General features: G+C 49.1%; 22 protein-coding genes and 2 pseudogenes across 27 annotated transcripts in view; 10 read left to right on the plus strand and 14 right to left on the minus strand.

The window, feature by feature from the left end:
* Positions 1 to 1,688: 1,688 nt before the first annotated feature.
* Positions 1,689 to 3,162, minus strand: LOC112876741 (adenylate isopentenyltransferase 5, chloroplastic-like). Its single transcript, XM_025940913.1, has one exon. It carries the CDS (start codon positions 3,003 to 3,005, stop codon positions 1,959 to 1,961), a length of 1,047 nt encoding a protein of 348 aa, XP_025796698.1. The 5' UTR covers positions 3,006 to 3,162; the 3' UTR covers positions 1,689 to 1,958.
* A 3,638-nt stretch (positions 3,163 to 6,800) lies between these two features.
* On the minus strand, positions 6,801 to 17,094 carry LOC112874423 (annotated as a pseudogene).
* Positions 17,095 to 17,244: 150 nt separating this feature from the next.
* Positions 17,245 to 26,114, minus strand: LOC112874422. The gene is made up of 9 exons (XM_025937735.1): positions 25,716 to 26,114; positions 24,555 to 24,789; positions 24,264 to 24,433; positions 23,256 to 23,398; positions 22,966 to 23,143; positions 22,176 to 22,728; positions 20,956 to 21,068; positions 19,497 to 19,740; positions 17,245 to 17,633 (listed from the first exon to the last, which is right to left on the minus strand). Exons 1-9 carry the CDS (start codon positions 25,910 to 25,912, stop codon positions 17,406 to 17,408), a joined length of 2,061 nt encoding a protein of 686 aa, XP_025793520.1. The 5' UTR covers positions 25,913 to 26,114; the 3' UTR covers positions 17,245 to 17,405.
* A 2,399-nt stretch (positions 26,115 to 28,513) lies between these two features.
* On the minus strand, positions 28,514 to 32,450 carry LOC112877024 (RNA-binding protein Y14B-like). The gene is made up of 4 exons (XM_025941224.1): positions 32,159 to 32,450; positions 30,555 to 30,691; positions 29,246 to 29,388; positions 28,514 to 28,939 (listed from the first exon to the last, which is right to left on the minus strand). The coding sequence occupies exons 1-4, from the start codon at positions 32,424 to 32,426 to the stop codon at positions 28,879 to 28,881; spliced, it is 609 nt and encodes a 202-aa protein (XP_025797009.1). The 5' UTR covers positions 32,427 to 32,450; the 3' UTR covers positions 28,514 to 28,878.
* Positions 32,451 to 32,658: 208 nt separating this feature from the next.
* On the plus strand, positions 32,659 to 35,653 carry LOC112875894. Its single transcript, XM_025939897.1, has 6 exons — positions 32,659 to 32,871; positions 33,129 to 33,223; positions 33,703 to 33,782; positions 34,225 to 34,274; positions 34,377 to 34,489; positions 35,055 to 35,653. The coding sequence occupies exons 1-6, from the start codon at positions 32,712 to 32,714 to the stop codon at positions 35,418 to 35,420; spliced, it is 864 nt and encodes a 287-aa protein (XP_025795682.1). The 5' UTR covers positions 32,659 to 32,711; the 3' UTR covers positions 35,421 to 35,653.
* A 588-nt stretch (positions 35,654 to 36,241) lies between these two features.
* On the plus strand, positions 36,242 to 41,100 carry LOC112876333 (glutamic acid-rich protein). The gene is made up of 12 exons (XM_025940419.1): positions 36,242 to 36,957; positions 37,085 to 37,139; positions 37,218 to 37,320; positions 37,458 to 37,584; positions 37,661 to 37,717; positions 37,789 to 37,848; positions 38,169 to 38,290; positions 38,753 to 39,356; positions 39,603 to 39,720; positions 39,822 to 39,868; positions 40,227 to 40,367; positions 40,487 to 41,100. The coding sequence occupies exons 1-12, from the start codon at positions 36,328 to 36,330 to the stop codon at positions 40,751 to 40,753; spliced, it is 2,331 nt and encodes a 776-aa protein (XP_025796204.1). The 5' UTR covers positions 36,242 to 36,327; the 3' UTR covers positions 40,754 to 41,100.
* A 1,165-nt stretch (positions 41,101 to 42,265) lies between these two features.
* LOC112873797 (probable protein phosphatase 2C 55) lies at positions 42,266 to 45,738 on the plus strand. The gene is made up of 5 exons (XM_025936854.1): positions 42,266 to 42,497; positions 42,700 to 43,380; positions 43,995 to 44,319; positions 44,801 to 44,950; positions 45,109 to 45,738. Exons 2-5 carry the CDS (start codon positions 42,746 to 42,748, stop codon positions 45,394 to 45,396), a joined length of 1,398 nt encoding a protein of 465 aa, XP_025792639.1. The 5' UTR covers positions 42,266 to 42,497; positions 42,700 to 42,745; the 3' UTR covers positions 45,397 to 45,738.
* A 334-nt stretch (positions 45,739 to 46,072) lies between these two features.
* Positions 46,073 to 48,811, minus strand: LOC112873799 (DNA-binding protein EMBP-1-like). 2 transcript variants are annotated; one of them, XM_025936856.1, is made up of 9 exons: positions 48,420 to 48,811; positions 48,209 to 48,295; positions 48,029 to 48,126; positions 47,872 to 47,920; positions 47,731 to 47,779; positions 47,395 to 47,636; positions 47,199 to 47,276; positions 46,367 to 46,492; positions 46,073 to 46,295 (listed from the first exon to the last, which is right to left on the minus strand). In XM_025936856.1, the coding sequence occupies exons 1-9, from the start codon at positions 48,573 to 48,575 to the stop codon at positions 46,203 to 46,205; spliced, it is 978 nt and encodes a 325-aa protein (XP_025792641.1). In that variant the 5' UTR covers positions 48,576 to 48,811; the 3' UTR covers positions 46,073 to 46,202. The 2 variants fall into 2 exon arrangements, with proteins under 2 accessions (XP_025792641.1, XP_025792640.1); XM_025936855.1 differs by lacking the exon at positions 48,209 to 48,295 and having other exon boundaries at positions 47,199 to 47,279.
* A 2,251-nt stretch (positions 48,812 to 51,062) lies between these two features.
* Positions 51,063 to 54,918, plus strand: LOC112873796. The gene is made up of 4 exons (XM_025936853.1): positions 51,063 to 51,277; positions 52,658 to 53,281; positions 53,580 to 53,755; positions 53,843 to 54,918. The coding sequence occupies exons 1-4, from the start codon at positions 51,273 to 51,275 to the stop codon at positions 54,439 to 54,441; spliced, it is 1,404 nt and encodes a 467-aa protein (XP_025792638.1). The 5' UTR covers positions 51,063 to 51,272; the 3' UTR covers positions 54,442 to 54,918.
* Positions 54,919 to 56,087: 1,169 nt separating this feature from the next.
* Positions 56,088 to 56,792, plus strand: LOC112875850 (dirigent protein 4-like). Its single transcript, XM_025939851.1, has one exon. The coding sequence runs from the start codon at positions 56,088 to 56,090 to the stop codon at positions 56,640 to 56,642; it is 555 nt and encodes a 184-aa protein (XP_025795636.1). The 3' UTR covers positions 56,643 to 56,792.
* LOC112875069 (probable galactinol--sucrose galactosyltransferase 2) lies at positions 56,755 to 61,334 on the minus strand. 2 transcript variants are annotated; one of them, XM_025938763.1, is made up of 10 exons: positions 60,975 to 61,334; positions 60,275 to 60,519; positions 60,024 to 60,114; positions 59,846 to 59,894; positions 59,548 to 59,639; positions 59,312 to 59,422; positions 58,511 to 59,225; positions 58,343 to 58,410; positions 57,690 to 57,824; positions 56,755 to 57,580 (listed from the first exon to the last, which is right to left on the minus strand). In XM_025938763.1, the coding sequence occupies exons 1-10, from the start codon at positions 61,163 to 61,165 to the stop codon at positions 56,977 to 56,979; spliced, it is 2,301 nt and encodes a 766-aa protein (XP_025794548.1). In that variant the 5' UTR covers positions 61,166 to 61,334; the 3' UTR covers positions 56,755 to 56,976. The 2 variants fall into 2 exon arrangements, with proteins under 2 accessions (XP_025794548.1, XP_025794547.1); XM_025938762.1 differs by having other exon boundaries at positions 60,275 to 60,567.
* Positions 61,335 to 67,749: 6,415 nt separating this feature from the next.
* On the minus strand, positions 67,750 to 71,341 carry LOC112875379 (calcium-dependent protein kinase 8). Its single transcript, XM_025939208.1, has 8 exons — positions 70,832 to 71,341; positions 70,298 to 70,421; positions 69,913 to 70,056; positions 69,673 to 69,825; positions 69,275 to 69,390; positions 68,941 to 69,108; positions 68,627 to 68,857; positions 67,750 to 68,174 (listed from the first exon to the last, which is right to left on the minus strand). Exons 1-8 carry the CDS (start codon positions 71,339 to 71,341, stop codon positions 68,025 to 68,027), a joined length of 1,596 nt encoding a protein of 531 aa, XP_025794993.1. The 3' UTR covers positions 67,750 to 68,024.
* A 4,027-nt stretch (positions 71,342 to 75,368) lies between these two features.
* LOC112877153 lies at positions 75,369 to 77,805 on the plus strand. 2 transcript variants are annotated; one of them, XM_025941363.1, is made up of 4 exons: positions 75,369 to 75,767; positions 75,879 to 76,386; positions 76,493 to 76,670; positions 76,777 to 77,805. In XM_025941363.1, coding segments are annotated over exons 1-4 (1,014 nt in total). In that variant the 5' UTR covers positions 75,369 to 75,441; the 3' UTR covers positions 76,779 to 77,805. The 2 variants fall into 2 exon arrangements, with proteins under 2 accessions (XP_025797148.1, XP_025797146.1); XM_025941361.1 differs by having other exon boundaries at positions 76,493 to 77,805.
* A 3,283-nt stretch (positions 77,806 to 81,088) lies between these two features.
* Positions 81,089 to 83,023, plus strand: LOC112875506 (remorin 4.1-like). The gene is made up of 2 exons (XM_025939381.1): positions 81,089 to 81,877; positions 82,476 to 83,023. Exons 1-2 carry the CDS (start codon positions 81,224 to 81,226, stop codon positions 82,665 to 82,667), a joined length of 846 nt encoding a protein of 281 aa, XP_025795166.1. The 5' UTR covers positions 81,089 to 81,223; the 3' UTR covers positions 82,668 to 83,023.
* Positions 83,024 to 85,453: 2,430 nt separating this feature from the next.
* LOC112873804 (probable cellulose synthase A catalytic subunit 2 [UDP-forming]) lies at positions 85,454 to 91,283 on the plus strand. Its single transcript, XM_025936863.1, has 14 exons — positions 85,454 to 85,858; positions 85,991 to 86,183; positions 86,396 to 86,643; positions 86,741 to 86,840; positions 86,936 to 87,122; positions 87,398 to 87,664; positions 87,749 to 88,094; positions 88,180 to 88,317; positions 88,429 to 88,554; positions 88,640 to 88,852; positions 89,014 to 89,269; positions 89,489 to 89,691; positions 90,093 to 90,443; positions 90,525 to 91,283. The coding sequence occupies exons 1-14, from the start codon at positions 85,829 to 85,831 to the stop codon at positions 91,107 to 91,109; spliced, it is 3,243 nt and encodes a 1,080-aa protein (XP_025792648.1). The 5' UTR covers positions 85,454 to 85,828; the 3' UTR covers positions 91,110 to 91,283.
* An 80-nt stretch (positions 91,284 to 91,363) lies between these two features.
* LOC112873805 (polygalacturonase ADPG2-like) lies at positions 91,364 to 96,142 on the minus strand. Of its 3 annotated transcripts, XM_025936865.1 has the most exons (9): positions 95,779 to 96,142; positions 95,562 to 95,638; positions 94,766 to 95,129; positions 94,509 to 94,651; positions 94,280 to 94,332; positions 94,069 to 94,159; positions 92,517 to 93,979; positions 92,194 to 92,422; positions 91,364 to 92,079 (listed from the first exon to the last, which is right to left on the minus strand). In XM_025936865.1, exons 7-9 carry the CDS (start codon positions 93,366 to 93,368, stop codon positions 91,505 to 91,507), a joined length of 1,656 nt encoding a protein of 551 aa, XP_025792650.1. In that variant the 5' UTR covers positions 93,369 to 93,979; positions 94,069 to 94,159; positions 94,280 to 94,332; positions 94,509 to 94,651; positions 94,766 to 95,129; positions 95,562 to 95,638; positions 95,779 to 96,142; the 3' UTR covers positions 91,364 to 91,504. The 3 variants fall into 3 exon arrangements, with proteins under 3 accessions (XP_025792650.1, XP_025792649.1, XP_025792651.1); XM_025936864.1 differs by lacking the exon at positions 94,766 to 95,129 and having other exon boundaries at positions 95,459 to 95,638; XM_025936866.1 differs by lacking the exons at positions 95,562 to 95,638; positions 95,779 to 96,142 and having other exon boundaries at positions 94,766 to 95,238.
* Positions 96,143 to 96,753: 611 nt separating this feature from the next.
* On the minus strand, positions 96,754 to 98,267 carry LOC112877693 (polygalacturonase-like). Its single transcript, XM_025942052.1, has 3 exons — positions 97,782 to 98,267; positions 97,433 to 97,661; positions 96,754 to 97,340 (listed from the first exon to the last, which is right to left on the minus strand). The coding sequence occupies exons 1-3, from the start codon at positions 98,265 to 98,267 to the stop codon at positions 96,760 to 96,762; spliced, it is 1,296 nt and encodes a 431-aa protein (XP_025797837.1). The 3' UTR covers positions 96,754 to 96,759.
* A 5,651-nt stretch (positions 98,268 to 103,918) lies between these two features.
* On the minus strand, positions 103,919 to 105,391 carry LOC112875468 (chaperonin-like RbcX protein 2, chloroplastic). Its single transcript, XM_025939333.1, has 5 exons — positions 104,980 to 105,391; positions 104,667 to 104,758; positions 104,497 to 104,554; positions 104,336 to 104,401; positions 103,919 to 104,227 (listed from the first exon to the last, which is right to left on the minus strand). The coding sequence occupies exons 1-5, from the start codon at positions 105,247 to 105,249 to the stop codon at positions 104,105 to 104,107; spliced, it is 609 nt and encodes a 202-aa protein (XP_025795118.1). The 5' UTR covers positions 105,250 to 105,391; the 3' UTR covers positions 103,919 to 104,104.
* A 7,795-nt stretch (positions 105,392 to 113,186) lies between these two features.
* Positions 113,187 to 114,053, minus strand: LOC112875865 (annotated as a pseudogene).
* A 283-nt stretch (positions 114,054 to 114,336) lies between these two features.
* LOC112877785 (40S ribosomal protein S2-3-like) lies at positions 114,337 to 116,172 on the minus strand. Its single transcript, XM_025942151.1, has 2 exons — positions 115,440 to 116,172; positions 114,337 to 114,716 (listed from the first exon to the last, which is right to left on the minus strand). The coding sequence occupies exons 1-2, from the start codon at positions 116,100 to 116,102 to the stop codon at positions 114,555 to 114,557; spliced, it is 825 nt and encodes a 274-aa protein (XP_025797936.1). The 5' UTR covers positions 116,103 to 116,172; the 3' UTR covers positions 114,337 to 114,554.
* Positions 116,173 to 116,692: 520 nt separating this feature from the next.
* On the plus strand, positions 116,693 to 118,010 carry LOC112875881 (GDSL esterase/lipase At5g03600-like). The gene is made up of 3 exons (XM_025939883.1): positions 116,693 to 116,735; positions 116,847 to 117,365; positions 117,499 to 118,010. The coding sequence occupies exons 1-3, from the start codon at positions 116,693 to 116,695 to the stop codon at positions 118,008 to 118,010; spliced, it is 1,074 nt and encodes a 357-aa protein (XP_025795668.1).
* Positions 118,011 to 118,860: 850 nt separating this feature from the next.
* LOC112876729 lies at positions 118,861 to 120,854 on the minus strand. Its single transcript, XM_025940899.1, has 3 exons — positions 120,671 to 120,854; positions 119,734 to 120,234; positions 118,861 to 119,632 (listed from the first exon to the last, which is right to left on the minus strand). The coding sequence occupies exons 1-3, from the start codon at positions 120,807 to 120,809 to the stop codon at positions 119,103 to 119,105; spliced, it is 1,170 nt and encodes a 389-aa protein (XP_025796684.1). The 5' UTR covers positions 120,810 to 120,854; the 3' UTR covers positions 118,861 to 119,102.
* A 6,982-nt stretch (positions 120,855 to 127,836) lies between these two features.
* LOC112877095 (cycloartenol-C-24-methyltransferase 1-like) lies at positions 127,837 to 130,988 on the plus strand. Its single transcript, XM_025941302.1, has 12 exons — positions 127,837 to 128,047; positions 128,586 to 128,650; positions 128,766 to 128,839; positions 128,988 to 129,072; positions 129,276 to 129,331; positions 129,436 to 129,490; positions 129,579 to 129,626; positions 129,744 to 129,827; positions 129,923 to 130,123; positions 130,248 to 130,370; positions 130,473 to 130,570; positions 130,667 to 130,988. The coding sequence occupies exons 1-12, from the start codon at positions 127,951 to 127,953 to the stop codon at positions 130,728 to 130,730; spliced, it is 1,050 nt and encodes a 349-aa protein (XP_025797087.1). The 5' UTR covers positions 127,837 to 127,950; the 3' UTR covers positions 130,731 to 130,988.
* A 201-nt stretch (positions 130,989 to 131,189) lies between these two features.
* The window catches only part of LOC112875998 (mavicyanin-like), a 2,810-nt gene continuing 661 nt past the window's right edge, over positions 131,190 to 133,338 (minus strand). Inside the window, exon 2 of the mRNA XM_025940019.1 lies at positions 131,190 to 131,882. Within this exon, the coding sequence (XP_025795804.1) occupies positions 131,428 to 131,882 (455 nt within the window). The 3' untranslated portion in view covers positions 131,190 to 131,427. The remainder of the gene's footprint in view (positions 131,883 to 133,338) is intronic.

Genomic DNA, 133,338 nt, shown 5'->3' on the forward strand with positions numbered 1-133,338 from the left:
ACTTTTCAACGAAAAGCAAAGAAAAGAACACCACCCAAGTGGTTGATATGTACAAAATATTCTAGGAAATGATAATACCATGGACTGGTTTGGGTTTCTAGGTGCTAGTGGCTTTGGAGAATCTAATCTTATAATTATTTGCTCAACCTAACAACTAATTTCATACATAGTGCAAAGCGCTTGGGCCCAATAGAAGTTGAACGGTTTATATACCACTAGTTTAGAGTTTTTTTGTGGTCCATTAGAACTCAGTGGTACACTACAAACCATTCCCCCCAAAAGAAAGTTTTGCAAGTTCATATGTTGACTTTAAATTTTATAATATTCTCCATGCTCAACGACAGCCCTCTTGCTATTCGGGGGGTTCCTTTAATCTCTGTTCTCTTTCTTTTACACCATGTTTTAATGATTTGACCTTCTATTGGAGCAGAACAGTTTGACTTTCTTCCTCCTCCTCATAAAAAAGCTTTGACGTTATTAACATCATGCTTATAACTGGGAATCAGGAACCTCTAGAGCACATTATTGTGAAAGGGAAGTATTATCTATGATTATTATCATTCATCAGTGACGTCGAACGGTTGGTCATGGCTAATGTTGACTGAAGAATCTATTGAAAGAAATAAAACAAAAAAGGTGCACGCTCAATAGGTTCATTTTGTTTGAATAATTCAATAGGTTTGTACTCTTTGTCATAAGATTCTAGGATAGGTGTGGCTTGGTTGACCTTAAGAGCCTGAGGAACCAGCTACAGATAATCACTAGCTTAACGACCTCTAGTGTCCACTAGAGTTTGACAATGTTCAAGAAGATAACACATTGGAAAATCATGCTTAGGCATTGGCTGGATGCAAATAATTTGGAGTTGACTCTGAACACCAGGGTGGATGTATAAATACAACAAGAGCAGCGCCCTGATGGTGTGAGTGATGGTTTGACCTTGACATGCAAAGCCCTCCTAAGTAATCTCAATCATGCATGGGAATGTTTTCCAGATCAAGTACTACTAGAGTTGGAAAATGATCAGAAGGAAAGAGACAACATAAGTAATTCATATGTCTGTCAGCTTCTATCCACAGGACATACAAAGCAAATGCAGTGTAGTTTTTTCCCCCCTCTCAAACACTCAGGGTAATAGAAGAAACACCAACAATGCTTTACAACCCCAATACAATGTAATGTGGCTACACATCATATATACTCCCTATGACCCCTCAAAAAAATATATACTCCCTCTGTCCATAAATGCAAACATTTCTGACTGTACACCTGGACAAGTACTCGTTCAAGTATGATATATTGCAAAAATACTTATATTTTTGGACGGATGGAGTATATACAATTTCATATCACACAAAGCCTGCTGTTGAAAGTATATACAATTTGGAGGCACAGATTCTTGATACATACACACTGAGGTCTCAGTGAAGAACAAAAGGGACGGACAAGAGCATACATATAGTCCTAGATTATTGTAAGTGCGCAACAAGTGAGATTCTTGATAGCACAACTGAATGGTGACCATGAAAAGTTCAGATTACGATATTGACTAGCAAATATTCACATCTCATCTCATAAGAAATCATTTCTGCTCATGAAACTTTTACCAAGATCTCTCTCTATTTTTACAGCAAGAGCCTGTTACACCAACAGCGCCGCCGTCTACTGCACATTCTTGGAACATGATCAAAACTCGCTCTCGCACTCAACCGATCATCGCGTACAAAATTACAGAGAAAATGGGGGAGAAAAACAATTACTTCCCCCGGACAGGGTCAACTATATGAAGTATGAACTGGCTACTCTGCCCGGTCACCGCGAGCTTGACCGCAGCAGAGCATGCAGCCATTCCGGTCTTGCTACCTTTGCTGAGCTGATGAGCTCTGCGGCGGCGCCAATGGAGATTGGCGCATGGCATCAAGATGGTCGTGTCGTGTGTTCAGGAAGCGTTCCATGTGTTAGGCAACCGCGGCTGCGACGGCGGCGGCCGTGGAGGCAAAGATGGAGGCTTTAGCGGCGGTGACCATGGTACTGTATTCTTGGTCTTCAAGCAGGAAGGACCGGACGGCGTCGATGCATGGCGCGGCGACGAGCCTCTGCCAGGCCTCGTCGGCGGCGTGGCCGCGCTTCAGGAACACCTCCGTGGCGTCGACGCGGCGGACGCGCCACATGCGCGCGAGCCGCTGGATCTTGCCGCGCTGGCGGAAGGCGAGGCGGGACGTGTTGGCCTTGATCTCGTCGACGGCCGCGGCGAGCATGCGCGCGCGCTCGTCGTCGTCGACGTCTTCGAGGCCGCGCGAGCGGAGGTAGGCGTCGAGCTCCGGCACGCCGATGGCGCGCCAGATGCCCCTGGAGTAGTCGGTGCGGCGGGGGTCGAACGCCGCGGCCACCTCCTCGACGAGCCCCCGCCGGCACATCTCGTCGACGCGGCGGGCGACGAAGTCGTGCAGCACGGGGAGCTGCGCGTCCACCCAGAGGAAGCAGCACTCGAAGCGCTCCCGGAACGCGCGGCGGTCGCCCTCCACGAGCTCCTCGACGTACGAGTTGGACCCTCCCGCTATGATGGGGACGCGTCCCCGCACCGCGACCCCGGCCGCGGCGCGCGCGGCCTCGCGGCGGAAGTCCGCGGCCGAGAACTCGGCGTCCGGGTGCGCGACGCCAAGAAGGTGGTGCGGCACCCCCGCGCACTCGTGGGGCGCCACCTTGTTGGTGGCCACGTCCAGGCCGGCGTACAGCTGCATTTTGTCGGAGTTGATGACCTCGCCGCCGAAGCGCAGGGCGAGGTCGATGGCGAGGCGCGACTTGCCGGTCCCCGTGGCGCCCAGCACCACGACGGCCTTGCTCTTCGCCGCGACGCGCTGCCTGCCCACGACCGAGAGCGGCGGCGGCGCCACCGGGACCGCGGCGTCCGGGAGCGTGATGATCGCGGGCGGCGGCGGCATCCTCAGCCTGGGGAAGGCGGGCGCTGCTGGAGCCATCGCGGGGGCCGCCATGGACAGCGTCATACCAGAGCTGAGCTGCTGCCTGCCGGCCCTTGTGATCACTGCGCTGGCTGCTTGCGTTCTTGGTGGCCACTTGCTTGGTTGGGGGCGTGTAGGAGCAGAGGAGGCCCAGTATTTATAGGTGAGTGCCGTGGTGGTGGTGGCCTAGTGGGGATGTGTTCTTGAGGACTAGTTTAGATTAAGCTCGGCTGTGGACTTGTGCGGCGGATGAATTGGATGCGGCGAATGGATCTAATCGAGTGCTGGATCACTGGTGGGGATGGAGAGAGAGAGAGAGAGAGAGAGAGAGAGAGAGAGAGAGAGAGAGAGAGAGAGAGAAGAGCCAATGGGCCTAATGGGGGTGGTGGTTTCAGCTTCAGTGATGGCTTGGTCTGAAACTCTGAACTCTGAACATGGGTTTTAGCGCGAGGATGCGTCTGAAATCTTGCGCACTGTGATGCTTGTGTGTGATCGACCGTCTGAGTTCGTTCTCAGCATGTGAAACTTCAGGTCGACGAAGCTGCTGAACCTGAGAGAGGGAGGGAGGGAGAGATCCTCAGCCAACCATGGGGCATGGCCCTCTTCCCACTGGCGATGCGACACGCAAATGGCTGTCGGCTCCACTAGTGCCTGCTACTTCGTACATCACCAGGCGACTGGTACCACGGCCACCGACGGAACCATCCGAAACGCTACAGCGCGGCGTCACCAAACGGGACGCGCGCGCGCCGGCAGGCGGCAGGATCGCCGGCGAGCAGAGCAGAGCTCGACGCCGAGCCCGGGGGACCCCGGATGTCACGGTGGAGGCCCCGGCGCTTTTGGGCGGATCGAGCAGCTGCTGGTCACCACTGTGGTTGACTGCGAGCGAAGAGGACTTGCATTGCGCTCGCTTGCTCCTCAGACCTCAATGATTCGGTTCAGATAGGATAGGAAGGAAGGAGGAGAGTGCGTGCTGGCCCGTCACGGCAAGAGCCAAGAGTTGACCTCCATGGATCGGCGTCCTCCCTGTGGACGGAACCGCTGCGTCCATGAGCGTCTCGTCGCTTTCATCGCGTACACTAGACTATACTGACCGTCACCATCGTCATCTTCTTCGTTTGAAAACGATGCATGATGCATGCTAATACTGATCATCATCCAGTCAATGGCTGAATGCCGCACAGCGAACCATGGCAGAAGACGCGTTCATGAACGACCTGTTACGGACTAGTAAACGGAAGGGACACGCTTCGACCGAACGATGCACCAACCAGTGCGTACATACAAAAGCTGTAATCTAGACCTTGACAATGTTTTTATAATTTAATTAGGTTATGAAATGGGATGGAGCATGGTGTGGATTGTCTTAATTTTTGGAGGTGTTTGGTCTGGAGTCAAGTAGATTAGATGTTCCTCAAAGAATGCCGGCCCACTTCTTCATTCTAGTCCTCTCTCTCTCGCCGTTATAAGGATTATCCTAATTCCCAACCCTTATACCAAACAGTCATATAGGTATAGAAAACCACATATCTTCAAACCAAACAGGTTCCAAAACCAAGTGACAGGTAGATGGGCCCACATTGTGGTTTGCATTGTAGCTCAAGTACCACAAGATACTCTCTGCATGAGCAAATTACACCAGCGGTCCTCAAATTTGTCACTTTGTATCACCCCGATTTCCAAACCCGTAAAATATATATTTTGCTCCTAAACTTAGTTTGGCGTGTCATTCAGATCCTCAAACTTATAAATTGCATATTTGACTCCCTAAACTTATAATTGAGTGTCGTCCCGGGCCCGAACTTATAAATTACACACTTCAATCCTTAAACTTACGACATGTACACCTTCTTTCTTCCCATAGGCATGGCTGTCGCCGTTGTTCGCAACACAATCGAAACAAAATCTTCGAGCTCATTCCCTCTAATGTCTCCCTCCCGTTGTAAGCATTGGCGCGAGATCTAACAACAAGTACTGCTAATTGCTTTGACGTTGCCAGTAAACAATAGTGGCGATGGACACCTCACACTAGGTTGATGTCGCCAACGTGGTGATAGTTTGACAAATAATTTGTATGAAGGAATAGTTAATTATGAATATTTTTTCATGGGAATCGAATAAACTCAACTTGTATTGTTAATTTTAGATATTGATGGTTAAATTGAATCATGGACCTAGATGATATGCATCCGAACTCAAATTTAGAGGGTCAAATATATAATTTTTTATTTAGGGATCTTGATGACACTCGAAACTAAGTTTAGAGAGTCAAATATGCAATTTGAGAGTTTGAGGACCGGAATAAAACCCGAAGCTAAGTTTAGGGAGTCAAATCTGTATTTTATGAGTTCGGGGATCGGGATAACACAGCATGATAAGTTTGAGGACCGCCCGTGCAGATGGGTTTGTCGTGCGTTTTGGTACCAGCTTGTAGACAGGCCGTTAGACGATGTTGGCCGCCAACAGTACAATCAGCTTGCCTTGGATGGTCCTTGCCTCCTTGATGGTCAATGGCTCTAAGAGGCTACTACTATATATGAATAAGCACACAGACTCTTGGACATTTGAAGTGCACCAGGCCTGGAGCGCCTGAAAGGCACCCTCTGTCACTTTGTGTGTTCTGCACGCTGTACGGTCGTGATCGGCACTCCACTTTGTACCAGGTGCTGCATCGGACAGGACAGCAGCGCCGCCGCCCATGGCAAGAGCTGCCAAGAAGGAAAAGGCCGGAAACGCGTCGTGTGGAAGAAGCGAAAGGCTACGACGCCAATCGCGCAAAGGCGAAACAGGACCCTACGGCGCATCGTGCACGCCCGGCCTCGATCCGGAATCCGGATCGATCACTGCGGGTAGCTAGCGCTAGCGGCGGGCGTGCAGCGAACAGGGGAGGAGCAGCGCCGCCGAGAGCGACCTGCGCAGGTGCCGCCAGCGTACGTGTCATTGTCTCATCAGGCGACGAATCTGCGAGAGCCGAGCCGTAGCTACTAGTGCGCGCCTCTGGCGCCGGCGCCGGCGGCAGGGTGCATGGCGGCCGGAGGATCGGATGAGGCGCGCCGGGTTTGGCGTGCGCCACGACGGCGACCCACGGGAGAGCTAGCTGCGCCCGGCGCGCATGGCGAACTCGGTGGTGGTGGGAGTGGGCTGGTCGCTGCGCCGGGAGCCCGGGTGCGCCATCATGTGCCTACGACGACGGCTACGAGGGGAGGTGGATGGGCGCGGCGCGGACGGCGACGGCACCCGGCCGGGTGGAGCGGTGTCGTTTCGTCGCCTGGTTGGAGGAGGAGCACGTAACGTATGTGACGCGTCGCGCACGGGGAGGATCGCATGGCGAGAGGCGTGTGCTGCGCGCGCGCCCGCTCGGTGTCTCGGCGGCCGCGTCTGCGCCGGTCTTGTCGTCCCGAGGTTGGCTGCTGCTGTGCCCTCCGTCCAATCGGTTGGGCCGGCGTGGTGCCGGTACCGCGGCCTAGCTAGTGCCCGCCGGCCAGTCACGTCGAGCAATAATACGAGGACGGCACTGATTGCCGGGGAGACTCGCCGGCGTCATGGCCGTGCCAATCATAGCAGGAGCACGGCACCCACGAGAAAAGGGAGAGCACGACGGCACGAGCGAGTTGAGCAGGACGTCGGGACGTCACGGTCCGGAAGTTCAGCCAGACAACAGCAGCAACGCAGGACAAAAAATGAGATGGGAAGAACGCGGCGGGGCACGGAAAAGGAGCAGCGACAGAGCCAGCAACCAACAGCTCGAGGCACCCGCGCAGAACGCGTCATCTGCGAACGGGACACGCAGAGTCTCTCACCGGCGGCAGCAACCTATGCCGGCGAGGCAGATCGAGAGCGTCACACGAACGGGGCCAGCTGGCGGTCCTGGAAGTAGGCGCCCGTCGGCCCGCCGGCGGGGAGCAGCGCCACGGCCACCACCCGGCCGGCGCCTTCCTCCGGCGGGAGCAGGCCGAAGTTGACGGTCATGTCGGTCCGGACGAAGCCCGGGTGCACGCAGTTGACACGCAGCGCGGGGTGCCGCCGCGCCAGCACCCGCGAGTAGGCGTTCAGCGCCGCCTTAGACACCGCGTACGCCGAGAGCGCGCCGGCGGGCCACCCGCGCGCCGCCGCCGCCGCCGCGCCGGCCTCCAGGTCCCTCGCGAACGCGGCCCCTACCGCGTCCACCCTCGCCTCGCTCAGCTGCGTGCACCCGGGTCGTCCAGATCCCGCCTCAGCGCCTCGTCGCCGAAGAGCTGCACAGCCCCGCCATCGATTGGAATACTTTGCATGATCGTGACATCGAGCTATCAAAGGAAGGGGATCGACTTGGTTACTACCCTGAGCCGCCCGAGCTCGGAGGAGGCGTTGGCTGAAACAACCGGATTTTCATTTCGAAAATCCATACTTCCTGGATTAAGTGTTATCACGTACAAAACTCATTCTAGATATATATCATACGCATACAACATAAAAAATCAATATATAAATTTATTTAATACGTAATCTAAAGGATTGTAATACGGATTTATTATAAGCCCGTTGGGCTAAATCGAATGTACTGAAAACGGTAACACTAGCGAAGCTTCACGCCATCCTTCATCTTCTGGAATCTCTATCACAAGTAGACTCAAGCATAGCACGGACCTTCGTCTCATCATTCTTCGTGCTCGGGGTCTATCTTCTCGGGTCCTGCACCTACTCAAACTATTGTCAAGAAATGTGATAGGTTCACGTCACCATCCGTATGCAAGCTTTAAGGTGGAGGTATAACAATTATTCAAGAAAATAAGCTGGGGTTTCCTATGCACAACACATCATAAGATATATCATCATCCAAACTCCGTACTCGGGCCGTTCCGGCACCTTGGACTCCCGGTCCAACTCACACATTCCAAAACCAAGTCGGTGCTAAAACTCCCACTCCTCGCACCTCAGCTGCCCCAGGCAGAGTCCCCACTAGAAGGAGGTGGAAAGTATGAGTAACACTAACTAACAATAGCAACAAAAGAGTACGGTTGTCCATGATCGAGGACGCGGCTATATATAGTTTTCACCCTGCAGGGGTTGTACACCTGTACTCACTCGAATCGAAGCCAGCCAGGAGCGATCCAACTGAACGACGAGACACCGATCTACTAACATAGAAACTAGTAGCCTCGGTACCATCCGGCTTTCCCGGATCTTGGGCGCATCCTCCCGCAAGAGGTCACCCTGGGACCGTGAAGCCTCCCTTGCGTCTCGAGGAACGTGAGGTCAGCATCTCCTCCCCTGCACTAATACTCGATCCTCCTACCGGTTTGGTACCGCACTTGCTAGTCCCGGATCGGATCCACCTGCATAATGGGTAAGTGGTGTGCACGCTTAACATAGTCCCACAAATTATAGTTACCCTCAACCGGTCTTCATATGCCGAAGCGAGCATCTTCTCACATTCGTATCCACCTCAGTGGTCCGCAGCTGCACCCATTACGAGTGCCCCCAACACCTCACGAAGAATCTACAAAGGTATGCCCACCACAGGCACTCCATAGAGTGTGCCAAGATACACACTCCAAACCCTGGATCCAAAGATCGAGTTAAGTTTGCTCGCTCCCTGCTATAATCCCTATTCACCAACTCCTAGAAAGTGTATCTCCACGCATGCTAAGATTATCCATCCATTTCCCACACATACCCATGCAAAGTGTAGTAGAGCATCTCATATATATCAAGTGTGCAGGATAGCAAAGAATTTAGGTAAATAAATAAACTATGCAGGTTCATCTCGTTGTAACACATCAGGAAGCAATAATATATCTAGCAAGCAATGCCTAATAGATATTCAAATCGTGGATGGGCATGAACCTGAGTTCTCTTTGTAGTCTTCACGGGCCTCTTGGTACTTCTGGTAGTCCTAAACGTCGATCGGCTCCTCGTCGATGGGTCCTATTCGTAATTACGAATAAATACGGGGCCAAAGTGCAAACAAAAGGTATTCAAACAAGATCCAAATCACAACAAGACCTACTCTAACGATTAGATCATGATTCTAGAAGAATTGTGAAACTGGTTTCATAATTTTCGAAGGTCCGATTGATTTATTATAAATTTTCTAAGTCTAAAACTATTTCTGAAATTAATAAAAGGATTTTAAAAAAGAAAACACAGTCAGTGCCACGTGTTAGCCCCAGGGTGTGCCACATGGCATGCTAACATCACCATGACATCAGCGGGGGGTTAGGTTTGCTGATGTCAGCGTTAACCGATCAACACTGACCGGTCAATGGTCAATAGGTCGAGGTCTCGATTCCACGTGTCAGCAGTCCCATTGGTCTGCCTCAACCGGAGGCTGACAGGTGGGGCCCTTGGGTTAGCTCAGAAAAACGAAAAGAAAAAGCGGATGTTGGCTCGGGGTCATGGGCCAAAAGTCGTTGGGCCAGCTCATTGGCCTAACTCCTCGGCTCAGCTTGCTGGGCTAGGCTGGCTGTGGCTTGGAAGGCCGGCTAGGGTCATGGCTAGCTAGGCCAGCTTGTGCTAATAAGCCGGCTCGGCGACGTAGGTTGGCTCAGCTCGATCATTGGGCAGGATCGAGTTAGCAGGCTTGCTCCATTCACGAGCCGGCTCAGCGAGGTGGGCTACGTCGTCTTCTAGCCCGGTCCAATTCGTCTCCCTTCCTCCTCCTCCTCTTCCACTGGCAGAACGGGCCCACGCGTCGGCGTCTCCCCTCCCTAGTGGTTGGGGTCCGCCAGTCGGTCAATCCGGTGTGGTAGCGCCCGGATCCGGCGCGGCGGCTACGCGTGTGTGCGGTGGCTGCCCAGCGAGCATTTGACGAAAAACCCAAAAGGGTTTCCGCCGCACCATGTCGTGACGTCACGGCGATGGCGAGCATGAGACAAGGCGCAAAGGACGACAGCAAGGCTGGCACGGCTCGACTGGCGTGGCAACGACCAAAGGCGGGCCTTTAATCGGTCAGGCGGGTGCGCACACCGTCGTGCGGCCTCCTGGCATTCCAGGGCCACAGCAGAGAGACGGGACAGTGTTGCCATGGCCACTAGTGGCACGGGTGCACACGCACACGCGGGCACCTGGTAACCCAGGGCCGCGGCGTGGCCCCACCATGCGCATGGCACCGGCACTCCGGGTCTGCAGCACGATGCGGCGGCGAGGCGGGGATTCGGGGCGTAGAGCGAAAGGCAATGGCAGTGCCTTTGGGGTCAGGATGCTCACGTGCGCGGCATCCTGGTACTCCAGGCCCGTGGCGTTGCCATACTGCGCGCGAGGCACTGGTGTTCCAGGCCGTGGCGACGGTACGACGGCGAGGTGCAGGGAGCAAAGGCGGAACGAAGGGTCCCTGCAAGAAGACAGCGCGGAGGATGGATAAGGGAGGTGGGTGGCCTAGGGATGTTACGGTGGGTTCATCGACGGCGCAAGGCAACATGCCGGCAGCAGGAGGTAGGGAAGTAAATTGGCCTATCAGCGCGGTCGAACAAGAACGGGGTGAAGCAGGGGCGAGTCGTGGCCGTGGCGAGGCGGTGCGGTGCAAGCAGCGCTGCTCCGTCGGAATCATCGTACAGGCACCGGCGTGGTGAAGTTCGGCGGCGGCGTCCTCGGCTCGGACGTGTGACACCCTAGGTGTCTAGAAGACAAGCAAAGATCCAAACCATGAAATCAGTCAAAAAAAGCAAGAGAAGTATGAAACAACCTATCAAATCTACCTTTCAAGCAAATGAATTTGTGTTTGTGTATTTTATGCATAAACCTTTGAGCTCTTGCAAATAAAACCCTGTAACTTTCAATGTTGATCACAACTGACCCTAAAAATTTAATGGCAAATCTGTCTTAATAAGAGCAACAAAAGTCTAGTTGAACTCAAAGGCTAACAGTACAAAAATTCACATGAAATGACGTGCTATTTAAATACTTGTTTTCGGAAGTTTGAAATAACTTTTTATGCATTTCTCAAATGGACAAAGTCATAAAATAGAAATATTTTCCTTGAAAATTTGAACAAAAATGGTATTCAAATGTTTTTGATTTGACCTTGGGAAGATTGAGTTTTAACCCCTTTTTCACCCAAGCCCCCGCTGTTTTTATTGTCTGCACATCACTCCCATCATATTCTCCCTCCTCTCTCCTCCCCCGCCCTATCCTGTCGCCGGCAAACCAGCTAGCCGGCGCTCCACGGTGCAGCTGAGGCTGCCTGGCCATGTGGGCCTTCCAGCGCATCGGAAATCTTCCGCGAACCCAGAAAATCTCGCGCTACCCCCTCAAGAAGCCTCCACGCGGCGGTTTTCCTCTGCCGCGGGCGCTACTGTCGCCACGGCAAGCCCCCGCTTGCGCCAGCAAGGCTGCTACACCCCCAGTTTTTCCCCTGGTCTTGTCTTCCCCTGCGGCTCGAGCCCAGGCCGCTATTCCCTCCCCTCGCGCCTATAAAAGCCCCACCAGAGGCCCCTAAGCTCGTCGCCCCCAACCTCCAACTCCTGGCAAGTCACCACCTACGCGTGGACACACCACTCTGCCCTAATATTGTCCAAACCAACCATTCCACCACCTTCTCTACCTCAACCTGAGGCTACACAACCGTTCCCCACGCCATCTTCCGCACCGAACCGTCGCCCCCACCATCCGCACCCCCGCCACCGGCTCTGTGCCACCGTCGGAAAGCCGCCTCAGTCCACCCCTTCCTCAGCTAAGGCCTCAAACAGGTGCGGTTTGTTCCCCTCCTACCTCTCCCGCCTTCACCCCTCACCACCGGCAACCCTAGTCGCCGGATTTTGGATGGCAGTAGCCGTTCCCCTGTGCAAAGAACCCTTCTGCTTCGATTTCAATCTTTCCGAGAAGGTTTCTATAAAATATCAGGGACTCATCTGTAAACCATGAACAAGAACTTTGAAAACTAATCATTTGACTTTGAGAATGCACAACAATTCACAGAGAAATCCTAAAAATACAAGTTAAGATGTTCTAGAAATTTTAAGTTAAGATCTACAACTTTGTAAAAGCATTTTGGACTGTTTCCACATAATTTTAGATATGGATTTAAATCAAGTTTAAATATCTTCTAATTGTTCCACGAGTTTCAAGAAACAACTGCTCATAAAATTTGGTTGGTAGCTTCAGTGCTAGGAGTAAAGTTTTTCATAAAAGTTTGAAGCTCTGAATCCAAGCACAGCTAGGTGTTTCAAGTACTTTTATTATAGGCTAGATCCCTTTTAAACTAAAATGTTGATCTCTTGTTTTTGCTTAGGAAAAATCTACAAAAATATGTAGTAACCTACTCATGCGAGTAGGTTTGTTCAGTAAAAAGTTGAGCATCAGTTCATGCGTGATTGTTCTATGCAAGTAGATCTTGATCCTAGCGGTAGCCGTGTAATGAACTTTTCATGTCAACCTGAAACTACCTCCATGAGTAGTTCTGCAACCCAGAAACTACCCCTACGAGTAGTTTTGGTTAACCAAAGCTTCCTGTGGAAAAGGACCGTTTACAACATACAAAACCACTCACTCACTTAATAAAATCAGTTAATCTAGATAAGTACTCGATACATGACTGCCCAGGAAAAATAAACTAAAGTACTCGACTACTTAACTTAAGTTTTGACTACTTTATAATGTAATCTTGTACCAGTAAAACCACTCATACATGTGTATTCATATAGATTTAACTACTCTCGCCGACGGAACCTACAATTTGGTGCCCGAGTCCGAGAGTGAGCAGCAAGAAGCTCAGGTTAATCTAATAGCAGTCGCTGAAGATCCGGACCAACGTTTGGAGGAAGCCCCGACTAGTTTTACACAAGAAGGCAAGCCCCGATGCATGATCGCAGTATTTAAATTATGCAACTATTGTTCCTTTTACCTGTGCATTTAAGTTCATAGGAGTTTATTGGAACCCTAGCTGCATGATCCTAGGCACCTTTGTAATCACTACTAGAATAGGAAGTCAAGTAGTTGCTCTGCTAATAGGTACGGTAAAAATCGAGTGGTTTTCTGCCACTCGCGAGAACTATAGGAGTTGAATGTTTTACCGTATGCTGCAAACTATAAGGTTGACAGGCGGGGCTGTGGTAAAGTACTCATGGTTGAGCCCCATCCAAGTAGAGAAAAATGCTAAGGCTGCAGTGTGTGGTAGTGGTGGTTAAACGTTTGAAAGTAATAACCACATACCGAGAATATGGTAATTGGTAAGCTTAAGTACCCGATTGAACCGGTGCGTGGACAGATTCCACCGTCTTGACGCTGTCCCATGAGCCCAATGGTGAGTGCAAGAGGGGTCATGGCCCGGCGTCGTCCGTGGTTCGTGGACCTATTGTACTCGAGGCCGGTGGCCCTGATCCATAAAACAGGAATAAAGGGAAAAAGTTGCACGTGTGACTCTGTGAGTAACCACGTGACGTGTGTTTAGGTTTCCCTTGCAAGGTTAAGAAATTCGATTCGAATTGTCCGTTTCTCGTGGTAATTGAGACTGCTTAATACTTTTGCCACATAGAGTAACAAGAGGAACTATGGCTATGATGAAACTTGTTGGATGATTAAATATTTTCCACCATGTTTGATTAGAGATAGATGATCACCTAGACTGGTTAAATGAACTAGAATATTGAAAGCTAAAATATGAATTAAGGACTTACTCTTTGTTGCTTTTCAGCAAAAAGAAAATCCTAGAATCTTAGAGCCATGCATGCTTAGTAGTCGGTTTTTACATACCACTAGTCGGGTAAACCTTGCTGAGTATTAGTATACTCAGCCTTGCTTGTGGTAATATTTTCAGTTATGTCTTTTGGAGATATGTTAGCTGGTTTGGCTTGGCCGAGTATTTTGCCAACTGGTTGGATAGTGGAGTGGGATCCATCCCCGGCTAGCAATGACTCTGCCGAGTGATGCCACGTATGGGCTTCATCGTGGTATCTAGATCGACGCTAGATAACCGTGTTTTTTTCGGCTGCTATTAAACTCTGAATGAAGTTTTATGTTGAACTTAAAAGTACTCAAGTGGTGATTTCAATTTGTAATAATTGATGTCCGACTTGTGAATGTAAAATCTGTGGAATGTTGTAATCTCTGGACTTTCCTTCATACAAGTTATGTGTATGCTTTGTTTCGATCGAAATATTAAGTGGTTGCATCGGGATCTACCCGACAGACTGTCAGATTAATTCATTTGAAGTGCATGGTAGCCGGTTCATTTTAAGATTGATGGTTAGTGCACTTAAGTCGAGTTAATTCAGGCGGTTCTGCCACAGGACAGCTCCTCCTTATCCTGCGCGTCGTCGGTCGGTGGTGGCGTCAAGCTCACGGCCGCGCTCACAGGCTCCTACACGGGCGGCTCCTCCTCCCTCTCTTGGCTTCCTCTTCTCCCCCTCTTCCTTTGGTGTGGCAGCGGCGAAAAGGGGAAAAGACCCCAGGGTTTCTAGGGTTTCGCAGCGGCGACGACTACGGGATTTTGTAGGGGCTCCCTAGGGTTCGGCGCAGGGCTGAGGTTAGGGGAACAACGGGGATCCTCGGCACGGACGCGTGGCAGAATCCCTGTGGTGCGGTCGCTAGGGTTTGGGGGAGCGCACGGGCGGTCACGGGCGAGGGCGTGGGTCACGTGGGCTGCGGCGGTGCAACGCTGCTATGTGACGCGAGCAGGCAGACAGGGCCTGACACGCGTGGGCATGTCGGCCGGTCTCACGACAGGGCAGGCGCGAGCGAGGGAGAGCGGGTGCGGGCAGCGTTGGGAGGTAGGGGAAAGCTGACGAGTGGGACCCACTCATCAGTTGCCCAGGCGGTGGAAGGATAAGGCCGGCGGGGGTGGCGTATGGTGATGGACTGGTACAAGGCCGAGCTTGGCATGCGGGCACTCGGCCAGTTGGGCTAGCTGCCGGGCGAAGTTGGGCTGGTGAGGGGTGCAGACCGAAATGGCCAAGCTGGGTTCGGTCTAGGGTTTGGGCTGAACTTGGGTTGGTTTTAGGTAAATGGTTGGGCTAGGTTAGGTCTAGGTTAGCATTTGAATTTAAATTGAAGGGCACACTTCAATTTAAATTCCACTCAATTAAACTCTTCAAACTCCAATCAAATAAACTCAAACAAATAGGTTCAAATCCAAGTATTTCACACTAATATTTTAATGGTCCTTGTCTCAAATTTATTTAATATTACTAAGAATCTAGTGAGAGAAAGAGGAGTCTACCTTATATTGGTTGTACCTAAAGCACTTACACAATTTTTTTTTGAAAACTCGCATTTTTTGGACATATAACATTCCAGAAAAAAGCCAGCAGCAGCGGCAGTAGCGCTCCGATGATTTGCTTCGTGCCGTGGTAGTTCGTCCTCAGGCATGCCTTCCCAGCGCCGCAGGTCTCCCGGAGGCACCATTTCAGCAGCAATTCGATCCTCTCATACGTATCCATGGCACCGAACTGTCGCACGCGCTCATCAGAAGATTCAAAAATTCTGCTCGATTCCGAATCAAAGCCCACACATCCAATTCGATTACCTTCTCCTCGTCGTTTGTTGACGCGCCGTCGATGTGATCGTGGAGGTACTCAAGGCCAACAACTCCGGCATTGTTTACCTGGCAAAAAAGATACATCACTCGTTACTCCATCGATCCATCAACAATGTCGTCGCCGGCGGCCGGCGGCCACGCACGCCAACCCATAAACTAAGTCCGGCGGAAAGGCTCCGGCCGGCTAGCGACTGGTTACCAGGATGTCCAGCTTCCCGAAACGGGTCGTCAAGAAACCGGCCAGTCGAGCGATGCTCGGAGCGTCGGTGATCTCCAGCTGGTGGAAGATGACATCGGAGAGCCCCAGGCCTCTGAAGCTTCTCGACGGCGGCCGCGCCCCTCGTCCCGTCCCTGGTCATTAAGACGACGGTGACGCCGGCGACGGCCAGCTGCCGGCACACCTCCAGCCCGATCTTTTGTTCGCGCCGGTCACCACGGCCATCCTGCCCGCACCCATACACAACGTCACGGCGAGCAGCAAGTACAGCAGGGAAGAATGAACGCAGGTAGCATGCGTGGAGAGATGTTTTTTAAAAAACGCTCAATGAGTGCGCCTTTCTATTGATATAGGAAAAATATACAAGGTATAGTCCGATACAATCATGAGAGGCTGTAACTAGGGAAAAAAGAGAGAAGACACGACAACAACACCAGCAGTTGAATTGGGGTATCAACACGCGCCGAACTCAACTCCACTCAAACAGCTCATGCTAGTTGGATTGGGATGTCGACGCAAGCCACACAACTTATCTCCACGAGACAACGCTGCCCGGTCAGATTGGGATATCGATATGGATGAGATCACTCCACTGGGCAACGGAAGTAGACCAAAGCCTAGCCTCCACCTTACGTAGCCGCCGTCAGGTACAACCCAACGCTAATAGGGAAATGAGCGAAGAAGACCACCGTCGTGCGGAACCCACCGCCGTCGGATGCGTGGAGAGATGTGTGTGTATGACATGCACAGGTACCTCGTGCTCGGGAGATTGGAGATGGAACCCTCCATGAATGAGCTCGAGCTGCAGGACGGGAGCGAGGGAGATGCCTGCGTGCAGATAACTGGCCGCCGCCGGAGGCCGACCGATCGGCGTCCTCGACGGAGATAAAGGGGGACTCGCAGCTACTACAGATCATTGCTGACGGCGATTACTTCTGGCTCGGTGGTGAATCGGTGATCACTCGATTGGTACGGACAGTGTCTTGATGCTTGATGGAGATCAGTTGTGCCACCAGGACCATGATTTTTGTGGCAACAGTTGATTGAATAGACAACTGCATTCCCTCAAGAAAAAAGGAAAGAAAAAAAAAGGAAAGAGTAGACAGCTGACCTACATGGGGCAGCTTGGAGGCGTCTCGATCTCCAGTGACCAATGCAGAATATAGGTGGTATTTTTCACTTTTCAAGTTTCGATTTATCTTTTTTCTATTTCGGCTTCAATAGTAATTATGTGCGTTTATGGGCAAAGCATGAGCGAAATAGTAATTATGTGCGTTTATGGGCAAAGCATGAGCGAGACAGGACTTCAGAAAACATTGTCTTGCATTCAGGTTGACACTCGACAATCGTAGTAATTACTAATTTTAGTTAGGATTAATAACAAATGTTTTTAACAAAGAGGAATGGATTTGCTTACTTTTTACCATTGCAGGAGTACTAAACAAGCCCTTTAGATCTAGCAAAACTCAGAGCAAGCTGGGCCAAGTTGGGAACCAGAATCGTAGATAAACAAGCAACTTACTACTTGGATGGCTTAGATAGGAACCTAAGGTCAGATCGGATATTAGAAATGAATGAATTGGTGGTAAAGGTAATTTGCCACAGCTCTAGCCCAATATATTCCAACAAAGCATTAGAGTCATCTGGTATAAGTGGAGGTAACTCTCCTTGTCGTTGCTGTTATACAGTGGTCTTTGTACAGAGTGGGCATTGGCTGATACATCACGCGATGCATCAGCTAACAGGACACAAGATTACGTTGGATATTACACAGATATCATCTTGTTTTCTTGTCTTCTGTCTCCTTCTCTACCACTACTGGAGCTGCAGGTATGCTGAACCACCACTCTCTCAACCTTCTGGTCCACCGTTCTGTGCTTGCTCTTCGTGGTGGTGAGTTGTTAGTGCATACCTCCAGAAACATCAGCAGCATAAGCACTCTTGTGGGCACGATGGCAAGGCTCAAGGCCATCAGTACCGATGCAACAATAGCTTTATCCGTCGCCTATGGTATAGGAGCAGACAATGAAATATATATATATATAAAAATTGCATCAGTTAACTTGTCAACTTCTGCATACAGGATATACATTTGGCAGAAAACTTGCAACAAGAGCAAGTAAAGGAAATCTGATTAAAAGCTGGCATTGCCCTACTAAAGCAGGACCCAAGGCTCCCCATTCCTTTGAAAAGAGGGAAAAGAACCCTGCCACAGAACCATAAAGTAATTATGACTATCAATTCACTGCATGCTGACAGGGAGTACTATCAGTCCTCGTTGACACAGCAGTATAATTTGCTGGCATCCTGGATCAAACTCAGCATCAAGCAGTGCCCAAACAGGCAGCGGCAGCAACTAACGCCAATGCATATGAGCAGGAGGGAGGCCGAGCCACCTATGGCGGCATCACAAGGATCAGGGAGAGCTATTCACCTCAACATGAACGCATTGCAAAAGTGGCAACCATGGGCAAATCGATGAACACATGATCTGCAAGGATTTCAGAACATGTGTTTGGTTCTTATTTCACACACAAGGATCAACTAGCCGGTGCACCACACGTGTAATCTTTTTTTCCCCTTTGTAAAGATCATCATGCATGCCGTCACTAGGTCTTAGGTATGTCAATTTCTAACATTGACAATCACATTCTCCTTAAGGCCCATGAGTTCCTTAGTGAACTGATAAGCCAAGTGTACGCCCATGAGTTTCTACATTAGCTGATCAACCAAGTGAAGGCTGTTATTTAATGTCTTGAGATGGCCAAGGTAAAGCTCGTTCTTAGGGGCTTGGGCCATAGGATGACACTGTCATGTGGGTTGTGGCAATGATCAACCCATTGGTAATTGGAACAGTTCGGTTTTTGGCCTTCAAGTGTCAGACATTATTGTAACCTTTAATCTTCCAGAGAAAGTGCTAGACATTGTCAGACAGGCTCCTGATGGAGGGTGGGGAAAGTGCTAGACATTGTCAGACAGGCTCCTGATGGAGGGTGGGGTCTGCTGATGGCCGAGGGGGAGGACCTGATGGTGACTCCATCCAACTGCACAAGCTTGGTGCAGCGAGTGTTTGTCCTTTTAATGTCGAGTTCTTTTATTCAGAGTTGTGTTTGCTGAAACTAACTGAGTTGTCAGACTTGGTTGACTGATGCTGTAAAACGCTAAGCATTCTGTCCTCATGCAATTCAATGGATAGGGCAGAGATCCCTAAAATTCTAAAAAAAAAAATTTAAAAAGAAAGGGAAGAAGGTTCCGGAACCTTAAGAGCATCCTGATCAATGAAAGCAGTCTTGCTTGATGTAAGCTAAAACATTAAAAGGGCATACACAGTGTTTAAAACTCTCACATATTGCCGAGTCTGGCGAAGGGAGTTTCTAGTCAGCCTTCCCCTTGCTTGTCACAAGGAGGCTAAAACATTATCCATAATATTCAATCCACAGATTGTAATAAAGCTATCACATGAAAAAAACAGTTTGTAATAATTTTACCATCAGAATAGTAAATTTTACATCAAAGCATAAAATTGAATTAATTTAAAAATAATCAGTGATTGCGACCATGGAATGTTTTAGTAATTTTTTTTCTAAATTTCATTTATTTTGTTTTCTCAAATCCTCTTCGTCAACCTTGAGTACTGGGGTAATAATTCCATGAAGCGTAGCATATGACAACATAGCATGGATTACTTTTATTTTCCCACTCAATCTACTGCCAATTATGGTGTGATTTGGGGTTCCATTTGCACTAGCACAATGTATGTCACAATATATTCACTGCATAGCATTACAAATACCAGACTCAATGAAAATCAAAACAATTTAATAAAAATAGTTCCTCGAAATGATGGAGAATGAGGACTAACATATACCTGGGATGGAAAAGCCAATAATAGAGCTCTTATCTTCAGAAGAACAATATTTGCATCCTGGACAAGCTCCTCGATTTTAGAAATAGCATTTTGAACAGCTAGGAGCTGCTCCATTGTGTTCATTGGAGGTGGAGATACCACCTTGACCTCAGACATTGGCTTTCCTTGATTAGTTAATCTTGTGAGAAACATAAATACTGCTGAAAACAATAGCACCATGACCATAAAATAGACTACCCACCCCCTGTGTCAGCAAAGAAACAAAGAGACATCACAAACGTGAAGAATTCTAGGAAGAATTCATCACTGTAACAAATTTAATTAAGATGTACTATACCTGAGAACTTAAATGTACAGTACAGATTGCTATTATAAGCTACACTATCCCTTTGATAACAGTAAATGTAGATTCATATGAAATGTATGAGTGCTCACCAGCTAAGTTCAGTTACTGTCAGGCAAGCACTGTTGCCATGCTTGCTTTGTCGTGATGTCTTGTTAAAAGATTTTTTATTTGGGTAAAGAAAAGAGTGCTAAGAAAGAAACTGAAACAAAATTACTTCGACTAAGGGAGTGAGGGTTGGTAATTAAGGAGAGGAAACCAACAATCTTAACCTTCCCAAAACTCATCGACCTAGAATGATTAGTATCAATGGTGAACCGTCAAATTTGCTAAAATGTTTTAAAATTGTATTGGGCCTGATTAAATTTCTATTTATCAACCTTTCTTACTTGCTCCTACGGAACCAAAGCCGGAAGGATTGAAAAAGTCAGCCATTCACCACTGATGAAGGATTCCTTGAAAAGTTAAGGATTAGTAGTTCTTTTTCAAACACCCTTGCACTATAGTTGGCTCAGTAATAACAGCTACATCCTTCACATTCATTGGCTCTGGTACACATTACTAAAACTATCGCACAGTTTGTCTCTAATTTATCTACAAGGAAATAGATTGGTCCAGGACCCAACAAATAATTGAGAAGAGTGTGCGATGCACATGCGTATCTAGATGTTAGTTCTTTCGCGTGACTCGGAGGGCCTCAAAATCACAGGACAATGATTAACCTTGTTCCTTTTCACCAGCCACAAGTAATGCATCTACAATAACCACCAAGAGTCTTGTCATTACAGGGGCACCATAACAGAGATAAAATAACGGCTTTAATTTGATGTTGGTTGATCTGATGGTGCCATTAATATCCTAAGTACAAACAAAAGGCACTAAACCACAGCCAACCACTAAATCTCTAAATAACTATAGCTGCTACTAGTCACATTAGTTTACATTGATAGGTTCATTGTTGCATGAGCTCCTCTCTTAGTTTTTTTTTCCTTGAGGGAATCCTCTCTTAGTTACTACATTCCAATGTTTGGTTCCCTTGCATACAAAATGGCCAAATCAAAGCAGTACCTCTAACATAAAGTTAGCAGAAAAATATCCATGGAGAAAGTAGCATACCTGATTATAATGTAAGAGAATAGAAAGCAAAACACCATGGATTTCAGAGGCTCATCCCACGATGTGAGCAGTAACAAAATCCTCCAAAGCTCACTTACTGGGGATAACAATTCCTAGATACAATTAGGAATTAGATAAAAGAAATACCAAACAAAAACTTAAAATGTATCTGTTCAGACATAATTGTTCTCATTCATTTCACAATTGTATCTCATTTCTATCCTGCTGGGATTGTTGTATATTTGGTATTAACATTATGTAATAGCTTGGTTAGTGCTCGCATTAACTTCCTAACATGTAATGCCTTGATTAGCTCTAGCATTAGCTGCAGGGCCTTCTGGCTATACATATTTGCATGTATCAATCAATCAAGATACTCTGTTAAGCATTCCCAAAGTTTCATGGTATCGACTATCTTTTCAAATCCTAACATTCCACTGCCCCTCTTCTTTCCAGCAGCATGGCTTCTGCTCACACCATTACACTGCCAGTGCTGCCTCCAACATCCCAAGCTTGAGCCCACACCTCCATCCACTCCCACCGGAAGGAGCTTTTCCTGGTCGCCCTCAGCAAGTCTGCCTTGAAGAAGTGCTTGCACGGAAGCAGGATGCTGATAGGGAACAGAACGGGCAGGTAACCTTGCAGGCCCAGTGTGGGAGTGTTCGCATGGGTGAACAGGCATGCCAGTTCAGTTGGTCCATGGGCTAAGATTCTGACCCATGAGGCCATGACATTAGTAAATCAGGATCTTGATGAATTCTAAACACCACATAAATTTGGAGGACAGCCAGATAAAGAATCACCTGGAAAAGCAGGAATAAGACAACCCTTGCTCTAACTTTAACGTAACCCTTGCTGACAATCTGCTAACTGCATTCACCCCCTCAAACAAAAAGTTTTGAACATGACGGTGACAATTATTGCAAGCATGAAGTCCTCTCCCTCATCTAGGCTTCCATGAATAAGCATAGGATGCATGTGTGTATTTTACAGGGATTCTTTAAAAAAAATCAACTTTCAATGGAAATTAAACAGTAGTCATTGAAACAAGTACCTAACCCAGAAGAATGATACAAGTATCTGGTCGAAAACAGTATAAATTGTCACTGAACAAAATGAAGTGAGAGCCCGCTTGAGGAGAAGAAAGTAAATGGCAATGCCACACGATCTCAGGTAAATAGTTCGACAGATAAAAAGGATTGTTTATGTTCTGAATTTACCTTCATTACTGCTAAGTTTGTATCAAGCCCCTCAACTTTGACTCCATCAACCGTGGCTTGGGCCAGTTCAACCTTCTTATAGTTGTTCATTGAGTCAATAACGGCCTTCTGCAAGGAACTAATTTCCCCAACAACCATCTCACCAACAAACAATCTCTCACCATTATTAACTGGTGCTACCACGCCCAAGTTTGACAAGACAGCATGCATTCCTCTACTCGTGCCAGGTTGGTTACTTCGATCCGAAGTTCTTGATGATATAGCACTGGCTAGTGTTTCAAGTATAAAATCACCTCCAGGAACTTTGTCACATAGATTGAACATCAAAAGAGATTCATATCGATTTGGCACTGGGAAGCCTAACTGTTCAATGGCTTGTAACCGTAGAATACCAAGTGCTGCCTTCAGAATTGTTTCATCTTTGTTAACTCCACTTATGTCAAACTTCCTAACAAATCTATGGGCATAAAGAACTTCTGATATGATGGCCAGCCAATAATCACGACGGGAATGGCCAGCCAACTCTGGAAATTCAATGATCACTGGCTCTGGTCTGCATGCACAATAGCAATATACACAAAGCTGTAAGTAAAGATGAAGAACATATCTATAGGGTAACTACAAGGATACCAACTGGCAGAAGCATATTGCCGACATGTTCTAATACAACAAAATTTCTGGATCATATAGAGCAATAATCCGTAAATTAAAACTAACAATGAAACCATTGCAACAACACACGGTACATGTAGCTTACATGACATTGCTTTATTATGTGTTAAGAACTTACAAGGTTGTTGATTTGTACATAACGGCTTTGTCAAAGAGACGTGAACCCCATGGACCAGTCAGCTCAGGTTTAACTACCTGCTTTACATCTTCTGCAAGTTCATAAGCTTTGGGCTTATCATAGGTAACAACTCGAAGAGCTTCAAAGTAAAGAGCATGATCTGTGAGTACTAATCTTCCTGCATCAGCAAGATCAAAATAAGTGATATAAGAGTAGAGAAGTTCATGTCATTTCACTATTTAGTAAATAAACATGACAGCAGCTTGAACAGCTCAATGAACCATGCATACCTGGCCATGTTGAAATACCCACATGTTCGAGTACTGGTTGTGTTGTCAATGTTCCATCAACTTCCAGAATCCTTTCTCCTCTCTGAGACCGGAGGTTTGATAGGAGTGATGACTCAGATTGTGTCTTCATCTTTTTCACCGCTCTATATGAGATAAAAAAAACATATGCTAAGTGTGGCCTTTAGCAAACAAGATACAACATAAGATGCATGATGATGATGATGTTTATTAATTCTTCTTGCACTCTATTTCCCAGAACTATAGATGGCATACTAACTTGCAATCTGCGTGAAGAATAGATTAATTAGCTCAAATTTAGCTTCATATTGAATGAAGTGTTCTCTTTCCCCCTAAACCATTCTTACTTCTTGCCAAGTTGCCTTTTGCCGCTTACATGCCCGAGCCTGTTAACAACTTTGTTTTTCTTTTTTTTTTTTTGAACTTCTCTGGACGATAAATAGATGATTTATGATCATAAATTTGCCATAGTAATGCACAGGCCTTCTGGCTAGTAAGACACAAAATTCCTTGCACATGATAAGGATTCTAGGATTCAACTGTGATCAACTAAGCAGCACCATATCCCTACATTCCTTTAAACTGATTGACAGTCACAAGTGTAGCAACACATCAGGATCCATGAAGAGCACTTTATATTGTCCTGTACAAATTAATTAAATAAACGTTGCAGTACTCAACATGCAGACAGTGTACGGAAACTAGAATTGTGTCCTATCTAAACCTCAGAAAATCAATCAAAACATGAGCTCAATAAAGTTTAATAACAATATCTAGGACTACATTGTGTTTTAGAGTTTATTGCATTTCAATAGCTCATGAGGATTTTACTTAGTAACTAATAAGCATTCTTAGCCAGGTATAGACAAAACTTTGGCATTTCAACAGAACAAAAGGTAAAGAAAAGTTGAACATGTTAGCAGCCAAATATTTGAGCTAGTTATTGTGTATGTTAATAACAAAAAAAAATATAGTATCAAAGAAAGTGACCTGTCCAATTCTGAAAGGTACTTATCATATACAGAAAATGGAAGACAGCCTCCGCTTGAACATGAAAGTGCATCAAAGAGATTTGAACAAGTTACTACATCAGCAATGGTTGGGATGGCAGGTGCTATTCTTGCAAAAGCTTCTAAACTAACTGTGCTGTCCACCTCAACCTGCAAAGCAGGGGTATGAAATTTAATATGGTTAAGAGACTCACTATCTTGCTATAACATAGAACTTGCGAGTTATGAAAAAGAAGTCTTAACTAATTCTATAACAGAACCAAAGAAGTACCTTAACACTATGCTGGCTTGAAGAAGAAGGAACATCCCAAGCTAACATCATATCAAATGATAGGCGACGGAAGTTTTTGTCAGCAAGATACCCTGCAACTTGTGAGATCTGAGCAAGTGCCAAGAAGCAGCAATACTCCAAAAGGTTTCTTGCATAGTTTCCTGTGTTCTTTACAGAATCAGATGCTTGCTTATCAAAGTTCTTTTGCAGATCGTTGATAGAAACATTAAGAATTCTGAAAGACAATTGGAACAAAAAGAAATTGATCAACACCTGATGGAAGTGGAGACATAGTACTAAAAAGGAAAATGCTGGCTATATAAGATAACAGCTTAAATAAATATACAGAAGAGCATAGCTATGCCTGAACTAAAAGGGGAATGTGCTAAAGAACTAACTCTCACGATGGTTCCATGAGCACGAGATGCTCAACAGGTTTCAAATAAATATGTCACGACAGGATGCAGACGATCAATGGAGGTAAACTATATTCAAATACACAAAATGCCACTTTTCCTCAACTGCTAAGGGAATTTCAACCTACATGTGCCATAAATTGCCATTTTACAATGTAGCACATAAAAGAAAAGGTAAAAGCATTCAGATCAGCTCAAACATGTCATTTAGTCACATAATGGAATGACTTGTAAGATCCCATATTACGAATCTCATTGTTGCAGCCAATTGCTAATGCCAGATTGTAAATTAAACCCATTTGCGGTCCAACACTAACTCATAGCCCAAAACCAGATGCAAATCACTATGCTCGCTCCTTAAGTAGTATACATGCACTTAAATTACAACATACAAATCATAACGTGCAACATAACACGAGTTCCTGATAAGCTAATGCCTAATAGTGTCTAATCCAACGTATGTGGTGTACAGGTTGGTTTGATCTTATTATGTAAGGGTTTTCAGAGAATTTTTGCCTCCATGAACATGCCTGGTTTAGTAGCGACAACCAATTCCATCGAAAAGAACTTAGGTTGGGATTTAATGATGATCAAATTCCACATCGAAGAGCCACGGAAGCTTACAATGAGGGATTCTCTTGAACAGATAGCCCAAGAAAGAAATAATTTACACTCTAGTCCCCTAGAGCATTTCCCTTTCCTGAAAGAAAGGGCGAAGCGGATCAAGCGTCGCTTTGGCCATTACCGGGAGCAGCGAGCGACGACGGAGTTGGCCTTGAAGGAGAGGCCAGCGATTGAGGGGCGCTTGCCGGAGAGCGAGCCGTCGTGTCCCTCGTCGTCGTCGTCTTCGCGGCGGGGGAGGCCCCACTTGAACGACCCCTCCCGCACCAGCCCCTCCAACCCCTCCATCAGCAGATCTCGCGTCCGGCTCATCATCGCCATCCTGCAGGAAGACGGCGGATCCGGTGGCGGAGAGGTTGGTCGCAGCGCGACGGTGGTTTCCCGCTTTGATTGCGTGCGGGCCAAGAAGGCTGACGATAGCAGAGGGAGCCGCCGCGGAGGTAGGAGCTCAAGCTCAAACCCTGATCGCCGTCGTCCTCATCCCTCTCGCGTGTGGGTGGCGGGCAGAATGGCTGGAACGGGATGCTCTGATGTGCGCCACCGTGACGTTCTTTCACTGACACGTGGGCCCACATGTCATCAGCACAAAGGACACGTTCTTTCACTGACGTGTTTGTAATGTGGTTTGATTCGTACAAACCCAGAGCTCTTTATATTTTAGCCTTATTTTACGCTAATGGACAGCGATGATAAAATTTGTGGGATAAATTTCGAATAGAATGACTATATTCGGTACTTCAGTATTGCAATAAAGAGAACCGTTTACTAGAAAATTCTTAGATTCTTCATGGTAGAATTCATGTTCTATGTTATAAAATAGCATGTTATGCCATTGCATACAAGTTGCAAATTTGCCAATTTCAACATTGATCCATGTGCTTCATGGGACCATCTTGAGAGTTGTTTGAGCACGCGGCTTGTGTAGTAGCACGGTTGATTAGGTATAGCCATTTCATATTTCAATACAGTGTCTATATTTTTTATCTCGAACACACAGGAGAGCTGTGCATCTTTGTATTAAGAAGAAGAAATGGTCAAATTACAATAAAACCACTCTCCACCTTGGACCAGAACGATGGTAGAGTAAAAAAACCTAAAAGAAAAGAATTGTTACAGATAAGAAAAAAATTTAGGACCTGACCACAACAACACGATGATAGCTCCACTAACCTACACGGCCAAGGATCAGGGCGGCAAGCACTTTTGCTCCTGCAAATTGTCAAAGAATTGCTTCACTTTGAAAGGCATGCGGGACACCTGGAGGTTAGGGGCTGACCCATCGAAAATGCAGCTGTTTCGGTGCTTTCAGAGGATCCATGCTCCAAGGATAACTAAAGCATTGAAACCCTTTCTGTATTGGTTAGATACCCTGCTCCAGGACCTTCTCCGGTTAGGAAAAAAAAGCCCAGATTCAACGGTTGTAGGATTTGAAACCAAAATTGCCTGGCAAAGATGCATGAAGTGAGGATGTGCTGTAGCGTCTTGTCCTCTTGGTCGCAGAGGGGATATTGCTCGGAATGTGGAGACCTCTTGTTTTCTAGTCGGTCGGCTGTCCAACAACGATTGCGAATAGCCAACCAAATAAAAGTTTTGCACTTTCCCGAGGCCCAAGATTTTCAAAAACGTTTCCATGGTTCGAAGGTGATAGAACCAAAGAAGAAGGTCTGATAGACAGATTTAGTGGAGAATGTTGAAGATTCAAGATTCCAATGGTGCTGATCCTCCGTTGGGCCAAGAGCCAAACCTTGAGAGTGCGTCCCGTAGCTCTAGATACTAAGTGAGACCAAGCCAGCTCAGAGCTCCTTTTATATTAGTAACCCAAGTCAGATTATAGAGAGCTGCAGCCACATTTCGAGTCTTACGAAATCTGCCTGGGACACATTTAAGGATATTTGGAGCCAGCTGTTCTAAACTATGACTATGTAAGGCTATCTCCAGCGATATCCTCCAAATCCTTCATTTACAGAATTCTCTACAAGATTCTCTCCTCTATATCTCATTTCTCTCCAACAACGTTCTCTAAATCTCGTTCTCTATACATTAAACCCCATATTAGAAACATATTTTGTTCCAAATTTTTGTACGTACGTATTTATCATACCTCAAACGCTATGGACATATTTTATTTTTATTTAATTCAGTGTTTGAAAAGTAAAGAAAAAATAGAGAAGAGGAGAGAGAATCTCTATATATAGAGGAAACCTGTAGCGTTCTCTACTTTAGATGACCATTTAGAGAACGTTGCTGGAGCAATAGAGAACGGAATGTTTCTCCATATATAGAGTATAGAGTTACCGATGGAGACAGCCTAACCAGCGATCTGACCAAAATAAAGTGCTTTCATCATTACCAATGGTGGTCACAACTTCGATGGCAAACATAGCCGAGGAGTTGGGATGAACAGGAATTTCTGGACCAGCCGAGGTGTCTATATTTTCACTAATTATTGAACGATTTCTTTCAGCTGCAATCAGAATTCTTGATGTTTCTATTGCTGATCCGCAAAATGACTTTGCTAAGCAAGCATCTGATTCCATTTAAAAGCAGCCAAGAATCTGTGCAAGAAACCTTTCGAAGCACTACTGCTTCATGGCACTTGCTCAGATCTCTCAAGTTGCAGGTAAACCTTCTTGATTAAGCCAGATGATTGTTAAGATACTGCTTTAGTTATGTTTACAGAACTAAAAGTAAAGGGGTAGCCATAAAAAAAAGTAAAGAGATAGCGGGCAGCGGCGGGAAAATAACAGAATTTTACATGTTCTTAAATGGATATATTTAGTAAGTTTAGAATTGATTATTAGACTTGGATAGCACATGTGCGATATCCACTATTTTATGCCTGAATATTCACTAGCACACGCACGGCAAAAGCAGTAGCACACGAGTTATACGAACTGGGCGTGGCATGCAACGAACTGATGACAGAACAAATGGCTCAGCCGCTCAGCTGTTTAGAACCAGGCAACCAGCACTCCTGATCGGACTCAGTTTCTTTTAGGGAGTATATAATACGGCAGGTCATCAAGTCACCCAATAAACTTCCTTCCCGCCATGACACTGATTTTACACAGAAGACTACCTCTGGCATGGACGCATAGTTAAGCCAGCGGACTACAGCAGCCTCCCCAAGTTCAGAGTTAAAGCTGATGAACAAGCTAAGCGCAGATACAAGAAGTCTAACAGAATCGAGATTCAAGTTCCAACGATGCTTCCACATTGTTTAGCTGCTGCTCATCGCCCAAACATGATCAGTTAGAACTGACAAATAACCTAGCCATCGCTCCCCCTCAATAAGGCGTCAAGGCAGCAAGCCTGCGCGGTGGAGTCCTAGACCTTGGGCGTGGTGGCCTGTGAAAAATAAGAAACTGATCAGTAGGTTGAACCACATAACCATATTTTTATTCACACTTCAATTGAACAATGTCAACATACTGGAATTGCACTTGCACGATAGAGGAACTTCAACAATAGGTACAAATTATGAAACGTGTTCCAGAATTGCACGCGACAAATTCTGGGCATAACATTATTTTAGCAAGTATTTTGGACATGATTTACATTATGCAATGCAGATACATGACCAGAAGAAAAGGCAATTGGCCAATGAGCTAATGGAGCAAATGATAAAACACGTTAGGGAAGCTAACACCGTACCTTGTACTCGTGATATTCTTTATAGGACCTCTGCTGAATGCCCAATCAACATAGACAGTCTTTGTCAACAGCTGATTCCCATTCATTGCTCTGATCGCAGCCTGCGCTTCCTCAAAGCTTTCATACTCAATCAGCGCATATCCCTGTCACACAGCAGAATCCAGGTGAGGACAGAGGAGCAAATAAAAGGAAATATGAGAAGCTGAACTGGAAGTTACTACTACCAGAGATTATTTCATATGTCTATTGTTTCTCTTTAACTAGAATAGCCATTGTTGTTAAATGTGTCTCATGGCGAGTTATTTCTCATAAAACCACAACTACAGGCAGTCAGGCACATAGCAGTACGGCGCATACCGTTCTCCAGAATATTTCATACTAAATGGCTATTCTCTTATTGGCTTCCATCTAAATAAATTGTGAAAAACAAATTGCCAAATTTGAACAGCTAAACCACTTATCCTGTTATCCATCAGTGACTCATAAGAATGCTTCCAAATGGACGTAGGAATTTGCTAGGAACAAAGATGTATCAAGTAATATATAAAAATAAATTGGTCACTTGTTGCTCGAATATGTGGGGCTACTTGTTTGTTGTTTCAGCTAGAAGACTCTAGTGGCTGAATGGCAATTCCCTCTGCTAATGAGGGAGACTGGCTGCAATCTTGGAAGGGTAAGCAGTTATCTGAGGGGGGTAGGCTTGCACTTAGCAATATGCCTATTTACTTGATATCAACGTATAAGCTCCCAAAACTGTGATTTGTAAGGTACATGTCATCAGCGCTAGATTATTTTGGCAAGGTGGTCAGAAGAGAGGAAATATCATATCATTTAACCAAATGAATGCGCATAACTCAACTTACATGGGTTCCACTTAAAATTTGCCAAAATGAATAGGAGTCTACTAAGCAAATGGCTTTTAAGAAGTATGCAAGGCAATAATAGTATCTTGAGGCAGATAGTAAAGATAAATATCTCGAATGCAAATCATGTCTTCCAATCCAAGTGAAACAAGAAAAAAAGGCAACCCTGACAAGTTAACGAAACCAAAACTATGGCTGAAGGACGCCAATGACCACTTATACTTAATGAACACTGTTTCATAAGAATATCTGAAAAGTAAAACCAACATCCTGAAGGACAAAACAACATAACTAGTTCCAGTTATTCTTCTACTCTGTTGAAGGTCCCTATGAAAAACAATTCTGCTATCATGTCTAGCATTACTAGAACAGTGTTTTGTGTGTAGAAGCTGGTATTACAAAGAGAATTTAGTTTTAGCCTCTCAGAGTAAAGCTACCAAATATACCTTGGCATATCCAGTGCGGCGTTCTAGATTCAAATGCAAGTCCTTGACACGACCAAATTCACTGAAAACGTCATGCAGATCTCCTTCTTCTACATCTTCTTTAACTCCACTGACAAGAATTGTCCATCCTTCGATAGCTAAGAATTAATAAAATCCTCAATTAGCACATGAGAAATGCATTGTTACTGTGCCAACAAAGATACTGCCCGGTCTAATAATACCTACGGAGAAAGAATCCCTGTTCTGAACTCGTACTGGTTATCGTAATCAGATGTGTTTGAGCTACATATTAAGTGCATGCTTTTGTTTCTTTCTACAACACTTAAAGTCTGTAAGAAATCAGTAACAAAACTTCAAGTACCAAGTAATATAAACGAGTAACTCCAGCAAAGAAACCCAGTTCTTTGAAATTGGACAATACCAAGCTGCATTTATTAGACACAACCCACAACAACAAAAAAGGGGAGATGCATTACTCTGCCTCATACAAGCGAATGAGACTACCCTCTCTGATAGTTCACATTTCATAGCGTAATTGTTCACTAGATTGTTCCAAATTTACCCTGTAGCCCTATATTAGCCTGCTAAAACATTCTCCTATACCTGATAAACCAGAGACACATATAAAGGGACTTATCATGTTCCCCCCTAGCAAAACAAGTGCTGGCGCGCATAAATAAAATGTAGTTTAGTTCAGAATCAACGTATGGTTTTTTGTGATTCCTGAGTATCATAGCCCAATCGCAGCATTTTAGGATATACGACCTCAAAATTCGAACCCTTTTAGAACAATTGGAACTCCCTGTGAAACATTAATGACTGATACAAGTGATCATCAAGTTACTCATTGCGGCAAGCTACTGTCATTGAACAAGCATTCCAGCAAACACAATGAAGTCACTCTGAATTTGCTGAATTCGCATTATCCATCACAAGGATAGATGCATCATACCAAGGTTTCCCTCACTGACTAACAATAGATGCTGCTGAATAAATTAGTTTACATGGTACAGTCACTGTTCCTCCCATATTAAATCCAAAGTCCTACAATATAACTGTCTGTTCACCAATAAACCGTCAGAGCACACTGGGATGAAAACATGTGCTGCAAACCCCCACACCAACCAAACCTACAGAAGGATGATCTAAGCGTTTCCCTGCCTCCGAGTTGCACCATACCATTCATACTTGTGAAATAATTTTTTGCATCGTTCTATAAGTTCATAAGAATTAAGAAACCACCAACCACAGGCACCTCGTTTTCGTTCGGATTATTATCCTGAAACATCACAGTTCACGGGAGCTAATTACTGTAGTGACTTCGATATCTTGCAACCACAAACCGGAGTACGAATGAGATCGAACTGTATCCCCTCTGAGTTCTGACCAATCACACACGAGCCCAAAACCCTAAACCCCGACGAAATATCACCAACCACGCCCTAGTAAAAACATCACAAACCTTGCTAGCAAATTTCCACGAACGAACTCCAAAGCAACACGCGGACCCCCAATAAAATCTCGCAAACTTGGAAAGCCAAAACCCCAACCAAAACTCGAAGCCTAGAGATCATGCCAAAAAGTGGTCGCTAAGGGGTTCTCACAGCGCTGCGGGCCATGTCCCTGGTCGCCGTCGTTGGTGAGGGAGTCGAAGCGGTCGCGGCTGGAGGCGAGGATGGATGGGCTGCGGCCGGCGAAGCGCCCGCGGGTGCGCAACACGGCGGGGGAGACGATGTGGGGCACGGGGAGCGCGCGGGCGGCGGGGCCGTCCTCCTCCATGGCGTCCTCGTCGTCCTGGTCGTACTCGACGAACTCCACGTCCTCTTCCTCGTCCGCCGCCGCCGCCCGCCCCATCGCCGCCACCGCCACCATGATTGGAGACTTGGAGAGAGCGAGAGAATGGGGAAGCGAGTGTGTAGTGGGTGGCAACTGGCAACGTGAGGGTCTCTTATAATGGCGGTAATTACGATCTTAGTACAGATACATTTGCACAAAGATCCCTTAAAAATTCATCAATGCAAAGCAAATCATCAGATCAGGCCGGTCCCTGGCCTAGCCGTTGAATCGGAAACGGATGGCTCGGATGATGCTTGGGGAGCCGACACGGGGCTTCCTCCCCTGTCCAAAGAACTTCGGAACAGTCTCGATTCTGACTCCATGGCGGCGTCCGCCTCCTCCTCCGCCGCATCCGCCTCCTCCACCGGTAGTGGTGGTAGCGACGCGGCAGCGGCGGCGCCGACGGCGGGCGCTTCTGCTTGCCCTTGCCCCATATGCCTCGAATCCTTCAAAGACGAGGCCTACCTCGACACCTGCTTCCGTAAGTCGTCCCCATCCTCTCACAAAATTCTCACGGATTTTCCCCTGATTTCCGGTGTTAAGCTTGCTTCCGTTCGTTACACGCCTATTAACTGAGCGTGAGCTCTAGGATTTTAGTATGGAATGGAATTTTGTTCTGATTGTTGGTCTCTCGCTCAAAGCTTCTAAGTGACGTGTAGAAACTGTAGTTCAGATTCAGAATAAGGATTTACCCACTACACTGTTTAAGTTCCTTTCTGAAACTCCTACCTTATGCAGATTCTTTTTGCTACAAATGCATATGTCAGTGGATAAGGATAGTAGCGAGCAAGCATGAAGAACCTTTGTCTTCAGTTAGGTGCCCACTTTGCAAGGTGAGCTCAATTCTGCTTATCAATAACTCCACACGCAGGAACAAAACATTCGAGTAACTTATCTTGAAGTGCATGCTTAGAAAAACATTGAGGGTCTCCAAGTAAGCGGCATAAAGGTTTTGTATTAAAGGCCTTGTTTTTTTTTTGATAACATGCTCATGCTTTATTAACCAGAACGGGGATTGACCAGGTCGTGATCCATCAAAGTGCATATTGATTCAGTACCCTCCTGAAAACTTTATTATGGTTTAATTGGATTGGAGGGACTGACTATGAGGCTATGAGCATTCTGGGTTGTGACCCATTATGAACATGTTTAGGATGTGTTAGCTTCACCCTTGCTATTTGTTGCATAAGTCTTGGTACCCTTAATCCTTGGTTGTAGTTGGCTGAGTGAATGTACAAATCTTACCATCCATTGTTCGCCTGAGACTTAGCCCTGAATTCTTGACCAGATGTAACCTTGTACCGTTTTGCAGACTGAAAATCTATCCATCATACATGCTTTTGACGGTGAATCATTTGAACGGTGGTACATAAATCAGGAACCTAGGAAGAGGTATTCCTCTTCTCTTGTTTCATCCCTCTAGTTGTGCACAAGTGTGAGTATTCAGTAAATGAATAAGACAAAGGCTGCCCTTCCTATTTTAATCTGAACTAGCTCTAATTCAATGTTCTTCTTAAGAAAAAGAAAGAATTGACATGGACCTTTAACTTAAAAAGAAATCTATTCTATAGATATCCTGTACTCATCAAATAAATAGAAGATCTTAACTAGACAATAGCAGAAGTTCCAACCTAATTTCGGTATGCCAGCCAAGTGCAGAGAGAACCGGGTGTTTCCAGTGATTAGTCTCCACTCTTGAGCCCATATTCACAAGCAACCATTTATTTGGGTTTCTGCAATGAGGCTGTCTACATGTTGTTTGTCTGATTGTAAGCTAAACTTGTTCTTGCATATGTCAAAAAGTGTACTAATCCCCCCTTTTCTCATGGTACAGGCGTCTTTCAGATGCACATGAGTTGGTATCACAGTTCTATAACATGGAAGGTATTATGTAAATATGTTTTTGCTTTCTGTTCACACTTTGGTTTTCTACATCAGGATTTATGTCACTTGTTATGTAAGACTGAAGTTGGCTGAATTAAGCAGAGGTCACAAGCAACATTTCCGGAGTGCAGCGATACTGGGAGCAAAAAGGATATCTGCGGAAGAAAAATTGGCTTGAAACCTGGATAAGGCGGGAAATTCAGGCCCTTACTCGGGTATGATGCTCTGACTGTGCATGTTAGCAATATAATTATCCATAGCTTGCAGATAATCATGTGTGTGTCTAGCTATTGGGAGTAGCCCTCCTAGATTTTTGAAAGGAGATACAATTTGAGCATCCAATTGGTTCTTTGTTAATGTAAGTATGTTTGAATTTTCCTTGGTGTGTTCCTTCCTTCTTGTCCTTCTTGTATTTACAAGGTTGTGAGTGGATCAGCTTGATAATTGGATACTAATTTGGTCTCCTAAGAAATAGCTATCAATTTTGTGTTGCCCATTAGTGACTCATGTATCATGGTCAAAAGGAGACACTGTGATGCTAGTGCTTTATTTGTTGGCAAAATCTTTGTTGGTTTGCACAGCAAAGAAGCAGTTGGAGCATGATGCATGTTGTATGTTTCAGCAATTATGTAATGTTGATATTATTCTCCAGTGCTAGAGGATAGTTTCTTTCTTTTCTTTTAATAAAGGAGAATTACCATGATTTTGCTTAATGCAATGCATCTAGAATTATTGCCATGATGATTGACCACTGATGTATAGTAATGTTGACTTTTGCAGGATGAAAATGTTGAGGCCATAGTTTACCACATTCACGGTGTCATCGGATCCTTCATGAAGAGGCTTGAAAAGGAACACACGTCAAGGAGGATTTCACCTGAGGAGAGGAGGGAAGAGTTCAGGACGTTGCTCTCTGGTGCTGCTAGGCCGTTCCTCCTCAGCCGAACGGAGCGATTCATCACCGAGGTAGAGCTCTTCCTGGTCTCGAATCTCAACATGGAAGCTTACAACAAATTGCGCGTTCAGAGATTTAGAGAGTCCAGCTCCCATCTAACGAGAGAGCAAGATGCACTGCCTCATGACCGGTCTCTTGAGGAGCACTACTTGTACTTTGTATGTAACGACACAGATTGTGATGAGATGTAGCGATCTACAAATTTCGTCACAAGTGTCCTTGTTCCCTTGTACGTCATCTCTTAGGCCGCTGCAATTTTGGTCTAGCCCCAATTACCAGTTTACCACAACGTCATGCTGATGAAATACAAATACAAAGCATGGAGTAAGTAAGCTGAACATGAGAACATGATGGCAATTGGGACTTGTGAATTCAAAAATCTGAAGGCAGACCTTCAGATTGGAAGCTGTTGAAGACATCAAAACATTACAGGGTACAGATATTATACTCTCAGAATAACGCTACATGGTACTGGTACATCAATTTTTCCCCACCATTATGGGCTATGCCCGAATTTCATTACTTAGATAAGCAACGGAATTACAAAGTCCAGAGTTTAAACCGCAGTTCGAAAGGATTTTACCCATAACGACACTCCACCGTCCCCTCGCTGCACCTGATCGCCAGCACCCAGGACTGCAACGAACCAGACTGCTGCAGAACAAAGGTTAGACACGAACGCTCCTAGAAACTAATTAGCGAGACTATTTACAGAAACAACATTCAGCCAAACAACATGGTGCATATTTCAGTATGGTTCCAGTTCCTTTCAGTATTCTCAGTTCGCTAAAGGCCCAAAAGGCCCGCAATTCCAGAAGCCCACCAGAGCCCATTTGGGTTTCGGTTCACTCGTGTTCCTCGCCGGCCCGCGCGCAGGGCCGCAGCCCGCAGGCGGGGGAATCAGAAAAGGGCAAAAAACGGGCGCGAAACTCGAACCTGCTCCCGCGCCCCGTCTCCCTCCCCTCTCCCCCTTCTCCCTCTCCTCTCCCCATCTGAGATCCACCGTTCCATTTCAGCCTCCCCTCCTCGGCTTCTCTCCGCTCCCCACCACCAGCTCACCGATCCCGCCGGGAAGAGGAGAGGCCGAGACGCGCCGCCATGGACACGGAGCCTTTCGACGAGGTGGAGCTCCTCGCCCTCTCCGCGTCCCCAGCCGTCTCCCCGCCTCGCCGCCTAAAGCGGCTTAAGAAATTCTCCTCCCAAATCACCACCACCGTCGCTACCACTACCAGCCCTCCTGCCGGCTCCCCGCCGCCGCCGAAGGAACAGGCGTCACCGGGCGAGGAAACCCTAGCTCCGAGCCAGTCTCCTCCCCCGAACCCCTCCCCGCAGCCGCTGACGTCGCCAGATGCGGATGCGCCGACCCCGCTACCCGATTCCTCTCCTGCCCCCGTCTCCTCGCCGCTGCCGCCGACCGACACCGCCGCCGACGACGAGGAGGATGACGGGCTCGACCCGCTGTTCTCGGAAACCGTCGGCGCCGGGGGGTGGGACCCGCTCGGCGCGCCGGCGGAAGGGGACGACGCCGGCGACGAGGAGGAGATGCCGCGGGGCGGGCTCATCGAGGAGCTGCGGAGGGAGAATTCCGCCAAGAAGCGGCTCGACATGGACGAAGCCGATGGGGGAGTGGCTGCTGCTGGGGCGGAGGCAAAGGGGAAGAGGAGCAAGAGGAAGAGGAAGGAGGAGGCGCCCAAGGAGTCAGCCCGGGAGAAGAAACGGTCGGAAAAGGTAGCCATTCTCTCCTGTGTTCTGGATCGTGACATTTTTTTTTGAAGAGAAGTTCTGGATCGTGACAATATTTAGTTGAACTACTTGTCAATTTTGTTTGATGGGTGGTTTGGGTTCGTGCGCGCAGGAGAGGAGGGCACAGCTTGATTCGATCCACGCCGAGTCACAGAGGTTGCTGCGAGGTATACATGTCAACTGCACATATCATTAGAATTTAGATGTTGAGATCTGATCTGTGTTCTCACGCTTGTTCACTGCAGAAACAAGGAGTGCTTCGTTTAGGCCAATTGTGCAGCCAGTTTGCAAGCCCATCTCGTCGGTCCTGGAGAAGATCCGTCTTCGTAAGCTGGAGGTTCTAAAGAAGTAAGGAATTTAGTCGTTCCTGTGAGGTTTTCAGGAATTTCAACTAAAATCATAAGGATTTGATTCCAGTCCCCCTTTCCCACACATGCCTTCAAGGATAATTGATGATGTTTACTTTTCATTACTCTGGATTTCAGGTCAAATACTACTGTTGAAGATGATGATGACAATGCTGCTGCTTCGGAGCCAGCGAGTGATTCTGCTGTGCATTTGGATGTGCTCAAGGTTAAAGAAGTGACAGCAGATGATAAGGATTTGAGGATTGTGAGTCTTCGTTAAGGCAGTTTGATTTCATTATTATGTAGCGTCCATGAAACTTAAAGTGGTGCTACAATTGCAGGATGATGTTGACAAGGAGCTTGGAAATCTTGATCAATGTAATGTTGCAGAGGATAAGGTGAGCATTGCTTTCGCTTAATTTATGTGCAGTGGTGCCCATATGTTGCTGAACAGTGGTATGGCTTGCAGGATGATTTGAATAGCAAGGAGAAAGATCTCCATAATTGTGGTACCAAAGCTCCAGATGAGGTGCGAGTTTCCCCCTATCCAATTCTCTCACATAGCATAAAAGGAGGATGCTTTAGCTACAAGCAAGTCATCTATTTTATTTTGCTAAGTCAAGAAATTATAATCACACGTGTTAAAAGGATGATACTCAGTAAAGCTGTGTCACTGTGAATTATGAGCAAGGATCTGAGATGTTACAAAATTTCATGGTTGACAAGTCTTATTGGATATAACAACGATTTCTATACACGCTATATATACACAATTACAAATACATTCAGCTCATAATAGTTACCTGCAGTGAACTGCTTGTTTTACTTTAGATTGTTTGATTCTACCAGGAAACTTCTGATAGATTGGAAGACAATCATGAGAATACCCAATCAAGTGATAACCATAACAATTCAGTAGATCAAACTCAACTGCCCCGTTCTTCAAGCCCTGTTGAGAGTACAGATGAATCGTAAGTATAATTTTGCCTTCCACCAATTTTTCACAAGCATTGTAATTATTGCATGTCTTGGCTGCAGCAGAGAACCCATTGTTTTTCTTCTCTAGCCTTGGATTAATTTTTTCATGGCTGGCAGAGTTCTCACCTGAGTGATTTTCATTGATAGGAAACAGGGTCATTAGCATCCCTGTTAGGGGCATTGAATTTGAGTGGTTAAATAAAAGCATTTTGTTAATTTTACCAATGATATTTTGCCAAAGCAAACCAGTTTTGAGCCCTTGTTAGCTCCATTCATAAAACATGGAGTGACTTCTTCCTATGTTTTGAAATTTGACGAAAATTTAATTTGATGAAAAGTTACACAATTATGCAGAGAATAGATACATACAATTATTAATATTGTTAGCTCCATTTCTGCCCTATTTACAATTATTCAGATACAATATTGATGTTGTCACACATTTTATGCCTCAGTTCATCAGAAGATGAAGAAGATAATGATAAAGAGAATATAGAACCGAGCGCTCGAAATAATGATGTAAATACTCGTGAACAACTCCGACCAGCTATTGGAGGAGATTCATGTCCAGATAATGCCATCCTGAAGGATTTTCTAGATGATGAAGCTGAGGAAGAGGATGATAGTGATAATGACATGATGAGATTTAAGGATGATGAAGAAAATTACGGGAGTGATGAGAATGAAGTTTTTAATGATCTGATAGCAGCTGGCTATGAAGAAAAAGAAGTAGATCATGAGAAGCGTAATGAACTCCACCAAAAGTGGCTTCAGCAACAGGATGCTGCTGAAACAAATAATGTTATGCAAAGGCTGAAGTTTGGCCATCAGGAGCAGAAAGAATCAGTGCATGAAGATGAAGATATAGAAGACTGTGAGGTCGAATCAGATAAGGAAATGTCATACGACTTGACTCCAGCAAATGTTGTGCGTCAGAATTCTGAAAAGGCAAAACAAATGATTGCAAAGATGTTCGCAGATGATAATGATACTTATGAACACTCGGATGATGAGGAGATAGAGGAACATTTGGCCCGTCAACGTATTTCAAAGCGAGAAGTAAGTACTGAGAATTGATATTTTTAATGATTTATCCTCATCCATGTACACATTATTGTACCACTATTGATACTGATATACTCATGCTCAATGCCTGAGATATGCTTGATATGATGTAAGAAATGAAATAATTTGCCCAATATCGCTAGTTCTTTCCTTTCAATGAAAATAGTACTGAACTATTTGTTCATTTTATGTAGTCAGTAATTTGAGAATAACTAAATGGCACATATTTTCCACACATAGGTTGATAATAACACATTGATATCTCCGCTGGAAGATGACAGCTCAAGGGAAGTATTTGGTCTAATAAAGAAGCTCAATATCGCTCCTCAGCCTAAGAAGAGAGGAAAGCAATCAACATGTAAGGGTGCCCTTCTTCTGAGCTCAATTTTGTCCTCTAATTGATATTTTAAATGAGCCTCTTAATGTATTTACTAACAATTGTTCCAAACATTTCTCCAGCAAATCATCAAATGCTTATCGCTGGAAGGAACAGCAGCGCTTCAAAGGTTAGTGATTATTGGTACCTGTCAGTGGTTATACTTGTCACAGATGAATGCTTAGTAGCTTGTGTTCATAATGTGCAATGCTCTTTCCTGTGGCAAATTACTGAGCATTAAGTCCTGTAACTGCTACCACCGTAAGGACAAGTTTGGACTTGAATAATCTTAATTTCCTTTTCTGTTTGCAACTTTAGGTTCTATTGAATATTACTGTATGGGTATGACTGCTCATAATGTTTCCATACTGCAACACTGACATGTCAACTATGTCTTGATCTTGCATTGCATTTATTATCCAAGATTTTGCATAGTTTTGTTTTGACATATTTGACCATCAAATGACATCACTATGTATTCCTTGCAGTCATCTTTCCTTGGTCGAACTGCCAGTGGTCCATTGGTGTCTTCCCGTAGATCAGTTCATAGATCTTATGTATTTGGCCGTGATGACAGCAACAGTAGTACCAGGAGCTGCATGTCTACTTCAGAGAGTATTTCAGATATGGTAAGTTTCTTGAGAAACTTGAGTCTGCTATGTTCATGAGTTTGAATCTGCTTTGAAACATCGCGTTCATTTCTTATTTTCGAGAGCATTCTCATGTGACTCTTCTTTCCATCCTATAGGATCAGACCAATTCAAGCCAACCTAAGAAGGCGAAGTTTAGCGGTTCACAGCCAAAACCTGTGGGGCCACAGGCAAATTTAAAGAGTGATACGAATTCAGGTGTTTCCTTATTTGAGATCCTGCGTAGGACTTCTTCAGTTACTTCTGATAGACAAGAGCTCAGCAGTCAGGAAAGCTGTAGCACAATCACAGAAAGTCAAGCTGGGCATCAGTTTTCAGCATTCAAATTGTCAAGGAGGTTTTCTAGGGTGGAAGCAAGAAACTGACAGCCTCCTTCCAAGAAACTTGCGGACATCATCAATCAGAAATGAATATACTTTCCTGTGTGTTTCTTCATAGCAGCTTGTTTCCTGTGGCAGTTTGAGTTCTTAATCTTGTTTCATCAGTATGCGCTTGAGAATGTACATTGGATGGAGTATCATGTTTCCTTATTTTCAGTCCATTGGTTCTTCAAAGTCAAACAGATGATGTTAGTCTGTTACCAAATGTATGGACTTGGGAGTTGGGACTCAACAGTTGTTGTAACTTATGATCGTTGAAGCAAAGATTCGTACATGGAACTCGCCAAGGTTATCAAAAACACTTGCACAGTTAACTGTGTGGAATCTTGCTAGTTGAGAAATGTCTGACACATACCTCGCTTATGTATCATGTTGCTTGTATTGAACAACATACTACTCTCCGTTTCAAATTATAGGTGTTTTGACTTTTCTAAATATATAATTTGTGCTATGCATCTAGATATATGCTAAAAATTCTGTACTTAAAAAATTTAAAATGACCACTAATTTGAAACGGAGGTTGTTATTCAGTGAACAAGCTTACCTGTTCTGTTGGGAAACTTTGCACAGTTTACAAGGCACATAGACATGGATGGTTAATAATATCAGGGGCGAAGCTAGGAATTCAAAGTTTATGAGGCATGTACGCATGGTTGGTTAATAATATCAGGGGCGGAGCTAGAAATTTTGCTTAAGGGGGCCGAGCCAACATATCGATATAATTGGATGTTAACAAATAAAAATTCAATACATATTTTTTACAAAACATTCACTATTCATAAATTATGTATGCACTAAGTATTGGCTATATAATAACACCAAAGTAAAAGTAAAGTAAATTAATAAGAAACAAGCCATAGACTAGCAATGGCATGCATGGATCACTAGCTCGCTGCAGCCTACGTGACGAGGGGTTGCGAAGGATTGGAGTTGGAGGCCGCATCCAACCCAGGTATCCAGCATCCAGAGCGGCAAAGCACGCCTGGAGGCCGATGACAGGAGCAAAGTGAAGCTTTGACAGTGTGTCGTTTGTTGTGTGCATCGAGCCATCAAGGCATTGTTTTGGTCCCTCCTCATTGCAGTACAACCTGCATCAATGGTAGCGACAAGCATTAGCTTGCCTATTGTACATGTAAACGTGACGTAAATCCTAATTTTGCTAGAGTCAGTTACGAGTTTAATCATGCTATGTAATTTGTATACGCATGCAAATATTTTTTACAGAATTCACTACAATCCTGACTTTAATAGCTTTACTTCCATAAAATGGCTGCGCAGCGAAAGTGAAGGCTCGTCGGTTGATTGGTTGAATCGTTTGCCACTGCGTATCTTTATTCCATTCGTTTCAGCAAGAAGCAAGCAAGACGACTCACCCCGCCCCGGCCCCACTTGCAGGCTGGCACAGGGGACTTGATGCGGCCTTGCTCACGGCAATTCATCCACGAGACGAGTTGCTCCAGCTTTAAGGCCCACTAGTGTGCGCGCACACGCGAAGCTAGAAGAAACTTTGCAGGGCCCAAATCAAAACCGCCTGCGCCCCGTGTACTCGCCGCCGCCCTATCCTCTTCCACCTCCTCGCTCTCCCCCTACAAGCAACCCTAATCCATGGACACGGACCCGCCGCAAGCTCCTTCCCGCGAATAGGTTGGGGATTCAATCGAGGCTGCGCGGGAATCGGTCGTGCTCGAGATCTCAACCCCCACACCTGAAATCTCGCAGTTGTTTTGCGGTAAGAAGATCCACCCCTGTCCCTGCACGAATTCGTTTCAATTTTGTAGCCGAATCGGCGGCGCAGGCTCCGACCTTTGCGTTCTTAATAGAAATTCCTTCCCTTCTCTCATGGAGTTCTTGATTTAATATTGGAATGGCCCGAGTTACAATTTCGTCTCATGGACTTTCCCCCATGGTTCTACTTTCTCCGGTGGTGGCAGGTGTAGGTGATGAGATCTTGGGGAGCGCGCCTCGCTCGGTCCTAAGATGCTGGCTGGCTACGGCGGTGGTGGCCGCGGCGTCCATCTCTCCTCCCACAAGGACCTCCGCCTCGGCCGCGGCGGCCGGAGCTTCCTCTTCGGCAACACGTGGTTCCTTCTCTCCACCTACCCGGCGCGCCTCCTGCACACCACGGACCGCCGCGCGCCGGCTGCCTTCTTCGCGGCGATCAACCGGGCCCCTTGCGTCCGCTCGCACTACGCGGGCCAGGGTCTGCTGCAGAGAGGTGGCATTGTCATGGCTGCCTGTGGCTATGCTCTTCGGCGAGCTGAGCTGGGTGCCACCAAGTGCCAACCGGACAAGGATCCATCTCCAGGGACACGCACATCGCGTATTGTGGCCATGGGATCGGTGGGGAGCGCACCTCGGTCAGATGTCACTTTCAGGTATAGAGGGGTGGAGTCTTGTAAGAAGATTGGTGCAAGCTTGAAGTGCCGTGAGCCCTGGGGGAATAGGTCATTCTGGACAAATGTGGTTGGGCCAAGTTGGAAATTGAGCTTTGCAGTTGAGCCATGGGCTAGGGACTTCAGCTCATCATGTGTGGCACCATATTCTGCTGGAGCCACAGAGCATCAATTGTCACTCGATGAGAAGATGGATAACTCAACCGTCGCATCTGATGGGTATGTATCAAATTACTATGCCTACAATCGCTGGTTATATTGACTTATTGAGCAGCAATTTACTCAAGAAGGCTCTGCACTGTACTTGAATACCACCATGATCCATGTATTTTTGCTGCTGCATAGTAAGTTGGTTACAGTTGTCTATGTCCATACACATAAACATGCCAAACAAGAAAGCTAAGTGAAAAAATAAGTAACTGAAGTCCATTAATGATAAGGGTTTATAGGGTTTCCTTGAGCTTTCATTTGATGTGGTTAACCTCTTCTGCTCTGCATGTGATGTCAATTATGTCCTAAAATCCATTCATCTAAATGAACTTATAGAAAAATTGGACTCCGTTACTGGGAACTGGAATATGGTCCATGGCAGCAGAGTTTCATAAAATTAAAATAGGACAAAAGTACAAAGTGTTTGGACTAGAATTTACTTAATAGTCTGCTTCGACATGTCGATATAGGATTTCCTGAGTTATATTAGAATGGATTGCATCCGTTCTTCAAAGATTTTATTTGCATTTCCCACATGTAAGTTTATTGTTTGTTAGATCTAGTATTATCCACTGATATTAGCTTGTATCTGTTGGCGGTTGGCTGTTTCATTCCCTCTACAGAAAGGCACCTACTTCTGAAAATTTGAAGCTGGTCTCAGGCTCTTGTTACTTGCCTCACCCTGCCAAGGAGGCAACTGGCGGTGAGGATGCTCATTTTATTAGCACTGATGAGCATGTGATTGGCGTAGCAGATGGTGTTGGTGGTTGGGCAGATCTTGGTGTTGATGCTGGACTGTACGCTAAGGAGCTCATGAGAAATTCTGTGAGTGCTATCAAGGATGAGCCAGAAGGGACCATTGATCCATCAAGAGTTTTGGAAAAGGCTTATACAGGCACCAAAGCAAGGGGATCATCTACTGCTTGTATCATCACTCTTAAAAATCAGGTTAAGCTGCTCTCCCTTGTTTGATGATGTTTAGGGCATGTTTGGCAGAGTTCCTAGAGCAGCTCCCAGAGTGGTTCCAGGGTAGCTCTTCCAAATGGTAGTTTGCAGGTTCTGTGGGAATTGTTCCTTGAAATGAACCAGCTTCTCCTGACTCACTTCTTCCAGAGTTTATCTTAGAGAACCAAACAGGCCCTTAGTGTCCTCCCACTCCATTACTTGTTTGGGGTATCCTGGTGAACACAAAAGAAGGTGCTTTGAGGTTGTTTACTAGAATATCTGCAGTTAATTTTATCGAACAAATTACTATGCATGTGAATAAACTGTGCCGCTGACAATAGATATATACTTCATCTGTTTAGTTGTGTCAGTTCCAAAATCCTACTTCCGAAAGAAGTCCATGTGTTGGGTCCCTTTTACTGTCAGAAGCAACATGATAGTTAGTCAATGACTTGTATTGAAATCATAACATTTAAACTTTCAGGGTATCCACGCCGTGAATCTTGGGGACAGTGGCTTCGTAGTAGTCAGAGATGGTCGCACTGTTCTTAGATCACCTTCACAGCAACATGATTTCAATTTTACTTATCAGCTCGAGAGTGGGGGTGGCAGTGATCTTCCAAGTTCTGCTCAGGCGAGTAATTCAGCCCCTTCTTTTTCTTATTTTGTAGAGAACAATGATAACACAACTCACCTGGGAAGCATACACTTCTGTATCTGTCGATTTTGTTAAAGTTCTACATCTTCAAACAACTTGTATAAAATTATGCTCCACATTTTATGTTTCTTTAGGTATTTCACTTTCCAGTTGCTCCTGGCGATGTTATTGTTGCTGGCACGGACGGGCTTTTTGACAATTTATACAACAATGAGATTAGTGGTGTTATTGTTGAAGCTCTCAGGGTTGGACTTGAACCCCAAGTTGCAGCACAGAAAATTGCTGCCCTTGCTCGGCAAAGAGCGACAGACAAGAATAGGCAATCACCATTTGCAGCAGCTGCTCAAGAAGCTGGGTACCGGTACTACGGTGGAAAACTTGACGATATCACAGTCGTGGTCTCATATGTGAAGAGCGCCTGAGCCACATGATGTGAGCCTTTCCTTTGGATGTAATGTACATAAATCTTGTCCCGAACTTATGGCGCGTGTATGCACCGGGGCGTAGAAGCTTATTAGAAGGTGTGAAATCCCCTGATCCCAGAAACACTTGTGCTGGATTTAGCATGGTTGCGCTTTAGCCCTGGAAGATGTTAGAAAACCATTATGCCATTTTACTCGTCATTGCTGCGTGGAAAAGATAATTCTCTGAAACCTGGGTGGGTTCCTTTTCCTCTTGGAGGGAGGATAACAAACCTGCTGGAAACAAATTTTGTTGTAAACAGCGTCGAATGATAGTTATAGTGTTTTGACTGTTTGTGTGCATTTTGAAATGCTTCTCATGCTCTCAGCTTGCCTGGAGGAGAAAATCCATGACCATGGAACAAGTTATGGCGCAAGGTATACTCCTTCCCCGTGTTGGCTTAATTGGCTTTGCAGTTGTTTTGGCGCAAATTTGGAATTCAACTTTTGCATTAGGCAACTCTATGATATAGCATAGTGTTTCTCCGTAATTTGCAGTCTGCATCATTGGATCTATGTTATCGCTTCATTACAAGTTCTATGAATTGTTTTACAGTATTCATAGCTAGAACGCTTGTCAGTAGCTTTGGAAGGGGGTAAATATGATTGCAGCTGTAATAACGGAAGCAAAAACTGATGATAATGGGCGATGGTGCAGTTAATATTAAGCACCTCATCTCATCTTTAGCCTTATCTAGAGCTAACACCTACTACATGGTTGCTACTCAAAACTATCCCTTGCTATCAGTGTTATTTTTATCACGATGTTAATCACTCTTCCCATGATGTGCCTTTGCCGTGTCAATACGCATGCTCAAAGTTGTTACAACACTAGGCGCCTCGGCCTGTTCCATTTCACCCTGCACAAATAGAAAATGTGAATCTGAAGTATTTACAATGATAACCTACCTAAAGAGGGCTAGTTGCTCACCATCAGTTCTGAATTCTCTGCTTCCAAGTCTTCACAGGCCTTCTTAAGCTGGTCGAGTTCTGACCTTAGTGCGCCATTAATAGCAGTCAGGTCAGTTACCTTCTGGGCTAGCTCCTCGCATTCTTGCTGGACAGAATAACAAGGACGTGAAATCAAGTACACATTTTTTCTAAAGAAGTTGTACAGTGTTGAGTTCGATTATATTATTATAGTACATCTGAATGTTCTGACTAAATTATCTCCAAGTATAACATCAATTACAAAAAAATGTTTTGTTTGTTTGTCCAAGAAAATCTCATTGGTGTGACAACCTACACAAATTATATGTATGCTGAAGTTCAGATTTGATGGGCTCCCACAAAAAATAATTGTCGAGGGTCAGGGTGGGTCAAGGGCACACTTAACTTCCCAAATCAGCCATCAGGTAGATTACAACATTGCTCAAGAGAACTACAAAGTATCAGCAGATTCAAATTGTATGATTTTATCCACCTCACCCAAGACTCTTAATACATTTTCATGTATTTGTATAACCACATGGTGAGATGGTGGATAAGAGATTAGTTGAGGTCCTTCCTAGGCCAGCCACACCATTTTCAGGTTAAGAGTTAAGACATTGTAACAGTGTAGCCATAACTAAAGCATTTTTTTTCATACGAATCAGTAGACCTTTGTACATGCTTAATAAAGCTGAGAATCAGTATTTTCCATGTTACTGGTAGCACCATTTTATGATCAAAGCATCACCCAAAAATAAAGGGTAAGAGAACATTAGAACACAATCGTCTCCATTCTCTCCCCAACATTCTAATTGAGGACACAATGACAGTACCTGCTTGCGTAGTCTTGATCTCCTTGCTGACTCTCTGTTAGATTGTTTTCTTCTCTCCCTCTTCAGTTCTCGTTCATCCTGCTAAAAGAAAAGAAAGCACACGAGGAAGTTGGAAAGAGGCCATAATCTAGATTTATTAGAGATACAGAATACTAGTTATTCATGCAAATTGCCATAGCCTGTTTCCCATACTTACCATCTGTGACAAAGGGACATCATGGGAAGGTGCTGCTGCATTTATCTCAATCTGTCCAGAGGTCTCTGCTTTAACTGGAGAATTACTCCAAAGATCTATTCCAATGTTCAAGTTCGGTCTTGCATTGGAAATTGCTGCCGTTTCAGTTGTCGAAACCGAGAGCTTTCCTGCAGGCCTCCTCTTTGCTGCGCTTCGGGTCCCGGCTGCAGCATCTTGCGTTGTTGCAGCGTGAGATGGCTCGCCTGAAAGGTACCAACCGTCAGGCACATACCCACCAAAACAGGATGCTACTGCATTGTATCTTATAAGTAGGCGTTGCGAATCATGTGAGCCAACCTTGCACATTTGCACTGGTGGACTTTATCCTCTTTGCAGAAGGTAATAGCTAGACAAAAATTGCGAAATCACAATCAACCAACACTGTCCCAATACCGCGACACTACAGCTACAGCATTTAGGTAATGACCAACACGGCACCTTGTGCTCGGCACTAGCATCTCTTTTCTCCTCGCTCCCGCCGTCGCTGCTGCATGCGCCACAAGAGTAGTTTCACAATCAGCTCAATAAACCAATAGTGCAGACCAGCAGCCAGCAAATACATTATTCACCGCCGGAGCACAAACTGAAATGGTACCTTCCAGAAGAACTACCGACGGAGGGAGCACCGGAGCTCTTCCTCTTGCACTTCCCTTCCGCCACCGCAACGGGCTCGCCGGCCGTGTAGGGAACACTCTGCACAGAACCAAGCCCAGGAAGCAATCTCACATTCCAGCTGCAGCACTAGAACCGACCGACATTGGGACAGAGGATTCACCGCGGCCATGGCCGCGTGCGCGTAGTACGCGGGGTGGAACGTCATGGGCGTCCCGTACGGCGCGCCCGCCGCCGCCGCCATCATGTGCTGCTGCATCCCGCCACCATGGACGAAACCCTAATCAATCCCGAACCGCGCCATCCCAAACACACACGCGCACGCCACGCGAACGAACAAGCAAACAAGAAAAAGGAGGCGGCGGCGTCCGTACCTGCGCGGCGTGCCAGGCGTAAGGCTGCCCGCCGGCGGCGTAGTAGGCCTGCATCGACGCGGCCCACTCCGCGTGCGCCTGCGGCGGCGCCGCCCCGGCGGACGGGGCGCTCGGGCCCTCCTCGTCGCCCGACGTCGTGGAGGCGGATGATGCCATGACCGGCCACGCGCCGCGCGTGCCGCGTCCTGACCTGTCCTGTACTACCAGTATAGTTTGTGAGCTGCGTCGTGGCTGCTGCGGCGGGGGGCGAGGTGGACAGGCAGGTGGGAGGTGAGCAGAGGCGGCGGCGGGCACGACGAGTACACGCAGCAGGACCAGCACGAAGGCGGCCCAGGCCCACTGCAGCAGCAGAGAGGTGGAGCGGCGCGCGGGTCAGCCGGGGGAGGGGGGGTGGGGGGGGGGGCGCGGGGGCGGGGGTCTGGTCGCTTCGGGCAGGCCGGGGGGGAGGTGGCGGCGCGGCGTTCGGTTGCCGGGGGCAGGCCAGAGGGACGACACGTAGATCGGGGCGCGGCGAAGGGTCCAGGTGTCCGTGTAGGTGGCGCGTCCGGCGAGCGGGTAGCACATGGGTGCCCGCGGGGGATTGGTCGGGCGGCGGGGCCCGGTCGTCAGTGGGAGTTCCGGGTTCGCAGTGCCCCGGTGCTGATGAGTCGGCTGCCGCAGGGACTCTCTCTGCGAATTTTTTTTAAAAAGGAGTTAAAAAATTAAATTCGAAAAAGAGGTGCCGATTTGGAAAATTTCTAAAAATGGGTACCTCCCGCCCAACCAACAGGCGGGAGGCGTGGGGCCGGACACCTCCCACCCATCCAACGGACGGGAGGTGCCAAATATTTTTCCAGAACCCTCCCGAGGGCCTCTTCGCGAATAAATTTTTTTTCTTATTCGCGAATAGGCTCCTCCTGCGGCCGGAAGGCATCCCATCCGCCCAACGAGCGGGAGGTGCCCGGTGCGTGTTAGCCTGCCGTGGAGACCGGCCAGAGGGGCATGCGCGAGACCACAAGAGGCCACCACCGCACCATGGATAGATGGAACAAGTAAGAAAGCAAGCACAGGCAGCCGTCATGCCCAGCGCCTAGCTAGCTGAAAGAACAATGCATGGCTAGCTAGCGTGCATGCACAGACCAACCAACCAACCAAAACCTCACGTGGTGAGGCACGTACAGTCATCTTCTTCTACCCACACAGCAGACAGTTATATATATATATATATATATATATGCGCGCGCCCCTGCGGCGTCGACCCGTCCACCGTGCACTGCAATGCAACGCAACCCACAGTCATATCTCGCGAGCTGCGCACTGTGCCTACGGTGAGCCGACGAGGAGGCGGGCAGGCAGCCAGCCACTCTACTTGCTGCAGCACACGCGAGCTAGGCAGGTAGCCCCATGCCCATGCCCGTGCATGCCGGCCACTACCCCGGAGGAGGAGAAGTTACTCGACATGCCTGTGCGTTGCGTTGCATTGCAGTGCACGGCGGACAGGCCGACGCCACGCGCGCGCCCGCACACACGCACACATATATATATATAACTGTCTGCTGTGTGGGCAGAAGGAGATGACTGTACGTGCTTCGCCACGTGAGGCTTTAGTTGGTTGGTTGGTCTGTGCATGCACGCTAGCTAGCCATGCATTATTTGTTCAGCTAGCTAGCCGCTAGGCATGACGGCTGCCTGTGCTTGCTTTCTTGCTTGTTCCATCTATCCTTGGTGCGGTGGTGGCCTCTTGTGATCTCGCGCGCGCCCCTCTGGCCGGTCTCCACGGCAGGCTGACACGCACTGGGCACCTCCCGCCCGTTGGGCGGGCGGGATGCCTTCCGCGGGAGGGGACTCTTCGCGAATTAAAAAAAATTATTCGCGAAGAGATCCTGGGGAGGGGCCTGAAAAATATTTGGCACCTCCCGCCCGTTGGATGGGCGGAAGGTGTCCTGCCCCACGCCTCCCGCCCGTTGGTCGGGCGGGAGTTACCCATTTTTAGAAATTTTCCAAAACTGCAACCCTTTTTTGAATTTTTTTAACCCCTTTTTTAAAAAGCTCCTCTCTCTGCTGACCTGGTGGGTGGGCTGACATGGTAGTATCTAGCGTGGGCCAGTATATCTTGGGCCAAAGATCCACCTACGGGTGACCAACGTTTTCAGCCCTCTTTCAGTTTGGGAATTCGGGCCGTGTGAAAGTCCTGCTAAATTCCTGTGTTCCAAATTTTCGTAATGTTTCCGGTTTCCCTTATACCAAGCACCACAATATTAACATTTGACAAAACGGTGGCAAACTTTTCTTATTTCTTTTGAAGGGTCAAATTTTTCTTATTGGATGGATTATCAGATTAATATTGTTGAATTGAGGTATTTATTTGGGTTTTTCTTCCTTTGGGAGACGACGGTCGTGCAGAGTTGACAGTTGACCCTAAACATCTACTCCTGGATGTTTTTTTTTGCGAAAAATCTAGATGTATTCTTGTTTAGAACTATTATTATTTAGGGGCATACAATAATGGCTTTGCACATTTTGTTCAAGTTTGAATTGGTGACATGCAGATCAGGGGGGATAAGATCATACTAGCCATTTTCACCCTGCCACGAAGGGAAACCATGCCAGAATGACCGGCTCAGATCAAGCAAGGACAAGCAAGTCAACACATGGATCCTCGTGCATTTCCTCGGATTTCCAGTCCTGCCCCTCGTCGTTGGTCGTTGCTTCCTCCAGCCTCCAACCCCGCCACTGGACCAGCGACACATCCGGGGGGAAGAAAAGGCTCCCAAGATCCGGGCAACGCTGACGGCGAGTCCGTAACCGCACCGCAGCGGTTATTGGGGATCTAGTGCTCCTGCTCCTCGACGCAGGCACTTTTCCTGCTCCAGCATGAGGTGAGCAGCCGATTCTTTCTCCTAGAAAGAGAGGGATTGTTTCTTCAGGCGTGCTGGGCGATTCGTTCCTCTCATATGGGTTCCCCGTTCCGGGCCCAGTTCTTGCTAAACGAATAGCTTCGCTTTGTCGCTCTTCTCGCCGTGTTGCGTCGTTTGCTTGGGATCCGAATCTAGTGTTTCTGTGTGTGTACGGGCGTTCAGTTCGTCGTGTTAATCCTAGGTCAAAAGATGGATTTTTTCTAGGTCAAAAGATGGGTTAATCTAGTATTAGGCGTTCTCTAATCATAATAGCTGGCTCTTGGTGACATGGAATCGGATTATCCTGCCACTCTTTAGCCTCGAGTGGATCGGAGGATTCCTTAGCAATAGTCTTTGGCTGTCCTACATTCAGGGAATATTCTTGCTCATTGCAGGGGGGATCGCTCTCGTTTTTTTTTGTTTAAATGAATCGTTGGAGAGGAGTGCTGAGGGTTATACAATAGTCTTGAGATCGCAAGGGTGCCAATGTTGTTGCTGGAACTCCACTGTGATGTTCAGATTCTGGATTCTGAATGTTGCATTGATTCAGAAGGCTGTTAAAATCAGCCATGGAGTAGTGCTGACCTCAGGGTAGATTCCTTCGAATGTAGCCTCTGTACCTATTGAGTAACAAGGAGTAGTGCTTACAGCCCCCACCAAATAAAAAATATGTCGATGCTGGAGCACCTCCAAGGCCCCCATTTGTTTACTAGAAGCATTTTCCAAGTCTGGGGTTGATGCATGGAGTAGGAATATTCTGATCATTCCATTGGCATGTGTTACTTTTGGATGTTAGAAGGTGGATCTCATATCACAGCATGACTGGCTATTTGCTTGTTAATTATTCCCTCTAGTAACAAAAGTGACAATTTGGACACAGCCACATCCCCCAAGGAATAACTTTGATCATCTTTGAGTTCTACACTAAAACATCCATTACCAAACTATAAAACTTTTTTTAAAGACTAGTCTCTATCATACCATAATGGCAAATCGAAATTCACATGAAGGTATTGTAGGTCAAACTTAAATGGGGTTTGTGCCCAAAACATTGCCTTTCCTGTGACTTGAGAGAGTATCCAAGTTTCAGTTTCATGGGTTCTAAGTTAAAACCTGACTAATATATCATTAGAGGTTTTCTACTGTTTTCACAGTTTCAACTGAAAAGCTTTGCACCACACTGTTGCTATTCACCATAATTTTTGAGTCGTATCTTTGGTCTTGTATTTCAGTGCATAAAAAAATTGTTTCATCACAAAATATCCACAGGATTCTAGGAGCGTTGTGTCATTCTGAAATCTAGAAGGGCACTTACCCTCCCCTTTTTTGGTATCACACCCTAACAACTTCTCCTTGTTTCAGGTCAAAGAAGATGTATGGTTTCTCCATTTCTCTTATCCTCATCAACCTAGCTTCTATATTGGAACGAGCTGATGAGAATCTCCTCCCAGCTGTTTACAAGGAAGTCAGTGCCGCTTTCAATGCTGGTCCTACTGATCTGGGGTACCTTACATTTATGATGAACTTTCTGAAGTCCATAGCATCTCCCTTGGCAGGTGTCCTTGCTCTTCACTATGACCGCCCTGCAGTTCTTGCTCTAGGGACTGCCTTCTGGGCTTTATCAACAGGAGCTGTTGGTGTCAGCCAGTATTTTGGGCAGGTTGCATTCTGGAGAGCTGTAAATGGTTTTGGACTTGCCATTGTAATACCGGCGCTTCAATCCTTTATCGCTGATAGTTACAAAGATGGCACACGTGGAGCAGGATTTGGTTTGCTAGCACTTATTGGTTCAGTAGGTGGTATAGGAGGCAGTATTTTGGCAACAATCGTGGCTGGAGGAGATTATTATGGTTTGCCAGGATGGAGGCTTGCATTTATATCGGTTGCATTTGTGAGCTTTGTAATTGGACTTCTTGTATACCTTTACGCAGTTGACCCTAGAAAAATGTCTACAAGCCATTATGGCGGTGATGAGGACAATGAAAGGTATGGTTTTCTTCCAATTTTAGGGAAAAAAACTATCTACTTGCTTATTCATATTTTAAAAGATGAATGACTCCAAGTTATATTAAAAAGGCATAAGTAGCATTGCTGCATTGATGCTTGTACGCCGGAAAATTTTCATCTGATTTGAAAATTTATCAGAGCTTGTTTTCCCTTCATACCTGATCAGCTTACCATTTGATTCTGTTCACTATTGGGTTTTTTCATGCAAAACCCTGTGCACCACTAGAGCTGTATGTTTGCATATTAGCCTAACAATATGATGTTGTGGAAATGGCAGGTCACATTTGGTTAGCAATGGTATCCTTCCTCCACATTCTATCTGGAAGGATTCATGGATGGCGGCGAGATCAGTAATGAAAGTGCGGACGTTTCAAATCATTGTATTGCAAGGCATTGTTGGATCTTTGCCATGGGCTGCTGTAGTTTTCTTCACCATGTGGTTTGAACTCATTGGTACGAAAGCAATGGACTTTTTTCAATTCTTGAACTGATAAGTGACCCTTTCTGTAACTGAACATTTACCCTCTTCAACCCTCCTAGGTTTCGACAACAGCAGCTCAGCAGCGCTAAACAGCTTTTTTGCTATTGGGTGCGCCAGTGGATCATTTCTAGGTGGTGTAATAGCTGATCGCCTATCAAGATACTATCCAGATTCTGCTCGAATCATGTGTGCTCAGTTCAGCGCCTTCATGGGCATCCCTTTTTCATGGATCCTCCTTACAGTCATTCCCCAGTCTGTTGATTACTGGTTGGCCTATGCTGTCACACTCTTCTTAATGGGCATTACCATAAGCTGGTGTGCTACTTGTGCAAACAACCCCATGTTTGCAGAGGTTGTCCCTCCCAAGCACCGCACAATGATCTACGCCTTTGATCGTGCATTTGAAGGCTCATTTGGCTCACTGGCTGCACCTGCTGTTGGCATCGTCACTGAAAAGATTTATGGCTACAATGCAAAGACTATTGATCTAGCGCATGGATCGGTGGATGGAGCTTATGCACTCTCAAGAGGTCTATTGACTATGATGATTGTCCCTTTTGCTCTGTGTCTCATGTTTTACACCCCGTTGTACACTGTGTTCAAGCGTGACCGAGAAAATGCTAGATTGGCCAGCATCAAAGAACAGGAGCTCATATGAAAGGTTTCTGACGATGAATAGTGATATGGTTTTTTATTTGGTCGGTGTCAGTTTCTAGTTTTGATTGTTAACATTTACAATGCTGCCAACCAAGTTTTGGTTGCAAGTACTTTGGTTGATGGCTAGGAAATTCACTTTTCATGTTCCTTCAGGCTGATGGCATACAGGAGCACACGTGTTGTATACATGTGACTGATTGGATGACCTCATCACTCTCAAGTCTCAATGTAGTCTGTCCATTGTACATGTAGACCTTATCTGGAGATAAGATACTGCGATTTCTTTTAATTTTCTGTAGATAAATAATGGCACTTGCCACGTGCATGCTCATTGTGTTACTGTGCACAGTATGTAAACTTGTATTGAATTGCCTGAACCATGCTGCCAAGCCAATGCTGATATCATTACCAGAATTCTTGTACCAGATTCAGTTTATCAATATAAGAAGATTCATGCCTTTTGACAGTGCATGTATCGGAGACTGAATTATTTTTCCGCAACAGTCCTATAATTCCTGTAAATCGTACTATTTCTCTGATCTCATCTGACTTCCAGCAGTCTAGCAGATGATCTGTGGATGCAAGAAATTACAGGCGCAAGGGGAAGTGTGGAAACAGGAAGATGGCCTGTGGATGAAGCTTGCAATGGGATAGAGAAATTTTTAGTGCCCTTTCATGCTGGCTTTTACATCACTTGGTATTCTTAGGAAGATTTAATATAGCAACAGTTTCATCTAATTTTCATATTTTCTGTTCCAAAAATGTGCCATATAATGGCTTGTTCATTGATAAATGAAGCATGGTATTCAGGCTCCAATATTGTTCCAAGGAATTGGATATATATTAGTTGATTGTAAAAGCAGCCTGATAAGCGATAAGCGATAATTCTTCTATTTGCAGGTACCAGGTATTTTGCTAGTTTGAAGGGGAAAAGGACTGTAGGACAGTGTGGAAGGCAGGCAATATCAAGCACAAGCACCGCAAAAGCTGGAAACAGCTGAACTAAATGCGTGGTTGTTTGGTGAACTGGTTATATATTTACCCTGGTACTTGTAGAGCATAAGAATGTCATTTGCCCTAATAGATATGCTTTTTCTAAAGGATTATGCTGTAGAATCTACAGATGATTTGAAACAAGCTGGATAATAAATTATGATTTATTTTTTAAGATGAGTATGAACCATTATGTGTCATATTCTTCATAATCTCATCAAATGTTGATTTTTTTTAAATGTTCGTCCAATTTATGCAATCAGCCAGGTGACCCGCTCAAATCGCAGGCTACAGTTGGAATATCTTTAATGCAGCCAATACTTGTCTCATCTGTGGCTGCTAATTAATGGTAATTATGGCCAGCTGGTTCTCTTGCCAAAAACTGCTCTCTTGATATACTACAGTCCATCCATATTGAAATCTTTCGTATGTTTTCACATACAGAAATTCAAATTTGTTCAATCATCTACAGAAATGGACAAATGGTTAGCTGGATGCAAAAGATTTCCCATGCATGTTGGGTGTGTAATTATGCCCATATTCCTTCGAAAAAAAACATAAATGTATGCAAATCTTGCTCTATAAAATGCAAAGCACTCACTGTACCAAATTCCCTTGTAAATTCCACATCCCAAGATCCAAAAGAAGAACACCATGAGGACCCCATCGCTGCTCCTCCTCGCCATCCTGCTCGGCGCCGCCGCCTCCCTCCAGTCAGCCGCCGACACCACCGAGCTGCTGCTCGGCCCAGCGAAGACCACCCACCTGCACTTCTTCCTCCAGGACACCCTGAGCGGCAAGGACCCGAGCGCCGTCCTCGTCGCCCGCAACCGCAAGCCCAAGCCCGACGACCCGGTGCCCTTCGGCTCCCTCTACGCCACCGACGACGTGCTCACCGAGGGCCCCCAGCGGGAGTCCAAGGTGGTCGGGAACGCGCAGGGCCTGTACATCTCGTCCGGGAGGCCCCAGCTGTCGCTCGTCCTCGGCATGGACTTCGAGCTCACCGAGGGCCCCTTCAACGGCAGCGCCTTCGTCGTCTACTCGCGGAACACGGTCGCCGAGCACCCGGTCGGGAGGGAGCTCGCCATCGTCGGCGGCCGCGGCAAGTTCCGGATGGCCCGGGGCTACGCCTTGCTCCGGACGCATTACCTGGACAACAACAATGGCGACGCCATCGTAGAATACAACGTCACCCTTCATCACCATTGAATTGCTTGTAAATTTTGTGTTTGCATTGTAGCACAATAAGGCTAGATACCTTACTTGCATTGTTCGATCTGGTTCTGGTTTCAGTTTGCTCGATCGTCTAAAATGCAGCATGGAACTCTAGACATGTTCGTGACATTGCATTCATGGAGTGGTCGTTTATTGCATATGCAACAGTAGTGCAGTACGGAGCGCTAGCTTATTCTTCTAGAGAGAAGGCGGATCAATGGCGGACGCCTCTCCATGTCGCACACCAACACACACACGCGTAATGGCCAATCAACCGAAGAATGAGGCAAGCACCATCACAGACAGGTCGACGGGGACGAAGAGCCTCCTAGACCTGGATCTCCAGGTTCCATCTGTAGAACTCCTGCTCGGGCACGGGAATGTCGAGCGCGGCGAGGCCCGTGTCGGTGTCGTAGGTGAACTCCGCCTCCGCCGCGTCCAGCGTGCACCGCGCCGGCCTCCGCGAGCAGTAGGCGCCGAACCGGCCGCAGCCGCGGACCCTGAGCCGCACGACGGCGGCGGCGGCGGCGTCCGCGGCGCTGGCCTCGCACTCCTCCACCGCCCCGCCGGAGTTGAACATGCCGAGCAGCCCGATGGGCGCGAACGACACGCCCGGCGCGACCTCCTTGACGGGGGCAACGTGGAACAGCTCGAACTCCAGGACCTTGAGCGTCACCGGCAGCGTGGCGCCCTTGGGCAGCCGGATGAGCTCCCCCGATCGGTGGGTGTACACGACGGCCTCGCCGTCCCAGCCCGGGCCGGCGAGGTCGGCGATCGCGTCCACGTCCTCGGCGCGGACGCACCCGGTGAGCGTCCCCGGCGCGGCGTCGTGGACGCGGGTCTTCTTGGTGACGCGGCACCAGCCGGCGCCCTGGCAGTTGAACACGCCCACCACGCCCGTGCACTTGTTCACGTTCCAGATCTTGAGCAGGCTGCGCGAACGGAGACGACGACGAGCCGCGTCAGATCAGGTGCTCCTCTGCTGATTCTGATTCTGATTCTGGAAAGGGAAAGCGAATGGATCTGTGATGATCTCTTTACCTGGTGCCGTCGCGCGCCGGGTCGGCGAAGAGGCAGTCGCGGGTGGGGCGGCCGGGGAGCTGCGCGCGGAGCACGGAGCCGTCGGGGAGCACGAGCTTCTTGAGCAGCTCGAAGTTGTGGTTGCCCGGCTTGTCGCTGGTGAGACAGAGACGTGAAAGCAGAGCGTCAGGAACCGCAAGTCACTTCTCGCTTGAGTTCACACGGACAGAGACCACACGGACTCGCACGACGTCCGTCGGAAGGCATGCCGCCTTGCCGAATGGCGACAACGGGCCGCCACAGCCAGCCGCCCCGTCGCTCTCGACAGGCACGGCGCGCTGTTGAGTTGACTGGTCACGGCGCAGTGCGTGCAAGCCGTGCCAGATCACTACCACGGCATCTGTGCCAGGCAAGGCCGCCGGCGATGTGCAGACGGCGACGGGCTATCATGGCGGTGCCGAAGGGATCAGCGCGACAAGCCCCGCCCGCGCCGGCGCTGGTCAGGCTGACATGCCATGGACCCAGGGCAAGCCACCAATCATCCGGTTTCCCCTACCTCTAGGGATCACTCACTTTTGCCGGCTGGCTTCGACGGACGCCGCGATAACGACCGCGAATCCGATTCCAATGCATGCACTACACGACGTTCTGATCGAGAGAGAGCGGTGGCTCACCTGACGTAGATCGGGCAGCCGCCGATCGCCCGCGCCGCGCCGTGGTACTCCGCCGCCGGGTGCAGGCTCTGCAGGCACATTCCAACCAGCAACCAGTCAAGTCATTACAGGTGGACGACGACAATGACGCGATCGACGGAGAAGATCGGAAGACGGCGGCGTACATACATGGAACATGTCCCAGTCGGGCTGCATGAACTCGCCGAGGAAGAGGGTGTTGTACGCGACGGAGGAGACGTGGATGGTGTGCGACGCCGGGTCGCGCGGGTAGAAGTCGTCGGAGGCGCGCACGACGGCGGTCTGGCGCGCGCTGTAGAGCATGTCGGTGTTGTGGCACATGCAGGAGATGCACCCGTTGTCGGGGAAGTTGCGCGCGACGGAGGCCTCGAGCGCGTGGTGGTAGGCGCGGGTGAGCGAGACCCGGCCCCCGTGGCCGGCGCCCAGGGTCTCGATGATGTTCTGCACGTCCACCTTGACGCCGTCGACGCCGCAGGAGGCGAGGTACGAGTGGAGCTCGTCGTAGAAGCGGAGGACCTTGCGCGGGTGCACGAGCCCCAGACCCAGCACGGAGAGCGAGTCCATGACGATGTCCGGCTGGTTGCCCATCACCCCCGGCGACTGCACGGGGAACGCCAGCGCGCTCTCGTAGTGCTCCATCCCCGCCGCCGCCGGCTTCACGCCGCCCCAGTACCCCGCCATGGCGTGCCACACGTACACGTACTTGACGCCGTGCTCGCGCTTCGCCTCTTCCACCAGAAGCTTCAGCCCCGGGGCCTGCTCCTGGTGGCTCTGCGGCTGCTGCTGCTCCTCGGCGTCCTTGTCATGGTTCTTCTTCTTCTGGAACTTGGCGTTCTCCTTGATCCCAGTCAGCCTGCTGGCGAACCTGCATATGCGACATTGTTGCAATGCGATCAACAAGCTGAGAGCTGGGCCGGAGTTGACAAAATGAATGGTGGTGCGACGACGTACTGCGCGCCTTCCTGGACGACGGCGCTGGACGACTCCTTGTTCTCGCTGCCGATCTGCTGCCACCCGTCGTCGATGATCAGGAACCGCGGCGGCGTGCCGCCCTCCGCCAAGCTGCAGCAGCAATCGAAAAAGTTTCAGAACGTGAGTGAAATTACCAACACTACTAGTCTATCGAAATAGTAGAGAAAATCGAGTTGGCCCTGTTGCTACAAAATACAAAAAAAAAACTTTTTTACCTCTGGAGGCCCTGCTTGACGCCCTCGGCGGTGACGTCGGTGTAGAAGGCGTCCCATGTGCACCACCCGAACCAGTCCACGAACGATGGCAGCTGCGCCACCACCACAAAACCACACCGGCCTCGCCGTTAGAGTTAGTTCCCCGCAAAGCGACACCGCCCGGCTCGCCACGCAACGGAGAGCCAGCCAAGGCAGCCACTATCCTATCCTAATCCTATTCCTTGCGAGCGGGTCACATGAGTGAGTGACCCAAGCAAAATCTGAAGTGATGGAATGGGAACCCAACCAACCAACCAACCTTTTTCTTGTCCCTGTGGTGGAACGTCTGCAGGTGCCTCTCCACAACCCTGTCCATTTCACAATTCACGCACACGGTTAGTTTCTGAACCGAGTATCTCTGCTGGAAGCTTTTACTGCCGTAATTCGTGGGAAACGCAGTTCTGTAGACATGAGAGTGAGGAAGAACAAAAACGCACTTGACAGCCTGAGTGATGGTGTCGAAGGGGTTGGTCCCGGCGTGCACGTACACCATGTACGTCCCCTGCGCCGTCTGCACCGCCTTGTCCCCTGCTCGCAGGCACACGCAACAAGAGAAATATCATCGCCGGCGCCGGCGAGCGAGCACCACCGGTCAGTAATGATCTGGACGCGATCACGTGGAACACGGCGGCCGGGAAAGAAAAGAGGACGACGACGGCTTTGGCATGGCCAGGCGCAGGATGCTTACCGCTCTCGAGGGTGATCTCCAGCTCGTCGCGGTCGTTGCCCTGCAGCGCGGCGCGGAACTGGCCCTCCAGCAGCGGCAGCATCACCAGGTACACCGGCTCGCCGCTGTCGTCGCCGTCGCCGGCGCCCGGGCGGCTCTCCAGGAGCATGAACTGCGTCTCCAGCGGGACGTCGCGGCCGGAGGTGCCCATGCGCTGGGTCATCCACCACAGCTTGAACCGGAAGCAGCACATGAACCTCAGGTCCCTACAGCAGAAGCGCATGCACGCATGGTTCCCCAGTTGCTCATAACCTCCGCGCGGTAAGAAAAAAATAAAACAAAATAAAATAACAGTGGCAGCAGTGCTGCGTGGAGATTGCTCTAGATGAAGATGAAGAACAGCAAGAAAAAAAATGGCCAAGAAGTTGAGGAAATAATAATGGAAAGAGGACATGGAGCTTCGCCAAGTGTCCGGAACCTTCCAGACAAGTGGCGACTCTGGTCGTCAGGGTCCGCAAGAAGCAGAAAATTGTGTTCTTGTCAATCGTCAAGTACAGTACTCTCCTCTAAATTATGATGACACAAGTCCTAATTTTCTGAACCTATACATACATGGCGTCTGAATCCTCTGTTCCTCACGTTCTTCTGAACTGACGGATCCAAATCTCAAAACAACCGCTAGCTGTCTTAGTTCAAAGCATGGTGGTGGTGCCCTGCTCACCTGAGGGTGCCGAAGGTGAAGACGTGCATGCTCCTGGCCTCGCCGGCCGTGGCGCCGACGAAGGCGCCGTCGACGAGCCCCGCCCCGGAGGCGTGCGTCAGCACGATGTTCTCCGGCACGCCGGTCAGGATGGTCCGCCCGTGCGCCACCAGCCGCCCATCCCCCACCGTGATCTTCGGCGTCACCGTCATCTCTCCCCCGCTCCCCCCGCCGATCAGAGAACCGCCACCGGAATTACTATTACCTCCTCTGTCACACGCTAATCACTGTAATTAGCGCGGCGACAAACAAGCTACCAGTCGTGGCTAATTACGCTAGCGAGCTAGCCCTCGCAATCAGGATTTGGGGAGGAGAGAGGGCGCCGGGCCGGAGCTTTATATAGCCGTGGCTCAGGCGCCAGGCGCCGCGCCGTGCTGACACGTGGCGCGCCGGAGATGGTAAAAACGGAGACGCTTCTACCCCCTGCTCGGGTGAAAGCCGGCCGCCATTGCCGGAGGCAGGGGCACTTCACGGCTCTGGACGGAAAATATCTTCTCCCCTCTCGCGTGCTCCAGCCAGCCGTGGGATTTGGTGACGAGGGATGAGGATCTCCGGAGATGGTTGGAGAATATGCAGGCCATGCCTATGCTCAGTATCGTATTTTGTTGGGGGCAGGTGTGGGTGGCTGGCGTGTGGGGCCTGGGTGGAGATTTTGGTGGCTTCTTTGTGGGCGTCTCTCTCGTGATCGTGAAAGATCCAGAGCGAATGTTCCAGCCAGCCTTCCAGGTTCCAGCTATGATCTGTCCCGGATTTTGGTGTATCTTAACGTCTTGTCAGCTCGCTGCTGGAATCGTTTTGCTGAAGCTTTGGGGTGTGCATTGCTGTATTTCTCAGGCACTATTCGCCCTTCTTTTTTTTCTGCAAACTAAACCCAGAGTAGTTTTCTGAAGAACTTTGGTAGAAGATCAGCACTGAGCGAAGAATGATGGTGCAAGAGAAGTTGCGCATTTGCACTGTTGACTGTTAGAGTACACGGATAAGGATCGAGCAAAGAATTGAACTGGATCCTTTGGATCGTTATCCATACATACTCTAGCATTGGCCACAGAGATCCAATCGTTTTGTTGAAGTTTTGGAGTGCGCTTCCTTGTAATTTTCAGGCACTATTTACTCGTTCTTTTTCTTTTTGTCACGTTGTATGGGAGTCCTTTTCTTCCGAAGAACTTTTGGACAAGAACAACACAGGTAGTGAAAGACAAGTTTGCCAAACTAGCTAGCCACACAGCCTCGCACACCGTTTTTTTTTTGCATTTTGAATTTTTTTAAAAAAATCAAGTTTGGACCTGACAATGTATTCATGGCGTCGAGGTCTGCCCCCAGCAGATAAGGTAGCGCCGACGTGGCAGCTGGCTCGAAGCCATAGTCCACGGCGCCATAGATCTCGGCATCGAGCTCAATGCCAAGACCTATAACACCGACCCTGCATTCAAAAGCCACGCCTCTCCTTCTGCACAAGCCTTCTTCCATTTGTTCTTCCATTTTTTTTCTCTCCTCCCAACCCGCCAAACCACACCAATTGATATATTGGACCTTGAAAACTTTAATTTAATCCGTAGGTCTTCATGAGCAAGGTAACCTCTCCCCCTCCTCAATTAAATAAAACTAATTCAACTAAAAAATTACCTTGACAATAGCGGAGGAGGAGGCCGCGCACCGGTGCTCGCTGGGGGTTGGGGGGCTGAGCAAGGTAACTTCTCTCCCTCGTCAATTAAATAAAACTAATTCAACTAAAAAATTACCTTGACAATAGCGGAGGAGGAGGCCGCGCGATGGCTCGCAGGCACGCCGGTTCTTGGGGGCCACGCGCCGACCGGGTGAAGGAGGCCGTGCGGGGCCAGCCTCACCGTCGCTGCTCACGCGGGGGTCGAGCGGGGGACGCTGCGCGGCGGCCGGGTGGAGGAGGCTGCGTGGGGGTAGCCACCTGACCGAGGAGGCTCGTGCGGCAGAGGCGGACCCGGGGCCGGCGAGCGGCTACCGGAGATGCAGCTAGCATGCGGTAGCCGGAACCGAGAGGGGCAGAGAGCGTGAAAGAGAGCGGAAGACACAGGCGGTACAGCGTATAGGGAAAAAAGACTCGACGCCGAGATCTCTGGCGCCGAGCTCGGCGCAATAAGCCGTGGCGGCGAGCTGGCTGCCACGTCGGCGCCACCTCAGCTTCCAAGGCCGCTACCTCGGTCTCGAGACGTGTTACCTCAGCGTCGTGGCTCATGGCGCCGTTCAAAATTGGGATTTGTTCGCCTAGAGGTCCAAACGTAAAAAAATTTTAGAAAAAGGGCCAAAATGCAAAAAAAATCAGATGTTTATCTGTAACCACAATTTAAGTAGTCATAACGGTTAGCCAGAGATGCCAGATCATCGTATTACTATTATTCTCTATGTTTTACTGCATTTGTCTTTAGCATGTCATACTCACTACTGTAACCAAATAAATACGGGTTAAGGAAAAAAACAATGTGAAGTCGCCATCTGTTGCCCTTTTAACTAGCATGACTGAACAATCGCTCAAAACATTTAATTAAGAGCCTGCATGGGGTGAAAACATTTCAATATAATAGCTACACTCTAGGTATCCTCGATGGACAATATTCTCTCGAGGCCATGGATACACATAGTGAAATAAGCTAGTTTTTTTTCATTGAAAAATTCATTTACCAGAAATCAATCATGTAGTGCTTTTTCCCTCTCCAACAAGGTTTCTCTGGTTCCGTTTGGGCATATCTTCCCGCGCAATCAACAGCACTCAATAATCGCCTTTTCTTTCACTCCACCAAATCAAACATTCTGCCCCATCCATTCTTAGCGCGCGGTCGAGTTCGCGCCAAGCGTCAACTGTAGAAGCAACACCCTTCTCGGCCATGATTGGAATCTATAATGATTGATGATGCTTCCAATCAATCTCCATTTGACTCTGCTCCTCTGATTGAGCAAGCATCGATCGTGCAGTGTCTGGTGACACGATAGGGTTTCCTCATCGTAAAGGCGGTGTTTAAGAGAGCTTCACTTCAATTATTTTACTCCATTCCACGAACTTCTTGCTGAACACGTCTAGCTCCAGAAACTTCAGATCCGAAAATTTTAGAAAAAAATCTAGAGTTGGGGCCAACTCCATATTTTTTATGGAGCTCCTCAAAGGGTGCTAAAAACACTTATTATAGACATCATCATGGAGTTAGAATAAAATTACTCACGTTACCTCTTGTTACACAGTACATCTTGTGCCCCACTTCTTCATGCTCGGGAGCCGCCGCCACCCCTATCCCGTAAACCCTAGCGCCTGACCCTCCAGGAGACGGCGCCCGGCCGCCCTCAAGCAAAATGGATCCTAGTGAAGATGATCTATCTTCCCATCTAGATATTGTGGAGTAATTCTTTCTAAATGCCCTTCAATTTTTCTTCTTCTCTCTCACAGTTTCTTCAAATCCATAGCAAATCACAGCACCTGCTCCTGCCCCACCGGCCGCACCACCGACGGCCGGGTCATCATCGATCTCGTCGGTGAGCACCTGCCATGTTCACAGTTCGCACGCCTGCTTGTTTGGGCGCTAGTAATTACAGACTGACAGTCGATTGCTCTGGTTCAAGCCAAGCCCTGGGTTTGCCGCTCGTCCCGCCGTCCCTAGCTCGCGACGACAGCTCCTTCCGCCAAGGCGCCAACTTCACCGTCGCTAGACGCCGAGTTCTACCACGCGAGGGGAATCCCCGGCGGCGCCAGCAAGCTGCCAATCAATACCAGCCTGAGCATGCAGCTGGAGTGGTTCGAGGCACTGGAGCCTTCGCTGTGCGCCACATCCCAAGGTCAACCGGCCAGCAATTAAATTCGATTTAGGCATTAGCAGAATCTGTCATCAGTGATAGCTTTGCTTTGCTTTGTTTACATGGAACAAGACCATGGGCAAGAAGCAGGCTGCTGTTTGTACCACACAGCTACAGCCTACAGGGTGCATTGTGCATGGCATGTAATTCCAGATAGGGGCCAAGCCTCGCATGGCTTGGAGGTCCAGACCTAGTTCATGACCCATCACTTTGGTTGGTAGGTTGGTTGATACTGCATCGTGTGACAAAGATCGGGTACAGCAACCAAGATGCTGTGCGCGTGTGCAAACAAAAAACGGGGCGGAGACACGTCAGCGAGGCGTACCGGAGCACGATTGCGATTGATGCGGCCGTGCCGGACGTTTTCGCACACCGGCGGAGCTGAGCTTAATCATTGCCGCCGCCGGCCTCCATCGTCGCCTCACTTCCATCATTGAGCTCGCATGTGGCCCTGGCCACTCGTTACATTCTTAGATAAAGGAAATTTTCAACCTCAATACAGCTAATTTTTACAAGAGTTTTTAGACTTTTAACCTCAAACGAGGATATAAAAGTATAAGAAAGAAAACTCTAAAATAAAGAAAGAAATCAAGAAGACTAAGTTTTCATCCTTCTTTTCGTCCATATTTCGTCCCTGTAAAACCTTCCAAAACGGCGCCGATTAAGCTTCGAGATTCTTCTATATCTTTGCTTCGTGGAGCAATGAGCTCGCATCATCGCCTCACTTCCATCATTGAGCTCGCATGTTGCCCTGGCCACTCGTTACATGGAACCGGCATCAATCTATCTATCTATCTATCTATCGCAGTTACGGACACATGGGATTCATGGGAATAAAATAATCGCCTGGGTAGAGAGAGATACATTTGGAACCGGCCGGGCGCAAAGCGTGGCTACCAGCCGTACAGTTGGGGCCTGTCACGATAGGCGATCTCGCTGGGATCGGGAAGACGAGCAGGGCTCGCGTGCAAGGCTCCAAGTACGGTGAGTCGGAGCCACGCCAGCTAGTACTCCATGCGTCGTCTTTGCTGTCTGTGCTACCTCCTGGGTCATAATTAGCGTACGTCTTGTGTGCATGCATTCCGATCTGTTCCGTTTGATAACGAAGGGGTGGCAAGTTGGATGCATGGCGACGATCCGAAGCGTCTGGACTCTGGACCCGATCGAGCCACATCTGGCGGCCTCATTTGCTTTTCTTCTTGGGTAACATTCTTCAACTCTCTAGCTACCACGTTAGGCGCGGCGATGAATCAAAAGCCTTCGCGTCCTTGGAGGGACTTCTTCCAGTGACCCCATCTGGTGGTGCTCTCTCGAGAACGTCGAAAGGCAGGTTAATGGAGTGCTTAATCAAGCTCTCTCTCTCTCTCTCTCATCAGTGAAATAAGCATTTGGAGGCTTGTAAACAAAAAAGTTGGAAGCAGCATCTAGTGGTTTCCCAGCACATGAGTAGAGCACCACTCGTGTGCCTTGGCAGCTACTTCGAGGCTTTTCCAACATGCGTGCATGTGTATTGGACACTCTCCGGAACAGTGAGTGTGTGGACACCAGTTGGTAGTCATTTGGGTGGCAGCCCGGACTGGGGGTGGAGGCGGGGGTTAACGTTTTTTCTTTTGATTGGGTTAACTGCGGCCGCCCAGATTCGATCCAACGGGCGTAAGATACCCAAGGGGTGGACGGTCCCCAGGGCCCGGACTGCCCGCCGTCGCGCGACTGGCCTCGTTACGCGCACGGAAGGAAAGGCAATGGTGCATGGGCTCACGCTCAGTCGAGCCTGGGATTTATTAGACGGGCCGGTCGGCCTGTTTCTTCGAGGCCCGCAATACGGACGGGGACGGTTTCGAGACTGCCAGACGTGTGTGTGTCAAGTACCCGGACGTGTCAGCTGCCTCCCGCGAACAAGTTGGTTGGCGCCATGCCACGAGTTGCTAGCGGCAGCTTCCTTCCACACACAAACAAATTTTACTCACAAGTTACAACCAAGACTTTGTGCCACTTCTGCATTCGTTCCGGTACACGCTTCGTCACCTACAGTACGTACGGACAGAAACACCATCCCTACAAGTTACAAACCCAGTCAACAGCTCAAGTGGAGAGGATTCAAAAGTGAGTAGTGACACTTCTTTCATTTCTTTTGATCAAGGTAGAAACAGCTCAATTTTGTTATAGAAAACATATATACATATAAATAAACTCCCAGATTAAGAGTCACTCTTTTCTCCAGCGATCCCTTTGCACTGCTTGATTAGCCTGGATCACGCCCTTCTCGTCGCTGTCCTCGACCTCAAACTCCACCTCGGCGAACCCACTCGCATGGTACTGATCCAGGATGTCCCTTTCCCTGTCATGCATCCGCGACCTTACACAAGAAAATTTTATGAAAATTTAAAGTTTTCTTGGCAAATTTCCCTTAACGGGAAGGTTGGAGTACGGATTGATTTTAAAAAAAGTTGTTTTCTCTAAGTTTGAAGATTTTTTACAAAATAACCGGAGCTCGTACGATCTGAATCGTCCGCCCGGCCGATCAACGGCTGAAAATTACCCGTGATGTGGCCACGTTCCCTGGCCACCTTTTGGAGCATGGATGTATATAGAGATGGCCGAGCAGAGCAATACACGGCCGGCGTTGTGCGATCAATTTGGAGAAGAGAGACTCTTAAAAAAAATTGAGTAGTCGTTGCCGGACAGCGACTGGCCATTTTGTTGCCACCAGACAGCGCCGTGCCAGCTATGGTTGTATTGCCTCCCAGAGGACCTTATATATATATATTTATATATACTTAGCTTAAAATTAAGTAATATTAGAGTCCAACCCTTTTAAAATCCGATCCTTAGATTATCTGAAATTTAGAATCTTTTAGCACCTCTACTCCCATACCGGGGCAGAGCAAATGAAAGCAGCACCGGCAAGCCATTATGCCTTGCATCACGCGAGCAAATTTTTTAGTTCATGCTGCTTCATCTACAAAACGTACGGGGCCCGAACACCATCTTTACAAACCCAAGAATCACAGCTCAAGTGAAGATCTTTTTTCTTTACCGTGGTGTAAGAGAAACATGAAAAATGAGAAATAACCCTGACGACCAAACCCGTCACAGTAAACAACCAACGAACGGACGAACAAACATCCAGCACTACCCCCCCACACACACAGCCTCAAGACACCAGCCGGTGTTTCTCGCCGTCCTCTGCTCAGTGCCCTACCGTGTCTCGGCCCCGATGGACCCGTCCTTCTGGAGCTTCAGGCTGAGGTTGCTGAACCGCTGCCGCGAGTACTGCCGGGACGCCTTCCTCCAGTCAGTGCCGGCCTTCATCATCGCCGCGAACTCGTCGTAGCTTATTTTCCCGTCCTGAGAACAGCGACAGATAACGCCTGCTTGTTAGGATGACCGGGCAGATTGGTCATGTAACTAGATGGAGGGATTTGAACTTGTTAAATCATAGTTCCTTTAGATTAATTACTCTAAACCACCAATCATATTACATCATGTGCCCTTGTCATATCCTTTCTTGGCCCCACATGTTGATAATGGTCAAACAATCCTTCAATTAAATAAATCCATGCTTGCAAGTAGCAGCATCTGAACTTTGACCGCCATGCCGTCGCCTATTCTATTCCAGAAGCTATAATATCTGAAGCTATTTTCTATGATGCTTTTTTCTCATTCACATTTATGATACTGCTTCACTCATAAGCATTTTACCATCAACAAAAGGATACTCTACAAATTAGTTTCCTGGTTATTCATGAGAAAGAAGGATTAATTTCATGGTCTAAAGAAGGAAGGTAGATTTTGCTTACCTTATCTGTGTCCACATCTCGGATGATGCCATTGATAATGTCTTCATCAGCTCCCTCCAGTTCGTCAGCTAGTGCCTCTCTAAGCTCTTCAATTTCTATGTACCCACTCTTATTCCGGTCGAAGTATGTGAAGGCCTTTTGAATGTGTTCATCATTTCCCATTTTCCTCACATGAACAGACACAGTGACAAATTCTGCGTAGTCCAGGGTCCCATTTTTATCAACATCAGCCTGCAGAGCATTTAAAGTAACATTAACAAGTTTGTCTATGATATTTCTGCACTAGGTTAGAGCATCTTTCATAAGTAACTCACAGCATCCATTAGTATCCGAAGGTCTGAATCAGGCATTTGGTTTCCAAGTTTACGAAGCCCAGCCTTGAATTCATCGAATGTTAGCTTGCCATTCTTGTTCACATCCATTTTATCAAACATTTGCTTTATGTCAGCTGCTTCCTCCGCGGACAGATGCTCAGCAATTACCTGCAGATGTTTAAGAATAAAACTAAGTTACTTTACCTAGATGATTCCACCCATCTATCTTGTACTTAGAATGCACTTTCTATGCAAGAAAAATTATATATACTAATTTCTGTTCAATAAGGAAGCTGATAACGTTTTTTTTTTACCAACATGCAGTAAACCCTACCCTTAGTGCTTTCTTCTTTAACTTGTTCATTGCAGCAAATTGCTGCAGCCTCGCTCGGACAGCATCACCAAGAGGAATGTCTGGCATCTTTTTAGAGTCATGTAACCATGGATGTTCTGCCCATTCAATTGACATTATCAGAAAAGCAATGACAGAATAATTTCAAACACACAGTTAGTAAACTCATGGTCAATTTCAAGCATCATATTTAGATTTAATAATTAATAGACATACATTAACTCTTTTGACCAGATAACCAAACTAAGGTAATCATCTAGTCCTTCTGTGTAACTCCCAGAATGAGAATTTTAGGGCATGTTTGGTTCATGTCAGCCAAAACATAATGCAGACACATCACCAATTAAGATTCAATTGGAACAGGTGATGATGATGCTTACCAAGTACTTGTGCTGCAGTAAACCGAGTCTTTGGATTTGGGTCCAGCATCCTCCTGACAAGATCTTTAGCAGGTTCAGATACTCTGGGCCATGGCTCTCTTTTGAAATCTACCACAGATCGTATAATGGCTTGTGCTACTCCCTGTTCAGTTTCTGCACAGCATCACAACTATGGGATTATAATGGTGTTCTAACTTACCATTAAAAATGTATGCATTACAGATAAGAGGGTGAAAGTACCTGCCCAAAATGGAGGCACACCACAAAGAAGTATGTAAAGTATCACTCCAGCACTCCAGACATCAACTTCAGGGCCATAGTTTCGCTTTAAAACCTCTGGAGCCATGTAGTAAGGACTGCCCACGATTTCAGTAAATCGTTCACCTGCATATAGAAGCAGAGAAGCCAATAGAAGACATAAACATTTGAGCTTTTCTGTATAAGAAATGCGTAGCGTATTTCCAATAAAATGCATCGACGAAGTTAGCTCTAACTTGCTGGGAAATGAAGCACATTACAATGGAAAATTACTTGAAGACACTTCACTTTCTTATTTTATGTAGGCACAACAAATGCCATTTGTTCAAATAGTAAGTGATTGCTCACAGTTATCAGCGAAACTTACCAGGCCTGAAGAACACGGACAGCCCAAAATCAATTGCTTTCAGAGGGGAACTCTCCTTCTTGTTTGCAAATAAGAAGTTCTCTGGTTTAAGGTCTCGGTGCATGACGCCATGCCTGTGGCACATCTTCATCATAGAAAGAACAAGGATTCATGTCAGAAATAAAGTTAGAATAAACGATGCAGCATTGCCAATGTGTGTCCTAGACCTCTTGTGAGTATTGCAATTAGGAGTCAGGATACTGCCATATTCACAGTACAATGCATTACTAGTAAACTTCCTCAAAGCCAATTTATTATTCATCAGTATGATTAAACATTTATTACCAGCATGAACCATCCCCAAAGGTTCAACAACCATTGAATTTCGCATGGAAGCTCATCCTAAGCTTAGCTGAAAGCTAACATGCTTCATGTTCGTCAATTTGCGGAATTCATCAGTTCTAGCTCATGCCCAATCACCACCAATTCATCAAAACAGTAGACAGTGCAAGCAACTAGAACAACTTGAGCGAAAACCAAAGAGGCGTCGCTCACCTGGACGACCTCCACGATGGTGCGCGTGACGGCGGCGGCGGCCCGCTCGGTGTAGTGCCCCCGGGCGACGATCCTGTCGAAGAGCTCCCCTCCCTCGCAGAGCTCCATGACAAGGTGCACGGCGTCCTCGTCCTCGTAGGCGGCGCGGAGGCTGACGATGTTCGGGTGTGCCGGCATGTGGCGCATGATGTCCACCTCCCGGCGCACGTCCTCCACGTCCACGGGCGTCCGCAGCTTCCGCTTGGATATGGACTTGCACGCGTACCGCGCCCCCGTGGCCACCTCCGTGCACAGGTACGTGATCCCGAACTCGCCCCGGCCCAGCTCGCCGCCGAGCTCGTACTGCGCGCCGAGGTCCCGCCCCGTCGGGTCTCGCAGCACCACCAGCCCCGGACGCGCCGGCGGCGGCGCCGCCCCGCGGTTGTACGCGACGTTGTAGGGGTTCGCCTTCGGCTTCTTCCGGCGGTTGCTGCCTTCCTGCGTCGCCGGCGTGCCGCAGCAGTTGCCCATGGTCGCCGCGGCCTCCTAGCAGAAAGAAAAAAATTGGGGGCAAACCTGAACCCGGCGAGCTGGGTTCAATTCAGCGGCGGCGGCGACTGACTGAAAGCGAAGAACTCGAATAGGAATCGGGGGAAATTCCGTGGGCTTTGTACCGGGACTTGGCGTGTGAGCTGGGTCGGGGGGCGGGGGGGAGTCCACGAATTCTGGACGCGTTCTAGAAGCGGGCAGCACTAGATGCCAGCGCAAACTCGCAGGAGGAGGCTGGGCAATCTTTCTCGTGGTTTTTGTGGAGAAGACTGCTGGCTTTTGCCAAAAGATCCGACCTTTTTCGGGGATTTCGTGGAGATGGTGGAGGTTTCAGCGGAATTAGTATGGATAACCCGCGAGGAATGGAGCAGTTGGCGGCGAGTGCTGGCTTCTGGAAATGCGTAGTCAGCAAAGCAAGGGGAATAACACTGGTCAGCTACTGTCCAAGAACATATTTTCCCATGGCCATAGAGTTGTCGGTTTATATTAGGACCTGACTATAATGCCCCCTCATCTATAGTCATTTTCAGAGTCTTAGTAGCCCTCTTTACTAACATACATAAAAATATAATATATAAAACGGCAGAATTCTGAATGAATTAGTTCCAACTATTTTTTCAAGATTCCTCACTCGATTTGCAGGAGAGCTCTTGGAATCCTGCAAAAAGAAAGAAAAAAAGGCTGGAAAAGGGTGTGAAGACGACTCTGAAGTTTGAAAGCTCGGCAGGGAGACTTTGGGTTGGGGGAGCGGAATTAGACGTCGACAAGCGGCCTGGAAGCGATGGAACGGAAGGTAAGCAAGAAAGCGACGTTTGCTTAAGCCAGCCCAGCCCCCATTTACGACACAGGAAGAGGAGGAGGGAAGGAAAAGAAGTGGAAAATCAATCACTTCCTTGAGCTTCCGTGGTCTCCTTGCGATTGGTCTACCGTGGCGATGGAGTCGTCGATTATTCTAATCGCCGGTCGTTCGTTGACCAGCGAGGTTGCTTGACGAGATCAACGTTCAACACCCGTGGGAAGCTGAAGCTTCTGCTCAGTCCAGTTCAGACCTCACCTGACAGAGAAACAGGATCAACGCCCGATTGAAACAGAAGAAGGTTCAGTCCAGAATTCAGAGCTCGCCTCACCTTCATCAGAGCTTCAGGTTTTCATATCCTGCGACTTGCCGTGCGTTTCTGATAGCACGGGAAAGCGCCGTTCCGTACCAGAGATTACGGGTCACGTTTTCGTTTCGGAAAATAAATGATTTGCCACATTTCTTTGTGACGGCGAGTTGGTGTCGAAGCTCCTCTTATAGAGGAGACACAGTAGCGTGCGCATTGGATACGTGCAAATGATTTCTGGCAAACGCCAAACGGCAACAGCGCGGATCTGCCAGCCATGTCTCCCAGAAAGGAGGAGGAGCCCCAGCTGCCCAGCCAACGGCAGCCTCTGCCTTTGAGGAAAAGCAGATCATCAGGCGCCAAAAAAGGGCGAAACCTTGTTGCTTGCATTTTCGCTGGATGGTAGTAGCGTGTATCGGCAAGAAAGGAAATGCAGAAGGTTCTGTTCGGTCTTCATTGGAGGTGTAGGCTCTGAAAACCTGACTGGTGACTACTAGCAGATGAGCAGAAGGTTCAGTTCAGCCTGCAGTTTGACAAGGATCACCCATCTATCTAGAACCGGTATCTCGTATCGTATCAGAATCTTTGAGTCCCTGTTGCATGCATCTTCGCACGCAGCACGCTGGACGGCAGGCAAGGAAATGCAGAAGGTTCTGTTCGGTCTTTTTCTAGAGGTGCAAGCTCTGAAAGCCTGACTAGTAACAGTCTAACAGAAGAGCATAAGGTTCAGTTGAGCCTGCAGGGATGTAAGTTCGGTTCGGACTTTCAGACTTAGGCCCTGTTCGTTTCCTACCCTCTGAACTTTAGACCCATCACATCAAAGAGAATCTTGCTATTTAGAAATATTAAATAAAATCTGTTTATAAAAATTTTTGCATAGCTGGTTGTTAATTCGTGAGATAAATTTAGTGAGCCTAATTAATCCATAATTTGCCACAGTGATGCTACAGTAATCATCCGCTAATCATGGACTAATATACCTCATTAGATTCGTCTCGCGAATTAGCACTGGGTTCTGCAATTAGTTTTGTAATTAGATTTTATTTAACACTTCTAAATGACAAGATTCTCTTAGATGTGACTCCTCTAAACTTTAGACCCTAGAAAACGAACACACCCTTAGGCTGCGTTCGTTTCCGGATACCTAAATTTTAGAGGGGTCATATCAAAGAGAATCTTATCATTTAGAAGTATTAAATAAAGTCTAATTACAAAACTAATTGCAGAACCCTAGTGCTAATTCGCGAGACGAATCTAATGAGGTATATTAGTCCATGATTAGCGAATAATTACTGTAGCATCACTGTGACAAATTATGGATTAATTAGGCTCATTAAATTTGTCTCGCGAATTAGCACCTAGCTGTGCAAAAAGTTTTATAAACAGATTTTATTTAATACTTCTAAATAGTAAGATTCTCTTTGATGTGATGAGTCTAAAGTTTAGATAGCAGGAAACGAACACGCCCTTGGTCTTAAATCTAGACTCTGGAGAAGATTTCGGGACTCGCATCGCATAGCAGCTTCGCTTTCCGGGTCCTGCGCATGTCTGTCTTCTAGTAATATTCCCCCATTTTTTTCCCTTTCCAGATGCCGCCTTTCTTCTTTCCAGATGGGATACAACTGAAGATGTCGACGAGACATTTTATGAGACGACGGCCGCCGGTGTGTGTCCAATGTCCAGATGGTGGGTCCTTAGCACAAGTCCCGGTCCGCCATGTGCTCTACTAGAACGGAGAAACTCGATCACACAGAGGGCAGCAGTATCCGATGCAGACATGTCTGATCCCGATCCTATTGTATTCCAGATGCAGTGCCGAGTTTGACTGTCACACGTTCCTGTCGTTTTATTCGGACATTTCACGTTCCATTCCGTTTTGCTGAGGAACTGTCCTTGAACTCTGCATCCTTTAGATTGATGTTGGTCTATTTGATGGAGCTGATTCCTGTAATCAAATGAAACCTTTCCAATACGTATCATCAAAGGGTTCCAGTGTTTTGTTTTTTTATCTGGCGAAAGTAATCTTGCCTGAAACTTGTGTGTTCTCTGCTAGGTTCCCACTGTTCTCTTCAAGTCTGCATACAGTGTGATCTTCAGGCAAACAATCCGATCTCAAGGACGACACAATTCTTAGACCGGCAGTGGCAAGTGGCATACTATCCAGGATTCACGTGCACGAAATTGATCACGGACTCCAAATCGGACAGTGCCAGGCAGCAAATCCTGCCATGCAGTGACGGTGTGGCACTCTGCATTCTGCTGTGTGGTACCGCCTGTCCAGGAATCCAACAGGGCCTGCGGCCTCAGAGTTTGAGTGGGCCGGAGTCGAAGGTAGACCGTTTTGCATGGCCCACGATTGGGCGGCCTATGCACCACACAGAAAAGAGGGAACCCAACAGCCGAGAAGTGGTTCGAGTGGGCCGTGGTGGCCCAAAGCAAGAAGGTCTCCCTGGTATATGTTTCCGACGACTCCCGTGGACGGTGGACGAGGTGAACCGAGAGCTCCTCGCGTCGCGCGTTGGCGACGCGCTTGGTAGCGGATGGCGTAGCACAACGTGAGCACACCCCCAATCACGGGCATGTCTATTCCGGAGGCAGGCAGTCAATGGACGGCCAAGATCTTCCTACGAAATGGCAGATGAGCCATCCAACGACTCTTCTCCACCCGCCTTCGCCGGAATTGATAAAGCCCAGGTCGGCGCTGCACGCCGAGGACGGCGGACGGAAAATTCGTTTCTTCACGTCGGCGCCTGAAGCCATCATCCCCAACAGCTTTATTCCCCCGCCACCATCATGCGCGCGATGCCTGGCCCCTGTGCCAGCCGAGCCCTTCGTGCGCGTCCCCTCCGTCTCTGACCTGTCTCCATTATTTTTCTCCCCAAAATCTTCTTCCCCGACGCCGCCGCCTTGATTACCTCCGATCCGCCTGCATTGGTCCTCGCATCCGCGTTGAACGCGCGCGCGCTGCCAGCTCCCGCCATGAGACCTGCCGCGCCGTGCGGCGATCGAGCTGCTAGCTGCCGCCGCGGGCTGAATGCACCACCAGCTGCCGCCGCGGCGACGACAATGAGGGTCATGGTGCGGACGCTGCGCGGGGAGCGGGTGGCGCTGGACGTCGACGGCGCCGCCACGGTGTCGCGGCTCAAGGGCATGGTCATGGCCCGGGAGGGCGTCGCGGCCGACGCACAGCGGTTCTTCTTCGCCGGCCGCCACCTCGACGACGACGCCCTGCCCCTCGCGCACTACGGCGTGCGCCACGGCTCTGTTGTCTTCCTCAGCCTCCGCCTCCGCGCCGCCGCCGAGCAGTACGCACCCGCCGTCGCTCTGTCCTAAATCTTTTTTTTTTCCTCTAGCGAATGTCACATGGCCATTTTGGATTGGCACGTTTGAGTGATCGTCGATCGTCGGCATGAAAGGCAGGAGACGATGCGTGACGTGCAACCGCAGCCAGAGCAGCCTGTGACCGTGAGGCAACTGATCGATCAGCAGCAGCAGCAGCTGATGCTTTTCGACGACCACCACCACGGCCGCGACGCCGCGAGGCGCGGCGGCGAGGAGGCCGTCATCAAGAGGAAGCCGGTGTCGCGCCGCTCGCTGCGGAAGATCCTCTCGCGGCTGCACGTGGACGTGTGGACGGCCCAGCACGACGCCAAGTTCCTGGACCTGCTGCTGCGGCACACGCGCGGCGGCGGCGGCGGCCGGACCGTGGGCGACCTCACCGCGGACGACTGGCGCGCCATCCGCGCGGAGCTGAACGCGGCCACCAGGTCCGCGTTCCCCGTCGAGGAGCTGCAGCGGCGGCTGGCCGAGTACCGGCGCGAGTTCGAGGCGGTCAGCCGGATCAAGGACCACCGCGGGTTCAGCTACGACGCGCGCCGCCGGGTCGTCGTCGCCACGGAGGCCGAGTGGAAGCGCTACGTGCTGGTCGGTGGTGCTGCTCTCACCAGCTGATCGCGATACACAGATTGATTCTTGCATTCTGAATGGAGACGACATGTTCTCCTTATCTTGGTTCCTTTGGGGGTTTCAGGAGAACCCGGAGGCGGTGGCGTACGAGGGGAGGAGCCCACACTTCGGTCGCCTCCGTGCGATCTTCTCCGGCGCCGGTGGCAGTTCGGAGACGCGTGGGCGCGGCGGGGCCACGAGGAGCCGTGAGTCGCGGGCGAAGAGATGCCTCAGCAAACTGCTGCGCAGCTTTGGGCTCCAATGTAAGTTGTAAAAAGGGTTTTCTTTGACACTGGTGCAGCTGATCCGTATGCTGGCTGATACACGAGAGACAAGTGTCCAATGCTCCGTTGCACGCATCTTGTACAGGAACCACCGCAGTCTCTCCTGTTTGTCTCCTGCGTCTCAGACTTTCAGTCATCGGTGTCCATCGCCTTGTCTCCCATTTTAGCTTTTCTGAGGAATCAAAGATCCATCTGCCCGGATTGTAAAAAGGCCCAATTCCAGTCAGCTCGAAGTATTTCTTTTTCAAGCTGGGGGCAAGGCCGAATTTCATTACTTGCAACGAAATTACAACAATATCTCCAACCAGGTCAATACGATGGTTCCGCCTGGTCTGCCGGCACTGGTGCGACGTGATCGACGAGCGAGCGCCCGAGAAGGAGAGCCGCCGCACCGTGCTGGCGTTCGTCGTCGCCGCTTCAGATTCGGGTCGTGCACGTCCCGGCCTACGACGACAACGACCAGCGGACCGTGGAGGTCGACGCCGTGGGAAGAAGGCGTCGTGGCGTCGCGTGCCGATTGGCCGGTCCAGCTGCTCTCCCTGTGCAGCGGCACCGCACTTCGCGCACGGCGAGTACGTCCTGACCTGACCCGCGGGTGGACGAGGGAAGCGGAACCTGGTGTTCGGGCACAGGCTGACGAGCGGCGGCGGCGGGAGGTCCTCGCAGTCCCGCGTGGTGCCCAGCTGCAAGCTGAGGCCGGGGGTGGCGGCGGCCATCCGGCCACCGTGGATTTTGGCCGCGGCGACCTCCGTACCTACGCCGAGACCACGGAGCCGATGAGCGTTTAGAGGCCTGACGACGGCGCATGATCAGGGTTGGTGGGCTCTGCAAAGATCGTCGCCCTGATTCCCTGAATTTTCCCATCGGCGACAACAAAATCGTACCCAACATCATGGAAAGGGCTATTGCATGAAATCCTGGGCCGGGCCCATAAATCCTTATATTGTGTGCCACGGAAGTCGGAAGTAGACTAGTATAGGCCCAAATGTACGATCAAGCTCGCAATGCTTCCAGCACGAGCGTTACTGGCTAGCTTTCGGCCTTCGGCCCATTTAGGAGCATCACCAGTGACCATGGAAGGCATGTGTGGTTCTTTAATCCGCCGGATGGCGTCTGTAACTCGTGCTCGTTACCTAGCCCATAAAAAAAAATCAAAAGAAAAAAAAAGCAGAGTCATCATGGCCGCTATGATGAGGTGATAGTTGATGGGATGTTTTCACCATCCACGTTGAAGGCTGCGCAGGGCGACTGTCCCGCCGACGGGGGCACCGGCCCGTAGTCATTGATTCTTTCTAATGCTCCTCGTGTCGAACTGGGTTTCGTGGTCGATTTCAAGTCTGACAACCAAAGTCGACTGTCACTACGTGTATTGTTCGGTTTCAACCGTCCACTACTCGATCTCTTCACACGCTGGAGCTGCCCTTAGCTTAGGGGCCGGACACCTCATGGCAGATCAGATCGGTAGAAACTTGATCGATGCTCGAATACTTTCTGAAGTTTGGTGCAGCATGTGAACATCCAAACGGGTTCTTTCACCAACAATGAGCAGATTCAGTACCGACTGACAGTGATCATGCATGGCCGAACGGTGTCAGAGACAGGGACCCTTTGCCTCGCGCAAGCTAGCTAGGGTTCAGGCTCTGCTCCGGCACGTCCACTCGTTCTCAGCGATCGTGCAGGGCTTAACTAACCATTGCTTTTGGTAGGTAAAGCCTTATTCTATTCAGCTGAAACGATCCCTATTGTTTTTAAAATAAAAGGAGAAAAAAAAGAGAGAAAAGGCAAAGAGATGGATCGGTCGACCGATGGATGGAGTGCAGGAAGCCCAGCGAGACAGCACTAGCGGGGAGCACGATTTGTCGTCTGCTGAGCACGACTCGCCACCACGCCTTCTTTTTTTGCCCTTTCGTTCGCGGCTTCTTCCTCGCAGTCGCAGCGGTGCTCCCTAACCCTAACCCATCGGCGGCCGCTGTCATGAGTCACCCGGAACCCCTAGTGAATAATCCGCCAACATGTGTTCCAGCTTCTAGAAAAAAATAAAAACGCAGGAAAATAGTACTAGTTCAGCTAGGCTTCTGCTTGGACGTCGGTCGAGATCGAGCCGGTACAATCATTGGTTAGTACAGTAGGTCCAAGTAAAGGCAGCTAGCTAAGCTCCAAGGCATGATTGGGGTATGTGGCCGAATCAGTTCGCGCAAAGTCGTTTGGCTGGCTGCTCCGCTCGTTCGTCGTGGAAAGTGTGAAGCCTGCCCTTGAAGCTCGGACAGAGAGCTGAGCATGAGCTAACCTACCAGTAAACGCTCAGATAAAAAAAAAAGACACGGGAAGATTGGTTCTTGTGCTTAGCTTCGCTCGCTAGTTGTCACCAGCTAATTACTAATCCAGCAGAGTGCATACATGGCGGCACCTGAGCGATCGAGGTCGCTCTCACTGACGAGTCTGACTGCAACATCTCTGCAGAATCAATGCATTTCTTCCCTTCCACCTCCACCTGATTGATCTTGCAGAGCGTAGTTCAGTCTCGTGGCGTGGCGCACGCTATTTTAACTTTTAAGCAGCAGCGCCCTCCTCGCCGTGAACCGGTCAGCCGCTGCGTCATCCGCGCCAGTGCACGACCGCCCGCCCCGGTGGCGCGCGCGCGGGGGGAGAACGAGCGGCCGAGCGCGACGGCCGCTGGCTGGCCCACGCCGCGCGCGTCACCCGCCGTGTACACGTCCCGCGGCCGTAGCGCGCAAGCCACCCGGCCGCCCCGCTCGCACACGTGCCCGCCGGTGGACGGGGGCGGCGGTCGCGCCCGGGCGCGGCGCACGTCCGTCCGTCCGTCCGTTCGTCCTCGGCGAGGGGGGAGAGGGAGGAAAGCGACGCCGACGCGGCCCGGCCCGGCCTCGCGCGATGGCGAGCGGGGAGGAAAGCGGCCGCCGAGCGACGCGCGGGCCGCGTGCGCGCCGCTGGTTGGCCGCCCGCCCCCGCCTCCAGGCAAAGCGCGCACGCTAGCTTATCCCCCGCGGAAAAGAGAGAAAGCGACGGCCCGCCACGACCGGCCGGCCGGGCCTGGCAGAGCCACCCTATCCCAATCGCCGGCTTCCACCTCGCGGCCGGAGCATACTTGCTCGCGAATTAAACAAACAAAGCCGCCGTGGCTCGTGACGATGATGGTGCTGATGATTCCGGGGCGATGACTAGTACCAGCAGCTAATAATGAACTAAAATAAAAACTAATCACGTCGACTTTTGGCCACCTATCGTCCTGGTCCATTCAAGATCGTGATAAAGAAATCCAAAAGACGTGAGGGGATTGGGCTTTTTCATCCTCTTTTTTCTTTCTTTCTTTCTTTCTCTTCTAGTGCTGCGTTCAGTGCGATAATGCAGATAAAGCGGACACTACTAACTAATACACACACCAGCACCGACCTGCTTTTGCTAGGGATTTTTTGTATACTGGTAGTAGAATTCACAAATAGCTCTGCGCGCGATGGGAACGTGATGTGGTGCAGTATATTTTTGTGTTTTGGACCATGCCTTTCTCAGTGGTCTAAGTTTGGCTGCCCCAAGCTGTACTCATGCTTTTTTTCTTTTTTGAAAAGAAGCTGTACCCATATGCTTTCAAGCTGCAAATCTCTATTGACAAGGGCAAAGTTCTATTGCTACGGTCATATCCTTAATTTGACTGTACAAGTCTGCACGTACTAATTTTCATGTGTTTTACTAGTCCTTGGCTAGACGACAACAAGCCGGAGGAAAAGAAAAAGAAAAAAAAAGCAAAGAGAAGTTTCTCGGTGGGAGATTCTCCGTCAGCATCTTTGCAGTCCAAAAAGATCTTATCCGGCTACAACAAGCCGATCAGCTGTCACACGCCACTGTTACCTCACCGCGAGGAGGTAGGCCGTAGGCCTCCTCTGCAACACACACCGGTTTTTGCAAGAAATTTACAAACCCAAGCCGATTCCAGTAGGATTCAGGAAAGAATCGTCCATTTCAAACTCACACCCACCCTGACCAGCCAGTCAGTTACCCAAGACAGTCTAGTCTAGTAGTGTTGCAACTTGCAATCTGGAACTGAAAAGTGTCCTGTTGCAGTCAAGGAACATTCGGGCAATCTACCGATCCAACTAAACAAGCGCCCAGTTGCAGCTTGTCCCCAATCTCCAGGTGCACGGGAAGCCAGGAGCACCCCGCCTCGCCGGTCACCGGTCACCACCACACCCACAGGCCCCCAACACTGTGCGCGTGTGTGTGCATGCACTGAGACGAGAACTTGGCCGATTCCCCCGACAGCTACGTGTCACCCGCGCGCGCCAATGGACAAGGCCTGCCCTGCCGGACCCCATCCCATCAGCCATGGCCATCGCTTGACCCGGCAGGCTTCGTGCCTGCTCGCCCATCCTCCCTTGATATACACCGCACCGAGCCGAGCCGGGCACAGGCACCAGCGCCCTGCATCCACGGCAGCACGAACGACACGACGCGCACGCGGCGGCCTGCTCATGCATGGTGCAGCCTAGCTCCCCGCCGCCGGAGACCACCACCACCACATGTTGCATGAGCAGCAGGCACCGGTAGCAGCAGCAGCAGCAGCAGCAGCGCCGCCGCCGCCCGTGCCTTCGGCGCCCAGCAACGACGGCGGCGATGGGGACGAGGGCACCGCGACGTTCCGCGACATCCACCCTCTGACCCCCGACGTGCCGACGCCCCCCGCGCGCACGGCCTCCGCGTCCTGGGACACCGCCAGCCACCGCTCCTACTCCTCCGAGGAGCAGTACATGACGATGAGCCGCGAGTTCACGGCCATGGTCGCCGCCGGGGCGACCATGCAGACCGGCCCCAACGCCAACGGCAGCGCCGGCGGAGGCGGCTACGACAACGGGGCCGACCAGCTCACCAGCATCGGCGAGGACGAGCTGGAGGAGACCAACCCGTTGGCCATCGTGCCGGACAGCCACCCCATCGCGACGCCGGCCAGGTCCAGGGCGTCCGGGCTGGAGGTGGTGCCCGCGGGGCCGCCGCCCCCGCCGGCGCATGTGGAGGCCAGCCAGGTGAAGAAGGAGGAGGTGGAGACCAAGGTCACGGCGTGGCAGACGGCGGAGGTGGCCAAGATCAACAACCGCTTCAAGCGGGAGGAGGTGGTCATCAACGGGTGGGAGACCGAGCAGGTGGAGAAGGCATCCGCATGGCTCAAGAAGATCGAGGTAATCAGCCCTTTCTTCTTAATTTCCCCTCTCTTTTTTTTTCTCTCGGATGAAGATTCCAGTACGCCATAGCTGCTCGTGAGTGCCCCTAATTTCTGAAATTCTTATGAGTGCTTGCAATATCGGAGTACTAGTACCTTATTGGCTTCCTAAGTTGAACATATCAAGTGAGGTCTGAGATATGTCTGCAGCTGAGCTTAATAGTTCTTTCACGAGAAGAGAAAAAAGAGAATAAAACATGGCAAACACATGCGCTGAATTTTTAGCCTTGTAAAAATCAATATGGTTTTAAGATGATCGTCGACGCAATTAGCATGTGTGATTTCTGATAGGGAAACTGAAACAGAGGGCCATAGGTATCTTCAGAGAACTCCGAAATATTCGGTCTCAATTTGCTCTTGAAATTTAACTTCCATCAGGAAAGATAAAAATAACTTCAATCATGTCTTATACATGCTTAGTCTTGCTATTTCGGACCGGATGTTCATCTCGACTGCAGTATAAACAGAGCGTTTAAGCAACTGTACGCATGTCAATCTCCTCGATCGTTTGGAGACGCCTTACTGACGGACTCGTTTCCATCACTTCGATCATACAGAGGAAGCTGGACGAGCAGCGCGCCAAGGCGGTGGAGAAGACGCAGAACGACATCGCCAAGGCGCGGCGCAAGGCGGAGGAGAAGCGGGCGTCGGCGGAGGCCAAGCGGGGGCTCAAGCTGGCCAAGGTGCTGGAGCTCGCCAACTTCATGAAGGCCGTCGGGAGGGTGCCCACCAAGCGCTCCTTCTTCTAGCCGGCGACCCGGCCGTCCCTCCTCCGGCACCACCTGTTCGTTCTAGCCGGCCAGTGCCTGCGTGTCCTGAACCTGTTGCTGCTGCTCCATCACGCCTAGCTAGTAGCACGTTTGTGTGACGATGTATGCTTCTGCATCCGAGAACCCTAATTGTAAAAAAGATTTGTACGCTGTATACGATGTACTGTCGCCGCCCTGCGATGCCTGTGATCCATCACGGCGCAGAGTGGCCTTTTTTCTTCTCTTTTTGTTGGCTTGTATATCGATCCATCCGTATGGTGTTATCTTGTTTGCGTAACCGTGCAAACATTCAGAACCCCAACACTGCAAGAGAGCTGCTACTTGTGCAGAGAATAGGGCCACATCACTGCAATATGTGAAGGAATCAGTTTGGACAAACGTTTTTCTTGCGTTTCCCCTACTGTCTGCATAGAATCATCCATCACCATGATTGGTGCATGCATTAACTTCTGATCATCATCCCGTATCATGACCAGAAGCTACTGTTCCTACATGCCTACTAAATCTTTCAAGAACCATCACACGTTCTCATGCCTGTCTCTGAACATGGCATCAGCAGTCAGGCATCATGGCGACGGATGAAGAACGGCATGGCGACTTCGAGAACCAGGACAGAGCTCCTCCTCGCCCTCGTCTGCACGTCGGCCGATCAATCGTTTTGCCCTTTTCCTCATGACAAGGCAGCAGCCTCGAAATGGGGCCATGCAATCGGAAGAGGGGATCGGTGCCATCCAAGGTAGGATCGAATCATGAGAGGGACTGGTGTGATTGACCAGTGGAAGATGTGAGCTTCTCGCGTGGACAGGGGAATCGGCATCATTCGTGGCCGTAACATCGGCGACGGCGAGATGCTTAGCCGCGTCTCGCTGGCGCTCACCGTAGCCCAGGCGGACCGGATGGGGACAGTCACTTGCGAAAGGCGACCTGCGACGTCGCGGATTCCTCCTACCTGATCAAGTCTCGAGATGACGCCGCATGCAGAAACTGCTGCTTGTTCAGAGTCACCACCGCTGCGACATGGTTGAAACTGTGTAGGCTTTTACGGCGATCATTTGCCTGTGGTGTGGATCAGACGGCATGAACTGTGTGGGCGCATCAGCACCAGTGTCCCCGCCGCCTCTCATTCTTCGCTTGGATATTGCCGCCTCTGCTTTTTGTGGTGACCTCTGGAGTCTGAACTGTCTGTTATCACGCACAGCCTGAAAGTAGAATGATAAAAGGGTACCCATGGATCTGCTGATCTGGTGAGATGAACATGTGGATAATAGCCGCCAAATTTGCGCATACTTTTGTGACGGCTGGGGGGGGGGGGGGGTGATCAAACCGATTGCTGTGCGATACCCATCTTCGTTTTGTCACAAAAAGTAGTACAGTATGCCTAAGGGCATGCTAGTCTCAAACATGTTACCTCACAGGCTCTGATGCGACACTGGACGAGCCGCCGTTGGTTCAACGCTGTCAGCTGCTGTTCATCATAGACAGCCAAAAACTCCTCCTCCTCCTCATCGTCAGGAACCCCATCGTGCAACCGCCCGAGACAGCAATGGATCTCCTTCTTGCTTGTCGATGTCCCGTTCAACGCCTTCGATCTGCTCTGGCCCTTGTTCTTGTCCGTGGACAATGTTGCCTGAAGAATGCTCGGTATCGTCCCGCGCAATCATGCCGAGATCCTCAGAAGCATCTCCGTCCCAGCAGCCTCTCACCCCTCGCTCGCCGGAGAGGGTGCGCGGCTCTTCGTGTTCCCCTTTCCAGCCAGCAGCGCGATTTCAGAGCGGCGATCCTCCATCTCCGGTTGCACAGCCACACACCGCCAGGCCCCCTCTCCCTAATCAAAACAGGATCGAACCCCTAACCTGCCCTGCGGGTACGATCCGGACGGCACGGGCGTGATCGCGAGGAAGGCGTTTGGCGGGGTGGTTTTGGAATTCGGCGCGTTGCTCGCGGGTCGCGGCGTAGAAGCGAGAAAGCCGAGAGATGTGCTAGAGCTGAGCGTGGGTCTGTGGGCTGTGGGAGATGAGAATTAGTTTGGGTTGGACCAGGTGGCATAGTGGGCTCAGTGGCTTAGTACGCGCTGGATAGTGGGCTGAAGGCCTAGAAAGCACTTGGGCCGCCCACGAGCGCTTACATCAGGCCCTCAAACTAGGCTATGCGCGCCTTAGGACTAGCCTGGATCCATCCAGCGGCCTGTTGCGTAGGTATAAATGAGTAACGTTGGCACGCTGCACGTGCTCTGGTAAACTTTGTAAATGAGCTCGGATTTTTAACCAGCCTTGCAAAAGAAAAAGACCTCTAAATGACATATATTCAAGAACGTAGGGAGTAAGTTGAAAAACACTCTTCCCACACCAACACGGTGGACTTGAATTGTTTTGACTCTCAGCGCATGTGTGCAGCTGTTGCCTGTTGATCAAGATGACCCCAGACATTCATTCCTGTCGACCTCCCATCAGTACTCCTCCCTGCTCTGCAGCCAACCAATCACCAGCTGTCGCGCCTTGCCTCCACCCACTGCCACCCGGTCCCACGCGCCTTCTCCAGCTGTACGCCGAACGCCATCGCGCACACCCAACGTCACTGTCCCGTGGTCCCCGCCCACCTCACCGGCCCCCACCCCGCTATTCCCCACTCGCTCCCAAAAACTAATCAAACCAAGGGCGGATCAGCTCGGACGCGCACGCGATTCCAGAATTAATCCGCAAAAAATCATAGGGTTTATCACCCCTATCACCGGCTGCTAAACCCCGCAAGCGAACTGATCGTGATATACACGGGCGGGGCGGGCGCACCGATCCAATTCACCCGCGGCGGTGTGCGCTGCTCCCCAACCCCACTCCACCCCAATCCATCCCGTCGCCGTCCTCGCCGGTGCCGCGTCCCTTTCCTCTCCTCTGGTCCGCGTCGCCGTCCCGCGCGAGCTCCCAGCGTCTAATCCGAGCCGGACGGTGCTAGTGCTGCTGCCACCGCTGGGGCTTGGGGTGACCCCTCCGTCGGCGTGCGAACCCGGGGGCGATTCGGTGCGGGTACGCGGGGGTTCGTCCGTCCGGGTCCGAGGAAGCCGAGGAATGCGGTGAGCCGGCGGGGGCGCCCGGTTGTGGAGTCTCGCTCGGATTGGTGGCCGGTGAGCGATCGGCGCGGGCGCCATGGACGGCGGCGGCGGCAGCGGCGCTGCGGTGAGTGGCATGCATTTCGGGGGGCGGGGAATGTCGCGCGTTGTTTTTTTTTTCTGGTGCGGTTCCGTTGGGGATTGCCCTTGGTCTGAAGGTGTTTTGTGTTTTTTGTTTTTGGTTTGTGCGCGTGCGAAGAATTCGGGGAAGCACGGGGCCGGGCAGGTGTGCCAGATCTGCGGCGACGGCGTGGGCACGGCGGCGGACGGGGAGCTCTTCACCGCCTGCGACGTCTGCGGCTTCCCGGTGTGCCGCCCCTGCTACGAGTACGAGCGCAAGGACGGCACACAGGCGTGCCCGCAGTGCAAGACCAAGTACAAACGCCACAAGGGTAATGCCCTCCTCGCAATCTCCATCGATTTTCGTGCGGTTCAGGTTAAGGGGACGTGGTTAGGCTCGAGCAGCTATTGAGATCAATCAGATGCTCGCATGTTTAGCTCTAGGAGCAGAGAATAATTCAGTGATTGGCAAACTTATTCAGATTCTTACCAGAAGCTTGCCCTTTCAATGAATGTGGTATTCAAATTGTGTTGTATTGTTTAGGGAGCCCTCCTGTGCATGGTGAGGAAAATGAGGATGTTGATGCAGATGATGTGAGTGACTACAACTACCCAGCATCTGGCAACCAGGATCAGAAGCAGAAGATTGCTGAGAGAATGCTCACCTGGCGCACCAACTCACGGGGTAGTGATGTTGGCCTTGCTAAGTACGACAGCGGTGAGATTGGGCATGGGAAGTATGACAGTGGTGAGATCCCTCGAGGATATATCCCATCACTCACTCATAGCCAGGTTGGACCTGCATTTTAGACTTTTAAGTTGATTGTATTAATTACATGTCAGATGATGAAACTAATGCTCAGTTTCTTCATATGAGTTCATTGTACAGATCTCTGGAGAAATTCCTGGAGCTTCCCCTGATCATATGATGTCTCCTGTTGGGAACATTGGCAGGCGTGGACATCAATTTCCCTATGTGAATCATTCTCGTATGTTTATCAATCAACAATCATCACTATCTCATGTTTTGCTGTCTACTTCTGCATCTGCTGTGATCTAATTTGTGCATCTTGTTTCGTACCAGCAAACCCATCAAGGGAGTTCTCTGGTAGCCTTGGTAATGTTGCATGGAAAGAGAGAGTGGATGGATGGAAAATGAAGGACAAGGGTGCAATTCCTATGACTAATGGGACAAGCATTGCTCCCTCAGAAGGACGTGGTGTTGGTGATATTGATGCATCTACTGACTATAACATGGAAGACGCTTTACTGTAAGTTTGAATATGATTGTGTATACCATTAACCAGCTTTGAGTGTACCATTCCTGCATTATGTCAGGCACTAACACTGTTAACAGTACTTTGCACTTTAATGTGTTTGTAAGTCTAAAACTGTATGTGAAATCCTGCCCTTTTGGACAAACTTTATGCATTGCTCTCGGGTTAATTACTTATACATTATATGGATGTAGATCTCTCTATCAAACATGCTCATGCTGACTTTTCATGTCCCTTTTAGCATTAACTTTTGTGGGTCCAAATTGTAGGAATGATGAAACTCGGCAACCTCTATCAAGAAAAGTGCCAATTCCTTCATCCAGAATAAATCCCTACAGAATGGTCATCGTGCTACGTTTGATTGTTCTATGCATTTTCCTGCACTACCGCATCACAAATCCTGTGCGCAATGCATATCCACTGTGGCTGTTGTCCGTTATATGTGAGATTTGGTTTGCTCTCTCCTGGATCTTGGATCAGTTCCCAAAGTGGTCCCCAATCAACCGTGAAACCTACCTTGATAGACTGGCTCTAAGGTGATGTGAAATATTTAGTGCGAATACAGAACTGTTTCAGTTGCTCTAATACTGGAAATTTCACAATGCTACTTCCATTATCAGGTACGACCGAGAAGGTGAACCGTCTCAGTTGGCTCCTGTTGATATTTTTGTCAGTACCGTGGACCCTATGAAAGAGCCTCCTCTTGTCACTGCAAATACTGTGCTTTCCATTCTTGCTGTGGACTATCCGGTTGACAAGGTATCTTGCTATGTGTCTGATGATGGAGCTGCTATGCTGACTTTTGATGCACTCGCTGAAACTTCAGAGTTTGCTAGAAAATGGGTACCATTCTGTAAGAAGTACAACATAGAACCTAGGGCTCCAGAGTGGTACTTCGCTCAGAAAATTGATTACTTGAAAGACAAAGTCCAAACTTCATTTGTTAAAGACCGCCGGGCCATGAAGGTATATTTGGCTTATATGCATGTAGGTCTTGTCAGTTCCTTCTGCTGTATGGCATTGATTTCTATTTTGAAAACATACTTGACAGAGAGAATATGAAGAATTCAAAGTCCGTATTAATGGCCTTGTAGCCAAGGCACAAAAAGTTCCTGAGGAGGGATGGATCATGCAAGATGGTACACCTTGGCCTGGGAACAATACTAGGGACCATCCTGGAATGATTCAGGTGAAGCTCAATTTTTGTTGCCAAAAAACTATTTGACCAACAGATTGATTTCCCAACACACAGTGGTTATTAGTCTAAGCACTTTAAGCCCAAAATTGTGGTCATTCTTAGGTTTTTTTAGGTCACAGTGGAGGCCTTGATGCTGAGGGCAATGAACTTCCTCGTCTGGTTTACGTGTCTCGTGAAAAACGTCCTGGATTCCAACATCACAAAAAGGCTGGTGCCATGAATGCGCTTGTGAGTGGCTAAACACTATATATGTCGAATGGTATCTTGATACTTTTATAACTTGGATATAATGGAAGTTGAATGCTTTCTGCAGGTTCGTGTATCAGCTGTCCTTACTAATGGGCAATACTTGTTGAATCTTGATTGTGATCACTACATCAACAATAGCAAGGCTCTCCGAGAAGCTATGTGCTTCCTTATGGACCCAAACCTAGGAAGGAGTGTCTGTTATGTCCAATTCCCTCAGAGGTTCGATGGCATTGATAGGAATGACCGATATGCAAACAGGAACACTGTGTTTTTCGATGTAAGCTAGCAATATCCTTTTAAATACTTTTGGGCATCTCACTTCCTCATTTTCGTGAGCATAAAGAAATTTCAATGAATTAGTGTTGACAATACTTGTTATGTGATGAACTTTTCAAGAATTCCAGTGAATGTGCCAGGTAATTATCTGTATTTCTGCAGATTAACTTGAGAGGTCTTGATGGACTTCAAGGACCAGTTTATGTGGGAACTGGTTGTGTGTTTAACAGAACTGCCCTATATGGTTATGAGCCTCCAATCAAAAAGAAAAGGCCAGGCTTCTTCTCTTCACTCTGTGGGGGAAGGATAAAGACATCAAAATCTAAGAAGAAGAGCTCGGAAAAGAAGAAGTCACACAAACATGCAGACAGTTCTGTGCCAGTATTTAATCTTGAAGATATAGAGGAAGGGATTGAAGGTATCATCGAGCTGAATTTTTTTTCATTAGAGTATATGTGATTTCAATATTGCTGATTGTTGGAGACCACGATTTTGGTGCCCATTTATTTACTATTTATCTGCTTTTAAATGTAACATACTGTAGACAACTAGAGTTGCCTTTCTTTATTCCCTCAACTTTTACCTTGCACTTGTTCTAAAAAAAAAACTTTTACCTTGCACTTCACTTTCATGATAGGTTCTCAATTTGATGATGAGAAATCGCTGATTATGTCTCAAATGAGCTTGGAGAAGAGATTTGGCCAGTCCAGTGTTTTTGTTGCCTCTACTCTGATGGAATATGGTGGTGTTCCACAATCTGCAACTCCAGAGTCTCTTCTGAAAGAAGCTATCCATGTCATCAGTTGTGGCTATGAGGACAAAACTGACTGGGGATCTGAGGTAATGGTTCCTAAACTCCGAAAGTTATAGTTTATAAAATCAGCATTGCTGATGCTCGTGCTATTACTTGCTACTAGCATGTACTCCCTCCATCCCAAATGATTAGTCGTTTTTGTTTTTCTAGGTGCATAGTTTTTGCTATGCATATACATATATGTTATGTCTAGGTGCATAACAAAATCTATGTATCTAGAAAAGCCAGAACGACTAATAATTTGGGACGGAGGGAGTACAGGGAAATATTGAGATATGAATTAATGTTTTGTTGTCTGGTCTATGCATACAACTTTTGAATTTTGTTATAAATATCTACTTCTGTTGTTGCAAATGATCTATTTATTATTCAATTGAAGAGAGAAAAATGTTTATTCACTGTAAATCTTCGAAATGGTTAATTGCAGATTGGATGGATCTATGGTTCTGTTACAGAAGATATCCTCACTGGGTTCAAGATGCATGCTCGAGGCTGGCGATCGATCTACTGCATGCCTAAGCGACCAGCTTTCAAGGGATCTGCTCCTATCAACCTTTCAGATCGTCTGAATCAAGTGCTTCGATGGGCTCTTGGTTCCATTGAAATTCTTTTCAGCAGGCATTGTCCCATATGGTATGGCTATGGAGGACGGCTTAAATTCCTGGAGAGATTTGCATATGTGAACACCACAATTTATCCACTCACCTCAATCCCACTCCTCCTGTACTGCATATTGCCGGCTGTTTGTCTTCTCACTGGGAAGTTCATCATCCCAGAGGTAAGACACATGCATTTATGTACTTGTGCTGGCAGAATTATGAAAGAATTGATATTGACTTTTCCCCCTTATGGAATGCAGATTAGCAACTTTGCCAGTATTTGGTTTATATTGCTTTTTATTTCTATCTTTGCCACTGGTATCCTTGAGATGAGGTGGAGTGGTGTTGGCATTGATGAATGGTGGAGGAATGAGCAGTTTTGGGTTATTGGTGGTATTTCTGCCCATTTATTTGCCGTCTTCCAAGGTCTTCTGAAAGTACTTGCTGGTATTGATACCAGCTTCACTGTCACCTCTAAGGCCACTGATGAAGAAGGTGATTTTGCGGAGCTCTACATGTTCAAGTGGACAACGCTTCTGATCCCTCCAACCACTATTTTGATCATCAACCTGGTTGGTGTGGTTGCTGGCATTTCCTATGCGATCAACAGCGGCTACCAATCATGGGGGCCTCTCTTTGGGAAGCTCTTCTTCGCCTTCTGGGTGATTGTCCACTTGTATCCCTTCCTCAAGGGTCTCATGGGGAGGCAGAACCGCACGCCCACCATTGTTGTCGTCTGGGCCATCCTCCTCGCATCGATCTTTTCCCTGCTGTGGGTTCGCATCGATCCATTTACCACCCGAGTCACTGGTCCTGATATCGTAAAATGTGGCATCAACTGCTAGAATGGTCGAACATAATAGGAATGTAATTGGCACCCATTGTGTTGTAAGTTATCAGCAGGTGACACTTTTTATTATGGTAGGAACTCTGTTGTCAGAACTTTACTTTCGTATGCACTAATATGTACCTTGGATTTGGATATCGATTATCGATAAGTTAATATCACTGCCTTGTTTGGAAGTGTCTGACAGTATCAATTAATCATGTGCGGCCCAGCAGGTTGATTTAGTGTATAAATTCAAATCTCATCTGCCAATATCAAATGCATTAACCCTGGAGAATCAGTTGTTGTTGCTTTGTAAAGAAGAATTTACAGGAATTTTACAACCACCAATTCGCAGATACAGTAACAAACACTGCCATTTTACTACGTCTTTATTATGCATACCCTGACTTTTTAAATGCTGCTCAATTCCAATCCCTCGTACTCATAGTTTTTGGCAGTGCAAGGCTGTGGGATAACGGTCCCCGATCTCCTCCATTTTGCATTCTGGCAGGTGCTTTCTGTGGCGCCCTTGCCGCCCTGCATCTTCAGGTCAATGTTCTGCAAGGTAATGCCATGGCATGGGACATGCTTACTGCACTTCAGCTTAATGGCGTCCTCGGTAATTGTTGTCCCCCTAATGTTCTTGAATACCACATTACTAACCTCCACTGCTGATCTCTGTTCTTTGCATGGGTTATTCTTGTCGCAATAGTTCTGATCGATGATTATCGGGTTCTTGACGCTGTACATGATCATGTTTTGGAATGTGATGTCCTTGGCATACCCGCTTCCTCCCTGGTACGTCTTGATCCGTGCTCCATTGGTTGTGCCGTATAACTGCACTGTGTCTATGTTAATCCCGGAGACTTCAGCTCTGGAGTTGTCATCTCCTAAGCTTCCTATGCTGATTCCGTGCCCTGGTCCGCACACAACTTTCGAGACATGAAGATTATGCGTCCCGTGCTCAATTGATATGCAATCATCTCCTGCAAAATCCACGGCAAACAAGCAGAGTATTTGGTTAAAAAGAAACCCAAAGGTACAGTACAAAAAGCATTTGATTTATGATTTTGAGCTGTGAAGATGTCGATGCTACTTGCCAGTCTTGATCTTGCAGTCCGTGACCTTCACGTCTTTGCTTCGAGTGATGTGGATGCCGTCGGTGTTTGGGCTCGTGTCAGGAGCAGTGATAGACAAACGTGCCAGCTGCACATTGGTGCAGTCTTCCACCGACACGTGGATTTGCTGGCTGTTGACAATTTTCAGATCCTCCACCCTCAAATTCGTGCAGAAGTGGAACGAGAGCGCGGTTGGAGCCTCCTTGCACGGCTGCGCAAAAAAAGTTGAGCTGGGTCAGGACACTTTCAATTTTCAATTTATAACTAATTATCCAGGTCATGTGAAGGGGCGGCACCACACTTACGAGAGCCTTGTTGATCTTGCACGAGTGCGGCCACCACTTGTTGCCGTTGCCGTCGATGGTCCCGCCACCATTGATGGTGAGCTTGCTGACGCTCCTGAACACGATCCAGAGCCTCCTGTCCCTGTCGCTCCAGTCCGCCCTGTTCGGCGACGCCACCAGCGTGCCCTTCACCGCGAGCGTGACGCCGGACCTGCACGGGCCGTGGAGGGTGACGAGCTTGAGCAGGTATCGCCTGCCACCGGGGACGAGCACGACGGCCGGCCGCGGCGAGGCGCACGCCGCCTTCCACGCCCTGGCGAGCGCCTGCGTGTCGTCGTGCCTCCCGTCGCCGCGGGCGCCGTAGCGGTCGAGGGCGAACACGCTCGAGCCCAGCGGCCTGGCCCTGGTCCCGGCGGCGGCTCCGTCGACGGAGGTGCCGTTGGTCGTGCCCGGGGCCTCTAGAGCGCCGGGCGCGAAGAGCCACGCGAGGAGAGGCGCCGCGAACACGAGACGCGACGCCAGTGTCAGAGCGGCGAGCGCGTCGCCACCGTAGCGGTCGAGGGTGAACACGCCCTGCGTCCCCGACGAGCCCAGCGGCCCGTCCCCGATCCCGGCGTCGGCTCCATCGGCAGAGCTGGCCAGGGAGCTCGCGCCGTCGGCCGAGGTGCCATTGGTCGTCGTGCCGCCCGCGGACTCTAGCGCGCCGGCGGACACGACGAGCAGCGCGAGGAGAGGCGCCACGAGCACAAGACGCGGCGACGCCATTGGCGGCAGAGCTAGCTTGTGCCAGCGAACGCAGTTGCTCTGCTTGTTGCTTTGCTTTCGCGTTGGATTGCTGGATGGCGTGGTGACCAAGGAGCACGCCCATGGCATATATGCGCGGGAGCTAGAGCCATGGAATCTGGGAGAGGTAAGGCGAGGCGAGGGGTGGTTGCGTTGCTTGCGAAGAAGAGTAACGCGGGAGAGTTAGGTTGGCAGATGCGAGTTCCGGAATTTGGAGTGTGCACGCAGGTGATCGATGCGTCGCCATGCCCATGTGCGCAGGTTGTGGGGGCAAAAAACAAGAACAACTTCCAGAGCAACGCAGATGGCAGCAAAACTTGAGCCGTTGCCTGCCCGCCTCCCGTACAGCGTACTGGGCAGTGGACGCTCTCCACACTCCAGTGGTTCGGCACACCGGCCTGATTCAAGTGACCTGAGAGGCTGGGACCTAATAGGAAGGATTTCTTTGACGACACAGTTCCAAGAGCTGACAATAAGTTTAACTGCAATGTTTCACTGCTACAAGTTTGGTAGGGCATGCCATAAGCATACTACATTATTAGTCAATACTGGGAACGAAGTAAACACTGGATCCAGTGTAGAAACTATACATCAACTGCAATTGCCAGCAGTTTCTTATCCTTTACATGGCAATAACAGGGCTCACCCCTGCTTCATGTGCTGTGAGCCTGTGACCTCTGAATTGTTCTGTCACGTAGAACCTAATAAAAGTAGAATTATACAAAGTATGTTAGAACACACATGTCTTATCTGGTTATATGAACATGTAATCTGACAAATCTGTGCATACTTTTGCAGGGGCTGAAGGGGATCAAGCCGATTTCTTTTGCAATGCCCAACTTCTTTTCGGCACAATCGTAATATGTCTTCCGTTTTGGAACCTGAAAGTAAATTTAGGCATAGCCTCCACATCAGTCAGTAATATAAAGTGAATCCAAACATGCATTAAACCCAGAAGAATGGTACATCTAACATCTCGGAAAGAAAAAGAATCCACTAACAAATTTTTTGACAGCTTCCATGATCAACTGATAAGCAGCACCTTCTTTTCAGCCTACAGATAGACACAGGTTGCTTTAATGTGAAGAAATTCTAGCTAGACTTTGATCCCAAGTGGGTGTTATACTGGACAAAGAACATATGAAAGAATTAGATACCGATGATAAAACTCGAGAGATTGAGATCGAGGGCGAGGGAGAGGAAGAGGGAGAGAGATGGTAAGTGAATTACATCTTTGAAGAAGGGTGACATACGAGATGCTCCACAGGGCCAGGAGTCGGATCATCGTTCTCAAACTCAGATTTCCATTCAAATCTAAACAAGGTATACTTTCCTTCATAATACACTTCCTTCAAAGCCTCTTTAAAATTCATCTAAGCAGTGAAGGAAATAAAAGTTTTTTTCATCAAGCACATAAAGCTGGAATAAATGGAAAAGAAGGAGCAGCGCAAGTTCATTAATTCAGTGTATTCAGGCAATAATTTTACCTTTTGCTTAGCAACCTTCTTCCAAACTCTCAATTTTTGAACGCTAAACAACAAACAGCTTAAGGACGTGACGTGTGAAACTTCATAGCATCAAATACATTACAATAAACAACGCTGATTTATCACAACAGACAATTTTGGGATGTTTACCTTACATGAGTTGTCTGTAAGGAAGAAATCCATCAACCGTGCATGCCATAAAGGGCAATCAGACCATGACAACATATGACTAGAATTTTGCAATTGGTCACATCATGCAGAACTTAGTGTTACTTAGTAACTTTTCCCATAACTGGACAAATTCTTGGTCACCCTCAAGCGTACTACAGGCTTTTCGGTAATCTTCCCACTCCTCATACTCCCCCTGTACAATGAAAACGTTACCTAGCACACTCATTGCTAGCAACCTCGTACATGTCATCAATGCCATTCCAGAGAAGTACTATATATCCGGTGCCAACCTATCACCTATGACTAACCGGTGTGATGTAATTTCCTAAAGTTCTTTCTTTAAGTATATCCAGTGCCAACCTATCTAGAAATGAACAGAACTATTTCCAAAAGTTCTTTCCTGTGAAGTTCTAAACAAATATGGTAATGAAACACCAACAAGAACAGAAAGCACCTTAAACTAATTAATTATAAGGAACATAATTGAACAATGAAACTTGCATACAGCCGAATGCTACCTACATTATTACGAAGCATAAGCCGCTGGTAGTCTTGGAAGCGGGCATAGTTGCAGTATTGAGGATCAAAGTACCAGTCAAATTTGTGCTCATACGACTTAAAGTACCCGTTGTCTTCAAGAACATTCGGTGGGTAGATCGCTTTCAGATTTGCTACGTCAATTTCCCGACATTCATCCTTTATCTACAGATATAAGGCACACAAAGCAAATTAAAACACATACCAGAGAAGATGCTTCAAACTAAAATAAAAAAAAGGATAAATTTGTATGATCTTGTCACCACATCTGAACATCTGATGCTCTGATGATAACAGATACCGACCTCATGAGCTCTGATCCGGCACAAGGCGAGCCGTTGGTTCATCTCCCGGCGCTGTTTGTCATCGCAGTGAACCCAGAAACGATCGTCGTCGTTATCGGGGAGGTCACGGTTCAACTGCTGAAGATACCAATCGATCTTCTCGTCGAGTTCATCCTGGCCCCAATCAAGGCCTTCGAGTTGCTCCGGCCGTTCTTTGGCAATAATCATGGCAGAACAGCGTCACCCTCTTCTTCGGCCTCGCCGATATCCCCGGAGGCGGAGGTCGGTGTGCTTTGGATCTTTGTCTTCTTTTGACCGGTCCATGCGCTTGTTACCTCCATCTGCCGCCGCATCTCCCTAACCTAATATTCCAAGCAGGATCGCCAGACCCTAACCTGCCCTGCCGATGCGATTCGAGCCGAACCCTGGGATTGGTTTTGGCGATGCAGAACAGAATTGAAGAGGCGAGGGGCGGCCGGGTCGCGGAGTACGCTAGCAAAGCAAGCTGCACATCTCGGGGGCTCGTGGCTACTTTCTTTCACTTTTGGGCCCAAATGAAGGCCCAAGTACGAGAACCCATCAATAGTCCCTTGGTTGACGTGTTACCATCGATGCACGGTCCAGTCAACCACGGATCGATAGACGGTCTCCGTCTATAGACGGTTGTTGGGAGACAGCAGGGAAGTATACTCACGTACTTTCACTTTTCTTTCTATCTTTTATTTATTTATTAAAAAAGGCTACTCTCACTTTTCGTGTGTAGGAGAAATGATTACTAACGCCACCAACCCAAATGAAGGCCCAACTCCCAAGTACAGCCCAGCCCAAGTCCGCGGATCTAACTGAAGTCGTCGTATGCTTGCTTCTTTGTCTGGGTTTCGTGGCAGTCAGTTGCTTTGGGATTCCTGCACATGAGCTGTTTTCTTAACTTTCATATAAACCTCCAGGTTTAAATGCAACAATAATGATGCTTCTATAAAAGAATATATATACATGAATGTGCTACAGGGGCTGCTCAGTTGCAGCTACCTGCCGCCTAGTTTCGTTTTGGGAGGTGCACGGTTGTGGAAGGACGGTCCCGGCTTTCCTCCACTTGGCGTTCTGGCAGGTGCTCTCCGCGGCGCCGTTGCCGCCCTCCATCCTCAGGTCGATGTTCTGAAGGGTGATGCCATGGCACGGTGCATTCCTGCTGCAGCTCAGCTTGATGGCGTCCTTGGTGACGGTCGTCCCCCTGATGTTCCTGAAGACCACGTTGCTGACCTCCACTGCCGACCCCTGCTCTCGGCACGGCTTCGCCCTGTCGCAGTAGCTCTGGTCGATGATGATCGGGTTCTTGACGCCGCCCATGACCATGTTCTGGAACGTGATGTCCCTGGCGTACCCGCTTCCTCCCTGGTAGGTCTTGATGCGTGCTCCGTTGGTCGTGCCGTACAGCCGCACCGAGTCGACGGTGATGCCGGAGACCTCAGCGCGCGAGTCGTCGTCTCCTAAGCTTCCGATGCTGATCCCGTGCCCCGGGCCGCACACGACTTGCGAGACGTGAAGGTTGTGCGTCCCGTTCTCGATGGAGATGCAGTCGTCTCCTGCAAAACCCAACCAAAATTTAGTAACTAAGAACAACTAACCTTTCATATGATTTTTGAATGATTATGGATGTACTGATAATACTGCTCACCAGTCTTGATCTTGCAGTTCGTGACCTGCACACCGTTGCTGCGGGTGATATGGATGCCGTCGGTGTTAGGGCTCGTGCCAGGAGCGGTGATGGACAGGCCTGCCAATTGTACGTTAGTGCAGTCCTCAATGGACATGTGGATCTGCTGGCTGTTGACGATCTTCAGATCCTGCACTCTCAAACTCGTGCAGTAGTGGAACGACAAAGCCGTTGGGGCCTCCTTGCACGGCTGCAAACATAAAAACAAAGTCAGTCAGTTAGTTGAGCTGTTTAGGTTATCATGACACTTTCCAACAGCAATTTACGACCAACGACACCGATCGTACGTACGCGGCAGCACCGTGCTTACCAGAGCCTTGTTGATCTTGCACGAGTTCTTCCACCACGTCTCGCCGTTGCCGTCGATGACGCCGCCGCCGTTGACGGTGAGCCCGTCGACGGCGCGGAACACGATCCAGTGCCTCCTGTCCCTGTCGCTCCAGTCGGCCCGGTTCGGCGACGCCACCAGCGTGCCCTGCACCGTGAGCGTGACGCTGGCCGACCTGCACGGCCCGGAGAGCTTCACGACCTCGCTGAGCAGGTAGCGCTTGCCACCGGGGACGAGCACGACTGCCGGGCGCGGCGAGGCGCAGGCCGCCTTCCACGCGTTGGACAGCGCCTGCGCGTCGTCGTGCGTCCCGTCGCCGCGGGCGCCGTAGCTGTCCAGGCTGAACACGCCGCTCTGCGCCGCCGCCAGCGAAGACCCGGCCATGGCGGCAGCGCCTAGAGCACCGGACGAGACGAGCAGCGCGATGATCGGCGCCAGGAACACGAGCTGCAGCCTGGTGGACGCCATTGCCAGAGCTAATGAACAAGGTCACAGGAGGAGGCTTTGAGCTTACGCAGCTGCACAAGTAGTTGCGGTTCCTGCTCGAGCAGCTTGCTGGTGGTGTTGGATTGGATGTTGTCCATGGAGCGGTGGTCCTATTTATACGAGTTGGAGAGATGCAATGGAGGCGCGTGCGCGCGCTGGACTCCTGGAGCTGGCCGGCGGGGGAGGAAAGCAAAGGCCGGGGTTGTGTTGCGTGCGAAGAATCAGAGTCACATGCAGGCAGGAGGAGGGTTAGGCCCAGAACTTGGATAGAGCAGGAGCCTGTGCAGATTTCAGATAGCTAGACGCGGATGAAGAACGCACGCACCCTGATCGATACATGCATGCGTGCTGGTAGACGCAAGCTCGTTTCGATCAGCTAGCAGACGTAGAAAAAAAAATGTGCCTGAATCGTGTCTCCAGCATGCATGTTTGTTTGTCATGGCAAAGATTGAAGGAAAAGTTCGCAGATTTGCCTGCCTGCTTGATCGTTTAAAATCCTCTCTATTTGGCGTAGACACTCTCTGCAGATGCACGCACACGAGCATGCTGGTTCAGTTCAGGTGAAGCTGAGGAGCTGCCGTGCTGGATACTGGCCCGTACGTCCATCTAGATCTTCAGACAGCGACGACGGGCGTATCGTGTGAAGATCTTGCTCAGAGACAGATGGTCACGTCAGAACTGAAGCTGCTGCTGCCGCTACCTCAGCTCACGTACGTGCTCACCCCAGGCCGGCCGGACGCAGACGACGAGGTATCACGTCGTGACGCCAATCGTGCGGCGGTGGTTGCTCCTTCCGGCGCACGAAAAGCGGAGGATCAAGCCGCCGGCCGGTCGGAACCGCCGCCCGGCCGGGAGGCCACCGACGTGCGGGACGGAGCCCTCATCATGCAAGCTTAAGTACCGGTAGTTGGCCCTGCCGGTCATCTAGCTAAGTTGCAAAAGGATGCAGGTAGCTAGTACCGAGTCTGGTGCTGACACGTCGCGATCGTCGATGGTAGCCGTTATCATGCATCATTAGGCTCCGAAAGGTACGTACGTGCATTTAAGTTTTATTGTTTGTAGATCGAGGCTGAAAACTTTTCAGTCAGTGTCATGCTTAGTTGCACAGGCCGGGCTAGCTCATCGATCCCCCATGTAGTGAGTGACCTTTCACTTGACACATGTAGGATGCAACGTAACTCCATCTCCATGCACCGGTCCGATCGTGTTCGTCTGGTCGTGTTTGTAACACGGCACACGAAAGAATCGAAGGGCAAGTGACCCGACCGAGTTCGGCAACAAGACTATGGATGACGGATTGGTTCATTGGTTTGGCTGATTAGGATTAATAATTAATCGCGTGCACGAAACTACAGATTACGCAAGCACCAGCATCATCGGGATCGACTAATTACACGCCCGTGCATGCATGCTTAGGTGTCGCGCGTGCGTGCGTTCAGCGTCCGTGACAGGGACGCACGCGCGTATATATCTCGCCAACTAATAATCCACCAAGGGTGCACGGTGGCCGTGCACGTGAACAAACAAGCTAGCTCGCTCCAACGACTCTACACATATGAGCAGAGCACTCCTACTTGAACGATGAGACGTGTACGGTGTGGTATGCTAGCTCTTAACGCATTTCATTCACGTACGAGTAGTGGGTGTATACACATTCGTCTATAGCCACTTTCACCATCAGTATATCACTGTGCGTATATCCGCATACTCATTTATCACTTTGAGTATGTTCATATACTAATTCTAAGATACGTCAAAAGGATATATAAAAAAATTTAAATACACCCCTATTTTTTAAATATATTATAATTATACCTTAGTACTAGTATATAAAAATTAGTATGTCCACATACTATATGTATGGTCACATTCTCAACGTATATACCATCGTAGATATTCTAGTATGATCACATACTTCACGTACACGCTCTTCGTTGGGTCAGATACGTCTTACGTCATGAGATACACATGTAAAAGTAGATACAAGTACGTGTAGAATGGATTATATATATATTGGTCAAGGGATAATAAAATTGATCCTTTATTTCGAAAAAAATGATATAATTGATCCCTCTACACTACTTTATTAGGTAACTAATTTTCCGTTCGGGAAAGAAAAGATGACGAGATCGACATTATATTTGATGAGTGTGATAGATTATTGCGTCCGCCGTGCTGACTCACCGATGATCGCTGACGTCAGTTTTCTGCCTTCCGGACCCACCCTGATGCACCAACCTAGAGAAGAATGGAAATTGCCACAAGCTATCGTCACTAGAATTTGATCGGTATACGTTCAGTACTCCCTCGGTTCAAAAATACAAGACCTAGCTATTTGGCCAACCAAACCTTGTGGATATGAAGGAGATGGAATGGAATCTTTCTCTTCTTTTTTTAAAAAGAGTGGAATGGAATCTTTCATGCGGAATTGTACGTCTGCTCCCCCCACCCACACACACACACACTATAGCAGGACTTCTCCTGAAAACCTGAAACTGAATGGAGCAACATGACAACTCGGACAGAACAAATGGCCTCGCATATACTGAAGCCTGAAGGGGATGAAATTAGAGCTGGCCGGGGCTCTTCCCAACCGCCAATCGCATACTGATGATACTGACAGTGATATGAAAAGCATCCAAGTCTGCCATGGGTCTGTGGCTGGCCATCAAAGTATGTACCTTGTCCAAATTCCGAAAATAAAACCACTTTGCTGTGCTGCTCTGCTCCGCCCCTTTTGGCGTCGCTCATCAAAGTTCAGTTGTCCCAATGGCCTGTAGCCTGAAAATGAAACCGGAGCTGTTACTGCTGTCGGCATGCCCCAACATACTGTATCATCGACTCAATCTAAAGAATCGGATGGACCTGATCTCACCTGAGCAAGCACACTCGTGCGCTGCCGGACGTGCAAATAAACGGCAGCGAGCGAGCAGGCAAATTACATGCGATCGAGGATTCGCGTTATGGGAAGAGAAACCTGCAGTTGGAGGATCGACTCAGGCACATCTATCTCCCTGCCATGCCGCAACGACCAAGCTGATGAGCAGGCAACGCGACAGGAGCAGCTGCGCCAGCTCAAAGTCTCCGGGCGGTTACCTTGCTCCCTCTATCAGACTGCAAGCTGCTACTTACTCGACCGCCGCCTTGCCCATCGTACTCGTAGCTCTGCCAATGGCGTCGCGTCTTGCGGTGTTGCTGGCGCCTCTAGCTCCTGCGGCTGCGGCTGCGGAAGCAAAGGCGCCGGCGGCCATGTTAGCGGTGCCGCGGCGGACGAGGACGCGCCGGCGCGGCGAGGTCCTCGGCATTTGCGACCCGCGTGCTGCGCGTCCAGAAGCCGGTCGACCTGAATGGGTCGGAGCCTCGGAGCCAGGCGTTGCGTTCTGCGCGTCAGGACGGCGGCGGCGGGAAGGACAGTGCCCGCGGGGACGGGGAACCGACCGGTCCACCCCTGGGGCCACATGATCCGTCGAATCGAGAACATGCGGCGGATCCGACCCCGTGGGGGCCACTGCCAGCGTCGCGTGGGCCGATGTACGGCTGCATCAGCTCGGCCCAGTCTACTCCCGAGGCCCAGAAAATGAAGCCGGTCTTTTTTCACAGGCGCGGCACGGCGGCAAGCAGCTCCGACGTCGCGGCCAGGCCACGCGGCGGAGGCGCCGCGGTGAGCCAGCCGTCCCCAAGCGCAGCAACATGGTGGTGTGGCGCTGCCGCAGAGGAAGGGGACGGACTTCCTCAAAAAAAAAAAAAGAAGGGGACGGAGGGCCTGGAGTCCACCTGACCACGAGCGGCGGCGTTGACTCGACGAGACAACCCAAGAGGTTACGACGGCGAGGCGGCAAGCACTGTGCTCTGCCATTTTCAGCCGTGGCGTGCCTCTCCTCACCAGCATAGACACTGCAGCACCAATTGCTGCCAACTGCTGTGGACGGAAACTTCTTTGCAGATCGTGAACTTATGCAGTATATCATCTGAAAGTTCTGATCTGAACCGCCCCCACTGAAATAAAAATAAAAATTGTTTGGGAAACAACCTCCCAAAGTCCAGCTTTGATTGGTACCCTCAACCATCATCGACGGATGAGAAGATGTTAAAACATACTCCGACAGGCAACGCCAGTAAACAATGAAACAGCATCGAATTTCTTTTGTTATGATGACTCCGCCGGAATCACCGAGACCAGCAGCATGATGTACGCGGCCCACACGCTCTTGACCACCGCCCTGACGAAGGCCGACGCGCGTCGTCAGGTTTTTGGTGCGGCGCGTCGAGACGTACGTGCGGGACCGGGGGTGGCGTGCCGGCGGCCGGGATATCGGCGGTAACGTGTTCCGCCGGCGGCGGAGAAGGGGGCCGGGAGCGCTGCCGCCATGCTCCGGAGTCCAGCTGGAGTCGGAATCCGAGTTGACTGAGGGCCATTAACTTCCTTCACCACGCGGAGCAGGGCCTGATCGAAGAATGGACCTCTCATCTCTGCGCCTCTGGACGGAACAAAAATGTGGAGGACGGCGGCGGCGGCGCAGCGACCGTCGGTGACCTTGAGCACAGCCGTCCGAGTTCACGGGGGCTTTTGCAAATATTGGACCCAGAAGTTTTCAGAAAGACCCCTGAATTGGATCGCGATCCTAATCAGAGGGTATTTTGAAAATATAGAATCCAATATTTACAAAATAACCCTTAAATCGGGTCGCGATCCGATCCAAACCGGGGGTATTTTGAAAATATTTCATCCAATATTTATAAAACGACCCCTGTGTCGGAAAATTCTCCGGGGCGGCGCCGGAGCAGCCGGCCCGAGCCCGCGCCGCCGTGCGCTCCATACGAGCCTCTGCAGACATCCGCTCGCCTACGCCTAGACGTTCCGGCTCCATGCGCTCGCTGCTCACAGTCCGGCTCCTCCGGAGATTCTGCCGTCGCGGCGGCGGCGCGGAGGGAGCCGCGTGGCCTGCAGCCCTGGGACGGCGATGGGCCTTCTACATACAGGTCACGGAGGCGGTTGTCCAGGCCAGCTTTTGCTCCGGCAGATACTGTAGCGGTGGGCTGCGTGGACTGGGGATATCTGGCGGCAGAGGGAGCAGAGCAGACGCTCCGGCCCGCCGTCACGCCCTCGTCTGAGAGGCCTGGACGCCACCCGCGGAGGAGCGTCCGAGGAGCGGCGATGCTCGGGCCTAGATCGCCGGTTCCTCCCTACGAGGCGCGCACCAGCGCGTGAGACATGCGAGGCAGCACAGCTCAGGAACAGACGGTACGAAGCTCAGGCCGTGCAGAAAGGGAAAATCAAATCACCCAAGGGATGAGCAGTTAGTGAGGTGCCAGCAGACAGGTGTTGCAAGAGTGCTTGTTGATGGGTTTAGATCGCAAAAGGTTTTACAAACACAAGCTTCTGATCGAGCTCTTGCGTTTTTCAAACACAAAGCAACAGGTTCAGCATCCACTGAACTGTTAGCTTGGAACACTGTCAACCCTGTATTTGTTAATTGGTTCCTGCAACATTCCTGTATATTTGTCAAGCCTGCAACTAATGCATGGATGATGTGGTTAGTCAAAATGGAACATTACAAAAGCTTCCAAAAGAACTCGAGACAATCTGAACTCTGTAATGAACTAAAGCTTCATTATTCATGCAAATTACAAGGTAAATCAGAACTGTAAGACTTCATATTGCCACACACTGTTCCTGAACACTTCCCAGAGAAATGTGTACTCTCTACTGCAACTCCAGTTATATACAGCTGACAGACTGATGCAGAAACCACAGTGCTCTACCTAAGGAGCTAAGTTTAATCAGCAACCTAAAAGAATTTTACTTTTACACCTCGGCTTCAGCCGATCTTCTCCGTGTTGGTGTCATCGGTTGGCCAGATGACCGTCTCCATCAGCCGCTCCCGCATCAGCATCAGGTTCTCGTCGGAGATCATCTCGTACATCTTTCCATGGTCACATTTCTGACAGCAATCCAGAATCAAAACGTCAGTCTATAGCTGAACTACTGGGCAGCAGGTTGGTTGGCAATAGACAGACTACACGGGCAGTGATTCCATTCCACCAGTTACCTTTATCCATTTCCCATACAGGTGAAGTCTGGTTATCATCACCCGTTCTGCAAGCTCCTGTCTCTCCTGAATGACAACAAAGCCAGCAATTGTATGAGCTTGATTTGCAGGAGTACAAGATCATGTGCAGCAGGGTATCAGTGGATTTATCTCTGTACTACCTTGCTGAGAGCACGAAGGAACAGCTTGCCATCAGTAGGTTTGTTGACAGCAACGAAGCTGTGGCAGAACAAGAACATGTTTATTATGCAACCGTGAGCTGAATTCGTACGTGAAAATGAATAGATCGACGATATGTGGTAGGACAGAGAGAATTCTTGCTATTACTTACTTGTAAAACCAACGGTAGCTTGGTGGGTTCATCTCGTAGAGCTGGGTCAGCACGGTCCTGACGGCTTTGTAGGTGAAGTAGTTCATCAGTTGCTGCAAGCAAAAAAAAAAAAGGAGCAGGAAGTTCTATTCAGTAATCATACACCAGGAGAAATGAACATCTAATTTTCATTGGAAACAGGAGGTTTTATCTTGGTAATTAAGCTAAATCATAGCAGAATCAAAACATGTTTATGTTCAAGACGAAGAAGTGTAAGACCTGCTTGACAGGTAATTAAGGCAAACTACAGTAGCAGACTAGCAGCACAACGTACCAGCTGGACGTCATCAAAGGTATCCTCGTACTGCCCCCCGAGGTTGCAGACGATGCCGAGCCCGCCCCTGCTGCTCCGGCCCTGCCTGAGGGCCCTGACCGAGCAGGACGGCCGGCGAGGCCTCCTCCTCCAGTCGCCCGCGAACAAGCTGGCGGTACTCACCGCCGAGCCGCCCGAGGCAGCGGCCCCCTCGCGCCTTCTCCTCAGCGCGGCCACGCCCCCTTCCGCCCTCACGTCCACCGCCGCCGGCATCATCTGAACTCCGGCCATCCTTTCTCTATCTTGTCTTCAGACAACTTTGTTCCTTCCGACCAATCTAGTCCGGCTTCAGGGGAGCAGCCGCGGCGGCGGTGCGGTATAAAAAAAACCGAGTGGCGCAAGGGGGAAGAAGACTTGTAGTGCCGTTTGGCCTCCTCCCCCAATTCTCCCTGCCCTCGTGGCTGGCTGGCCTTCCTGCCTGCAACCCTCACCAACCAAATTTTCTGAGGCCCAGGTCGCGTGCAGCCTCAGCCTTGTGTTTGGAAAACCTCGGCCGTCAGCGCCACCGCTCGCGACACGCGGAGGCCACCCGTTGGCCGGCCATGGTCCCGGCGAGGGGAAACGGGAATTCCCGGGGGCTGCCCCTTGTGTCATCGGCGCGTCCACGGCGAGGGTCGTTACCGGCTGGTTCGGCGGACCTGAAACAGAAGATGGGACGCAACTTGGCAGGTTCCGGGACGACGCCACGGCAGGGGCAGGTCGCTGTGCGCGGCGGGGCTTGTGCTTTCGGGTCGTAGCCGGCCGGCGTGGCGACGACTTGGAGCACGGGATTCCTGATTCCGGGGCCAAGACGTGCACGGTGCACGCTGGGTTTCTTGCACGAACGAGCAAGCTCTCGACGTGGTCAAGGCTGCAAACGTACGAGATCGAGCACGAGCATGGACTCCAAGGTCGTCCGAACAGAGCAGCGAGCAAGGAAGCAACGAACGGATGGCGACCTATAGGGTTTCCGGGGAAATCGACCTATAGGGTGCCCAGGCACGTAAAACAAAACTTAATAGATTTTTTACAATCAAAGGGAGAAAACCCTTACTGCGAGGAGGTGGCTGTCAGGGCCAAAGGGCAACTCCACCTTTTCCCTGTGCAGCGCTACCCAAAACCCGCCTCTTCCGTCGGGCCTCGCATTGTCAGGGTAGCCTGGCAGATCGGCCAGCGTCTCCGATGTGCCAGCCTTTGGCCCGGTGATCCAGTACCTGAGCAACTTGCACGGTCCGATCAGCGCAACCACGAGGTGAGTCCTGTCGGCGCTCATGGCGAGGCCGTTAGGGTACGTGATGCCGGACTGCAACACGGTGACGCGGTCCGTGCTCGGGTAGTATTTCATGAGGCGGCCGGTCGAGTCCCCGGCGTTAGTACATTGGATCGGCTGCTGCGCGATTAGATTAGAAAATGTTGTGTACTGGTTCTTTAAACCGAGTGAGAGAGAGAGAGGGATAAGGGGCACGGAATATACCTTCGTGCCCTTGCGTCGCAGCCGATGTAGCCGTACCCGCCATGATCGTGCAGCGCAGGAGCTCGCGGTGGCCGAGGGTGTGGTCGCGTCCGTGGGTTCGGGGTCGAGGCGAAGGCGCAGAAGATGGCTGGAGGTGCTTCCCGTCGCTACTACGCTCACTTTAGATCGGCTAGGGTTGCAATGTCCGGTGGGGTGGCGGCGGCGGTGATTCTCGTATCGTGTGCCGCTGGCCCCCACCTGTCCTTTATAGCGCAGCGCGACGGGGGCCCACCAGCTAGGAATGAGCTAGGGCGCCCCCGATCAGGGCGCATAGGTGACGAGGCCCATTAGGATCCGATGGTCTAGAGAGATCAAAACTAACAGTCTCCCCCTTGATCTCACCTTGTATTTTTCTTTTTCTTTTACTTTTTCGCGTTTCGTCATAGATTTGTGTATAGAGCATGCCTCATCGTCACGATCATCAGTCGATAGATTTAGCAGCTACAATTCACGCTTCCATTCAGAGACAGATTTTTTTAACCTTTTGGCCCTTGTAGTCCAAAGATCACAGGCTATCCCTTAGCCCCATGCCGGCTACGTGTTCCTTGAACACGCTGGTGGTAAGCCTTTCGTTAGCGGATCCGCAAGCATTTTTACTGTACTTATATACTCGAGATTTATAATCTGATCTCGGACTTTATCTTTCACAACATAATATTTTATATCTATGTGTTTGGCAGCACCACTTGTCTTTTTGTTGTGTGCATACATTACTGTGGGCTCATTATCGCAGTACAACTGTAATGGTTTAGATATATCATCAACCATTCTCAGACCGGGTATGAACTTCTTTAGCCAGTTCACCTGCCCTGTAGCCTCATAACATGCAACAAACTCGGCATACATTGTGGATGATGTAGTGACGGTTTGTTTACAACTTTTCCACGATATTGCTCCCCCGGCAAGGGTGAACACATATCCTGATGTGGATTTTCTGTCATCTCCTACATAATCAGAGTCTGAGTATCCTACGATACGCGGAGATTCTGTTTTTCTGTATGTTAACATGAGGCCTTTGGTTCCTTGCAAATAGCGCAAAACCTTCTTTACTAACTTTCAGTGTTCTTGTCCTGAATTACTCTGGAATCTGCCAAGCAATCCGGTGACGTAAGCTATATCAGGGCGTGTGCACACTTGTGCATACTTCCCACAGCAGAAGCATATGGTACCATTTTCATTTGATCAATTTCATATTGAGTCTTGGGGCATTGAAATTCCCCATATCTGTCGCCCTTAACTATAGGTGCAGGTGAGGCACTGCATTTATGCATGTTAAATTTCTTTAGCACCTTTTCTATATATATCTTTTGAGACAGTCCTAATACCCCTTTCAATCTGTCTCGATGAATCTCGATTCCTAGAATGAATCTAGCTTCACCAAGATCTTTCATCTCGAAATGCGAGGATAAAATCGTTTTCATTTCTAGTAGCAGACTGACGTCACTACTCGCCAGTAGGATGTCATCCACATACAGGATTAGGAAGATATACTTCCCATTCTTGAACTTTGCGTAAACACAATTGTCCTCAACATTTTCTTTGAACCCGAATTCTTTTATTATTTTATCGAACTTCAAGTACCACTGTCTTGAAGCTTGCTTTAGCCCATAAATCGATTTCTTCAAACGGCATCCCAATTTTTCTTTACCTTCCACGACAAAACCTTTCGGCTGTGCCATGTAGACGGTTTCATCTAAGTGCCCATTCAGGAATGTTGTCTTCACATCCATCTGATGTAATTCTAGGTCATAATGTGCCACAAGAGCCATTATAATTCTGAAAGAATCTTTACATGAGACTGGAGAGAAAGTCTCATTGTAATCAATTCCTTCTCTTTGTGTGTATCCTTTTGCCACGAGCCGTGCTTTAAATTTATCTATATTCCCTCGGAAGTCATATTTGGTTTTGTAGACCCATTTGCAGCTTACTGTTTTGGCTCCTTTAGGAATTTTCTCTAAGTCCCACACTTTGTTGGTACTCATCGATTTTATTTCGTCTTTCATGGCATCAAGCCATTTTGATGAGTATTCACTTCTCATTGTAATCAATTCCTTCTCTTTGTGTGTATCCTTTTGCCACGAGCCGTGCTTTAAATTTATCTATATTCCCTCGGGAGTCATATTTGGTTTTGTAGACCCATTTGCAGCTTACTGTTTTGGCTCCTTTAGGAATTTTCTCTAAGTCCCACACTTTGTTGGTACTCATCGATTTTATTTCGTCTTTCATGGCATCAAGCCATTTTGATGAGTATTCACTTCTCATGGCTTCTTCAAATGAGGTGGGATCATCCTCCATTTGAATTTCTTCGCTATTATAGACTTCATAGTCGTTAGAAATAGCGGGCTTTCTTATTCTTTGAGGTCTCCCATGAGTCTGAGCTTGCGGTGCCTCATCTATTTGGGGCTGCTGTTGCTCCCCTTCTTGTGTGGCATTGGGTTCGTCAGGAGCCTAATGAATAGGTTCCACTTCCTCATTCACCGTTACCACAGGAGGAGCCACTACAGATGTTGGCATCGCAGTGACTTGCACTGGCGGTGCAGATACAGTGGGCAGCGAGAAGAAAGAATCCTGAATCACGAGATTGTGTGTATACACCCGCTTCTCTTCAAGATCAACCTTCCTAGCTGTGCCGCTCCCCCGGATCATTTGATCTTCAAGGAAGACTGTGTGTCTCGTTTCTATAAATTTTGTGGATCTGTCTGGGCAGTAGAAACGAAAACCCTTTGACCTTTCTGGATAGCCAATGAAATGGCAAGATACTGTTTTGGAGTCTAGTTTTGCAATGGTCGGGTTAAATACTTTTGCCTCAGCAGGACTCCCCCACACCTGTAGATGATTCAATGAGGGTACTCTACCTGTCCACATCTCATACAGTGTTTTCGACACCGATTTACTAGGGACTCTATTGAGAATATGAATGGCAGTTTTCAAGGCCTCCATCCATAAATTCACTGGCAACATAGAGTAGCTGATCATGCTTCGCACCATATCCATTAGGGTACGATTACGTCTCTCAGCCACTCCGTTCTGCTGAGGTTCGCCCGGCATCGAGTACTGGGAAACTATGCCTTGCTCCATCAGGAACTTCGCAAAAAGTCCTGCAACTTGGCCATACGGGGTATGTCGACCGTAGTATTCCCCTCCACGATCAGATCTTACGATTTTAATCTTTAAATCGTGTTGATTTTCTATTTCAGCTTTGAATATTTTAAATTTATCCAATGCCTCAGATCTTTCTTTAATTGGATAAATGTATCCATAACGGGAATAATCACCAGTGAATGTTATGAACGAGTCATAGCCATCCACACTCTTTACATTGAACGGATCACAGATATCTGTGTGAATTATCTCCAATACACCTGTGCTCCTCTTAGCATTTTTCTTTATTTTCTTTACGAATTTTTGTTTTATGCATTCAATGCAATGTTCTAAGTCAGAAAACTCTAATGGAGGAAGAATTTCATTTTTAATTAATCTCTCTATTCTCCCCCTCGAAATATGGCCTAATCGACAGTGCCATAATTTCGACGACGCATCTTGAGTTCTCTTCCGTTTTCTATTCGCGAGTGTAGACGTGAATACATTCGCATTGTTATCGTATACGGAATTCACACTTTCGCGTAACGATATCAAATAAAGATCATTCTTTCTGAATGCAATGGAAATAACTGTATCATTACATTCGATCAAACACCTGCCATCTCCAAATAGACAGGAATAACCATCTTTATCCAGGCAAGACACACTAATTAAGTTTCTGTGTAAAGAAGGTACATATAAAACATCTCTAAGAACTATAATAAAGCCAGTGTCGAGTTCCAAATGAACGTCTCCCACTGCTTCAACGTCTGCTTGGGCTCCATTTGCCACTCTAACTTGCTTTTCGTTTCTTTGAGTGGTTCTCGTCGAATGGAATCCCTGCAATGAATTTGCAACATGAATAGTTGCTCCTGAATCAATCCACCAAGTGGTTTTTGAATATTCTATATACAAGAATTCATTTACAAATGAAATAATGTTCTCAGCTCTCTTTTCCATGATCATCTTTAAATATCGGTGACAGTTTTTCTTGTAGTGACCCCTTTCTTTGCAGTAGAGACACTGATCCTTCTCTACTAGAGCCTGTCCTTCTTGAGGTCTGTGTTGATGAGAGCCTTTGCCTTTAGAAGAGGATGAAGAAGAAGATGAAAAATTGTCTTTGTAATTGGCATTCTTCTTCTTATTCACGTAGTTTAAAGATCCACCAGTGGTGGATTTTATCCTTTCCTTCTCCTGAACACACATCGCAATGGTCTTTTCTATGTCCCAAGTATGTGGTTGGGTGTTATAATTGACAACAAATGTGTCAAATTCTTTGGGCAACAAAGCAAAAACCAAATGGACAATGTGATCCTCCTTGAAGGCAAGGTCCAATGACTTAAGCTTGTTATTCTGGTTGACCATGCGATGAATGTGTTCCCTGATGCCACCACCATTGTATCTTTCTGAGACCAGTTGTTTAATTAACTGGGTTGCATAAGGCTTTGAAGAACCAGTGTACTGGTTCTTTAATTTCTCAAGATACTCTGTGACAGTGGCACAATCTGTGATTGAGCCCATAATTGCAGGCTCAATCGTGTTCTTTACCACTGCCAAGCACTTCTTGTTGGCAGAGAACCATTTTGCATAAAGCCTCTCATAGTCTGCTCTTGCTTTCTTATAAGAAAGCTCTATTTGCTTCCAAGAAGCATCTATGTCTGTGTCCTGTCTCACAGGAGGCACAGGTTCTGTGGGAGTCGGTGTAGTTAGGACCCAATCCAATTCACCCATGATGAAGTATAGGTCCAGCTTTGTGTACCATTCATTATAATTGTCTCCCTTTAATATAGGAATATCATTGATGGAAATCATCATTGATAATCCTCCTGAAAAATATTCATGAGTGGTGAAAATATTAAAATAAAGTCAAATGAATTATTGCATATGTAAAAAATACGACATGGTCGGAATTTAAAATATGCAATAACCTTGGTATTAAATCTAAAACACCGTTGGGTAGAGTTAGAGTTAATACTTGAAAATTATCTGTTAAAAGATTAAGGCATAAGCTCCTTTTGTATTAAATCTAAAATACGGTTGGGCATAAATAGAAATAATACATAAAAAATATCTATCAAAGGATGATACAGTAGTAATTGCAATATTGTCATTGTTAACGTTGGTCAAAAAATAATAATATTACAAGCCAAAAAATTATCTATTTGCCTTGTGAATTTAAATTCTCCCGTTGGTTCAAATTTAAATGACAAGACATGAAAGCATGAGAAAATAAAACTATTTAATCTTTGCAGCGGAAAAACTTTAATTCTATCAAATTTATGCCTAAATTTGTCTTTTATAAGCAGTGCATCAAAGTTCAATCAAGTTTGAATTTGAAATGCATCAAATTCAATCAAAATTCTATTGAAAAGTGCTTCTGAAGTTGAAAGAAAATGCACAGCTCTTTTCTGTTGGATCAGCCCAGCATGGAGCCGGGCTCACGCGCGCGATCCTACTCACCCCCGCGCACGCGCTAGCGGCTTCGGGTGAGACAACCTGGGCCCGGGCCGCGTTTTCCCTTCCCCGCCTGGGCCTAAAGTAGCCCAATGATGCGCGGCTCGACCGCAACCGTCCGATCAAGATCAACGGCTGCGCGTGGATTTCGGCCGATCAAAAACCCTCTCGCGCTCACCCACGCTAACCGTAGCTCATTCTTCTCCCCCGATCCCCCGGCGCCTTCCTCTTCCCACCCGAGCACGCGAGTGAGTGGCGACCGGCGGCGACCGAGCGAGCGGCGCCACATTGAGCCCCCTCGCCGGCGCGCGCGTTCACCGCAAGGTGAGCGCGCCGCCGTCGAGCGGCATCGCCGTGGTGCCCGGATCCGTGGCGCGGCGAGCGGCCCTGAGGCGGCTCGTGCGGTCTCTGTCCGCGCGAGGCCCAAGGCCTCGCGGGATCTGGTCGGCGCGCCGGCGTCCCGTGCACGCCGACGGTGGGCGGCGCAAGGAGAAACCAGGTAAGTGCCCCTTTGACCGCCGCCCCTCTTCTGTTTGTGAGCTAGGGTTAGGGTTAGGGTTCCTGCGCGCTTGATCTAGGGTTTTATGGGGTCTTTTCTCTCGGGTTTCTTTGGATTCTTTGCTCTGTGATCTCCAAAATCTAATCAACGCTAGGTGATTAGGCATCTGATACCATTGTTAGTACATTGGATCGGCTATTGCGCGATTAGATTAGAAGATGTTGTGTACTGGTTCTTTAAACCGAGTGAGAGAGAGAGAGGGGGGGAGAAGGGGCACGGAGTATACCTTCGTGCCCTTGCGTCGCAGCCGATGTAGCCGTGCCCGCCATGATCGTGCAGCGCAGGAGCTCGCGGTGGCCGAGGGTGTGGTCGCGTCCGTGGGCTCGGGGTCGAGGCGAAGGCGCGGAAGATGGCTGGAGGTGCTTCCCGTCGCTACTACGCTCACTTTAGATCGGCTAGAGTTGCAATTTCCGGTGGGGTGGCGGCGGCGGTGATTCTCGTATTGTGTGCCGCTGGCCCCCACCTGTCCTTTATAACGCAGCGCGACGGGGGCCCACCAGCTAGGAACGAGCTGGGGCGCCCCCGATCAGGGCGCATAGGTGAGGAGGCCCATTAGGATCCGATGGCCTAAAGAGATCAAAACTAACACCCGGTGGCCATCACCCTCTCGTGCTGCGACCGCGGGTAGTTCATAACACCTCCCCGGTGGCTTGGTCGACGTCGACGCCGTTGGTGAAGCGGAGCGGCGCGCCATCGGCCGCCGCGGCCACCACGGTCGCCTCGCCGCCGCCCGGGCCGACGCGCATCAGCCCCTTGTACGCGTCCGCGATGTAGAGGTTCCCGGACCCGTGGTGGAAGCGCAGGCCCAGCGGGCGGCCGCACCTGCTCTCCGTGACCTCCGCCGGCCGGGTCCTGGACGCCGTGCAGGCCTTGGCGTTGTAACCCGGGCCGTACGCGTACGTCAACCAGCGGCGCGCCTGGCCGTTCCACCTGAGGACGCGGCCGTAGGAGACGCCGCTGTAAGGACCGGCGCCGGCGCCGTCGAACGCGACGCTCTCCGGGCCACGCAGCAGCGAGCCGCGGAGCGGCAGGTGCAGGCTCCGGCTGCCGTCGATGCTGTCCGTTTCGGGGACGGGGCGTGCAGCGGCGCACGGCAGCAGGAGGACCAGCAGCACGACGGCGGCGAGCAACGAGATCGCCGGCGTCAGAAGCTTCTTCGCCGTGGTGATCCCCAGGATTACTCTGATTACGTGGGCGCTGCCTCGCGGATGTTTGGTTTTGGGGACCGGTTTTGGTTGAGAAGCGCAGGGTGCCTCTGCCTTTTATGGCGGCCTGGCTGCTACATGCTTTCCGATTCGGAGGCCGTCGTGTCAGGCCCTCCGATTCCGAGTTACTACTGGGCCCTCCGATTCGGATACGGATTACTAGCCGCAATGCTCTTCTCCAATTCAGCTCGCCTTTGTGCTTTAGAATCAGCCACTTCGCGAACAAGAAGAACAAGTTCGCCATCCCGAACCCCTGCAAGGCCCGGTCCGACAACCTCCAGACCACAGTGCTACTTCCGCATCAAGCAAGCATTGATAAATCCAAATTAAGGAGGCCATATACAAAACTACGAAAAAACAACAACCAGCCAAAGTGCGGGGAACAAACAAACATCAGCGATGGCTCAGATTATGCTAGATTAAAGGCACAGCGAATATAGGCTGAATATAAGGGCACAACACACCTGTAGCACGAAGGCAACTAAAACGGAATCTGTCCACAATTTAAGCATCCAACACCAATTATGTAACCGCCACCAAAAGCTTTCAGAATGGAAGACGAATCATGAGATAATTATGTAGCATTCACCAACAGTAGTGGCATAGTACCATAATCCAAAACTTGACAGAAAATTGCAACATCCAGGCAAAGCAAAACCCAAAGTTGACTCCCACAGTTCTTAACTATAATATAGAAAGTGCATTAGACAACTCCCGACGAGTAGGAACTCTTTACTCCAACATCCTAAGCCTCTACTGTCTCAACTGGGGCCTCAAGCATAAGACCCTTGGTAGGCTTTGCCAGGAGGTCAGTGAACTCCTGGAAAGGAGTCCTGCTGAACTTGGTCTCCCTCCAGAACTCAGGTGTAAGGAAACCGTAGGTCTTCATCAGGCAGTCGAAGGTTGCCTATACATAACCAAATTAAACAATTACCAACAAGAATAAATGAATTAAATGGCACAGGATATATCTTGATATACAAAGACAAGTTGGGAATATAACCCCAGGATAAAGTTAATCTAGTTCTAATAATTATGGACTTGCAAACTAAGAATATAAAGACAAACATATCCCATACAAGGTATCCTGAATGTCAACAGAGACACCCCCACCAGCATAAAGTTAGTTTTGCATAACTCCAGAAGTCAATAAACTCAAAATGCTATTTTCAGCATGTACAATCTCCTAGGAAAGTAGAAACCCAATAATTGAAATTGCATCATGTCTAGTACATGGAATTGTGGACTAGAACCATAACCCGAATTATGCTTAATCATAGAAGCACTGTTAAAATTGTCTGTTGTAATTTACTAATTACAATAACAAATTATCATAGCACACATAGTGAGCATGCAACTACTAGCACTAAAACTACTGCAACTACAAGCAACAAATTCTGAAGTATTCAGTTTACAGATCCTATCCAATGAAGTGACAGTACAAGAGTCATCCACTACACATTGTAAACAACTCAGCATAAAACAACCACTTCCAGGTACATGCTGAAAAAACATATCAATCTGTACAATATTGAAACATCAACACTACTATCTTAGTCATGAGGTGCTAGCATTGCAAATGCATCGCATCGTATTAGCATTACACTACAATATGCGGATCTTAGAGTACCTTCACGAAGTTGCCAAGAGTCTTGGTGGAGCCACGGGACGAGGTGAAGACATCCTCAATGCCAGCGAACTGCAGCACCTTCTTGGGAACGCGCGCGGCGACGATGCCGGAACCCCTGGGCGCGGGCACCATGCGCACGGTGACGGACCCGCACTTGCCGGTGACCTTGCAGGGCACGGTGTGCGGCTGACCGATCTTGTTACCCCAGTACCCCCTCCTGACGGGCACGACGGAGAGCTTGGCGAGGATGATGGCGCCGCGAATGGCGGTGGCCACCTCCTTGGCGCACTTGACGCCGAGCCCGACGTGGCCGTCGTTGTCGCCGACGACGACGAAGGCCTTGAAGCGGGTGCGCTGCCCGGCGCGGGTCTGCTTCTGCACGGGCGTGATCTTCATGACCTCGTCCTTGAGCCCCGGGACGAGGGTCTCCACGATCTGGTGCTCCTTGACGGGGAGCGAGTGCAGGTAGATCTCCTCGATCTTGTTGATCTTGTTCTCCTTCACGAGGCGACCAAGCTTAGTGACGGGGACCCACTTCTCCTCCTCCTGGCGCGGCCCGCGCCGGCCACCACGGCGCCCGCCACGGTCGCCGCGGCCGCCGCGGCCGAAGCCCCGGCCGAACCCGCCGCGCTCGCCACCGCGCTCTCCGCCGCGCTCCGCCATGGCTGGGTGAAGGGTGGGGGCTGCGGCGCTCCGGTGAGGGAGGGGGATGAGGGTTTGGGTGCTGCGGCGGCGCGAAGAGTGGCCGAGCAGAAGGGGATGAGGTATTTATCTGGACGTGGTGGAGCTAGGGTTTTGAGGATACGGTGCAGTGGAGGCCGTGGGCTGATACATGGGCCAGGAATGCATTTTAGAGGCCCGGTTTTTGTCATCAAGCTTCCGAGTTTGCTGGCCCATGCACAAACCCGGCGCGTCGGCTAGATCGGCTCGATAATAACCAGGCCTCTCTCCTGCTGGCTGCTTCTGTCGCCACGAGCCCACAACCCTGGGCCGGGAAGCAAGTTCTGGGCTGCGGCTGCCGCCCGAACCGAATGGATGAAAGGGGATCTAAACAGAAAAAACCGCATGGCATTTCCGTCCCTTGATTTCTCCCACGACGAACAAAAAAATCAGTTCAGGGAAGCAGGCAGTTAGCATCTGTACCCAGCTAGCCCTGTAAATAGAGAGGCGTGGCCTCGCTTGAGAGCACGCAGCAGCCCCAAGCCATTCTCTCATCGTTCTCCTCGCGCCCTTCCTCCTACACCATCGGCACCATGAAGCTTTTCGCCGCCGCCTGCTTCGTCCTCCTCCTCAACAGTAAGCGAGCAAATCAGTATTAGCACTGTTGGTTAAGTTAGCAGTAGCATTAGCATCGTTGTAGCGCATGCAAAATGCTCATGGCATGTGTTGCATCATCTGCGTATGCAGTCGCAGGCCGTGTGGCGGAGGCCCGTGCGGTGGCCGGGGACGTGGCGACCAGCGGCGCCATCACCGTCGTCATCACCATCACCTCCCGCGGGCCAAGCGGGCGCACAAGCTGTTCGTGTTCGGGGACGACTTCGCCGACAACGGCAACAGCGCCTCGGATCCGGGGTTGGGCTCTGTCTCCCGCGCGTGGCGCTACCCCTTCGGCAAGTCGGAACGAAGCCGCCCACGGCAGGAAGCCCACAGGCCGCTTCTCCGACGGGCTGGTGCAGTCCGACTTCCTGGCCAAGATCATGGGGCACAGCGAGTCCCCTCCGCCCTACACGGGTGACAGCGACAACTGGGACGACGGCATCGACGCCTCCGGCATGAACTTCGCCGTCGCTGAAGCCGGCGCGCTGGAGGCGCCGTCGGGCGTGCTCAAGCTCCGCGCGCAGGTCCAGCAGCTCAGGGACCTGGTCAGGGACGGCCTGGTCGATGACCGGGACTTCACCGACTCGGTGGCGCTCGTCGCCTACTCCGGCAACGACTAGGAAAGTGCCAACTACTTCGACTACTTCGTACGCGAGCCAGCATCATGCATCCGATCTCATCTTTTATTTGTAATATATATAAACATATTTCATCTTAATTGTCTATGCAAGTGCATACGCAGAATCTGAACGATCTGGTGGCGAAGGTGGTGGACGAGCTGGCGTGGTGTCGCAGCTGCAGGACCTGGGCGTGTCCAAGGTGATCGTGAACAACGTGCCCCCGTTCGGGTGCTCGCCGTGGCTGGCCAAGGCGTCGAACTACAGCTCCTGCGACGACGACGGCAACGTGAGCTCCGACGAGCACAACACGGCGCTCCGGGACCGGCTGGGCGGCGAGGAGGGCGTGATGGTGCTGGACGTGAACAGCATCATCACCAACCTGGTGGCGCCCAAGGAAGGGTCGGTGCTGTACGAGAGGCAGTTCGCGGAGCGCCTGCGCCCCTGCTCCGAGGCCGCCGGCGAGGAGGGCGGCTACTGCGGCCGCGACGGCGGCTACTCGCTCTGCAACCGCCCGGAGGAGTACTTCTTCTGGGACGTGGTGCACCCCACGCACGCCGGGTGGAGGGCCGTCATGCAGCTGCTCCAGGGGCCAATCATGGCGTTCCTGGGCATCTCGGACCTCGAGCACTTCTGATCGCTCGGCCGGCCGATCATTTCCTCCATGGAATAATAATACAATGGACGATCGAAGACTAGCTAGCTAGTTTGGATTTGGTAGTTTGTTAGTTTGGAATAATTCTTCGTCGTTTAAGTATGCTTGTTGTAATTGGTTAGTTTTAGTTAGCTAGCTATGGGGATAGAATAGATCCTGTTAGTCTTCGGTTTGGTACCCATCTCCCAAGTGCTGCTGTTGCTGCAACCTGCAAGATTATTGGTCTTAGGTTTGTCTTTGAGACGAGATATATCCTGCAGTTCATCATATGAGCAACCTTAAACATGCTGCTTAATTTACCATCAGTACGAAGCTAAGCATAGGTTTGTTTTTTTCCCTTCTGAGAGAGAGGAAGCTAAGCAAGTTATAACAGTATAGCAAGATCGAGGTAGATCCTAAAATTCGTTCGGGAGGATCCTGGTGGCTATAACGTTTTCTGTTTCTCATTCTCATCATCGCAACAAACCAAAACGCTTGGACGAACCGAGGAAATGAGTAGAAGGAACTTGTAGAAGTGCCGCCGCCGCCGCCGCCGCGGTCTGCGGCTGCAGGGCTTCAAACGGATGACTGGATGGGTGAGCCACGAGAGCTATGGCGAACGGAGTCCTCGGTTGCGTGTCGCGCTTGTGGGTGGCAGTAGCTCCACCCAGCGTGCACACACACCTTCGCTCGAATCCTCCTGTGACGACTCACCAAGTGGCAGCGTGGGCACTACCGGCCGGCAAGCTCAGCGTCGATCGTGGCCATCTGCAGCAGAACGCATCCGCCATCCTCACGGAGGAACGCTGCTCTGATTGAATTCACGATGGCATTTCTGCTTCAGGAATCCGGAGGAACGAACAAGATAGGCATCTCAATTGGAAGCGAATAAGATAAGCAACCGAATTCCACAAAGATTACATTACATTCCCCGCCAGGCATGCACAAGTTCTTCAGAACGCGGTCAGAGAGGTACTAGTAGTTCCCAGTTCTCACAATCCACCATGCCAAATTACCAACAGAGAAACACACGCCGGCAGATCGCCGGAGCTCCCACGACCCATCAGTCCGACCAGCGAGAGCCAAATCCGCCCACTACGCCTTGACGGGGAGGGGCACGACCTTGACCTGATCCAGCACGGGGCCGCACAGTGAGACGCCGTCGCTGACCTTGGTGTGGTAGTAGGAGCTGTAGAAGGTGAGCCGGGTCCGGGCGCCGCTCGCCACGAACCTGAAGCTCGCCGCCTTGAACGCGCCCTTCCCCGCGGACTCGAACGGCACCTTCTGCGTCACGTTGCCGGCGAAGGCCTCCACCAGCATGGACCCGTGGCAGCCGTTCTGGGCGTCGCCGACGGCGAAGGACAGGTTGTAGGCGCGGCTGGGCACGGTGCGGATCACTTGCGCGATGGCGCTCTCGCGGCCGGCCACCAGCTCCACCGCGTACTGCCCCGCGGGGACCGAGAAGTGGCCCGCGTCGATGAACCGCACCGCCTTGAGCGACTCGATGATCCACCCGGGGAGCGGGGACGTCGTGTCCTTCTGCTTCGGCGGCAGGAGGACGCCCACCGACGAGTTCTTCAGCACCTGCGGCCCGATCTCGAAGCCGGGGTTCTTGATCAGGTTGTCTGCATAGATGGCAAGCACGGCATTGTTTCGTCAGATCACCGGCGGCGCCATTCGAGCTCTTGAAGAAGAAAAGGAGATGCATTCCGGGCAAATCTCTCACCTTTGGTCGGGTACGGCGTGGGCAGCTCCTTGATGGCGACGGCGTCGAGCAGCGGGCCGCACGCGGCGTCCTCCTGCACGCCGGGGTTGGCGAACGTGACCTGCGCCACGGGGGTGGAGGCGCGGAAGCCCCAGGCCCAGGTGTCGGCGGACGCGCCGCTGTAGAGCGTGCGGACGGCGATGTCGGCGGGGGCCGAGAGCGACGGCACCACCGCGATGCGCAGGTTCTCGTCCTGCGCGCAGGTGCGCGTCGCCGCGAACGTGAGCGCGTAGAGCGCCCCGGGGCGCACCGTCACGTTCTGCGACGCGGACGCGCGGCTGCCGAGGCGGAGCGCGTGCACGCCGTGCGGCACCGCGAAGAACATGCCAGTCGGCTGCGGACCGCCGGAGACGTACTCGACGTGGCCGCGCAGCGTCCACCCCGGCAGCGAGTGGCGGCCCACGATGAGGGTCTTGTTCAGCTTCCTCGGCGCCGTCTCGAAGTTGCCATTGATGAGCAGGCCTGCGCTAGCACGCAAATCGTGAAGAAAAAAATCAGATCTTTTGCTGCTTACTCTTCTAATCTTGAAAAACAATCACAGCATTTTGGCCTTTTGGGACGATGCAAGAACAGGAAAACCCAAATATTAACTGATGGATAGAGAAAGGTAAACAGAGTGATGAATTAAAATGTAGTACTCCTAGAACAGTTTGTAGTCCTGCACAAACATCTGTGAAGGTAAAGCTTGCTAGTCTTAAATCCTGCGTGCAAGAATAGAACAGCGAAAGAACTAGAAAAAGAAATGGAGCAACAAACTTAGCCCATTCTCTGTTTCCTCTACAGAGATCAAACCTATACAGATCTAAAAGAATCCAGACAATGGCGGCGACAGGCGACGGCAGACACAAGATTGTCGAGGATAAACAGAGTGAGATGAGAAGTCAGGCGGCGCTGTTACCTTCAGCGTCTTGAGCGTGACGAGGTGCAGGGGCCGGCGGCGGTGCACTGACGGCGAGCGTGGCGACAGCCGCGGAGGAGGACGAGGAGGAGGAGACGGAGAGGACCAGAAGCAGCAGCATTCCCCATGGAAGCTCCATTGCCAAGCTCTGCTCAGTTGTGCTCTCTTTCGCTTTCCCCTTGGCTTCTTCCGTTCCCCGGGAGCTGCCCCCCGCTTCCTCCTTTTAACGAAAAGAAAGGACAACTTCAGTAAAGACCTCCTCCGTTTGGATTTTGGCAAATGCACCCGCGTTCCGCGTTCCGCGTTCGTAAGGTGGTGAAAACAACTGGCCTAAAGGAATGCCAGCGGCTTGTTTGGATCCATTGCAGGTATACTTAACCAGTCAATACGAGTTGTAACTGATTAAAACAGATCAACTAATAATGGAACAGCTTTTATAATCCAGCTACGCAGATAGTAAGTACTTCATTAACGTTTTAAAACAGCTATTCCTTGGACTAAGAAAAATAAATACTCAAGGGCACAAAATAAACATCAACCACCACTGCCCCAGCATCCCATTTCAAATTTTGTTTGAGAGGTTGCAGTGCCACAGAGGGCATAATAGACAATTACATTTCAAAAACAACAATCCAGAACCTCCATAATCCATGGATCAAACAACACCAGCTTTTAACTATCCGGTCTTTTATTAGCTCTATATCTATCAGCCAGTTTTTTTACTAGCTGTATCTACCATCCAGGTTTTTGTTAGCTTTAGCTATGAGCTACATAAATACAGATGTTTGGATCTATATTACTTCTAAAAATAATAAGAAACTGGGCAATAAAAGCTAGCGTTATATGGGACCATTCAACAAAAGATGACACATAAGACTTGCCATGTTGCAATGTACAGGTGTACACGTTCTAAGACGGTAAAGAATATGCATTAATACAGTCTCTTAGGAATATGATGAGATGGGTGGCTACACGAGTTCTGCAAAGTTTTTGTGCTAGCTTTTCGAACATCCAACACCACAATATAGTTAGATTATGTACTGAAGTTCCATTTTTGTTGCATTTCTTTTTATAAGCACCTAGATCAGATCAGATCTGAGCTATGCATGTACTAGTAGAACTTAAAAGACTACGAAAAAACACGCGTTACGAAACTTTCATCGAAGAGTAAAACGCTTAGGTTCTAGTATAACCGTCAGTAAAAAAAGAACTGACTTAAATTCCCAAAACCAAGGGTTGCTTTCGAAAACGCAAGAAGCTGGAGGGCCGAAAGACAGCTAACAATCTTAACGCAAATTTCCGTCGTCCTGGCGACGTGCTGCGCTTGCGCAGACCGCGGGCGCAGACGACATTTACCGCCACCGCGCCACCCTACTGCTCGGCGAGGACAGGATCACAGGACATGGCACGCCAGAGAAGAGACTAGAGAGCGGTGGCGCTCGGCACTGCCGCTCAATAAATCTTTCACCGGTCCGTGCTACCACCACCTTGGCCATTGCCCATGCCCATGCACGAGTGAAAAGTGAAGGACTTGAAAGCCACAAACTAACCACAAAGCCTAGTTGTGTGCAGCACTTGTTAAGCTTCCTTCCAACATGGAGCAGCACAGTGCACAGAATGCGCTTGAGGAGTTGTGGATAGTGACGACGTGTTGTGTTGTGTGCTTCTCTGATTCTCTCGTTCCTGACAAGAACAAAGGAGAAACCGCTGCAAAACTTGCCTTGCGAGTTGCGAACACGTGATGCCCGTGAGGAGAGGCGTCTGTTACAGGGCGGGGCCACGGGTGCAATGCAGCGGCGCACGGGCCTGTACGTGGATCCGGGATCGCCTCCTGTCCAGGACCAGGAGCGAGCGATGAAGTAGAGCGCCTAGCGGCCAACTGCAACCGCGTCGACGGCGGCGTACACGGATACGGTCTGACCTAGCACTGCTGCATGGTTTCCCGCCATCTTTTCTGACGACGACGGCCCTGCCTCGGATGCTCCCCGAGGAGGCGCTGTGCGCGGTCGCGGTGCAGGAAAGGCGCGGCGGTGGGTGGTGGGGTCGCGACCAGCGGCTGGCTGCGTCCCCATTGGGCAGCAGCGATACTGATGACCGGCCAGAGCCCAGAGGTGGCGGTGCCGGCGGACCCACCGGTCTCTACGGAGAAAAGGACACGGCACGCGCGGCGGGAAGGAAGGAACAGGGGTCATCGTCCGTCGGGGTCAGGCACGGCCCCCGCGGCCAGGCACAGGGGCGGGGTGTCGGCCCCGCTGCCGCCGCGGCGCGCGGCCCGGCGCGCGTGGGCGCCCTGCCGCCGTCACCGCCCGTGCCATGTGACCATGCGCCCTCCCATCCCGCTCGTCGACTCGCCGGCCGGGCGGCGCCCGTGCGACCTCTCCCGGTCCCTCCTGCGTCCTTTACTCCCTCCAACCAACGCACGACAAACCTCAAACCCAGCGCGACGCCGCCGAGACTAAAGATGACAATGGGTGCCAAATATCCGCGTACCTGCGGATACCAAACCCGGTGGACGCGGATACCGGTCCGGATCTGTACCCGCGGATACTGGTGCGGGTACAACTCTAATCTCAACCGATATTTTCTAATGGGTTTCAAAAATTGATACTGAACCCGCAAACCCGCCAGACCCGCTGATATGTGGGCCCGAGTATCCTTATATATATACAACCTTTAGAGTTTCACTTCACCCAGCCGCCACCCCACCCAGCGGCTAGCGCCCCAGCCACCGCCCCTGCCCCCATCCCCACTGCCGCCGGCCATCCTCATCCCCGCCGCCGTCGTCGCCCATCCCCGCCACCACCGTCCCAATCCCCACTGCCGCCGGCCGCCGCCCGGTCGCCCCCCTCCCACCTCCTCGGCTCCTCCTACGCCGGCCAAGTTCCCGACCCAACGTCGGTCAAGCCTAGGCTCCCACGCCGGCCGTCCCCATCCCCGCCGCCGCCGGCCGTCACCCATCCCCACCGCCGGCCGCCGCCCCCCTCCTCGGCTCTTCCGCCGTCGCCCGGTCGCCCCCCTCCCTCCTTCTCGGCTCCTCCTGCGCCGGCTAAGCCCAGGACCCAGCTCCAGTCGAGCCCAGGCTCCCACGCCGGCCATCCCCATCCCCGCCGCTGCCGGCCATCTCCATCCCCGCCGCCGCCGCTCGCCGCCCCCCTCATCGGCTCTTCCGCCGTCGCTCGGTTGCCCCCCTCCCTCCTCCTCAGCTCCTCCTGCGCCGGCCAAGCCCAGGACCCAGCGCGCCGGCGACGCCCAGGCGCCCGTGCCCCCGGCCGCATGACACCCGCGCCCAGGTGCTCTTCGTCCAGCACATCCACAGGTAAGAAATTATGAACTCACCATGTAGATGCACAATATACTGAGAGAAATAGGCTAGATCTTATGGATTGGTTGATAGGCCAAATTTCAAAGTGTAACTGAATGGGGACTCAATAATTCATTCATGTACAGCAGATGTAGTTATTCATGTACAACAGATATGTAATACTTACCGAGCATCAAATATGTTTGGTCTTTTATCTGCAGCGCATTGAATCACTGATGTATACTAATCTGAACATGTTAATTGTTCTATAGTTGCAATGGCTAGTGCTCCTAGTAGCTCCCAAGTTCCAGGTTCCCAAGCATCAGGTGTTGTAGTAGCTGCAGCTGATACAATAGAAGATAATGTTGTGCACATTTCGGAGGGGGAGGAAGAAGCTCCTGATGCTCCTGGTAAAAAGAGGAAACTTTATTCTAAAGTGTGGAATGACTTCGTCCAAGTGTGTGTTGATGGAGAATGGAAGGCCAAATGCAATCATTGTGGCAAAAAAACTTTCAGCCGTCTCAAGGAATGATACAACCCATCTCAAATCTTGTCCTTTAAATAATAAGAAGCTAGGAGATAAAATTTAAAGTAATTTGCGGTTTGGAGCTACTGAAAAAGGGGCAATGACTATAGAAAACTATATGTTTGATCAAGAAGTAGTTAGGAAAGCTCTTTATTCTATGATTATATTGCATGAGTACCCACTGTCCATTGTTGACCATCATGGTTTTCATAAGTTTATTAGTGCTCTGCAACCTTTGTTTAAAATGGGTACTAGAAACACTATTAGAAGGGACATAATGCATTTCTATAAGTGTGAGAAAAGGAAAGCTAGGATATTCTTGTAAAGGACCAATTGCCGTGTTGCTGTTACAACTGACCTTTGGACAGCTGATAATAAAAAAAGAGGCTATATGGCTGTGACTGGATATTTTATTGATGACTCGTGGACACTTGAAAGCTGCATTTTGAGGTGATTATCTTTTTTTCATGAATTGTTGCTTGCTGTTCAGATTTCAAATTTCTATAAATTATGAACTTTACAACTGAACTATTTCTTTGTTATATGTAGATTTATGTATGTGCCATGCTCCCATACCGCTGAAGTTATTTGTGATGCATTGCACAAGTGCCTCCAGAGCTGGGTTATTGATCGGAGGGTATCAACCGTGACTCTTGACAACTGCAGCACCAATGATAGTGCGATGGCTTAATGGAGACAAGGCTTGGTGCAGCTAATATGCTTTTGAGAGGTAAATGGCTGCATATGCGGTGTTGCGCACACATTTTCAACCTCATCGTCAAAGATGGCATGGACGTCATTGCAAGTGCCGTTGCAAACATCCGAGACAGTATTGCTTATTGGGTTGCTACACCAAAGAGGTATGAAAAATTTGAGAAAACTGCTTTAGATGAAAATGTTGAATTGGTCAAGAAGTTGCAAAACTAGATGGAACTCAACCTATATCATGCTTAGAATTGCTACACCTATAGGAAGATTTTTGAATGCTTGGATGAGCTTGATAGGAACTATGTTTGTCCACCACCAAATGATTGGATATTTGCTAGTATAATTTGTGAGAAATTAGGATTATTCTATGACCTCACTGAGTTATTTTCCCTGACTAAATATGTGACAATCAACCTTTTTTTTCTAAAGTATGTGAGATTAAACTTAAGATCAAATCTTGGGAGCATGATGAGTATGAAACAATTAGGGAAATGTCTGCTACCATGGTAGAAAAGTATGACAAGTATTGGACTGATATACATGGTCTTATGGCTGTTGCTGTCATTCTTGATCCACGTCTTAAGATGACAATGTTACATGCTTGCTATATTGCTCTTTTTGTGAAGAGCATGCTGAAATTTATATGACAGAGGCCCATGAATTGCTATCTGATTTGATGAAACAATACAATGTTAAAGAACAAGACTTTGTTAGTACATCATCTAGTGGTGCTAGTTCTTCAGTTGACGTAGCTGGTGTGTTGTCTATTTTTAAAACCCTTGCTACAATAAGAAGACTACTAGCTTTGTTAGAAGTAAGAATGAGCTAGATCGCTATTTGGATGAAGAAACTCTTTCTCATGATGAGAATGAATATTTTGATATTCTTGGTTGGTGGAAGTTGGAGGGAACTCGGTACCCCACTTTGAGGCAAATTGCTCGTGACATCTTAGCTATTCCAATCACAGCAGTAGCTTCTGAATTAGCTTTTAATACTAGTGAAAGAGTTTTGAGTGAGCATCACAGTTGTCTTACTCCTAATATATTGGAAGCTTTGATGTGTGGCCAAAGTTGGCTTTGTCATACTCTCAAAGGTATTACTGTACTGTACTAGAATGTATTTTTGATATAAGACCTATAAACTATAGCTACTATTGTATGTGAAACTTGTTTGTAGATGACGGTGATGGAAGAGTCAATAGCTTCTGGTCATGTCTTGAATTCAAGAAGAAATGAAGGTAGATTCTTACATCACTACTGGTTATTCCGACTAATGAGTTCTAATATTTGCTTGGCTTAATTGGACTTTTATGTGATAATGGTTTTGAATACTGACTCTTGTTATAGTTGTATGCTTTTATTTCTGTTAATATATGATGTATCATATATTCATGTATGAGACTAGTTCATTTGTTTGCTCAGATTTATTTATTTTATTAAATAAATGATGTTTATTTGCTGCTGAAATATGATGTGTGCTTAATTTTCTAAAGCTTACGGGTGCACGGGTATGCCTGCAGGTTTGCGGATATCCTCGGATAGCGGTTACGAGCGTCGTTTCGTGCCCGTGGCAGGTTGCGGGCGCGGGTGCGGGCTCGAATTTTAGCACATGGGTACAGGTTTACAAAGTTAATATCCACGTGGATTTTACCTATTGCCATCTTTAGCCGAGACTAAACCCTAGGTGCCATAGCCTCAGCTTGTTCTTTCTGAAGCAACTCTCTAATAAAGCTGAATCTGTTTTTAAAATTGTTTAACCAAATGTGGGCATGCGAGAGAAGTTGGGCGACGCTACGATTTTCCACTTCTCCATTTCACCGGGTGTTTTGTGGATGAAGCTACAAGTAAAATACCAGTTTGACATCCAAGAAGCTGTGCCAAGAGGGTTTTGACTTTGGTGGGGGTGGGGACACGTGTCGATCTAGTAGTGGATAAAGTGGCCAGCCCTTTTGTTCGAACGGCCCACGGACCAGGCCAGCCTTTTTTTGTTGAAAACCTTGGGCCGAATACCCGGCGCCAGGGACGCAGAGGTCGGGCGGGGCCCAAGCCTGCCTGGCTGGGGGCAGCACGCGTCACGCGCGACACGTGAGCGCGAGAGCTCCCGCCTCTCCTTCCTCTCCTCGACCTCGCCCGCAGATCACACCGACGGCGTGACTCGTGAGATCGTTGCGGATTCGATCCCCTGCCCCTTCTTCTCCGGCGTGATCCCGCGTGCGCAGACACCACTACGGCCTGACGTCCAAGCCTATTCCCGTCGGCCTCACGGCATGGCACCGCTACAAAACCGGGGAGCAGACGACGGAGCTGATCCAAATGCGGCTGCGCGCGCCGGAGATGTTTCTTTCCGAGGGTCAGATATGTGATATCGGAGGAGATCATGTCGATCGACGACGGATCGGGGAGGCCATCATCCGGCCGGAGGGGGGGAGGTCAGCACTCAGCAGCAACTGACGTTAGCTAGCTACCTGCACACGCATGGCCGGACACATGCTCGCACGCCTCCACTCTTCCTCTCCCTGTACTAGTATATAATAAAGAAATGCGCTCCTCGCTCGCATACGCACAGGGCGTCTGCCAATCTACGCCAAGAACTCGATCGCTCCATCAGTCAAAAGCTACTGCACTCCGGACTCGTGTATCCTCATCAAGCTACTCTTCTTTCCTGCAATGAAACACGCTGCCCCCTCTATCAACCCTATATAATACTGTACCTTTTGCTACATTTTTTTTTTGGCACAACAAGATCATGGGGATGATGTCGAAGTCGGGGGCTTTGGACCTTGCTTCGAGCTTGGGAGGGTCGATCGCCAAGGGGCAAGTCAAGTCGGCCACCGAGCAGTATCGTCTCCTCCATTATCCTACCAACCTTTTGTTTTTTTGGCTGATTTCTTTTTCTATATTAATCTAATCTGCAAGCGTTGAGTTTTGATCTCAACTTAGCACCTATTTGGATGGGCTAACACCGGCATCCTTTTCTGAGTCTTCGCTAAAATTTAACCAACTATATTAGCACTTTTATTTGGATGAATTAGTGTTAAAGTTTAGCACTTTTAGATATTAGCATTTGGATCTAAACTCTTCTTACAAATTTATTAACAAACCATATCCTTAGGATCTGTTTGGATTGAATGCTAAACTTTAGCACCTATTAGCACTCATAGTTTTGCTAAAGTTTTTAAGTCTTGACTAAAGTTTAATCCGACATATTAGCACTTCTATTTGGACAAGCTAATACTGAAGTTTAGCACTTTTAAACATTAGCGCTTGGATCAAACACATCCTTATTCTTATTTCTTGAGCTTGCCTTCTGTAAACTTTAGCTGCATTTCAGTCGTCCTCGCACCTTGCACATTCTGATCGAGTGTGCTTACTTCCCGTCAGATATGAAGTACCACCATATTTACGGAGGTGAAGAAGAATCAAGGAAGTCAAATTACACTGATTTGGTACTCTTCATCCTTCATCCCAACATTCTTGGATCACTTGCTTCTATAAAGTTTATTAAAGTTTTCTGAATTCGGACTGAAGATCAAATACGCCAATTCCTACTGTGTGAATCAGGTAAACAAGTACTATGATCTTGCCACGAGCTTCTACGAATATGGATGGGGTGACTCATTCCATTTTGCTGGCAGGTCAACTACATACTACCTTGCTCTCTAATTAGTACTCACTGACAATAACACCATATATTTGTCTTAGTTCAGATGCTGACTTGTTTCTACATCACAATTGTGCTGCTAGTACTAACTTCCTTGTTTCAATTCCATGCTTATCCTTTAGATGGCATGAGGAAACTTTCCATGAAAGCATTAAGCGCCATCAGCATTTTATTGCCCTGCAACTGGGGCTCAAGAAGGGGATGAAGGTTGGCGACCAAACGGAATTCCTTTGCCATTATTTAAGCATAGAAGATGTTTACAGCAGTACTGTAGAACATGTGAAAAGAAAATTACATACAAAACAAAACTCTAGGGTACTTTAGAGCCTACACACTCTCTATCTCCTCTTTAAGTCTTTATTTCCTCACAGCCTTTAGCATATTGTCTGTGATAAGTTACTGATGTGCAGGTCCTGGACGTGGGATGTGGAATTGGGGGACCTTTAACAGAAATTGCCAGATTCAGGTAGTGACTGAAATATAATTTTTTCATTGCCCATTCAATTGATTAAGACATGAGAATCACACAGAGCATACATATGATTTTTTTTTCAATGCTATTTATTGTAGCTCAACGCTGGTAACTGAACTGAACAACAATGACTACCAGATGTCAAGGGGCAAGGTTTTTAATATTTGGTCACTTTATCTTTTCATGGAGTAGCATATTGATTAGCCCATAAAAATTGTTTGTTTGTTTGTCTGCAATGCAGGAGATCATTTTTTCAGCAGGACTGAGTGAGCATTGCGACTTCGTGAAGGTGCATTGGCATTCCTAGCTCTTTTATGGGTTTCTTTGGGTCATTACCTTTTGATGATCTTATGGACAGTGAGGAAGAAACAAGATCGGTTTATATATCTTCGATTTGTAATTGCAGGGGAACTTCATGGACATGCCAATCGCTGATAACACCTTTGATGCAGCCTATGCATTACAGGCGACATGCCATGCACCTGATGCGGTATGTCTCGCACCATACTTCTGTCAAAAGCCCAGTTTAAGTTTTCGCACAGACAGTGTTGCTCATGTATCTTCCTCCACTTGTATTACTTTCAGCGAGGTGCCTACAGTGAGGTCTACCGAGTGCTGAAACCTGGGAAGTATTTCGCACTAGATGAGTGGTGCATGACCGATCGGTTTGATCCAAACAACGGTAAACATTTGGCCATCAAGGCGGATATTGAGCTCGGCAATGGTCTGCCTGACATCCGTACCACTCACCAATGTGTCCAAGCTATGAAAGATGCAGGATTCGAGGTGCTGTGCTTGTTTCAGTATACACAAGCAATGAGCCTTTTACCAACAATGCAGCAAAGATCCAAGTGAAAGTATTTTATTTCATGCAGTAATGGTTTGTTTGTTTTCCTTTCTGCTACTGAAGATTATCTTTGCAAAGGATCTCGCCAAGGACCCTTGCCCTTGGTACCTGCCAATGGACCCTAGCCATTTCTCATGGACTAGCTTCCAATGCACCCGTCCCGGACGCTTCATCACCCGTGCAATTGTAATGCTAAAAGATTGTCCTTTAACGTAATTTGCTATTGAATTAGTTTTGCTCCTGAGACATTTATTCTGTACCAATCATCGTCCCTTTTCTTTTCTGTAGATCAAGACACTGGAGTTCCTTCATGTTGCACCAGCAGGCAGTATGAGAGTCTATCACTTCCTGCAGACTGCCTCTGAAGGTCTCCTAAAGGGTGGGCGGTAAGTCCTACAGTATTTTTCACCTCTTTCAGAGGAAGGCAACCCAGCTTCGTTCTATAGAGAGCAAGTGAATAACCAAATTTTACGCGATCTCAGGGAAGGGATCTTCACTGCGACTTTCTTCGTGCTGGGCCGCAAACCTACCTACCGGGGAGACTGAAATAGTAAACGGCGGCCTCTGACCTGAGTGGCAGGCATTGTTTAATGGAATGTTAATTTCGAGTATGTATCATTGTATGGTTCTGCTTACGCTTCTACGGTATAGAGTTGGGAAAAATTCGGGTGATGCTCTGCTTTCGGTTTGGCTGTTGCGTCGAAAATGCCGCATTGTTCAGAGTTCAGACACGAGCATTGTTCAGAGTTTGCATTGTTCGGTTGATGCTCTGCTTCCGGTTTGTCTGAACCTTGAGGACTTGTGGTAGCACAAGGCCAGCGCATGACGAGGGTAGCACTAAGGGAATTTGCAATTCAGATTTTTTTTTAGAGGACCCGGGACATTACGTACCTGGGATTTTATTTTCGTTTTTGTTTAAATTACATCCGGTTTCCTAAATCCATCCACTGCTAGTCTGGTTGAGTGTACAGTGTAGTGCTCCTTTTCCTCCATGGATCATAAACAGAGAAAAGAACAGACAAATTAATATCGACAGAGAAGAAGTACATGCATGATCCATCGATCCTTGATAATCAACCGCATCTGCAAGTGAACAATAACCCCAAAACAAAAGGTTTCACACTCAAGCACACATCGTGGCGAAACGATCACAGGTAGACGAGACGGTTACTTTCAAAAAAGAAAAATGGAAATCACATGTAGACTCTCGAATGCACAAGGCCACTAGGGAGTAGTCCGTGATCTACTGTAGCATTGCCATGGAGGCGACCGCCGCCAACGCCGTCGCTACGACAGCCCGGTAACCTCCACGGACCCCGGCGCCGTTGGCGTTGGGCGCGGGCGCGGTGGTGGTCGGCGCGTCGGGGGTGCTGTCCGTCGACGAGGCGGCCGGCGGCGAGGCGGCGCTCGGCTCGCTGCTGCCGCTGGGGGTCGCCGCCGCCGAGCGCGTGGGCGCGGGCGCGGGCGCCTTGGAAGGGGCGTCAGAGGACCGCGGCTTGGGGACGCGGATGTTGACCTTCTGGCCGGCGGCGCAGTGGCCGGGCACGCCGCAGATGAAGAACCGGTGGCCGGGCCTCTTGATGGCGATCTTGTCGTCGCCGGAGGTGTGCGTGGCGATGGGCGTGGAGTTGGTGCAGCTGTCGTAGTCGGCCTTGGTCACCTCCAGCACGTTGTGGATGCCCTGGGGGTACGTGAACTCTGCGCGCGGCCATGCGAGTGGTGGGCGCCATGGCCATCAGCTCATGATCATCAGAATTCAGAACGAAAGCAGGGCGGTGGAGAAAACTAACGTGCTCTTTTTGGTCATCTTTCGATGCCATAATGGTCACGCAAAGAACGAAAAAAAAAAGAAGTGGATGGAAACGTGCAGCCTAAGGTACGTGTATACCTGTAAAGACAGACGAACACTACGTTTCACACCGATGCAAAAAAAAAATATGCTTGTATGCTACTCATTATTGAAAAAGATGTCAAAGTTGTTCACTTTACAACTACTGGTTTGACAGTAGCACTATACTGACATATGAATGGTGGTTGCATAATTGCACTACATCTCAGATGATGGATTCGCAATGCTATGGTCCTCGGGGGCGTCTATTCGCTCTCTGCGGTTGGAATCAATCCAATCACAGAGCCAAACGCCCCGCCTTCCTACGCCTCCACCGCCGCCGCCGCTAACCGGTCTCGCCGCCGCGCAGTCCGTCCACCACCATCGCCGGCCACCGCCCACCGGTTGTCAGTTGTCCTGCCCTGGCCCGCCCGCGGCGCTCCCGCGCAGCCTCACCTCCACCGCCTGCCGTACCGCCACCACTGCCGGGCTGCCACCGCCGCCAACCTCACCTCTAGGGCCGGTGACCATGGAGTAGCCCCCACCCGGCAATCTTAGAACCCTAAGCTCTGCCGCCTCGACCACCACCCCACCTCAACCCCTAGCTCGTCGGCGGCCACTCCACCCACTTCCCTCCCCCCTCCCCTAGCTTGCCAGGGGGCCGCGCCCCTTCTGCGATGCGGCGCCTGCCCCGTGCGCGCGATAAATAGATATGGCGCCTTTTGCTAGCATCTCATGATAGCCATATATGGTTTCAAGAAGATGATAGCCATATATGGTTGTTTTGTTTATTATTGTGTTCATGAGGCCAATTTGCAGCTACTTAAAATCAAGCCTCGAATTAAAGATTGCAATGCAGAAAGCATGCTAGATCTTGCACAGCAGAGCACATACAAGACAGCAGCAGCCTGCAGATGCCATGGTGCAGTAACTACCGACATCAACCAGGCCATGCATCCATTTCATGGATTCCTCGCTGGCTGTTCTGATTCAGATCTCTAGTGGTCGGGCAGTAAATTTATGGATCGTATAGATCATAGTGCGCAGCACAGTCACGAAGCCTCCGTGAGCTTGCAGACATGCAGTAAGACACATGAAAGACAGAGGTAAAAGGAACTATTTTACCCGAGTCCCGTTGCCAATGCCATGGTTAAATTCTTGTAAAAAAATGCCATGGTTAAATCAAGACACTTCATCTAAACGCAACGACAAAAGAGAAGGACGCGTTGTAAAAGTACTGACGGCGACAAGTGAGTGGCGTTCATCTGTCTGTCCCTGCACCAGTGAGACATGGGGGACAAAAGATGCATGGTGCCTTCTCAACAT

This window comes from Panicum hallii, chromosome 9 (assembly GCF_002211085.1).
Source record: "Panicum hallii strain FIL2 chromosome 9, PHallii_v3.1, whole genome shotgun sequence".
NCBI lineage: Eukaryota > Viridiplantae > Streptophyta > Magnoliopsida > Poales > Poaceae > Panicum > Panicum hallii.

Coding starts and splice junctions, on each gene's coding strand:
- LOC112875379 (XM_025939208.1), bottom strand. CDS start 71,341: ATGGGCAACTGCTGCGGCACGCCGGCGACGCAGGAAGGCAGCAACCGC. Junction 70,422..70,831: donor CCATCGTGGAGGTCGTCCAG/GTGAGCGACGCC, acceptor TCTATGATGAAG/ATGTGCCACAGGCATGGCGT. Junction 68,175..68,626: donor GAGATGTGGACACAGATAAG/GTAAGCAAAATC, acceptor CGCTGTTCTCAG/GACGGGAAAATAAGCTACGA.
- LOC112877693 (XM_025942052.1), bottom strand. CDS start 98,267: ATGGCGTCCACCAGGCTGCAGCTCGTGTTCCTGGCGCCGATCATCGCG. Junction 97,662..97,781: donor GCAAGATCAACAAGGCTCTG/GTAAGCACGGTG, acceptor TTATGTTTGCAG/CCGTGCAAGGAGGCCCCAAC. Junction 97,341..97,432: donor GAACTGCAAGATCAAGACTG/GTGAGCAGTATT, acceptor TGGGTTTTGCAG/GAGACGACTGCATCTCCATC.
- LOC112873804 (XM_025936863.1), top strand. CDS start 85,829: ATGGACGGCGGCGGCGGCAGCGGCGCTGCG. Junction 88,318..88,428: donor ACCATCCTGGAATGATTCAG/GTGAAGCTCAAT, acceptor GGTCATTCTTAG/GTTTTTTTAGGTCACAGTGG. Junction 88,853..89,013: donor GGAACACTGTGTTTTTCGAT/GTAAGCTAGCAA, acceptor GTATTTCTGCAG/ATTAACTTGAGAGGTCTTGA.
- LOC112877095 (XM_025941302.1), top strand. CDS start 127,951: ATGGGGATGATGTCGAAGTCGGGGGCTTTGGACCTTGCTTCGAGCTTG. Junction 129,828..129,922: donor CATGCCATGCACCTGATGCG/GTATGTCTCGCA, acceptor TATTACTTTCAG/CGAGGTGCCTACAGTGAGGT. Junction 130,371..130,472: donor GCTTCATCACCCGTGCAATT/GTAATGCTAAAA, acceptor TCTTTTCTGTAG/ATCAAGACACTGGAGTTCCT.
- LOC112877153 (XM_025941361.1), top strand. CDS start 75,442: ATGAGACCTGCCGCGCCGTGCGGCGATCGAGCTGCTAGCTGCCGCCGC. Junction 75,768..75,878: donor CTCCGCGCCGCCGCCGAGCA/GTACGCACCCGC, acceptor TCGGCATGAAAG/GCAGGAGACGATGCGTGACG. Junction 76,387..76,492: donor AGTGGAAGCGCTACGTGCTG/GTCGGTGGTGCT, acceptor TGGGGGTTTCAG/GAGAACCCGGAGGCGGTGGC.
- LOC112875850 (XM_025939851.1), top strand. CDS start 56,088: ATGAGGACCCCATCGCTGCTCCTCCTCGCCATCCTGCTCGGCGCCGCC.
- LOC112876741 (XM_025940913.1), bottom strand. CDS start 3,005: ATGACGCTGTCCATGGCGGCCCCCGCGATGGCTCCAGCAGCGCCCGCC.
- LOC112875506 (XM_025939381.1), top strand. CDS start 81,224: ATGTTGCATGAGCAGCAGGCACCGGTAGCAGCAGCAGCAGCAGCAGCA. Junction 81,878..82,475: donor CATGGCTCAAGAAGATCGAG/GTAATCAGCCCT, acceptor TCGATCATACAG/AGGAAGCTGGACGAGCAGCG.
- LOC112877024 (XM_025941224.1), bottom strand. CDS start 32,426: ATGGTGGCGGTGGCGGCGATGGGGCGGGCGGCGGCGGCGGACGAGGAA. Junction 30,692..32,158: donor GGGACATGGCCCGCAGCGCT/GTGAGAACCCCT, acceptor ATTAATTCTTAG/CTATCGAAGGATGGACAATT. Junction 29,389..30,554: donor GCCGCACTGGATATGCCAAG/GTATATTTGGTA, acceptor GCTGTGTGACAG/GGATATGCGCTGATTGAGTA.
- LOC112873796 (XM_025936853.1), top strand. Junction 53,282..53,579: donor GGTGATGAGGACAATGAAAG/GTATGGTTTTCT, acceptor TGGAAATGGCAG/GTCACATTTGGTTAGCAATG. Junction 53,756..53,842: donor CATGTGGTTTGAACTCATTG/GTACGAAAGCAA, acceptor CAACCCTCCTAG/GTTTCGACAACAGCAGCTCA.
- LOC112873805 (XM_025936865.1), bottom strand. CDS start 93,368: ATGCCATGGGCGTGCTCCTTGGTCACCACGCCATCCAGCAATCCAACG. Junction 92,423..92,516: donor GCAAGATCAACAAGGCTCTC/GTAAGTGTGGTG, acceptor TTTTTTGCGCAG/CCGTGCAAGGAGGCTCCAAC. Junction 92,080..92,193: donor GGACTGCAAGATCAAGACTG/GCAAGTAGCATC, acceptor TGGATTTTGCAG/GAGATGATTGCATATCAATT.
- LOC112877785 (XM_025942151.1), bottom strand. CDS start 116,102: ATGGCGGAGCGCGGCGGAGAGCGCGGTGGCGAGCGCGGCGGGTTCGGC. Junction 114,717..115,439: donor CTCTTGGCAACTTCGTGAAG/GTACTCTAAGAT, acceptor GGTTATGTATAG/GCAACCTTCGACTGCCTGAT.
- LOC112875894 (XM_025939897.1), top strand. CDS start 32,712: ATGGCGGCGTCCGCCTCCTCCTCCGCCGCATCCGCCTCCTCCACCGGT. Junction 32,872..33,128: donor CTACCTCGACACCTGCTTCC/GTAAGTCGTCCC, acceptor TACCTTATGCAG/ATTCTTTTTGCTACAAATGC. Junction 34,490..35,054: donor AAATTCAGGCCCTTACTCGG/GTATGATGCTCT, acceptor TGACTTTTGCAG/GATGAAAATGTTGAGGCCAT.
- LOC112876729 (XM_025940899.1), bottom strand. CDS start 120,809: ATGGAGCTTCCATGGGGAATGCTGCTGCTTCTGGTCCTCTCCGTCTCC. Junction 120,235..120,670: donor TCACGCTCAAGACGCTGAAG/GTAACAGCGCCG, acceptor GTGCTAGCGCAG/GCCTGCTCATCAATGGCAAC. Junction 119,633..119,733: donor CACGCCGTACCCGACCAAAG/GTGAGAGATTTG, acceptor CCATCTATGCAG/ACAACCTGATCAAGAACCCC.
- LOC112875468 (XM_025939333.1), bottom strand. CDS start 105,249: ATGGCCGGAGTTCAGATGATGCCGGCGGCGGTGGACGTGAGGGCGGAA. Junction 104,402..104,496: donor TCCTTCGTGCTCTCAGCAAG/GTAGTACAGAGA, acceptor GTTGTCATTCAG/GAGAGACAGGAGCTTGCAGA. Junction 104,228..104,335: donor TGTATGGGAAATGGATAAAG/GTAACTGGTGGA, acceptor GATTGCTGTCAG/AAATGTGACCATGGAAAGAT.
- LOC112874422 (XM_025937735.1), bottom strand. CDS start 25,912: ATGGCGATGATGAGCCGGACGCGAGATCTGCTGATGGAGGGGTTGGAG. Junction 19,741..20,955: donor TTCTCTTACATTATAATCAG/GTATGCTACTTT, acceptor TTGCTGACACAG/GGGGTGGGTAGTCTATTTTA. Junction 17,634..19,496: donor TATTGGCTTTTCCATCCCAG/GTATATGTTAGT, acceptor CCTATACCATAG/GCGACGGATAAAGCTATTGT.
- LOC112875881 (XM_025939883.1), top strand. CDS start 116,693: ATGAAGCTTTTCGCCGCCGCCTGCTTCGTCCTCCTCCTCAACA. Junction 116,736..116,846: donor CTTCGTCCTCCTCCTCAACA/GTAAGCGAGCAA, acceptor CTGCGTATGCAG/TCGCAGGCCGTGTGGCGGAG. Junction 117,366..117,498: donor GGCGCTCGTCGCCTACTCCG/GCAACGACTAGG, acceptor GTGCATACGCAG/AATCTGAACGATCTGGTGGC.
- LOC112873797 (XM_025936854.1), top strand. CDS start 42,746: ATGCTGGCTGGCTACGGCGGTGGTGGCCGCGGCGTCCATCTCTCCTCC. Junction 43,381..43,994: donor TCAACCGTCGCATCTGATGG/GTATGTATCAAA, acceptor TTCCCTCTACAG/AAAGGCACCTACTTCTGAAA. Junction 44,951..45,108: donor ATCTTCCAAGTTCTGCTCAG/GCGAGTAATTCA, acceptor ATGTTTCTTTAG/GTATTTCACTTTCCAGTTGC.
- LOC112873799 (XM_025936856.1), bottom strand. CDS start 48,575: ATGGCATCATCCGCCTCCACGACGTCGGGCGACGAGGAGGGCCCGAGC. Junction 48,296..48,419: donor ACGCCTGGCACGCCGCGCAG/GTACGGACGCCG, acceptor GGGATGCAGCAG/CACATGATGGCGGCGGCGGC. Junction 46,296..46,366: donor CAGAGAATTCAGAACTGATG/GTGAGCAACTAG, acceptor CTATTTGTGCAG/GGTGAAATGGAACAGGCCGA.
- LOC112875069 (XM_025938762.1), bottom strand. CDS start 61,165: ATGACGGTGACGCCGAAGATCACGGTGGGGGATGGGCGGCTGGTGGCG. Junction 59,226..59,311: donor GTCGTCCAGGAAGGCGCGCA/GTACGTCGTCGC, acceptor TCGCATATGCAG/GTTCGCCAGCAGGCTGACTG. Junction 58,411..58,510: donor CCGACTGGGACATGTTCCAT/GTATGTACGCCG, acceptor ATGTGCCTGCAG/AGCCTGCACCCGGCGGCGGA.
- LOC112876333 (XM_025940419.1), top strand. CDS start 36,328: ATGGACACGGAGCCTTTCGACGAGGTGGAGCTCCTCGCCCTCTCCGCG. Junction 36,958..37,084: donor AGAAGAAACGGTCGGAAAAG/GTAGCCATTCTC, acceptor TCGTGCGCGCAG/GAGAGGAGGGCACAGCTTGA. Junction 39,357..39,602: donor AACGTATTTCAAAGCGAGAA/GTAAGTACTGAG, acceptor TTCCACACATAG/GTTGATAATAACACATTGAT.